This window comes from Carica papaya, chromosome 3 (assembly GCF_054855325.1).
Source record: "Carica papaya isolate Zhongbai chromosome 3, ASM5485532v1, whole genome shotgun sequence".
Classification (NCBI taxonomy): domain Eukaryota; kingdom Viridiplantae; phylum Streptophyta; class Magnoliopsida; order Brassicales; family Caricaceae; genus Carica; species Carica papaya.
This window is the reverse complement of record NC_142311.1, coordinates 20,647,588-20,791,766: the sequence shown is the minus strand read 5'-3', so window position 1 is coordinate 20,791,766 and position 144,179 is coordinate 20,647,588. Positions and strand designations below refer to the sequence as shown.

At 36.9% G+C, this 144,179-nt stretch overlaps 1 long non-coding RNA gene across 2 annotated transcripts; it reads left to right on the top strand.

Moving 5' to 3' along the window:
- The first annotated feature begins 26,564 nt into the window (after positions 1–26,564).
- LOC148266823 (uncharacterized) lies at positions 26,565–114,000 on the top strand. 2 transcript variants are annotated; one of them, XR_015817925.1, is made up of 5 exons: positions 26,565–27,037; positions 76,112–80,419; positions 80,502–80,608; positions 80,767–80,916; positions 81,453–82,998. It is a non-coding gene; the product is annotated as an uncharacterized LOC148266823 (long non-coding RNA). The 2 variants fall into 2 exon arrangements; XR_015817926.1 differs by lacking the exons at positions 76,112–80,419; positions 80,502–80,608; positions 80,767–80,916; positions 81,453–82,998 and adding exons at positions 64,511–64,594; positions 113,778–114,000 and having other exon boundaries at positions 26,589–27,037.
- Positions 114,001–144,179: the final 30,179 nt, after the last annotated feature.

Genomic DNA, 144,179 nt, shown 5'->3' with positions numbered 1-144,179 from the left:
CTGCTAATGCATATTTATATGAATGAATATAAACTGATTATTTGCATGTTTAACTATGATGATTATTTGTGCACATGATAAATGTTAATGCATGTTTGTATTGTATGAATAAATAAAGCATATATGATAACATGATAAAATGAGGAAACATGATATTGTATCGTAAACATTAGAAATATTTATCGATATTGGCATGAGTGGTTTATAAATGACATGATTTGTTAGGCTTTTTATCTTTGAGGGACTTCTGTTTCTCCCCCGTCTGGTCTGAAAAGACGTGAGAGGACCGTCTCCCTGTGGATGGCGGTGTACCCTCTGACGATAGTGGTAACACAATATGGTAACCTTTGACGAAGTATGGCCATGACTATAGTTACATGTAGAACTATTATAGTTGGCACGTACGTGGTCATAGATCGTATTATGGTTTGACAAGCTATAATTGTGCTAATCGTTTAGCAAGCCATTAATTGCTAATATGATATGAAATGAAATTGTCATTCTACATGGGTAGTTAGGAATCCGTATTGCTCTCAGTAGATGGAAGTTGGAATGACTTCGCACAAAGAATAAAATAAGACAAAAGCATAACATGATTTGTTCGATTTTCTCTGTCATAACATGATATGATTGATTTGATATTTTTTTTAAAAAAAAAGTAAACTATTTTCATAAGTATTGAAATGTATTTCTGCCAGATCCCCGATGGTGAGTAAATAAGGTACCTTTTTTAAGTTTAATTACCTTTAAAATCTTAATGATGTTATTTAAATGTATGTTTCTCACTGAGTATATAGAACTTACCCCTTTCTATGCCCCCTAAATGAGGACAATAGTGAGGAACTGATCGTTGACCTACCCATTGAAGCTTTTGAGGATCCCGTGGATCTATGAATCGTTACGAGTACATATTTTGTTCCATACTCTGATGAGTCCATTTTTTTAGAGGCTTGCATTTAATTTGTTTTGCCTCAGTATTATAAGATTTGGAACTCTATTATTATTTTGTAAGAGATTGTAATATTTTATTCCACTACATATAATTATCTTAAATGCACTTGTATCTATTTTTGTATTTGGCACCCTTATGCTTTAATTAGTATTTGGGATGTCACAGCTTTATTTGTGATTGATGATTTTAGAGTAACGGGAGTCATGGTGCGTAAAAACATCATCTTCGTTGTCCATTTTTTTATGTGCTTAATTGGAATAATTGTTATCTAATTTGAGTTATTCCATTCATTTTGATGCATTACACGAGAAGAGAGAAAAATAAGGGAATGCAGCATAAAATGGGGTAGAATTCATGAACAATCTATCAGACCAGGAATAAATCTTGCCCTAGGATTATGCCCAGCAAGAAGCAACAGACCCTGGTCCCCATTCACTCATGCCTCGGGCAAGGCTAAGGTATCAGTAGAATTATAACTTGCAGAGTCATTCAAGTAAGCCTTAGCCAAGGCTCACATCTTAACAAAAAAAGAAGCACTACTAACCCTTAGACACAGCTAACACCAAGGCAGTAGGAGGGAGGCCTAATTCACACTCAACCAAACCTTGGCTAAGACTTAAGTAACGATCACCTGCTGACTTGAAAAAGGTGTGCTGTTAAGATTCAAAAGAGAGGAGATCCTGCTACAATTAGGATTGACAACACAAAATCAAGTGGGAGATGATTTTGGAAAGCAAGCTAAGTGCCGAAATTATCAGGAAGAATCCCAAAAGAAAACCCTAATCCATTTGGCTATAAAAGAAGCCGTCGACAGAAAATAGAGATCATCTTCCTCATGTCGCACACTACAACACCTACAACTTTTTTGTACTTTTGTCATTCCTCTTTCCACTGAATCAAAAACAAACTTTGAGCTGTAGCTTATCATGAGTGGCTAGACGCTTTTACTTTTCCCGGTTAATTGATTTAGTAAAACTCCAATGTGTATTGTGAGATAGAATTTTTATTTCTAATTTTGTTTGAATACAAGTATTTATTTATTTCTCTGCATATATATATAATTATTATTGCTAACCATTTAAACAGGGCCTGTTGGACGTCTAACCTAATGGATATAACCATCCGAGGCAACTCAAATCTGTAATCGTTTGAGCCAAAATGGTACCCAGTGGTGATTAGTTTCAGATAAAGGGAACAAAAAATCTAGTTGATCGGTTCATGAAGATGAATCTGATAACCTAAATCAGGTACTTCTAGTTTCTAAGGCCATTGACAAATTAAATTCCAGAGACGTTCCCGAAGTTCTTTGATAAATGAGAACTAGTTAGTAAATGTTTCTTGACTGGTTTAAAATTAAGGAAGGATTGGTTGTCAGAACATTTTTTACAACTATAACTAATTTGCTGCATTTTGATAAACCTGATTTTTGCATCAGTGATCAATTGCATAATTTGAGTGTAGCTATTTCATTGGCTGGGAATGCTTACATAATTGATTAAGTTACAATTTATTCCCATGATTTTATTTCTTTAAGTTTAAACTCATTTAGATTAAGTACTCTTTACCATCTATTCCATTAAAAAAAAAAAGAAAATCTCTTATTTTAATTCTATTTGAACTTGTCACAAAGAGGAAAAACAATTCTTGGTTCCCCTTGGAATTGACCCTATTTGCCATAACTACAATCTAGTATTATTGGAAAATAGAATTTTTTTTATCTTTAATGGATTCGACACCCATCAAATTTTAACGTTGTTGTTGAGGAACAGAGTAATTAATTATTTTGTTTTCTTTCTTTTATGACTGGGTCTAATTGTGAGGAACCTCTCCTCTATAACCCAGAGATAGAAAAGACAACCAAAAGCCTAAAAAAAGAAACTAAATAGAGAAAACAGATGCAACTACAGGTTCTAAGAATTGAAGAAAACAATCAGACTATAGAAACTAAAGTAGCATCAGTTTCCACTAAAAACCTAAGGGAGTTGTCTGCTCCACTAAAAAGTAGTATCCCCTTTGCGTTACTTGTCCCAAAATAGATGTACCCTTCAAATTGAAGTCGGGTCTGATCCATTTACTACCTAGATTTAGAGGACTAGACAATGACACACAAACACCTTAAGGAATTCCATGTGATGTGTTCCAGTATGAAACCATAGGGAGTTTCTGAAAAGGAAATCAAGTTAAGAGCATTCCCATTCTCATTGGACGACACGACCAAAGATTGGTTATCCTACCTAGCACCTGATTCCATTACAACATAGGGAGAGATGGTCATGTTGTTCCCAAATAGATTCTTTCATGCTTCTTGAGCTATTGGGATAAGAAGACAAATTTATGGCATCAAACAGAAGGACACGGAGAGCCTCCACAACTACTGGAAAAGGTTCAAAAGACTGTGCGCCAACTGGCCACAACATGACATATCTGAACAATCACTGATCCATTATTTCTATGAAGGATTGATCCTTATAGAAACAAGAATGTTTGATGCAGCTAGCGGAGGTGCAATAGTAAACAAGACTCCCCGAGAAGCAAAAAAATTAATATCCATCATAACAGCAATTTTGTAGTAAATCAGAGCTTCACGAAACACTCTAATCAGAGTGAATGAGGTAAGTATTTCTTCCCTTGAGTCTCACATTTTTAAACTAACACATCTAGTATAGAACATAGTTACAGAAAACAGACCATGAGTGAGGGTATGTGGGATATGTGCTCATACACGACACCCCACGGATATGTGTCTTAGGCTTGAAGGAGATGATACTAGCTTGTCAATGCCGTGGGAGGATTCCAGTATCAACAACAAAAGAGATAGGACCTGTAACACCCTGCTAACCACCGCACAAAAATTTGTATATGGAAATCCCTATTTATTCCGGCCTTGAGGCCAAATGAACTCATTTAAATTTATTTCGTAGTTTATATCGTATTTTGTAATTTAAATTTATAATTTTAATTTATTTAGATTTCATTATTTTATTTATTATTATTATTATTTTATTTTATTTTGTTGTATTTTTATTTTAAAAAATAATTTTTAGGAGAAAAAAAGAAAATGGAGCGAAATCCTGTGGGAAAGGCTCACCCATGCGGACACAGCACTTGGCACAAATCCAACAGTCCCCATTTTCTATAAATAGGGACCCTTTCTTCCATTTTCCTCATCACTTCTATTCATTCTTCCATATTTCAAGTGCCTAGAGAGAGAGAGAGTGATCTAGAGAGAGAAGGAGAGGAGAAGAAGAAGAAAGGTGTAGGAAAACTTCAAGGTTTGGGTAAGGAATTTAATATTTCCTTAAACATCTTAAGGAGCATTTCTAGAAAATAAAAAATTATGAAGTTTATGTTTTGTGTTTTGCATAATTTATGTTTAGTAGTTTCAAATAAAGTGATTTGTTCTTGATTTCAAGCATGCTATGTGATTCTATTGACACTTGGTGATTTATATATAAATTAAATAACATGAATCTGGTGATAATTTTCTAAAATATATATTAAAAAAAGGAAGAAAGAGAAGGGGAATGAGCTTGAATGGTCTAAAAAATATGTGTCTGTATTAATATACATAATGCATCAAGTGTCTCGTTAGCCTTTTTATCTCTGAGGGGTTTCTGTTTCTCCTCCCCCATCTGGTCTGTAAAGATGTGAGAGGATCACTCTCTGTGGATGATAGCGTACCCTCTTATGAGAGCGTGACATGAATATCCATCAGAGGTCATCTTTGGCTAAGTACTACCGTGGTTATAGAATATGTGATACGACCATTGTGGTTGGTACAATCATGGTCATAGATCATACCTTGGTTTGGCAAGCCGAAAATGTGCATGAGCAAATTGTCGTTTTATATCTAATCTAGTCATTCCACATGAGTAATCAGAAATTCGTATTTGCCCTCATATGTGGAAGTCAGAACGACTTCGCGAAGCATGACACAAAAATCTGAGTATTTCATGATTTATTTGATTTTCTCTATTTTTAAGTATGATATTTGATTTGATTGTTGTGATTATAATATGATGGATATGATGTTTTTTTTAATAAATAAATTATTTTTATATAGTAAGATAGGACTCCAATGTGATCTGTTGATAAGTCTTAATGATATAATTATTAACTTTTAAAATTTTACGATGTTATTTAAATATTATTTTCCTTACTAAATATATGAAACTCACCATTTCTATGCCCCCTCATATGAGGAAGATAGTGAGGAACTGATCGCTGACCTACTCTTTGAAGTCTATGAGGATTTTGTGGATCCACAAACCTTGAATGCGTGACTTGTCTCGCACTCTGATGAGTTCAATCGCATAGTGAAAGAAGTGGCCCTTCTGTATTTTGATATTTTGTATTTTGTTGCCACTTCTGCCATCAGTTATATATATGTGTAATTGGAACTCATATATTTTGATATGGGATTTGTAATAGTTTGCTCCACTATATATAATTTTTTTCATTTACTCGTAATCTATTTTTGTATTTGACACCCTTATGCCTTAATTTGTATTGGGGATGTCACATGACCCCCACTCAAATACATACAACTCCAGATAGAGAGACCATTTGAATTTCAACTATGGGGCAAAGCAATAGAATTTTCAACCATACCAGATTTAGCCACCTCTCTAAGAGCAAGCAACTGCCCCTAAGTAAGGTATGCCCCTCGAAGAAATCATGAAATCACTTACATCTACATGCAAGAATTCCAACAAGAAATGAGGGCTAGTATCCAAAACTTAAAAACCCATACGAGCCAGCTCGCAACATTTGTAAGCAGATTGGAGTATCAAGGTAAGTTGCCTTCTTAGACCGAAGTGAATCTGGGGACTAACTTGAGCGCGATCATGTTAAGGAGCAACGAGGAACTACAAGGCATCCCTTGTCAGCCAAGCCTTGGGTAAGGCTCACGAAGGGAGGCTAAATCAAAAGCCTTAGCTAAGCCTCCTAACCTAACTTGCAAAGAAAACAACCACGAAGTAGTGCGAGATTTTGGTCAACTTGAGCCATTCATAATGAAGTCATCATTCCTAGAACATTTCGCTAAGGAAAAAAAAAAGAAAAAAAGGTCGAGAGATTCTAGAAATTTTCTACACAATAGAAGTGAACATCCTGCTTCTTGATGCAATTAATCAAATACCTTGTTACGCCAAATTCTTGAATGAATTGTGCACACACAAGAAGAAGTTGCCTCCTAAATGCAAGGACCAAGGCATGTTTGCCATTTCGTGTGAAATTGGTGCTTTAGGCATAAGGAATGCCATAACCTTAAAGCCTCAATCAACGTGCTACCATTGTCCATTTATTCCCAACTAAAAGCTGGAAAATTGAAGGAAACAAGAGTTATTATCCAATTAACTTACAGATCCATTATTTACCCTAAGGGAGTGCTAGAAGATGTATTGGTGCAAGTAGACAATCTCATCTTTTTGATCGATTTCTATGTGCTAGAAATGGACGATAACAAGTCCCCAAACTCATCAACCATATTGTTGGGGCGATCATTTCTCAGCACTGCCAAAACAAAAATTGATGTGCAGGATAATACCCTCACCATGGAGTTCAACGGAAAAATGGTATAGTTCAATGTTTATAATTCCATGAAGAATCCCACCAACCTATCCTGTGTATATAGTGTTGACATATGGAGATTCTTTATAGCAGAGACATTTTGATTAGTGTTTTAGAGATAAGATGAATACAATGCTCAGTAATGCATTGCACTATGAAAATTTGGAGGACTTGGAAGAAGACTACTTGGCTTATGGGAAGCTGTGTTTGAACTGGACTCATCAAATTGACTTAAAGGTAACACTCCCCACTTTGATCTTTCTATTTCTCGTACAAAGATTTTGCCTTCTATTTTGCAGATCCCTAAGTTGGAACTAAAGCTACTATAAAGACACTTAAAGTATATCTTCTTAAGAGAAGAGGAAGCATTTCCCATCATAACCTCCAACAATATGAGTAAGACAGAGGAAGAGAAACTTATTAGAATACTCTACAAGTAGAAAGAAGCTGTGGGATGGGCCATTGCCAACATCAAAAGAATATTACCCTCAACATGTATGCACCAGATATTATTTGAAGAAGACAGCAAACCTAGTAGACAAGCATAAAGGCGTATGAACTCGCCTATGATGGATGTGATGAAGAAATAAATCTTGAGGTTACTAGATCCTAGAGTTATTTACCCAATCTTAGATAGCAAATGGGTGAGCCCACTACAAGTAGTGCCAAAGAAGACTGGAATGACGGTGATCAAAAACCAGGATGGCGAGAAAGTATCAACCAACATAAAAAATGGATGGAGGGTCTGTATTGACTACTGGAAGTTGAACGTTTCCACTAGAAAAGACCATTTCCCTCTTCCATTCATCGATCAGAAGTTGGAGAGAATTGTAAAAGAATACACTATTGCTGCCTAGATGGGTATTTAGGGTTCTATCAGATTTTGATTGCTCCAGAAGACCAAGGGAAGATAACCTTCACTTGCCTCTTTGACACCTTTGCCTATAGAAGGATGCCTTTTGGACTCTACAATGCCCCAAGAACTTTTGAGAGGTGTATGGTCAGTATTTTTTCTAATTTATTGGAGTAGATTATCAAGGTTTTCATTGACCACTTTATAATCTATGGAGACTCTCTTGATGAATGTCTAGACAACCTCACAAAATTGCTAAAATGGTGCATGAAAACCAAGCTTGTCTTGAATTATGATAAGTGACATTTTGTGGTTAATCAAGGACTAATCTTAGGCCACATAGAATCTTAGAAAGGTATAAAAGTGAACAAAGCAAAGGTCGATGCGATGAAGTCCCTACCCTATCCCAAAAATGTGCAAGTAATTCGTTCTTTTCTTGGGTATACTAGGTTCTATAGGAGATTCATCAAGGAATTTTCAAAGATCACCCAGCCTCTATGTAAACTAGTGTAGAAGGAGGCCAATTTTAAGTTTGATGAACCTTGCATAAATGCATTTGACACATTGAATGAGAAGATGATCATACCCCCTATCATGCAGCCACTAAATTGAAGCCTACAATTTGAAATCATGTGTGATGCCAGTAACTAGACTATCAGTGTAGTTCTCGAGTAGCGAATGAAAAAAGATCCACATGTCATCTACTATGCTTTTAGGCCATCGATGCAGTTCTCCAGCTATTAATCATTGTGTTTGCATTGAAAAATTTCTTTCTTATCTACAAGGAACTAAAGTTATTGTGTTTTCTTATCACACAATGTTAAAATACTTGTTGAAGAAGAAAGATGTCAAGCCAAGACTGATCTGATGGATTCTTTTGCTGTAAGAGTTTGATTTGGAAATAAAGGATAAAAAAGGCATGGAAAACTTGGTCACTGATCATCTTAGTCGTTTACCGCTGGATAAAGAGTTTGTGCCATTAAAAGATGAATTCGTAGATGAGCACCTCTTCTTAATACAACAAAGCAGATATTGTCAACTTCTTGGTCACGAGTACACTTTTTAACAAACTGTTATGGTCGTAAAAAGACAAAATAAGAAGAAAAGGAAAATAATGTGCGTGGGATGATTTGTATTTGTGGAAGCACTACACGGACCAAATCATCCACTAATATGTCTCAAAAGTGGAAGTCCCCACCGTCTTGAGTTTTTGCCATTCACACGCTTGCGGATGACATTTTGGTCCTAAACGCACAGCTCGAAAGGTGTTAGAATGCAGTTTATTTTGGCCTTCTTTATTTTGAGATACATACATTTATTGTAAAGCTTGTAAGAATTGCCAGAAGACGACGACTATAAACTATAGGGACCAAATGCCTTTGACACCCATTCTTGTTTGTAAAATTTTTTATGTATGGAAAGTCGACTTTATAGGGCCCTTCCCCTCTTTTTTTGGGAATTCATTGGAAGTAGACTATGTCTTAAATTGGGTGGAAGCTAAAGCAACCTGAACAGATGATGCAAAGATTGTTGCCAAATTCATCAAATCCCATATTTTTGTATGGTTTAAGGTACCTCGTGTAATGATTAATGATAAAGGCATGTATTTTTGTAACCGAGTTATGCAACACTTGTAACACCGCTCACCACTGCACTAAATTTGTATATGAAAACTCCTATTTATTCGAGTCTTAAGGCCACCTGAACTCATTTAAATTTATTTCGTAATTTATATTGTATTTCGTAATTTCTTAATTCGTAGTTTTAATTTATTCAGATTTTTTTATTTTATTTATTATTATTATTATTTATTTTATTTTGTTTTATTTTATGTTGTTGCATTTTTTTATTTAAAAATAATTTTAGGAGAAAAATAGAAAATGTGCGAAATCCCACAGGAAAGGCTCGCCCGCCCGGGCAGAGCACACTGTGCACATGCATGCGCGCACGACCAACACAGGACGTGCCCACTATGCGCACGTCCTATCTATGCAAGGCGTGGGGCCAGTCTATGCATGCGTCCCATCACGCGCAAACAAGCTAGTCTGCGCGTGCGTCACATCGTGCAGGGACAGGGCCAGGTGTCGTGTGCCCTATACGTATGCCGTCTGCGAGGTAGACCTGCGTAGATAGGACTGAGCGCAAGCGGCCTAGTGAGGTGCACTATCACCTCAGGCAGTGTGCCGCTGCCCCCTTGGGCACCGTGCGCTTCCTCGGGCGGTGTGCCACCACCTTGGGTGTAGTGTCACCGCCGGTGGATGAATTCTTCTTTTGTTTTTCACACTACTGCCACATCACATCAAATCACTCATCTTCCACTCAACTTTCTCTATCCTAACTAGATTTCGTCACTTATCACAAATCCAACGGTCCTCATTTTCTATAAATAGAGACCCATTTTTTCCATTTTCCTCATCACTTCCATTTCATTCTTCCATCTTCTAAGAACTTAGAGAGAGAGGGAGTGATCTAGAGAGAGAAGGAGAGGAGAAGAAGAAAAAAGGTCTATCTCTCCCGACATAGCGGAGTTTAGGAAGCTTAACCTACCACACTTTGAAGGTGGACCTAACCCCTTAGTAGTTGAAGCCTGGGTCCCACAGATACAGAAGGTTTTCTCTGTCCTAGACCTAACTAAGGAATAGAAAGTCCCCCTAACAGCCTTTATGCTAATTAGTGAAGCAGAACACTAGTGGCGACTTAAGAAGGAAGTCCTTCATACCCCTACCACGTGCGAAGTTTTCATGGATGCATTCTTTGATAACTTTTTTCCAGCCTATGTCCGAGAGAAAAAGGAGGAGGAATTTAAGGACCTCCGCTAAGAAAATCTGACGGTTGCCCAATATGTATCCTGATTTGTCCAACTATCTAGGTTTGCTCCTCTAATGGTCACCCCTCCGGAAAGTTGTATAGGTAGAAAGTTTCTGAAAGGCCTAGATCCCACAGATACAGAAGGTTTTCTCTGTCCTAGACCTAACCGAGGAATAAAAAGACCCCTTAGTAGCCTTTATGCTAATTAGTGAAGCAGAACACTAGTGGCGACTTAAGAAGGAAGTCCTCCATACCCCTACCACGTGGGAAGTTTTCATGGATGCATTCTTTGATAACTTTTTTCCAGCCTATGTCCGAGAGAAAAAGGAGGAGGAATTTAAGGACCTCTGCCAAGAAAATCTGACGGTTGCCCAATATGCAGCCTGATTTGTCCAACTATCTAGGTTTGCTCCTCTAATGGTCACCCCCGAAAGTTGTGAAGGTAAAAAGTTTCTGAAAGGCCTTCACACTAATATCTATTATCGGGTTACGATGCTGAGACCCAATTCGTATGCCGAGGTGCTAAAACATGCCTAGTTGGCCAAAGACTTCATCTCAGCCAGACACCAATGCATTGCTCGAGTCAGTACCCAACAACAACAACCCCAACAACCCATAAGAAGATTGCCCAACCTAGTAAGTAGCTATCCCGATAAACGAACCCGCGTTGCCTTTCCCCCTGCTCTACCTCCATCTATTGGGTAGCCTACCTGACCTTCCCAATAATGTCAACATTGTGGTCACTCACATGATTAATTACCCTATCAGTGTATCAATCACGCTTACAATCAATGTGAAAGTAACCAACACCACATAAACGACTGCCCTTAGTGGCCCAAGGACGTGGCCAGACCTGTAGCCCAGGATCGTGTGTACTACCTAGATGAACTTGGTGCCCTCCCCACTCCTATCCTTATCCAAGGTATGCTTTCTATTCATGATACTTTTTCCAAGGCTTTAATTAATACAGGTGCTACCCACTCTTTTATCTTTTATGCATTTATTTATAAAATTAGATATTAGGCCTTAACCTTTAAAAGAAATATTAGTTATAGAGACTCCTTCTAGGGTATTATTAGAAGCTGACTGCATGTATAAAAATTATAAGATATAAGCTTTGAAAATAGAAATATTTGTAGACCTAATACTCTTAGATTTCTCAGAGTTTGACGTTATTCTAGGAATAGATTAGTTAGAAAAATATAGGGCAATAACCGATTGTGAAAGTAAAGTTGTAATCTTGCAAACTCTGAAAAAGAAAGAAAATCTATTTTTCGGAGCTAACAATTGAATAAACAAGAATCTGGATGTTGATCATGCTGTGTATTCCATTCCCATTATTTACAACTTTCCAAAAAATTTTCTAGTCAAATTACTTGATCTACCTCTCCGCGAGAGATAGAGTTTTCTATCAAACTAATTATTAAAACCCAACTAATTTTAAAACCTGCACATTGCATGAGTAGTGCTGAGCTTGTAGAACTAGAAAACTAACTTTTTGAGCTTCTTGACTAGAAGTTTATTTGCCCTAGTCACTCCCCTTGGGGCGCTCCGGTGTTATTTATGAGAAAGAAGGATGACTCCCTCAGACTATATATGTAGATTACCGAGAACTTAACCAAGTAATAATAAAGAGCAAGTATCTTCTACCTCGAATCGAAGATCTTTTCAATCAATTACAAGGAGTCACGGTCTTCTCCAAGACGGACCTCATATGGGGACACTACCAGCTGAGAGTCAAAGAAGAAGATATTCCGAAGACTACTTTTTAGTATAAATATGGCCAGTACAAGTTCAAGCTAATGTCGTCGGGTTAACTAATGTCCCTGCTACCTTTATGGATCTCATGATTAGGATTTTTTGGCATGAGCTAAATTAATACGTCATTGTGTTCATTGATGACATCCTTGTGTACTCCAAGAACCAAGAGGGACATGTAGTCTACTTGTTTGAAGTGCTAGGGACATTTCGTCTGAACCAGCTGTCTGCTAAAATTAACAAATGCTCTTTTTAGTTGCATTGAGTTTTTTTTCTTGTTCACGTGATTTCAAATGAAAGAGTTTATGTGGATTCAGCCAAGGTTGAAATGGTAATCAATTGGAACCTGCCACCAATGTAGCTGAGGTACGTAGTTTTCTTGGCTTGGCAGGTTACTACCGATGATTCATCGACGAATTTTTCAAGATTGTTCCTTCGTTGGCTCAACTCACTCAAAAGGTCGCACCTTTTATTTAGGATTATGAATGTCGTGAAAGCTTTATGGAATTAAACCATCGTCTTATCTTTGCCCTGGTGTTGATCCTCCCTGAAAACACAGGAAGATTTCAGGTCTACTGCGATGTATCTCGTATTTATTACGGATGCATTTTGATGCAGCATCATAAAGTAGTCGCTTATGGATCTAGACAGTTAAAACCCCATGAGGGGAACTACCCTACTCATGAATTGGAGTTGGTGGCCATTATCTTTACCTTCAAGATATGGCATCATTACTTGTTTAGTCAGACCTTTGAAATTTACATTGACAAAAAAAGTTTAAAATACATCTTCTCGCAAAGGAAGTTGAGCATGAGACAGAGACGTTGGATTGACCTCCTGAAGGATTACGATTACAAGATCATCTACCATCCCGGTAGAAAAAATATAGTCGCTAATACATTGAGCCGAAAGGAGTCCGCAGTGTTGGCCCAAACCATGGCCTCCAGTTGGAAGTTAATAGATTGTGACATCCCAAATGCTAATTAAAGCATATGGGTGTCAAATACAGAAACAGAATAACGAGTGCATGATAAAAATTATATGTAGCAAAGTAAATTAATACAAATTCCTAACAAATATATGAGTTTAATTACATATATATGACTGAGGCCAAAAGAGGCTGCAAAATAAAAAGTCAAAATACAAAGAGGGCCACTTCTTTCACTAAGTTATTGGACTCATCAGAGTGTGGGAACGATCATGCACTCAACTTTTGTGGATCCACAGGATCCTCATAAACTTTAATGGGTAGGTCAGCTGGTGGTTCGTCATTTTTTTCCTCATTTAGGTGGGGCATGAAAAGGGCAAGTTCCATATACTCAGTAAGGAAAATAATATTTAATTAACATTGGAAGGTTTAAAAGGTGAATTATTCTAACATACATACTTACCATTTGATTACTTTCTAGACCTATGTTACCTTATGAAAACAATTTATTTATTAAGGAAAACATCACGTTAGTATAATCAAAACAAACACACATCATAACAAAAATTGAAAAAATTAGATAAATCATGATATGCTTAGATTTTCGTGTCATGCTTTGTGAAGTCGTTATGACTTTTATCTCTTAAGGCAGATACAAATTTTCAACTATCCATGTGGAATGACCAGATCAAATACAGATACCACAATTTGCTCAGCACATTTCTGGCTTGCCAAACCATGGTATGATCTATGACCACGGTCATACCAACTATAATAGTCCTATCAAATATTCTATAGTCACGATAGTACTTAGCCAAAGGTGACACCTAACAGATATTTGCATCACCACTCTCGTCAGAGGGTACGCCGTCATCCATAGGAAAGGTCCTCTTATGTCTTTCCATACTAGATTGGGGAGGGAAAAACAGATACCCCAGATAGGGTTAGGGCAATAGATACATCTCAAAGATAAGAAATCTAATGAAACACTTGATGTATTATGCACATCAATACAGATACATACTTAGACCATTCATGCTTCATTCAACAATTCTCTTTTTCTTTTATTTTGTTTCTTTTATTTTTCAGGTAACATTACCGGTTTTAAATTATTTTAATTACATACAAATCATCAAATGGCTATAAGTCAGATAATGTGCATGAAATCAAGAATACTTCAACTTATTGAACCTACAAACAAAAAAGCATGCAAAACAAGCAAAATTAAAAATTATCAATTTAATCTCTTCTTTTTGTCTAAAAATGCCCCTTAAGACATTTAAAGAAATACTAAATTTCTTACCAAAACTTTGATAATTTCTTCTGCACCATTCTGCTTTTTTTCCTTTCCTTTTCTCTCTAGATCACTCTCTCTCTCTCTAATTCTTGAAAAGTGAAAGAATGGAAGTGTGGGGAAAATTAAAAGGGAGGGTCCCTATTGATAGAAATTAGGAGCTGTTGGATTTGCGGCACATGGTGAAATCCGGTAAAGAGAGAGGAAAAAAGATGCTCGACATAAAAAATGGAGGAGGAAGGTCTCCTCTATCGAAGGTGGCGGCGTGCCGCTAGAGGTGTGCGGTGGCGCATTACCCGAGGCAAGAGTGGCTCGCCCGATGCACTACAGGCTAGTCTACAAGTGCACGACTCACCTTGCCATGCGCGCAGGGGCTAGCTTGCGTGCGTGTAGGGCTTAGGCATGCTTTGTGCTACGCACGTATACCCCAAGGGCTTATCCGCACAGGCTTATTACGCAGACAACGCACGCACAGTGTGTGGCGCCTGTTCGCGTTGTAGGTGACATGCAGACGACCTTCCTACTCAAGAACTTACGCCGCGTGTGCAAATGGGATGGGGGCATTGTGCGCACGTCCCATGCCAGCTAAGCGCGCATGCGCATGCATAGTGCGTAGGCGCCCGTGCGGGTCGCTCCCTTTCCCGCTGGATTTTCTCATTTTTTTTCTTAAATTTGTTTTAAATTAAACTAAAATAAAATAAATTAAATTAAATTAATATCAACTAAAATTTAAATAAAAATCAGCATAATTATGAATTACGTTAATAATTTAAAGAGTAAATTAAATGAGTTCAATGCAGCCTAAAGGCCTAAATAAATAGGATTTCTAAATTAATTAAGCACAACAATGGGTAGGATGTCACATCCTCCCCACCTTAGAAAACTTTGGTTCTCAAATTTGTCTCGAACATGTTCGGAAACTTCTCCCTCATCTCGCTTTCCAACTCACACATTGCTTCTTCTGGGGTATGATGTTGCCACTAAACCTTCACCATGGGAATTGTCTTGTTGCGTAAGACCTTGTCGGTCCACCAAAGAATCTCTACTAGGACTTCTGCATACGTCATATCAGCTTGTATCTGCGCTTCATTGTGAGGAATGATATGAGAAGGGTTAGGGTGGTTACCTTTTCAACATCGAGAAATGGAAACATGTAAACTCATAAACTCTCAGGGTAGAGTAAGGTAGTATGCCACAGGTCCAATGTGCTCAATGATCCGAAAAGGTCCCACATAATGCGACTACTGAGAAAGTTATTATCATTCGAAGGAACTTAGCCACCTTAGAGTTTCTAAAAAGCTATGCTAACAACCATAAAAGACCCTTGGAATTTACAATTGGCGATCAAGACTTCCTTAGGATATTCCTTACAAGGGAAAAATGTGATTCAATAAGAAGGAAAAGTTGAGCCCCTGTTATGTGGGACATTTTCAAATCGTGGAACGTGTTGGACCCATGGCGTACTGCCTTACTCTACCCTAAGAGTTTGCAGGTCTACATGATGTTTTTCTTGTCTCCTTGCTCAAAATGTACCACGCTGACCCTTTTCACATCATTCCTCACCAGGAGATGTAGGTTCAAGCTTATATGACATATGAAAAGCTCCCTGCAAAAATCATTTATTTGATTGACAAGGTTCTGTGTAATAAGATGATTCCTATGGTGACTTCGTATAGTGGCAACACCACACTCCGGAAGAGACAACGTGGGAGTTGAAGAGCGAGATGAGAGAGAAGTTCCCATATCTATTCATGATAAATTTAGGGATGAAATTTTCTAAGGTGGGGGGAATTTAACACCTTGAATGAAAAACCTTTGCGATTAATTATAATGTGAACCTTTATATATTCGGGCCCTAAGACCGTTTAAAACACCTTCATATTTCATATTTTTAATTTTTCATATTTATATCATATTTTGTATTTTAAATTTCATATTTTATTTTGTTGAATAATTCTTAAAATTAATTATTTTACTTTGTCATAGGAAAAATTATATTTTTTTTAAATAGATTTCATGAAAAACGAAGAAAAAGGTGAAAAATCCCACTGAAAGGAACTCGCCACGTGTGTGTGCACGAGACGCAAGCTGTGATCTGCGCATGCGTCTCATCGCATGCAAACAGGCATGGCTCCACGCACCCTATGCGCGTGCCATCTATGCAGTAGGCTGGCGCGTGGCAGGCTAGGCCGACGTGCGCAACAGGTTAGGCCTATGATGCATGGCTGGCTGGGGCCGCGTGCGCTGCCTCAGGCAGGGCATGTTACCCCTTGGAAACCGCACGTCGCCTTCAGGCGGTGCGTCGCCATCACTTCACGTCATCCATCCGTCAATCACATCTGTCAGTCATCACATCTCACCTTTTCCATTGACTTTCTCTCTCCTCACCAGATTTTGCCATGTGGCGCAAATTCGATGGTCCCCATTTTCTATAAATAGGGACCCTCCCTTTACCATTTCCTCATCACTTCCATTTCCATTCTTCCATCCTCCAAGAGCTATAGAGATAAAGAGAGAGGAGAAAAAGAAGAAATGGCATAGGAAAGACATCAAGGTTTCACTAAGGAATTTAGTATTTACTTTTAAACATCATAAGGAGCATTTCTAGAATAAAATTAATAAAGTTTAAATTTAAAGATTGCATGATTAAATATTATGCCTAAATGAAGTAATTTTACATGTTAATGCATGTTTTATGATCGTTTATGAACTTGTTAATTTATATGTGTAATTTAAATAATTTAATACTTGAAATAAATATTGATATGTGATGCAATTGACGGTGGAAAAAATGATTAAGCATGAAATGATGTATAGACATGAGAAATATGTATTAGTATTGGCATACATAATTCATAAAGTTTTTCATTAGGTTTTTTTATCTCTGAGGGATTTCTGTTTCTCCCCCCATTTATTTTGAAAAGACATAAGAGGACCACTCCCTATGGATGATGATGTACCCTCTGATGAGAGTGGTGACACGATATGATTGTAGGGGTCACCTTTGGCAAAGTAAGGTCGTGGCATAGTTTACATATAGGACCACTTTGGTTGGCACAGTTGTGGTTATATATCGTGTCATGGTTTGGCAAGCTGTAAATGTGTTGTTGGTTTGGCAAGCCACAAATTACTGTTATAAATAAAATTAATTAGTCATTCCACATGGATAGTCAAAAATCCATATTGCCCTCAGTAGATGGGAATCAGAGTGACTTTACGCGAAGAATAAAATGAAAGATAGTGCATATAATGATTTTCTCTATTTTCAACATGATTAATTTGATTGATATGATATACTATAATATGATGGTTATGATGTTTTTCTTAATAAATTAAACTATTTTCATAATTAATAAAGGATCATAACATAACTTTTGATGGTAAGTGACGATAGTACATTTAATAACTTTTAAAATTTTATGATGTTAATTAAATATTATTTTTCTTACTGAGCGTATGTAACTCACCCCTTTCCATGCCCCTTTCCAGATGAGAAAGATAGTGAAGAACTGATCGCTGACCTACCCCTTAAAGTTTTTGAGGATCTTGTGGATCCATAAACGTTTAACTCACATGACTTGTCCCGCACTCTGATGAGTCCATTTAAATAATGATAAAAGTGGCCCTATTTTGTATTTTGTCACCACTTTTGGCCTCAGTTATATATGTAATTGGGAACTCATATATTTTGTAAGGGATTTATAATTATTTGCACCACTGCATATATTTAACTATTATGCACTCATAATCTGTTTCTGTATTTGGCACCCTTATACCTTAATTAGCATTTGGGATGTCCCATAAACAACCCTGGAGATGCTTGTAGAATTTAGTTTACTAATAATACTAAGATCTAGAAAGACCTAATTCTAGTAAATAAACTCAACTGTTTGATTCATTCAAACTAGATTATATATCCTCTTAGTGTGAAATTAATTCACAAAAGGGATTACAGAAGGGAAGATTGGGAAAGATGAGATCAGCTTTCTATTTTGGCAACGACCCTTTCTTCTCTATTTTTCTTCCTATTTAAAGGTTGAGAGGATAAGAGTTATCTCTTGTGAAGGTAAAGTTTTCCTCGATGATCTCAACTTTCTTTCTACTTTCTAAAATAGTTTTTTTACTTGATTTAGTTTCCTACTTCTAAGTAAAAAGGGATCTTCTTTTAAATTTGAAAGCATGTTGGGATATCAATATCTACTGTTGCCGTTAAGGTCTAAGAAGCTTGTTGTGCTCGATATAATACATATACTGCTGCTAGGGTGTTAGCTTTGCCCAAGGGTTATCTGCGTATGAATTGATACTTTCTACTGCCATAAGAGTGCATGCGTTACCTAAGGCTTGGTTGGATGTGAATTGAGATTTACTGCCCTTGCTAAGGTATAAGGCTTGCCTAAGACTTATACAAGAAATAACGACTATTTCTGCAAAAATTTTGCTCTATTGTACTGCTTTTCTGAAATTGAGTCTTATCTCTCAACCTGCATCAAAATAAGCAAAATTATCTAGTTTAGGTAGTAAATACCTCAATTATGCACCCAAAATAGGTGATAAAGATAATATTTATGCGCATTATCAAACTCCCCCACACTTATCTTGTGCTCGTTTTCAAGCACCCCACAATACAATTCAATAACTCTTAAACTTTCACCTTTAACCCAACTACTCCCAACCATTCCCTCACAACTCGTACGTTACATCTCCATTCTCAAACAGTAAAAATAACCATCAACTAGTAATTTTGAAGTTTGAATTTAATGGAATCACACTGATGAATAATTACCTTGAATAGCACCAGAGCATAAAATAGAAAGGTTTTGCAATCTTTTTAAAAACATATAATTTTCATTTAGAAGAACAATCTGCACCTAGAATAATTGCCACATTAAACCTGTTCAGATATAAGAACTTCATGTAATTAGTTCATGTCAGAACATAAAATTTAAGAGTAACTTAGATGAGCACTCTTATTGCTTGCTTGTAATGTCACTAACCTTTTAAGGTGATAACAAACATTTATGATGAATGCACATGGTTACTTAGTTTTTTACAAGTTCACGTGGCTACTAGCGCTACTCATAATTAATTAACGAGCATAATAGATTATTATTTGTGCTTTTTTTTTCAATTCGAGTCATGAACCTTAAGATTATTAGATGCACAAATCCAGACAAGTTGTAGTAGACCTAAGTATCCTCATTCACTCAACAAGAAAAGAAATTTAATTAAAGGCAATCTCTAACCTAGTCATGTTAAGACACGTAATCAAAGATAGTTATTTATTGTGTGATAAGATGAAAAATAAGCTAAAAATCCTAGAAGATTATTGTAATTACAATTCAATTCTTGAAATATCACAATAGAATTGTTTTGAAATAACTAAGATAGTTATAAAAAAGATGGGGTTAAAAATTGTTGAAAATTTATTTGTGGTGTGCCTTGGGCAAGGCTAAAGTGTGCATCAGAAAATGTCATGAGAAAAATTTGAATGCAGTGGACATAATGTAACAAAAATATCAAAAGGAAATCTAAAAATGCAGTATGTCTCTTCCCTATATTTACAGTACACATTGTCCCCAATATGATGCAAAGAAAATGAGTAATAAAATAAAAGAAATATGAAGGGATATACTAACTCCCCTGGTTCGTGACTTGGGGGTGGGGCACACTAGAAGCATCATCTGGTCTTGGGGTGAGGGGTGTTTTTTCACTATTTGTGATATTGTCTAGGCTAGCTCCTTAACTCTTTTCAACAACTGGCAGTCAAATTTTTTAGGCGAATCAAGTGTCCATCTATGTTTTGAACATGCAACAATACTACTTCCAAAAGTTGATGGATGCTGGCTGGTGCAAGTTTTGTGGCAATGGATTCTTTGGTAGTCGGCACACTCTTTTTTCTTGTTATAGACTCTCATATATCTGGGCACAAGTGGGCCAGGAGGGGCAAAACGTGGGATGTAGTCCTTGAGGTGCAACAATTCCACGTCATCCTAGGAGCTTAAATCAAAGGTAGTTTGGGGATAAACAATGTGCAAGTTAATTTACTCCATATCAAAATTAGTGATGAATAGGGCAATTTGGGTGATGATTGATCCTAAGATTAGTGGCCTTTTAAAAGAAATAATGTTGGAAAACTGAGATACAAGCTAAAAACATAGGTTGACTCTTTTCTTGTTAACCATACACCATAAAAAGTACACCTCGATTTTTGGAAGGATACTGGGTGCATCCTTTCAACCTGAAAAAGAGTAAGCGAAGAACCTATAAATGTATTTCAAGCATCAGTCACGTAAATATAGGTCCTTAAATTTGTTATGATCAAATGCATCCAATGGATTGTCACAAAATTGAGCATACACAGTGGTAGCATCAAAATCATCACAAAAATCACAATAAAAGTTTTCATGATTGAACTCAAAGAAGCCCATGGCATTATTGAACTCAACAATGGAAAAATTAAAGCATTTTCCTAGTAAACGTAAAGAAACTAGATTAGGTGTATGGAGAGTGAAGTCAATATATTTCTGAAACTTGAAGGTCGTGTAAAACTCCCTAACTAGTTCGACATATCCAGGCATGTTAACCTCAAAGTAAGATGCCCAACCGATGTTATGGATCAGTTTAAGGACACCATTCCTAATTTTTAGGGTTTCAAGAGTGGGATGATGAATGAATTTACCTAGTATAAGGGAAAATTTGTAAACTTCCCCATATTGTTCCTATTCTGAACTGTCCTGGAAAGTGAGGTGGCTATATAGCTTAGATTCGACAGGTAGGAGGACATTCTTCCCCTTTTTGACCTGTGTCCTCTTTCAGTCTTGGTCAGCTTCTATATCTCTACTTGTAGGCTCTTCAGGTTAGGGTTGTTATGTTGTTAGTTGGTTGTTTGCATGGCTTGTTTTGGGGTTTGGGAATTTTGCTCTCTAGTGGGAGAGTCAGGCACATTGATTACAAGATTATGATGTGGGCTAGCCATTGTAGAGTCGCTCACATCATGGGGCACAACTTGTTCCTCTTGTGCAACTTGGTGTTTCGGTATTGCTGGAGGCAATTATGTTTTTGTTTTCATATCACCATCAGATAGATGTTTGTTTTTGAAGCAGTTGTATCTAGGAAAACTTTCTTCATCCTCATTGGTCTAGTTGGAGTAGAGGAGTTCTAGGTTTAGGTGGCAATTGTAAGCAGGAAAAGGAAGGTTCAGATTAGGGAAAAGAAGATGGGTTTCTATTTTAGCAAGAGAGTGGGGGGGGGGGGCGAGGGGGAAGTGGGTAGCATGATAATTAAAAAAAAAGGGATTAGGGCAAATAAATTGAAATTGGCACCAAATAGCCTCGGCATAAGCCTTCGGCTAGGTTTATGCAAATATCATTTTTTTGGTGAAATATATGATCGAGGCATAAGTCTTGGGCAAGACCTATGTGAACACCTCGACTGAATAAGTGGCATAACCAAGCCTAGGGCAAGGCCTGTGCAAGTATCTCGAAAGAATTGATGCAGGCTCGGGTAAGGCTAGAGCATTTGACATAAACCTTAGGCAAGGCTTACACAAGGGTTTTGACAGAGGATATGATTAAGCCTTGGGCAAGGTTAGTGTGGTCAACGTAAACTTGGGCCAAGGCTTACGCAAACACTCTAGATTGAAAACACAGTGGATCTATGCATGGCCTCTCCATTAATGATATGTAAAATTCTAATCAGAACAAACACAACCAAATTTCACTAAACTTATTAAAATAGCTAAAATTCAAAATAAAACATAAAAAATCGAATGGATTGCCTTCCATTAAGTGCCCTTGTTTATTGTCCAAGACTAGAGACTGTTAGTTCTATCAAGTGTTTTCTTTAGGAATATTCAGGGTAAGTTCTTCGACTTGTTGTGCAGAGAATCCATCATAGAAGGGCTTTAGCCGATGCTTGTTTACCTTGAAAATTTTATGGGTGTCCAAGCTTTTGATCTCGATTGCACCATGAGGAAATGTGTTGGTAACGACAAACTGGCCTAGCCACCTTGAATGTAGCTTTTTAAGAAACAGCTCTAGGTGAAAATCGTAAAATAAGACTTTTGCCCTATTAAGAATTGTTGTTTAGAGATCATTTGATCATTGAAAGCCTTCGTCTTTTCTTTATCGATTCTCGAGTTCTCATAAGCATCGTTTCTTATTTCTTCAAGTTCTTACAGCTGTAGCTTCTTCTAACTTCATGTTGTAGCTTTTAATCACTTAATAGGCTCTGTGCTCCAATTCAACAAGAAGGTGAAAAGCTTTTCTAAAGACCAAATGCTACTGGGACATTCCTATAAGGGTTTTAAAAGTTATTTGGTGAGCTCATAAAGCATCATCTAGTCATAGGCTGCAATCCTTTCTATTAGGATTGATTGCCTTTTCTAAGATCAACTTTACTTCTCTATTAGAAACTTCGGCTTACCAACTAGTCTGTGGGTGGTAGGCTGTGGAGATAGGTGGATAACATGATATTTCTTAAAAAGAGAATCCATAACCCAATTGTAGAAGTATGTCCCCCGATCACTTATCATTGCTTGTAGTATCCCAAACATGATGAAGATATGAGTTTTGACAAAGTCTACAATAGTTTTAGCATCATCAGTTCTAATAGCCTTGGCTTCCACTCATTTAGAGACATAGTCAACCGCAAGTAGAATGTAAGAGTTGTCAAAAGAGGATGGGAATAGTCCCATGAAATCTATGCCCCATACGTTAAAGATCTCACAAATTAAGATGGGTGTGAGTGGCATCTGGTCCTTATGGCTTAAGTTTCCTATCCTTTGGTAGTTTGCACATGTTTTGTAATAGACGTCTGTGTCATGGAACAGGGAGGGCAAAACATGCCACACTTCAACAACTTGCGGGATGCTAGTTTAGGGCCGTAATATCCTCTGCAAACATGAGTATGATAGAATTTCATGATAGAGGGGACTTCTATGTCTGAGACAAAATGTCAAATGATCTATTCTGCATGGTAGTTCCACAAATAAGGATCAAATACATAATATCTAGCTTCTTTCTTGATCCTTTCTCTCTTTGCTCTGGACAGCTCATCTAAGAGCATATTGGTAACTAAATAATTGATGATATCAGCGTACAACAGTGTTGATTGTCGAACTAAGAAAACATGTTCTTCTAGGAAATCATCCTTTAGTGATAATTGCTCTATACTTAGTGGTAAATGACTGAGGTGGTTAGTAACAAGATTCTTCATACCATTTTTATCTCATATTTCCAAGTTAAACTCATGTAGTAGGAGTATCCATCTAATCTGTCTCGATTTTGCCTTTTTCTTCTTGAGTAAGTATTTCAAAGCTGCATGGTCTAAAAACACAATCACCTTAGTACCAAGCAAGTAAGAACAAATTTTTTCTAAGGTAAACACGATAGCTAAGAGTTGCTTTTCTATAGTGAACTAGTTGATTTGAGCCCTGTTAAGAGTTTTTGAGTCATAGTAGATCACATGCGGGTTCTTACCTATCTTTTGCCCAAGGACTGCACCCACGACTTGGTTAATGCATCACACATGATCTCAAGTGGCAGCTCCTAGTTCGATGGTTGCATAATAGGTGCTGATACCAGCTTCTCCTTGAGTATATCAAATGCTTTCTTGCAAGATGCATCAAATTCGAATACCACTTCCTTTTGTACTAGCCAGCACAAAGGTTGGGTAATCTTGGAGAAGTCCTTGATGAATTTCCTGTAGAACCCTGCATGTTAACGTGACCCTAGATGATTTAAATTTAGTTCCAAAGACTTGCATTCCCGCATCAAGGAGGAACCCCATAAAAATCCAGACTCCTGCAAAATAATTATCTACAGGTCCCCCCCACAGCACGAGGTCACTCCCATGTAGCATAACAGACATACACATGCAAGTCCCATAAGTCTCATCCCAAACAAGTAAGTAATTCCAACATCTTTTTATTTCCTAAATGGGATCGGCTCAAACGGGAAAGAAAATTTCAATTTCCTAAATTAGAATGCCCTGAACCTGAAAGTAAATCCCAATTTCCTAAATGGGAACACCCTGAACAGGAAAATAAATTCCAATTTCCTAAACGAGAAACCTTTGAATAGGAAAGTGACTTCATCCCTGACTACTTTCCTAAATAGGAATATTTCAAGGAGTAGACCAAGTTTTTCTAAAGAAAGCTTGAAGCCCAAGTAATGCTTCATCGGCGTGGAGAAGTTACAAGGCAATAAGAAAAGCCCATTTATGGCCCAACCCAAAGTGGTCTAAAGGCCTCATGGCCAAAGTGGGTTAGGCCCAAAAAGAGATGCACGGACAACATGTACAGTATATGTGCTCTTCTTATATCACATGTGTGGGAAACCCACATACATGGGTCCAACACCACGTAAGATAGCATGCGAGGCATGCAGACAAATAATCCCACACGCCTGGCGTGCACACATAAGTGCGCAAGAGGTGCTCCACATGCACGCAAGCAGCAAGGCCCACGCCCAGCAGGGGCACATGCATGTAGCCCAACCCCACGCAGTAGCAGCTCACACAATCCAGGCCTAACCCGAGCGGCTCGCGCGATCCAGGCCCAACCTGATTAGCCCAAAAGGTAGCCTATGCGGCTTGCCTCTCCTAAATCCTTTCGGATTTAATTTCTTCCTTTTTCCTATTTTTAAAAGGTTTCCAAGTTGTAAAAACTTCTATAAATTAATCTCATGTGATTAATATGCTTAATTTGAAGGAGGAATTCTACTCAAAATTAATCCTTAAAATATTTGAGGGAAAGATACTATTATTTTATTAATATTTTAATGTTAACCATTTAACTATTGGATTAATTAATTATTATCTTAGTATTTGAATAAGGATAGGTATTTTATTTTATATCTTTAAATTTAAATTAGGATAGAATTTAATTATTTTAATAATTATGTATTTGTTTTCCAATTAAATTAGGAACTAGAATATAGATAAGAATCATAAATCCTATTCCATGTACAATTAAAAATTAATTAAGAGTCTATATAAAGGTCTTATCTCAAGCATTGTAACACACATCTTGAGAATTAATAAAAATTAAAGCTTTGAGCTTTTGGCTAAATTAGCCTAGTGCTCATTTTCTTTCTCTTCAAGTTCTTCTAACCTAGGTGAGCTTGTCGAAGTCTTGATTGAGCTAAAGAGTTTGAATCAACTTAACAGTTTAAGTCGTGGGGTCCTTCATTTTCTCGTTTTTGTTTCCCTAGTTTTTGTTTTTACATTCCTAATTACAGGATTGTGTTTTCAATTAAAGGGATGAGTATTAATTACGTGGTTTGAGTTTTGATATTGTATGCGATTGGGTTGAGGTTCTGAGAGTTGAAATAATCCTTCCCATACCCTTTCGCGTCACATGTTCAAGGAAAGATTGCACTTCTTGCACACTTGTGGGGTAAGGTAGGGATTTAATCACATCAACCTTCATCTTGTCCAACTATATCCCTTTTGAAGACACCACATGCCCCAAGATCAATCCTTGATCTACTATAAAATGACACTTTTCATAGTTCAAGATAAGGTTAGACTCAAGACATTGTTTTAGTAGTTCTGTGAGGTTGACGAGGCATTCATTAAAGGAGTTATTGTAAATCGTGAAACCATCCATGAAAACCTCTATTATACTCTCCACAAATTCAGAAAAAATATTGACCATGCATATCTGTAATATGGGTGGAGTGTTGCAAAGGCCAAATGACATCTTTTTGTAGGTGAAAGTGCCAAAGAGATATGTGAAAGTAGTTTTTTCTTGATCTTCAAGGACAATCGAGATCTGGTAGAAACCTAAATAGCCATATATACAACAATAGAGTGTTCGGCTAGCCAGCTGTTCCAGCATCTGATTAATGAAAGGGAGGGAGAAATGATCTTTTTTGGTGGAAGCATTCAGCTTCCAGTAGTCTATGCAAACCCTCCAGCGATTATATACATAAGTTTACACTAACTTATCAGGATACTTCATGGCATCACAAATATTAAATTTCACAGCCTCTCCATGGTGAGGGCTACCTAGTAAAAGGTTAGATGGGTTAAAAGATTTGTCTCCCTCAAGGTAGATGAGTTAATTAAATGATGACACCTGCTTCTTTCAATGGGCCAGTATTCAGCTTAGAATAAATGGATAGTGACATCTATAACCATTTGATGTAAACAAACTATTATATATTGAATGAGGTATTTTTCATTTTTTATTATTTTTATTATTTTGTAAAAAGTTTACACTTTTATTCTTCTTATTTGCAAAATGTAATTATTTTAAATTGATCTAAAAAAAATTTTAAAAAAAAAGAGAAATCAATTAAAAAATCAAAGCAATTTTTTTTTAAATGCAGACCGCTTGCTTGCTGTGTGAAGGGGGTTAGGTGGACTGCACCTGGACCCCACTCACCTTCGACATGTGAATAATAACTGGCTACTTGGCTGGAAAGCCAGTTGACTGGGCAGATGGCAAGCACTGATCACAACTTCCCTTGGGCTGTCAGCCACTCTTGGCATTAATGGCCAAGAGTGCATGCATGGTTTTGGACGGCCAAGATTGGCCCCCAAATCTTTTTAAACTGGTTTCTCCTTTGTTTCTTCTTTTCTATTTCAATCTAAAACCAAAACGCAACAAGTAGAGTGAGACCGAGAGTGATTGGCGAGGAAGAAATTGGAAATCAAAGGTGAAAGTGAGAGTCGTGCCGTGAAGGAAATCTAGTGCAAACAAGGAAGAGATTTCCTTCTGTCCTGTTCTAAGTCGATCTTCTTCTCCTAAAATAGTTTCTTTATGGTTTTAGAATACTTATACATCTCCTTCTCAAAATTCTGAACCTAGAATCACTGCAACCTCATTAAACCATTTCTGCAGTAACTGTCACTGTGACTGTGCAGGTAAAATTCCAAACTTTCTGGTTATTTCCTCATCTAGATCTTATGTTATCTGCAAATTTAATTAGTTAGCAATTAGAATAAATTGTTAGGGTGTTATGAAGTTGTTAGGAATCAGTTAAACAAAGTTTAACACTTTTAAAAAATCAGAAAATTAATTCCAATTTCTGCAACAATCCATTATGTTGTACAATGGTTCCTTAAGCCTTCAAAAACTCAACTTTTCCTCGTGTTCTTTATTTTCGCCACTTCTTTGAGGTAAGATGGGATATATTATGGGTGATAAAAGTATGGCTTTTCTAGATGTTGATTCATTCGGTAAATCTTTTCAAAAACTAAAAGAAAGTGGTGATTTAAGCTGAAAAGGGTAAGTGAGTTAGCATTATTTCGATGATTTATTTACTGTTGTTGATGAATTTTAATATTGAATATGGTGTTTAACTTCAACAGATGGTGGATGATGTTTTAAAAAGTAGAATATGGGAAAATGGGATGAAAATAAAGGCTCAATTGCCTCTGTTAAGTAGATTGGGCTATTTGGGAAAGATTAATACAATTAAATAAAACCTATAAAAAGGTGTTAAATTGAAACAAAACTATGGATATTGAATTGGGAAATTTGTAAAATGTAAATGGAATTTAAAAGGGATAATTGTAATTAAATAATGTATTGGTAAATATATAAAATTAAAATAAAATTAAAATCAAAACAAATTAATTAAAAGACCATAAAATAAAATTAAAACCAATTAAAATATTGAAATTGATTAAAAACAATAAAAATTATAAATAAAAAAATTAAATAATAAATAATGAAAATTTAATTAAAATAATTTATTTAATAATCTAAGTAAATAAATAATAACGATTATACATTTCAGAAATTATATAGGATAAAATAATATAAGAAAGAAAAATACTGAGGAGTTTAAAATACAAATAACACAAAGTGTCCACTTAAATTCGGTTCACTGATTTCATTGAATGGATATTGAGGTTAATAGGGGAATCACTAGGCTTTGGGTGTGATATTGGGTTCTATTTTGGGATGAAGTTTAGTGGTTTGCAGACTTTGAACTGTTATGGCTCAAGAACATGAATGACGGTGACCAGAGTGAAATTGTGGGATGATGCTCGAAGAGTATTAAGTGATTTATATGTATTTATTTATGTTTTTGTTGTTATTTATTGATTGCATTTCCACTACTTAGCTAGTTGGTGACCCACACCCTCCTTGAAAATAGTGTTAGCGACCATACGTGTAGGATTGTAAACAGTAAAACTAAAATTAACATAATAATGTTGTATTAAAATTGAGTAAGAAGATGTTTCTAGTCCTGGGTGCATGTGTGAGTTATGTAAACACATTGAATATGGTATTAAGCGTCACTAACAGTTGAATGGTTATCGTGTAAATTGAATAACATGGAAATGACTGTCTATTGTTATTTAATTTATCACTATTCTACTTAACTTTGTGTTAAGAAACTATTTTCAAAACATGTTTATATACCTTTAATATTATCTATCTTATTGAGTATTGGAACTCACCCAAATCCAAATCTCTCACAGATGCTGATTCGGATGAGTTTGTGGAGGAGTCTTGCTTAGATTCCTTCTAGGAGGATTAGTTTGGGAGTATACCTATGTATTTTATTCAAAACACTATAGAGGCTAGTATATTTTGTATAGATTGTCTTTTGATTTGTATATCGTGTAGATAGTCTAATGCGTCAGTGTACAACATTTGTATTTTATATTGGGATGTATAGTTCCGCTGTCATATTTATTTTATCTTTATGTCAGTTATATTGGACAATGGTGCCCCGCTTGGCATCAGAGCATCATAGGTGGTATCAGAGCAAATTCTAGGAAACATCCCATATAATTGAGGTTTAGGGTTAGGATCCCTTAAAATAATGACAGGCTTCGAAATAAGCTAGGTTCTAGGATTATTATTCAATCAAGAATTCTACCTCACGTGGGGAGGCAGACTAGAAAGTTCGATGGGAAAGATATCTGAAAAATTGCAAACAATTAGTGTGGAACACACAACAGGATCAACACCCATATTCTTATTCATTCAATTGTTAGAGAAATAATAACAATAATTTTTATTTCTTTTTTGGGGATCGTAAGGTTACAATTTTACTTTCATAGACTATTATAGCTCTATATTTTTCCAACAAGTCCATTTCTAATATTACATCAAATCCTACAAAATCTAACAGTATTAGGTTTACACATACCTATATTCATGAAGTTTTTATCCTATAATCCTTATATACACAATGAGCCTCTAATAGTCCCTTAGAGGAAATTTTTACCACTAGTTTTTTTTCTAAAGGTTCTGGTCTAAACTCCAGATTACAAACAAATGCATTGGAAATAAAAGAGTGAGTTGCACCTGTATTGATCAAAGCTTTGGCAAAAGTGTTATAAATAAAAAGCATACCCTGGATAAGGACAAGAGTAGGAAGGGCACCAGATTCATCTAAATGGTACACTCGACTGTCGAGTTATATCCTTTGGTCGTTGGGGCAGTCCTTTATAAGATGTTGGGTGCTTCCGCACCGATAGCAGGCGTTATTGATACACCAATAGGGCAGGTCACCATGCGAGCGGCCACAATGCTGACAGGGTTGGTTAAATTAGACAGGTGGAGCTGTAGGTGGGGGCAAGGCAGAAAGAAGGGTAACTCTAGTTCGTTTGTTTAGAGGGTTACTTACTAGGTCAGACAATCTCCTTCTAAGCTGTTGGGGTTATTATTGGGTACGAACTCAGGCAATGCATTGATGCTTGGCGGAGATAAGGTCTTCGGCTAACTGGACATGTTCAAGCACCTTTGCATACGAGCTGGGTCTTAGCATTGCAACCCAGTCATAAATGTTAGCACGAAGGCCCTTGATAAACTTTCTAATTTTTTGGCTTTCGAGGGTGACTATTAAAGGGGCAAACCTAGACAGTTGAACAAAATGGCCTGCATACTGGGCAACAGACAAACTTTTTTAGCAAAGGTCCTAAAATACCTCCTCTTTCTTTTTCCGAACATAGGCAGGGAAGAAGTTATCAAAGAAAGCATTCATGCAACTTCTCAGGTAGTAGGGGTAGGAAGGACTTCCTTCTTAAGTCCCCACCAATATTCTGCTTCACCATTTAACATGAAAGCTACAAGAGGAGCTTTTTGTTCTTCGATTAGGTCTAGGATAGAGAAGAGCTTCTCTATCTATAGGATCCAAGCTTCAGCTACTAAAGGATCAGGGCCACCTTCAAAGTATAGGGGGTTAAGTTTCCTAAATTTCACTATATTGTGGGAGATAGAACGATCTGTGTTTCGGTATTCAGGGACAGGGGGGAGACAAGGATTGGCCTAATTTTGTCATAGGATGCAGTTAATCCTTGGATGGCTCGAAAAAGTTTTACAAATTCAGCCCTGGTTGGATGATCCGGGGATTCAAGTCGCTCAATACGCTCTACGAATGGTCTTCCTCGCGTCATTCCTACAAAAGAAAAGAAGACACGAGTTGGTGATCTAATCTTGAAAAGATGACCTATTTCTTTCCCAGATATTCTAAAGGATTCATCTTCCTAAGGCCTCAATGTAAGAGATTTGATCTGCGAAATTCTGCTTTGATGCCATCTGTGATATCTCAAGTGCTAATTAAGGTAAATGGGTGTCAGATATAGATTTAGAATAACAAGTGCATGATAAAATTTATGCAGCGGAAGAAAATTATTACAAATCCCTTACAAATACATATGAGTTCTAATCCATGCATATACTGAAACTAGAAGTACCTGCAAAATACAAAACAAAATATAAAGGCCACTTCTTTCATTATGTTATTGGACTCATCAGAGTGCGGGAATAGTCATGCACTCAAACTTGTAGATCTACGAGATCCTCATAAACTTCCAAAGATAGGTCAACCTGTGGTTCTTCACTTTCTTCCTCATCTGGGGGGGCAGAGCATGGAAAGAGTGAGTTTTATATGCTCAATAATGAAAATAGTATTAAATTAACATCGTAAGATTTCAAAAGTTATTTATTTTGAATTAAGAGCTTAGCATATAACCTCCTCGTTTACCTATCTCACATTATGAAAAATCATTTATTTGTTAAGAAAACTATATGTTAATTGAGACAACCAAACATACATCATGCCAGATAATAGAGAAAATTAAATAAATCATGAAATGCTCAGATTTTTGTGTCATGCTTGCGAAGTTGTTATAACTTCCATCTTTGAGGACAGATACAGATTTTTAACTATCCAAGTGGAATGACAAGATCAGATACATATATGGCAATTTTCTCAAACCCATTTCTGACTGGTCAAATCATAGTACGATCTATGACCACGGCCATACCAGCCATAATGGCCCTAATAAATATCTACAGTCACGACATTACTTAGTCACGGGTGACCCCTATAGATAGTGCGATACCACTCTCGTCAGAGGGTACGTCGACATCCATTGGGAGTGGTCTCTTATGTCTTTCTAGACGAGATAGGGGAGGGAAAAACATGTACCTTGAAGGGCAAGGGAAATAGATATCCCTTAGAGATAAAAAGGCTAACGAGATACTTGATACAATATACATGTCAATACAGATACACTTCAGACCATACAGACTTCATTCCACTTTTCTTTCTTTTTTTTTTCTTTTTTTTTTTTACTCTTACCTTTTACATATTATATTTATTACATGCAAATTCATCAAGTGTCTGCAATTCACATAGCATGCTTGAGAATAAGAATAATTCAACACATCTAAATACAGAGATATACAACATAGGGAAAATAACTATCATTTTAAATTAGTTTATCTAAAAATACTTCTTAAGATGTCGAAAGAAATATTAGATTCTTTACTGAAACGTCGATGCTTTCTCCTTCACTGTTCTCCTTTCTTTCGCTTCTTCTCTCACTAGACTACTATCTCTGTCTCTCTCTCTAAATCTTGAAAAATGGAAGAATGGTAGTGTGGAAAGGAAGGCAAGGAGAAGGCAATTTATAGAGTTTTGAACCATTAGATTCGCGCCAAGTGGTAAAATTCGGTGAACAGAGAAGAGAAAAAGATGCTCAGCACAAAAAATAAGGGAGGATGGTCTCTTCCATCGACGGCGGCAGTGCGCCGCCTGAGGTGGTAGTGCCCCGGCCGGTGCACTATAGGCTAGCCAGCAAGTGCACAAGCCTCTTGCCACGCAGGCAGGGCCTGGGCACACTAGTCGCCACACGTAATCCTACTGCGCGCAGGCCCAAGGCACACAGGGCCTATCAGCGCTGGATTACTGTGCATACAGGTGACGCGCGGATGGCCTACCAGCACACGATAGGTCTCGCGTAGGTCCTGACCGCGCACTATACACACTGTGCACACGTCCAGCGCCTACTGTACACGCATGCACCTGGGCAACGCCCAACACCTGTTCTAGCAACCTGTCTCCCCGTAAAATTTTTCTCGCAGGATTTTCTTGTCGATTCGCAATTTTTTTATTTTTCTCAATTTTTTATAATTAATTTAAATAAGCTAGATAAAATTTAAATAATAAAATTTAAAAGAAAATATAATTAACTAAATTTAAATAAAAGCAAAATAAAAATTAACAAGATTTAAGAATCGTGATAAATATTAACTTGAGTAAATTAATTAAGTTTAAAGTGGCAAAATACCCGAATAAATAGAGTTTTCAAATCATTTAAGTACAGTGATGGGCGGGGTGTTACATAAACTATCTTTGGCACGTGAGTAGCAAGCATGGGAGCCCACCCGCACAGGCAGAAAACTCACATGCGTGAAATAGCACGCGAGCGTGCAGCAGGAGCAACTGACAGGCCCAGCGTGCGTGGCATGCTTTCAAGACATGCGTGACATGCGCACAACACTACACATGTGCAAAAGCCTGGGGTCGCATGCATCGCCGCTCGTAACAGCCAGAGAAAAGAAGTCCCACGGCTAGCAGGCTCGAACTGGCCGCCCCACATGGCTGGGCCTGAAACCAGCCCACCCAGCCCAAGTGCGCAAGCCCGCAGTCACCCATGGGCTTAGATTGTACGATCCGCGCGAGTTGACCGGCGCAACCCATCCGGGTTATCCAAAACTTAGAAAAAGCCCTTCCCACCTTTTAATTAAATAAATTATTTTAATTATTTTAATGCTTTGACCTCACCTTTTAATTCCCATGTTTTTAAATTAATTCCCACATGTCCAAATTAATTTTACTATATATTTTACATAAAAATCACGTAGCATAAGCCTTATCTTATTATTATTATTATTTTAATATAAATTCTATCACTGTAGAATATTTAATTAATTATCTTATATTTAAATAGGATAGAATAAATATTTTATTATGTAATTATTCTATAATTAGATAGAATTTTATCTAAAATATTATTTTATTAATTTCTTCAAGATATTGTAATCATCTAAAATTATCTTGAAAAAAGCTAAAAATAAGTTTTTGTCCATAGGTTGTAAGCACATTCAATTACAATCAGTTTGAGAGAAGTTCTTTAAATCTTAGGCTTTTCTTCAATTATCTTTTGCTAATTTTACCTTCTTCAAGTTCTTCAAGAAACAAGAGTCTTTAGAAGTTTTGTTGAGTTAAGGAGTAGGGAACAACTTATCGGTACATTCATAGCATTTTTTCTTCCTTTATTTATTTTTTCTAATCTTTGTTTTTGCATTCCTTTTAGGATAGTAGATTTAATTAGAGGAAGGAGTTTTCTAAGCAGTTAAGTTTCGGCATTGCATAACGTTGAGTGGGTTATAAAAGTTGATTGATCCTCCTTTTACCTTCCCGCATTAGAGAATGCCCAAAATTGATTTATTTTTGTTTAATTCAGTCTCTAATTTTATTTTTTTGCATTTTAATGAGTAAATATTAATTTTATTTATTTTTCTCATGGTTTAATTTACTTGTAAACTAATTAATTGAATTTAAATTCGTAAATTACACTTAAAATTCACATGCCATGTTATAGAAAATGCACTTACTGAACTTCCAAGTTTTGGATATTGGCCCTCATTTTTTGTTTGAATTGTTGCATGTAGTTGTAAGTGATTTCATAATTTCTTCGAGAGACATAACTTGCTTCGGGGTAGTTGCTTATTGTTGGAGAGGTGGCCAAATCTGGTATGGTTGAAAATTCTATTGTCTTGTCCCATAGCTAAAATTAGGATGGCCTCTCCATATGGGGTAGTATGTATTGGAGTATTTGTTGCTGATTTTAGAATCCTCCCATGGCGTTGACATGTTGCATATCATCTTCTTGAAGCATAGGACACATGTTCGTGGGGTATCTTGTATGTGTTCATATCCTATATACTCTCGCTCGTGGTCAATTTTTTGTAATTATGTTCTATACTAGATGCGTTAGTTCAGAAATTTGAGACTCAATAGAAGAAATACTTACCTCATTCACTCTCCTTGAAGTGTCTCGTGAGGCTCTAAATTGCTGCAAAATTACTGCCATGATTGATATTAATTCTCTTGCTTATTGGAGAGTCTTGTTTACTATTGTGCCTCTGCTAGCTATATCCAACATTCTTATTTTTATAAGGATCAATCCTTTGTAGAAATAATGGATCATTGATTGTTCAGATATGTCATGCTACAGTCAGCTGACGCATAGTCTTTTAAACTTTTTTAATAGTTGTGGATGCTTTTGGTGTCCTTCTGTTTGATGCCACAAATTTCTCTTCTTATCATGACAGCTCAAGAACTAGGGAATAATCTGTTTAGGAATGACATGACCATCTATCCCCTTGTTGTAATGGAATGGAGAGCTAAGTAGGACAACAAATCTTTGGTCGTGTCATCCAATGAGAATGGGAATGTTCTTAACTTGATTTACTTTTCAGAAACTCCTTGTGGTTTCATACTAGAACACTCCATATGGAATTCCTTAAGGTGTTTATGTGGATTTTCATTCTCCAGTCCTCTAAATCTAGGCAATAAACGGATCAAACTCAACTTCAGTTTGAAGGGTACATCTAATTCGGGACAAGTAATGAAAAAGGGCTGCTCGTTCTTAGGTGGAGTAGCCAATTCCCTCGAAGTGCATTCTTGTGCCATCGATTCTGATGCTACTTCAATTTTTATAGTTTGATTGTCTTCTTCAATTCTTGGATCTTGTGGTTGCATCAGTTTCTCTATTTAGTTTGTTTTCTCAGGTTGTTTTCTGTCTTTTCTATCTCTGGGTCGTAAAAAAAAGAAAAAAATAATTAATTACTCAATTCCCCGGCAACAGTGCCAAAATTTGATGGGTGTCAAATCCATTAAAGATAAAAGAGTCTATTTTCCAATAATACTATATTGTAGTAGTGGAAAATATGGTTGATTCCAAAGGAAACCAAGGATTGCTTTTCCTCTTCGTGACAAGTTCAAACATAATTAAAATAGGGGATTTTTTTTAATGAATAAAATTCTATCTTAATATAGGATAATTACATAATAAAATAATTATTCTATTCTAAATATATTAATTAAATAATTCTAAGGGATAGACATACATTAAAATAATTATTACTTTAAATCTATATTTATCCCATATGAAATCCATTTAAAACACATGTGAAAATTAATTTTAACACATGGGTATTTTGAAAAGTGGATCCTAAGGCTTTTTTAAAGGTTTTAAAATAATAAAACCTGCAGGAGTTGTGAGGGAGAAATCCTGCAGGAGTCACGTGCAGGCGAGCTTGGACCATCTGCAGGTCTGTCCACATGGGATGCGCACGTTCGGCCCTTGGACCTATGTGTGCGCAGTTGGTTCCACGTGGGCCAAGAGAGCCGCGTTCATGGGCGCTCCCAAGCATTAGTGCACGCAGTTCGTGCAGGCACTCGTGCATGTTTAGAGGCTGTACAGGCTGGGCCACATGTCTATTGCACGTGTGGGCCTCCTTGCTTGCATATGGGCCTCCAGATCTTTGCGTTGAGAAGGATACGTGTCTCAAATTTTCATGCGGAGTATAAGGGCACCCTGACTGCTTCTATAATACCCCGTAAACCTTGCACTTAATTTGTAATTGTAAACCCCTATTTATCTGGGCCCTAAGGCTGCTTAAACTCTTTAATTATTTCATAATTTTAAATTTATAGATAAATATCGTATTTTGTAATTTAAATTCATATTTTTAATTTATTTAAATAATTCTTAAATTTTATATTTTTATTATTTCGTCATATAAAATTTTATGTTTGTCATTATTATTTTTAAAAATAAATTTTCAGGAGAAAAAAGATGGAGAAAAGGTATAAATCCCGTAGGAAGGGTTCCGCATGGGCGGGCATCGCACACCACTCGTAGGAAAGGTTCTACCCATGCGGGCATCACACGCCACCCGCACCTGAGCATGCATACCCAGCATTGGACATGCACCCTGTGCGCATGTTCTACCCGCGCAGTGTACAATGCCTTGTCTGCGCATGCATCCCATCATGCACAGACGGGCATGGCTTCATACACCCTGTGCGTGCACCGTCTATGCAGTAGGTCCTACCCTTGCGCAAACTAGCTCTACATGCTTGCAAGCTAGGCCTACAGTGCGTGGCCGATTGGGCACCATGTTACTTCTTCAGGCAGTGCACGTTGCCCCCTTGGGCACCGTGCACTAACCCCTTAGGTGTCATGTGTTGCCTTGGGCAACGTATGCTGCCTGTTTGGGGTTGTGCTACCGTCATTTGGGTGGCATGCCTTCGTTTTTCACGCTGCAGTCACGTCACGTCACGTCATCAATCTATTGCTCACATTCATCAGTCATCACATCACTTTTTTTTGCATTGACTTTCTCTCTTCTCACCCAATTTTGCCACCGGGCGTAAATCTGACAGTCCCCATTTTTTATAAATAGGGATCCTTCCTTCACTATTTCCTCAGCACTTCCATTCCATTCTTCCATAACAGCGAGCATTGGGCTGCCGCCCCCTTAGTTGTCGTGCGTCATCGGTTGGGCGACGAGCCACCGCCGACTTGGGTGATATACCACCGTCGTTTGGGTGGCATGCCTCCATTTTTTGCACTGTCATCACGTCACATCATTCGTTCATCGGTCACATCCATCAGTTGTCATTTCACTTCTTTTTCCATTAACTTTCTCTCTTTTCACAAGATTTTACCACTTGGTGTAAATTCGACAGTCCCCATTTTTTATAAATGGGGACCCTCCCTTCACCATTTCCTTATAACTTCCACTCCCTTCTTCCATCCTCTAAGAACTTAGAGAGAGATGGAGTGATCTAGAGAGAGAGAAAAGAGAAGAAGAAAAGGTATAAGAAACTTCAAGATTTCGGTAAGGAATTTAGTATTTACTTTTAAACATCCTAATAAGTATTTATAGAGCCAAATTATGAAGCTTGAAATTATGATTTGCATGATTTTGTTTAAATGCCTAAATGAATTAAATGGTATGAAATGGTATGAGAAACATGTATCTGTAATGACATGCATAATTCATAAAGTGTTTCATTAGGTTTTTTATCTCTGATGGGTTTCTATTTTTCCCCTCTCCCACCAAGTCTGAAAAGATGTGAAAGGACCGCTATTTATGGATGATGACGTACCCTTTGACAAGAGTGGTGACGTGATATTTTTCTAGTGGTCACCCTTGGTGAAGTATGGTCGTGGCCATAGTTTTACTAATCAAACCACTGTGGTTGGTACGGTTGTAGTCATAGATCGTGTCATGGTTTGGTAAATGCGTTGTTGGTTTCACAAGCCGTAAATTATTGTTATACCTGAACTGGTCATTCTATATGGGTAGTCGGAACTCTGTACTACCCTCAGTAGATGAAATTCAGAATAACTTTGCAAAGAAATGACATGAAAAACTGTGCATATCATGATTTATTTGATTTTCTCTATTATCAACATGATTGATTTGATTGATATGACCATGACATGATGGATTGATATTTTCTTTGAATAAACAAATAATTTAAAGGACCCTGACATGATTCCTGATGGTAAGTATTGATGACGTAATTACTCACTTTTAAAACCTTATTATATTATTTAAATATTATTTTTCTTACTGAGTATATGGAGCTCACTCCTCTCCATGCCCCCCTCCAAATGAGGAAGATAGTGAGTAGCCAATTGCTGACCTACCCCTTGAAGTTTATGAGGATCCCATGGATCCACAAACCTTGAGTCATGACTTGTCCTGCACTGTGATTAGTCTTTTCACATAGTGAAAGAATTAGCCCTTTTTGTATTTTGATCTTTTGTATTTTTTTGCAACTTTTAGTCTCAGTTATATGTGTAATTGGAACTCATATATTTTGTAAGGGATTTGTAATAAATTGCTCCCCCTGCATACAATTAACTATTATGCACTCATAATTTGTTTCTATATCTGGCATCCTTATGCCTTAATTAGCATTTAGAATGTCACAACTTCACCATAGGACTGGGGAACACTAGTGGATGTGTGGGCCAAGTATCCTTTACGTGCATTGCAATGCATGTTTATCCCACGGGTACCCAAACTGATACTACATTTGGGATTTCTTCTTGGGTCAGGATTTTCGGGCCGAGTCGTTCTTTAGCAGTAAGGCCTGTTACCCTTCGGGTTTTTGGCACCTTCTGATGTCGTTTCTTCCTAGGTCAGGAACTTTGTCTAATGGATTCAGCCTCATTGTTTGATACTTGGTCAGGAATAGAGTAACTTTGAGTTTTGTTACCTCGTAATTGCTTTCTCTCGTTTCCCCGAAGCTCATCTGTACTTGCTCGCTTCTTGCACTCCTCTAGTTTAGGGTTGTTATCAGTAGGTATCGCGTCACCAAATTAATTTTCTTATGTATTTTTTATAAAAATCTCATGGGATAAGCCTTATCTTATTATTATTATTATTATTTTAATATAAATTCTATCCCTAAGAATATTTAATGAATTATATTGTATTTAGATTGGATAGAATAAATATTTTATTATGTAATTATCCTATAATTAGTTAGAATTTTATCTAGGATATTATTTTATTAATTTTTTTAAGAGATTGTAATCATCTATAATTATCTTGAGGAAGGCTATAAATAGGCCTTTGTCCATAGGTTGTAAGCACATTCAATTACAATCAATTTGAAAGAAATTCTTGAAAGCTTAGGCTTTTATTCAATTGCTCTTGCTAATTTTAGTTTCTTCAAGTTCTTCAATAGGTAGGAGTCTTCAAAAGTTTTGTTGAGCCAAGGAATGGGGAACAACTTATCAGTAGGTCAATAACATTTTTCCGTTCCTTATTTATTTTTCTTAATCTTTGTTTTTGCATTCCTTTTAGGATAGTAGATTCAATTAGAGGAAGAGGTTTTCTACGCGATTAAGTTTCGGTGTTGCATAATGTTGAGTGGGTTATAAAAGTTAATTTTATCTTCCCCATACATTCCCACATCAGAGAAGGCCCAAAATTGATTTAATGTTGTTTAATTCAGTCCCTAATTTTTTTTTTGAATATTTAGTGAGAAATTTTAATTTTATTTATTTTTCTCATGGTTTAATTTATATATAAACTAATTAATTGAATTTAAATTCGTAAATTAACACTTCAAATTCACATGCGATGTTACAGAAAATGCACTTACTGAACTCAGCATACAATATATGTTGTCAGAGGGTCTCCATAAAATGTGTTATATAGAGCATGTTCCATGTGGTTCTTGGAGTACACGAGTATGTCATCAATGAAAATGATAACATATTAGTCTAATACAGGCTTGAAGATTTTATTCATGAGATCCATAAAGATTGCAGGAGTATTGGTCAGTCCATAAAGCATAATCCAGAACACATAATAGCCATACCTAGATTGGAATGTCGTATGGGGAATGCTTTCTCTTCCAACCCCTAACTGATGATAACTAGATCGAATGTCAATCTTGGAAAAGACTACTGCACTTAAAGCTGGTCGAACAGGTCATCAATACAGGGCATACTTGTTCTTTATTGTCACTTGATTTAATTCTTGATAATTAATGCTCAGTTTGATGGTTCTATCCTTCTTCTTAGCAAACAACACTAGGGAACCCAATGAAGAACTACTAGGTCTAATCAAATTCTTGAATCACATCACTGTTAGTTGACGGTTTAGTTCCCCAAGTTTTACTCGACCCATATGACGAGGAGCCTTAGAGATTAGAAATGTATTTTGAAGTAGGTTGATGGAAAACTCAATCTCTTGCCTGGGTGGCATACCCAAAAGCTCATTCGAAAAAACATCCGGGTAGTCATAAACAATAAGAATCGATTGTATGGTGTTTTTAGAATCCATGATGTCCTAGATGCAAGGAGATATTAGAATAATAAATGCTTTATTTAAAATCATAATACATATACATAAAAAAAAATTAGAAAATAAGTATTATTCAAAATACCTATTTTAATTAGAAAAAAAAATGTTCATATAACATTTTAATGAAATGATTTCCTCTCGGAGAGGCGAAGAGTTACTGTTTTCTCATAGCAGTCTATGATGGCATGATAGACTTCTAACCAATTCATACCTAATAACATGTTGAAGCCCTGATAGTCTAAAAGTATAAGATCTGTAATTAATTTAGTCCTCAAAATACCTACCTTATAGGACTTGTACACAACATCGGCTTCTAATATGGATTTGGAGGGAGTTTCTATAATTAAAGCTTGTTTTAGAGAGTCAAGTTTAGCTAACATATTCTTAGCAAATTTACATGAAGCAAATGAATGAGTAGCACCAATATCAATCAATGTAAGAGATATAAAATCATGTATAGAAAGCGTACCCTGAATGACAACTAGTGTCGAGATGACATTTGGCTCATCAACGTGAAAAACTCTCCCCCTAGCTATAAGTCTAGTTGCATCCCTTAGCTTCTGGGGACAATTTTTCACAAATTATTGTGTACTTCCGCACTTGTAACAAGCATTATTCAGCTTATAAAAAAGGTAATTGCCATGGTTTTTACTACAATGTTGACACACCTAAGCGGGATTTGAAGTATTACCTGGGGATGGAGGTGCAGGCAGAAAAACTACCACAGTCGGGGCTACCCTAGGTCGTTTGTCAGCATAACTCAGGTCAATCTGCTTCCTCTTTTGTTGGTTTTGTGTCCTAACATGGTGAATATGTTGGTAATGGGTAGTGAGAAGTTCTTCAGCCAGTTCAGCATTCTCTAAGGCCTCAGCATAGGCAGCAGGCTTCATCATGGCTACCCAGTCAAAAATATCTACCCTTAGGCCCTTTTGAAAATTTCAGGCATTCCCACTCTCAGTGTTATTGATTCTGGGATGAAATGGGACAATTAGATGAATTTGAAATTGTAATAACTTACTGACATGCCTCCCAGATGAAAATCTTTGAATCCTCTTCCTTTTTCTCCCAAACATAGTATGGGAAAAAACTCTTAAGAAGTGCATCGAGAAACTGGTCCCAAATGGTAGGGGTGGGCAGAGTCTTCTTCTTGAGACGCCACCAGTGTTCAGTCTCTCTTATGAACATGAAAGCTATTAGGGGAAATTTCTGCTCCTCTATGAGTTCAAGGATAGAAAAGAACTTTTCCATCTATATGATCCATGCTTCAGTTACCATGGGGTCCGGTCCACCATTAAAGGAAGGAGGGTTTAACCTCCAAAATTTAGAGATTTTGCTTGAGATAGTGCAGACATGATATGGTTAATCCTTAATAGGACAAGGATGATAATTATTGTGAGCATGATTATGGCCCACAGCAGCAGTCAGACCTTGAATAGCTCAGAATAACTCAATTAACTTTGTGTGGGTTGGGACATCCTAAGCATCAGATCTCTTAATTAACAGTCTCGCTTGAGCCATGTTTGCCTACAAAAGGGAGATATGGTTTAGTAAAGTGACTTTAACTAGGATCCCTAACTATTATTTTTAAGAAAATTTTTCAATTTACTAAGTATAAGTCCTAGGCCTTAGTGTAAGGAATGTCCTTGAAATCTTGCTCTGATACCACCTGTGACGTCCCACTACTTAGTGAGAAATGGTGTCCAATACATAACAAATATGAGTGCAATATATATATACAACGCAGAAGTTTATTCATCCCTTACAAAAATTAATAGTGCATGTTACAGTTATGAGGCAAAGAAGTTGGCTAACAAAATAATTATTGACATAATTCTAGCCACTTCTTTGATTACAAAAAAATAGAAATCTTCGAGAGTGATGCGCACATTCGCACTCAATAATCTACGAATCCACGAACGGATCCAAAGACGCATCAAGGGGCAGGTTAAGAAAAAAATCTTCTTCTTCAACATCATATGGGGGAATGGATTAGGGTGAGTTCCATGAAACTCAATAAGAAAAATAATATTATAATAATACTTATAATGTTTCAAAAGTTAATTAAGACATATTAGTGAAAATATGTTTACCAGTTTAAATACCGTACTTGCGTGTTTGATGCATCTGAAAATTTCATAGTAAAAATACTAACATATCTTTCTTAAAAATAACATTCACTTGTCTATCCCTAACTAGATAATCATATACATGATAACCAGTCATTTATAGAAACTTATAATTGACCAACTGGATTAATAGACAAACTAGACTATTATGACAAAAGTGACTCATCTGGGTTTTAATGGTTTAGATCTTCGTGTAAAGTAATTTGATCCTATACCAATGGAAGGTAGAAGGAACCTCCAACTACCACTGTGAATGGGAATAACAATTCATTCTATAAAATAGTAAACAGAAGTTCTATGATCACAACATTACTTCACCACTACGACCCCTGCAGTCGATCGCAATCCACTCTCGTTAGAGGGAAGGCCAATATAGTTTTCATTCATAAGGAGTGGTTCACCAACAGTCAGTGAATAGATGGACAACAATAACCCTTATGTGATAATGGGTAAATAGATTTAGGGCTTCAGGATAACTTACATTACTATATTAAACTGGTATTACTATAACAAAGAACCATAATTGAATAGACCATTACAAACTTTCCAAGAATTTTGTACTATTGGGCCTGGTGGACTTGTCAATATATTTATTTGTCATTTTCGGCTAGTGGGGCCCACCTATCCTATCCCCAGCCCATTTGGTTTCTGACACTTAACTCGAACCAGATTGGGATTGATTAAAATCATTCATGACTTGTTGGGCCCCTAAAACTCAATTCTAGACCCAATTAAAGTCCATTTCAATTTCCAGACTCGGCCAGTCCCAATGACATATTTAGGCCTAACTGATGGGTGTCAAATCCACCAAAAATAAAATCCTAATTAACCAATAAAATTGAATTGTAGTAGTGGTAAAAATGGTCAAATCCACAGGAAATTGGAAACTAATTTTTTTTCTTGACTGACCAATCAAAAGTAAACAAATGAGGGGGTTTTGTAGAACTCAATATGTAAAATATAAGATAAGCAAATAGTATAATAATGTTCAAACAAACTCAAGGACTAAATCAATTATAAGAATGATTCTTAGTCGATAAAATAGCTAGCTCTAGTAATGCAATTTATTATAGATGCAATGATTCTTTTAACTCAAAATGTGGCAAATCAGTTATAGTTATCAGAAACATTCCCGACAATCAATACTTCCTTATTCCTAAAGTAACTGAGAAACGTTCATTAGTTGGTTCTTCGCTGCCAAACAATCTTGAGAACGTCCATAGAATTTAACTTATGAATGACCTTGAAAGCAAGAAGGACCTAATTCCAGTTGCTGGATTCATCCGCGTGAACCAATCAACTAGATTACTCACCTCCTTAGTGCAGCATTGATCATTACTTGGTGCCAAAACCACTCAAACAATTATAGATTTGAGGGGATCGACTAGCTATTCGTAGTTTCTCTTCTCGTATGATGGGCCCTGTTCAAACAGATTCAAAACAACAAATATATATAGGTGTAGGAAGTAACTAAATAATAGCTCTAAAATAAAACTCAAATTAATTTGATTAGATCTCACAAATACATTGCTGGAGGTTTGCTAAATCTAATAACTAGGAAAAAGGAAATAAATAAGCCACTCATGATGGAATTTTTAATACAAATAAGTTCTTGGAGAGTAAAGAGAAGAAAAAAATGAAGAAGAAAAAATTGTAGAAGTAGTAGAAGCTACTGTGTGCGGCGTCAGAAAGAAGAAAGGAAACGGATCCTGCTTGGTAGCCGCCCTCTTTATAGAAAAAGAGTTAAGATTTTCTTTTTTTGTTGATTAGGATCTTTTTTGTTGATTTTTTGCTAATTCTAAACCTTTCAAAAAAATTTCCCTTGATTTTCAGGCCCAGATCTTTGTTGGAATGATATCTTCTTTAAGATTCAAAAAGCACACATTTTAATTTAAATCTGGTGATGTGCGCGACTCTTACCTTGCCTTAGGCTAAGTTGTTTGTCTGTTGGACCAAGTCTTGCCCAAGGCTTGTTTCTGTGCTGATGAGTGTTTTCATGAACTCTTTCTCTTTTCATGTTGTTTTCCTCGTTTCATCCTTATATCATGTCCTGCAACAAAATATAAAAAATAGCTCGGATTAGATAGCATACCATCAAGTTTAACAACCCAAAAATGGGCGATAATGATGTCGTTTTTAGGTTCTATCAAACTCCCCTACACGTATCTTGTGCTTGTCCTCAAGCACCGCACAACACAACCAATTATCGTTGCCTCACCTCTAACCAATCATAATCACTTTATCACAATGCATGTTATATCTAAACCTTTGAATTGCAAAAATAACCTATACTAGTAATCTGTAGGATGAATTTTGGGGAACCACACTAATGAATAACCACTTTAACTAATAGCCAAACATTACATGAGGGAAAATTACAAATTTTATTACACAAAGTTTCGTTAAGAGGAACTGTGACACCCAAATGGTAATTAAAGCATAAGGTTGTCAGATACAGAAACAGATACGAGTGCATATAAGATAAATATATGCAGTGGAATAAAATAATTACAATCCCTTACAAAAAAATAGAGTTCCATACAATACTGAGGCAAAAACAAAATTAATTACAAGCCTCTATTAAAGATGGACTCATCAGAGTGCAGGACAAAATATGCACTCATAACAGTTCATGGATCCACGGGATCCTCGTAGGCTTCAAGGAGTAAATCAATCAGTTCCTCACAATCGTCCTCATTTGAGGGGGTATTGGAAAAGGGTGAGTTCCACATACTTAGTAAGGAAAGCAGTATTTAAATAACACCACCAAAATTTAAAAAGTGATTTAAACTGAAATAAAGCATCATAATTACTTAACATCGGAAATCGTATTAGGAGTCCATTTATTAATTATGAAAACAATTTAATTTATTAAAGAAACATCAAATCCATCATGTTCTAGTCACATCATGTTAATCAAATCCATCATGCTAAAAATAGAAAAAATCAAACAAATCATGACATCTCTTTATTTCATTTTATTCTTCGCACGAAGTCATTCTGACTTCAATTTACTGAGGGCAATATGGATTTTTGACTACCCATGTAGAATGATAGATTCATTTCATATTATATCAGTAATTTGTGGCTTTGCCAAGGCAACAACACATTTATAGCTTGTCAAACCATGACACGATCTATGACCAAGATCGTGCACACCAAAGTGGTCCTGCATGTAATTATGGTCACGATCGTACTTCGCAAATGGTGACCCCTATAATTATATCGCATCACCATTCTTGTCAGAGGATACGCCGTCATCCACAAGGAGCGGTCCTCTCATATCTTTCCAAACCAAATGGGGGAGAAATAAAAACTCCTCAAAGATAAAAAACCTAACGAAACATTTAACGAACCATGCATGCCAATACGAATGCATGTATCTCATGCTTAAAAATATAACGTCATGCTTTGATACTTCATCATCCTACAAAATATCATACAGCAACATTTATCACATGCAATTTAATTATTTTAGCTAAACATGAAAATAATTAGTTTAAATACGTTCATATAACCATGTATTAACATATAACAATTTTATTTAAGCATATAAAATTAAGCATATAACTAATCAATTAAAATTTCATTAATTAAATCTAGAAATACTCCTTAGTATATTAAAAATAAATACTAAATTCTTACTAAAATCTTGGAGTTTTTCTACATCTTCCTTTCTTCTAACTTTTCCCCTTCTCTCTCTAGCTCACTCTCTCTCTAAAACCATTTGGTGGATGGAAGAATGAATTGGAGTGGTGAGGAAATGATAAAGAAGGGTCAGATTTGTGCCAAATGGAAAAATCTTGTGAAGAGAGAGAAAATTAAAAGTGACTTGATGCGACGCAATAATTGATGGACGTGACTGACTAATGGACGATGTGATGACATTGCAAAAATAAGAGGCACGCCACCCAAACAACGGTGCCACACAGCCTAAACGACAATGACACACTGCCCAATCGACAGCTCCTGGCACCGAAGGGGATAACACGCACAGCCTATGGCAACCCATGCTGCCCAAGCTTGCTACGCGCGCTGGCCTACTGCGCGCGCATAGGGTGCACAGAGTCGTGCTCCTATCTGTGCACTACGTGTTGCGCCCAGACTGCGCTTCTTACGCCCCAAACAGATGAGATGTGTGTGCAAGTGAACATCCTGTGTTGGCAAAATGGGTGCGGAACGTAGGGCTCGCGTGGATGGGGTCTCTTTTCCCCGACCTTTTCTTTGCAAGATTTTTCCGCCGTTTTCTCCTCTATTTTTACTTAAACCTTTTTTAAGTAAATTTTAAAAATAATTTTTTTAACAAATTAATATTCAAATTAAATTTTAATAATTATTTAAACTAAATAATCAATAAATATGGAAACTCATAAAAATTAAATTTCATTCAGAAATTAAAGCATGAAATTTTAAAGAGTTCAAATGGTCTCAGGGCCCGCATAATTAGGGTTTTACAATATAAATTAAGCACGAAAATTTTCAAGGTGTTATATTCCCCCACCTTTAGAAAATTTGGTCCCCCAAATTTTTCATGAGTAAGTTAGGAAACTTCTCTTACATTTCACTCTCCAGTTCCCATGTTGCCTTTTTTGGAGTATGATGCTACCATTGTACCTTCACTATCACGATCCTTTTTTGTGTAAAACTTTATCAGTCTAATCAAGAATTTATGTAGGGATCTCCTCATAAGTCATCTATGTTTGGACTTGCATCTCTTGGTGAGAAATGATGTGAGAAGGGTAAGGGTGATACCTTTTGAGCATGGAGACATAAAAAACATCATGCAGACCTGCAAACTCTTGGGGTGGATTAAGGCGGTAGGCCATGGTTCCGACACATTCCACGATTTGAAAACATCCCACATAACGGGGCTTAGCTTACACTTCTATCTGAACTGTATTTTCTCCTTATAAGGGAAGATTTTAAGGAAAACTTAATCGCCAACAACAAAATCTAAGGGTCTTCTACAGTTTTCGGCATAGCTTTTCTGGCAACTCTGAGTGGTGGCTAGGTTTCTTCAAATAGTGGTGACTTTTTCATTAGTCTCTTGAATGTAATCAGGTCCCAAGTGACACTTGTTCCTGACTTAGTTCTAGCAAGTGGGAGAACAACAAGACTTACCATACAGGGTTTCATACGGAGCCATGCTGCTGCTGAAATGATAACTGTTAATTTAAACTAATTCACACAAGGGAAAGTAGTCATACCAATTATCTCCAAAGTCGAGGACACAAGTGCGCAATATATCTTCAAGTGTCTGGATAGTACCTTTAGACTGACCATCAGTCTGAGGATTATAGGCAATACTGGAGTATAATCGTGAACCTAGTGCTTTTTAAAAATTATCCCAAAAATGGGAGGTGAATCGAGAATCTCTATCTGACACAATGGATGAGGGAACACCGTAGAGTCGAACAATCTCCTTGATGTACAAGCAGGCTAACTTGCTGGTGGAATCTATTGTTCTAATAGGTAAAAAATGGGCGGTCTTGGTCAACCTGTCAACAATGACCCATATTGCATTGCGATTAGAACAAGTTCTGGGCAAACCGATGACGAAGTCCATGGTCACATGCTCTCACTTACATTCTAGAATAGGGAGACTTTGCAACAAACTGCCCGATCTCTGGTGTTCAACCTTAATTCGCTGGCAAGTAAGGCATTGGGAGACATAGTCAATAATGTCTTTCTTTATTATAGGCCACCAATATTGACGGCTTAGATCTCAGTACATCTTCATACTTCCGGAGTGGATGGATTGTTTGGAGATATAAGTAGCCATGAAAACATCCATCTTGACAGTCCCAGAATAAATATAACCCATCATTTGTGAGCCCAAAATTAGGTAATTTGTCAAAAGTATACGTACTCAAATTTTTTGTTATCTCTGATTCAGTGGATTGAGCTTCCCAAATCTTCATGAGAAGATCAGGCAAAGCTCAAATCTGGACGAGATAGGAACCATTGCCATAATGGTTAAGGCGGAGTGCGTGCATTGCATCAACTAGCTTCTAATTGGAAGCCATTGTCTGAGCCAACAAAGTGGACTCCTTTTTACTCAGGGCATCAGTAACCACATTACCTCTACCGGGGTAATATATGATCTTACAATAATAATCCTTCAAGAGGTCCATCTAATGTCTCTGTCTCATGTTTAGTTCTCTCCGCAAAAATATATACTTTAAAATTTTATGGTCAGTATAAATTTCAAATATCTTACCATAAAGATAACGGGGCCATATCTTCAAAGCAAAGACTATGGCTACCAACTCTAGGTCATGAGTGGGGTAGTTAAACTCATGGTGTTTCAATTGTCAGGATCCATAAGCAACTGCCCGACCGTGCTGCATCAAAACACATCCCAAATTCATGTGAGATACATTATAGTAAACTTGAAATCTTCCAGTATTGTCAGAAAGGATCAACACTGGAGCAGAGGTAAGATGATACTTCAATTCTGTAAAAGTTTCTTCATATTCGTAATTCAAAACAAAAGGTACACCTTTCTTGGTGAAACAGGTGAACAGAGTTGTAATCTTGGAGAACCTATCAATGAATCGTCGATAATAACCTGCCAAACCAAGGAAACTATGTTCCTTAGTGACATTCGTTGGCAGGTTCCAATTTATCACCATTTCAACGTTGGATGTATCCACATAAACTCCTTCGACAAAAATTAGATGACCAAGGAAGGAGACTCGATCCAACCAAAAAAAGCATTTACTGTATTTAGCATACAAATGATTCTAGTGAAGGGTTTCCAATACCTGAGACAAGTGAGTTACGTATTCTTCATGGCCAATGTTCCTTCTTAAGCCACCACCAATGTTCGGCTTCTCTAGTTAACATGAAGACTGCTAGGGGAACCTTTCATTCCTCGGTTAGGTCTAAGACAGAGAAAAGCTTCTCTATCTGTAGGATCCAGGCTTCGACTACTAAGGGGTCGAGGCCTCCTTCAAAGTGCGATGGGTTGAGTTTGTTAAACTCTGTTATGTTGTGGGAGATAGATCTCTCGGCTGGGGAATAGTCAAGGGCAGGAGAGTGTTGGTAATGATTTGTTTTATTTTGGCCTATGGCTATGATTAGACCCTCGATGGCTCAGAAAAGCTTTGTAAACTCATCCCTGGTCAAATGATCCTAGGCCTTAGGTATCTCGGTTCGCTCTACAGAAGGTCTGCCTCATGTCATTCCTCCAAAAAAAAAGGAAGATATGAGTTGGTGGTATAGTTTTTGAAAGAAAACATATCCTAAGTATTGTAGAAGGGTTTCTTAACTACAGCCTCAGTTGTAAGGGATTATTCAGCATACCTACTCTAATACCATTTATGACATCCCAAATGTTAATTAAAGCATAAGGGTGCCAGATATAGAAATAAATACAAGTACATATAAGATAAATGTATGCAGCAGAATAAAATAATTTTAATCCCTTACAAAATAATAGAGTTCCATATAATACTGAGGCGGAAAAAAATTTAATTACAAGCCTCTACAAAAAATGGACTCATCAAAGTGCAGGACAAAATATGCACTCATAACAGTTCATGGATCCATGGGATCCTCGTAGACTTCAAGGAGTAGATCAACGATCGGTTCCTCACTATCATCTTCATCCGGGGGGACATGGAAAGGGGTGAGTTCCACATATTCAATAAGGAAAGCAATACTTAAATAACATCACCAAGATTTAAAAAAGTGATTTAAATTGAAATAAAGCATCATAATTACTTACCATCAAGAATAGTGTCAAGGGTCCATTTATTAATTATGAAAATAATTTAATTTATTAAAAAAATATCAAATCCATCATGTCATAGTCATATCATGTCAATCAAATCCATCATGCTAAAAATAGAAAAAATAAACAAATCATGACATGCTATTTATTTCATTTTATTCTTTGTGTGAAATCGTTCTAACTTTCATCTATAGAGAGCAATACGGATCTTTGACTACCCATGTAGAATGACCAATACATTTTATATTATATTAATAATTTGCGACTTCCCAAACCAACAACACATTTATGGCTTGCCAAACCATGACACGATCTATGACCATGACCGTGCCAACCACAGTGGTCCTACATGTAATTATGGTCATAGACTTACTTTACCAAAGATGACTTGTACAATCATATTACATCACCACTCTCATCGGAAGGTACGCCGGCATCCACAGGGAGCGGTTCTCTCATGTCTTTTAAGACCAAATAGGAAAGAAACACAAATCTCTTAGAGATAAAAAGCCTAACAAAATATTTTATGAACCATGCATGCCAATACCGATGCATATATCTCATGCTTAAAAATATAACATCATGCTTTGATAATTCATCATCGTACAATATATCATACATCAACATTTATCACATGCAATTTAATTATTTTAGTTAAACATGCAAATAATTGGTTTAAATACGTTCATATAACCATGCATTGACGTATAACAATTTTTATTTAAGCATATAAAATTAAGCATACAACCAATCAATTAAAATTTCATTATTTAAATCTAGAAATACTCCTTAGTATGTTAAAAATAAATATCAAATTCCTTACCAAGATCTTAGAGTTTTCCTACATCTTCCTTTCTTTTAACTCTTCCCATCCTCTCTTGAGTTCACTCTCTCTCTAAAAATTTTTGGTGGATGGAAGATTGAATTGAAGTGGTGAGAAAATGATGAAGAGAGGTCCCTATTTATAGAAAATGGGGACCACAAGATTTGTGCCAAGGGGCAAAATCTTGTGAAGAGAGAGGAAAGTAAAAGTCACTTGATGCAATGCAATAATTGACAAATGTGACTGATGCATGAATGTTGTGATGACAATGACTTGATGGTGGTACAAAAATTGGAGGCACACCACCCAAACATCTTAAACGCGTCGCCCAAACAGATACAGCTCACAACTCCTAAGGGGGTGACACGCTTTGACTGAGGTAGCGAACGCCACCCCAGCCTACTGCGTGCCTCGCGCCCCATGCAAATGTTGCATGTTCATAGGCACTTGTATCATGCTGGCCACGCACACGTGCAAGTGGCACACGTGGCTTGCGCGGGCCCCGCCTTTCCCTCGAGCATTTTTCATTGGATTTTTTTGTTATTTTCTCCTCCATTTTTTCCTGAAACCTTTTAAAGTAAATTTTTAACATAAATTTTTTAACAAATCAATATTCAAATTAAATTTTAATAATTATTTAAACTAAATAACTAATAAATATAGATACTTGTAAAAATTAAATTTCATCCAAAAATTAAAGCATGAAATTTTAAAGAGTTCAAATGGCCCCATGGCCTGAATAATTAGGAGTTTAAAATAGAAGTTAAGCACGAAGGTTTTTGGGGTATTACAAGAACACCCAATACCAAGTAGAACATCCATCAAACTTGTCCAAAAATGAGGATTTCATGCAATTTGTTCATATTGAAAAAAGAAAATCTATTAGTGGCCAATTGTTTTGCTTCAAATGTCACTAACCTTTTAACACAAGAATAAACATTTGTGACGAATGCACCCAGTTACTTAGTTAATACTAATTACAAGTATTGTGAGTGCATTTTACGCTCTATCTCACACTTTTATCCCAAATATGTTGTTGGTAATGAGTGCATTTTAGGCTCTATCTCGCTCATCACATGCTAGCCACTTTGTTCTATTCATCCAAACTTTTTTTTTTAGTCCTAGACATGAAGAATAAAATTCTAGTCAATAACATCTGGAAAAGTTGTAGTAGGGTTCTTTCTAAGTATTGACATTAACTCAAAAATAAGAGAAAACTAATTTTTTTTTATAGGCAATCCCCAAACAAGTCATGCTTAAAAGTATACAATCAAATATAAGTATTCAAGATGTGAAAAGACGAAAAATAAGCTACAGTTCTTAGGAGATGGTTATAAGTACAATTCAAAATTTGAAATATCCTATTTGAGTTGTTGAGAAATAATAAAGATAGTTGTGAAGATTGGAACAAAAAAAACTGTTGGAGGTATATGTGTTATGTAACAAAAATTAGGTAAGGTCTAAAAACCTAGAATGATATGGCAAAAAGAAAAACTAGCTGCCTAAGATACAGAATGCAGATGCCTCTGCCCCACACTTAAACTACACATTATCCCCAATGCGATGCAAAGAATGAGTAATGAAATAAAAGAAATAATGAAGGGACATATTAACTCCCCTGGTTAATTGACTTGGTGGTAGGACACATTGGGAAACATCATCTGGTCTTGGGGCAAGGGGCAACCTTCATAGCTTGAGCTACTGACTTGGGTTAGTTCCTCTTGTGCGACCTATTGTTCGGCTTCTACTAGAGGCGATTGTGTTTGTTCTTCTACCTCGCCAGCAAGTCGCAACTATATGTTTAGTGGAGGAGATTTAGTTTAGTGGAGGTTGTAAGCAGGGAGAGGGAAGTAGGTGTCGACACTAAGTGAATAGAGTAATGTGGGCAACTTGGTCATTTCAGGTGTTAAGGCAAAATAAATAGAATAGGTGTTAAGTGGTCGTTGCATAAGCCTTAGGCAAGGCTTATGCAACATCTTATATTAAAACCTAGAAATTATGTGCGTGTCTCCTCTATTAAAAAGTTCCAAATGATCAGAAAAGCTTCTAGTTAAGAAAAATAAGGAAGAAGACGATATAACAAAAAATGAAAAATAATGAAAAAATGAACTTAAAATTAAAAAATTTAGAAATAAAGGAAAAGAAAATTGAATGGGCTGCCTCTCATTTAACACCCTTGTTTAACGTCCTAGACTAAACATCATTAATTTTTAAGCACTCAAATCAATTTGTCTTCGTATAGCCTACTTAGCTCATTAGAACTTATCACCAGAAGGGTCTACTATCCTCCCAAGAACACATATTTCAAATGTTCAAGCGGTGGTTTAAGCTCTAGTTTTAGTGCCTACAAAACAGAAGGTAGACATTTTGTGTCAGAAATAGGAAGGTCAACACATAATGCATTGGTCCTTTGAGGTTTAAGTTCCTCCAATTCAAACACCATATCTTATGGATTCATTTTAGTAACAAGATCCTCTTCTAAAATTTTTAGACTATCCACATCAAAATTAATAAAAAGCACAATGTTCAGCTTATTATTATGGCCTGAAACAAAATATTTTTTTACTTAGAGGACCTATAGTATCCACTTCATACACACAAGACATATCATTACGATACTTCATATTATCATAAACATTAAATTTTGCCATTTCTCCATCAAATTCTATAGTGAGTGTACCATTCTACACATCTATTCTTGTATTGGCAATACTAAGGAAAGGTCTTCCGAGCAAAATATCAAATGAGTTAGATGATTTATCATCTTCCATATTTAACAAATAAAAAACAGCAAAAAAATGAGATTATCAACTTTGATAAGCACATCCTCTAGAACTCCTTCAGGATAAACAATTAATTTATCAGTTAGCTGAATTATAACACCTGTTTCTTTCAATAGACCAACATTCAATTTTGAGTAAATAGACAATGGTATAACGTTTATTGATGCTCCTAAATCACACATGGCTTTCTTTATGTCTAAAGTACTTATTTTACAAAAAATAACAAACATTCATTAGTCCTTGCATTTGAGGGGTAGTTTCATTTGATTTATAGCTGAAATATTTTCCCCCACACTTACCCTTTCACTACAGTTAAGATTTTTTTTGTTGGTGCACAGCTCATTTAAAAACTTGACATATCGAGGTACCTGTTTAATTGCATTGAGTAAAGGAATGTTTACCTTGACTTTGTAAAAATTTTCTGGGATCTCTTTCTCTTCTTTTTCCTTCCTTAATTGTGCAAATATTTGTGGAAATGGTTGAGAGATTTTAAATGGTGCCCGCTCATTAGGATCTGGGTTGTTTTGTGTGTTTTGCTATCAACTACGACTTTAAGTTTTGTGTCTTTCTATAAGTGTTGCCCAAGGCTAGAATTTTCCAGCAGTTCCTTACCACTTCTCAATGTGATGGTGCTTACATTTTGCCTCAAATTGACCTCAGTTTGAGATAGTAATTTGTCTTGGGATTCCAACCTACTCATAGATGTTGCCAATTAGTTTACTTGGATCTCTAAATTTTGAAATTTTTCTCTTGTTTCCTGTTAATATTATTAGGTGTTAGTAGTAAGTAATTTGACAATTTATTCAAGAGAAATACTTTGTTTTAGAGGTGCAAGTTATTGTTGAGGAGGTGGTCTTGGCTTATGTTACTGAAAATTTTATTGCCTTATTCCATAGCCAAAGTTAGGATGATCCCTCCATCCCAAGTTGTAAGTGTTGGAATAAGGGTCATATCTCCCTTGCGGCTGGTTGGAGAATCCTCTAATTGCATTAACTTGCTGCTGGTCATCATCTTGAAGTATAGGACACGTGTATAGGATGTCTAGGATACACACAAATTCCATAAACCCTTGCCTGAGGGTTATTTCTTGCAGCCATATTTTTCACTAATGAGTTAATTCAGAAATTTAGGATTCAAGAAAAGAAATACTTACCTCATTCACCCTTCTTGGGATATCTCATGCTGCTCCAAATTGCTGTGAGGTGGCAGCCATGATTGTTATTAAATCTCTGGCTTCTCGAGGTGTTTTGTTCACTATGGCACCACCACAAGTGCATTAAATATTCTTCTTTTCGTAGGTAGCAACCCTTCATAAAAGTAGTGGATCAGAGATTGTTCAGTGATGTCATGTTGTGGGAAATTCGCACATAATCGCTTAAATCTTTCCCAATAATCATGGAGACTCTCCAACTCTCTGTGTTTGATTTCACATATTTCTCTCCTTATTCCAGCAACTCTGGAGAAAGGAAAAAATCTGTCTAGAAAAATTTTTACCATATCAATCCAAATAGTAATTGAACCAAAAGTTAAATAAAACAACCAATCTTTAGTTGCATCATCCAAAAAAAAGGAGAACTCTCTTAATTTTATTTGTTCTTTAAAGACTCCTTGTACCTTCATGCTTGAGCACACAATATAGAATTCCTTGATACGCTTGTGTGGGTCTTTATCTCCAATCCTTGAAATTTTGGCAACAAATGAATATGCCCATATTTTATCCCAAACCCAGCTTTCAAGGCTAGACAAGTGATGCAAAGGGGTTGTTGGTTGGTAGGCGGGGCTGTCAACACCCTTAAGGTGTGGTCCTTGGCCATTTGCTTAGTTTCTACTTCTGTTTCAATGGTTGTGCTGCTATATGCAAAAATCATGTCCTATTGACACGTTCTTCTCTTTAGTTGGGTCTGTTTCCTTAAGCTTTTTATAGTTTTTTCAATTTTTGGATCATAAAGAAGAGGTTCTCTGTGATCGGTCCTGGTCATACAAAGAAAAAATAATTAGTTAATCTCAACTCTCTAGCAATGGCACCAAAATTTGATAGGTGTCAAATTCACAAAAAATTAGAAACTAATTTTCTTTCTTGACTGACTAATGAAAAGTAAACAAAGGGGAGGATTTTGTAAAACTCAATATGCAAAATATAAAATAAGTAAATAGCAAAATAATATTTAAAAAATCTCTTGACTACAAGTTAAAGACTAAATCAATTATAAGAAGGATTCCTAGGCGATGAAATAGATAACTCTAGTAACGTAATTGATCATAAATGCAAGGATTCATTTTACCAAAAATATAGCAAATCAGTTATAGTTGTCAGAAATGTTCTAATAATGGATCCTTCCTTATTCCTAAACCAACCAAGAAGCATTCGCTAGTTGGTTCTTCAATGTCAAGCAGTCTTAGGAATATCCACAAAATTTAACTTGTAAACGACCTTAACAGTTAGCAAGACCTGATTCAAGTTTCTAGATTCATTCGCGTGAACCAGTCAACTAGATTACTTACCTCGTCAATACGACACTATTCACTACTTGGTGCTGGAACCACTCAAATAGTTATAAATTTGAGGGGTTTGGCTTGCTACTTGTAGTTTTAGTTTCTCTTCTCATATGGCAGGGCCTGTTCAAATGAATTCAAGACAACAAATATATATAGGTGCAGAAAGTAAATAAATAATAACTCTAAAATAAAATTCAAATTAATTTGATTAGATCTCATAAATACATGGCTGGAGTTTACTAGATCTATTAACTAGGAAAAAAATTAAATCAGCCACTCATGGTGGACTTTTTAACACAAATGAGTTCTTGGAGAGTAAAGAGAAGAAGAAAGATGAAAAAAAAAAATTGCAGAAGCTGCTGTGTGTGGCATTATGAAGAAGAGAGGTTAAGGATCTTGTTTGGCACTCGCACTCTTTATAGAAATGGAGTTAGAGTTTTCTTCTTTTTTTGATTATGATCATTTTCTTTGATTTTTTACTTATCCCAAGTCTTCTAAAATATTTTTTTCTTGATTTTTCGCCCCAGATCTTTGCTGGAATGATAACTTTTTCCATATTTGAAAAGTGCATATTTTAATTTAAATCTACTGTTATACGCAGCTCTTAGCGTTGCCCAAGGCTAAGTTATCTATCTACTGGACCAAGCCTTGCCAAAGGCTTATTTTTAGGTTAATGACTCTTTTCACGAACCATTCCTCTTTTCATGCTATTTTTTCTCGTTTCATCCTTATATCCTTTCCTGCAATAAAATATAAAAAATAACTCATTAGATAGCATACCATCAAGTTTAACAGCCCAATGTGGGTGATAATGATGTCATTTTTAGGGACTATAACTAACAAAGGCCCATCAATCGGGTTGTGGGCTCCTTAAAACCCTTCCAAAGAACCAAGGCCCATTTAAGGCCCTTTCCTAGTCTAAAGCTCATGGGGAAAAATCCCTCATTGCACCCGCCAAACGGGCAAGGCAGGGGCTAGCTGTGAGGCTCTCTTCGCACACGGGTGTACTTGAAGGGGTCACAAAGCCCAGGTGATGGGGTGTTATTGCACGCTTGGGCAAACAGATTAGACACAATGGGTGTGTCTGAGTGTGTGTTCACAATGCGATGTGCATCTCTATCTCCCCCAAGTGGCACTGTGTGCCTGTGCACAAGCTCACCGCGCATTCGACTCTTAGTGGAGTACACAATCACTTGTGCATCATGTATGCCTAGGGACTGGCTCACGAACTAATGGTGTGCTAAAGCATTCCACGCGTATGAATGCACATAGTGTATGTGGGCTCCCTCAGTGCACATGCTTGCATGTCGAAGCCAACATGCGAAGGCACTATTGTAAGTGCATATTACATATACGAGGCCCTATCCCGGCACACATGTGTGACTGGACAGTGTCCCTCGTACGTCTGAGATGCTGTGGTGCCCATGTAGCCACTTCTCTTGACACCTTTTATCTTACCTTCTTTCAATTAATTCATGCAATTTAAACTTTTCTAAAACCACCACTAAACAAGCTTATATAACCTTTAAATAATAAACCAAATCAAAGTAAAATTCTTCAAACATTTGGTAGAAGTCCTTTCCCTTTTAATAAGATTATGCATGAATATTTAGGGTCCTTTAAACAAGATAGAGAATCCTATTAAGAGTATAAAAACACTATCATAATCCTTACCCACAGCTGAACAAAGTTTGGTTTTCAAAAAAGGATAGGAGGGCCACGAGTTTCAAAGAAGAAGCTTGTTGTAGTTGCCAAACTTGTAAAGCCTGTTTCCAGTAAGCAGGAAGAAGAAAATGGAGTTTGTGAGGTAAATGGTTTTAGAAGAAAAAAAGAATAAGGTAAGTGGAAGGCTTACCATTAGGAGAAGGGAGGAGCAGCTTGGTAACAAGCTTGCTACGGTGAAGCGACTTTCTTTTCTCTCATCTTGCTCTTGAGTTTCCTCTCTTGCTCTCACTCTGATGTTCTTTATTTTCTAGTTATAGAGCAAAAATAGGATAAATAAATAGAATGAGAGGTTTAAATAGAAAGAGAAGCTGCAACATGATCCATTAGATCACATGCACAGAGGCACAATCGTTGATTAGCTCAGTAGCCGACCGTGCATTGCTATAAATTGCTGAGTAGCAACTTGCTACAGCAAAAGAGGAAAAATGTCTTGGTTGAACAATGGCTAATTAGTTGAGTGGATATGTTTTTCTGTGTGTGTGCGGATCCTGTCGCAAGAGTGGGGGAGTTTCCCATGAGGCATGCCCACAAGCGCGAGGCATTTCCATAGGCTTTTCTCGTAAGGCTTGACTGCGAGGTGTCTTCTTTTCCTTTTTTTTGTTTATGTTGTTTTTATTTCCATTTCCTAATTTTTAAATAATTATTCACACAAAAACACACACATACATAAAATTTAAGCTAAATTTAAAAATCCAAATAAATTCAAATGCAGAAATTTGAGTTTTTTTACCATAAATTTTAGGGTGTCACATGTTTCATTTTCACAGTGACTCAAAAAGCATAATAAAGATAATAATTCTTTAAATTTCTTGATATATTTAAAAACTTTACATTAGTATTCCATTTGTAGAGGCTCTTAATCAAATGACAAGTTATGTGAAGTTTCTTAAGAAGATTCTTGCCAAGAAAAGGAGTTTGGAAGACCATAAGACTGATATGCTCACCGAGGAATGTAGTGCAATCATTCAGAATAAGGTGCCTCCTAAAGTGAAAGATCCAAGGTGTTTTACTATACCTTGCAATATTAGAATTCTAATTTTTATAAAGCTCTTTGTGCTCTTGGTGCTCATATTAATTTGATGCCTTATTCTATGTTAAAAAAGCTAGGCATTGGTGAGATGAAGCCCACAATAGTGTCATGGTAGTTAACTGATAGATCGATGAGATGCCCCATGGGAATAGTAGAGGATGTGCTAGTAAAGGCGGAAAATTTTGTAGTCCCTGTCAATTTTGTGGATTTAGACAGGGAAGTTGATAGAGAGGTTCCCACCTTTCCTTGCATAGGTAAAACGTTGATCGATGTGCATGATGGCAAGTTAACATTCGAGTTGGGGACAAACAGGTAATGTTTAATATTTTAATGCCTCAAACTTCCCTTTGGACACTAATGAATGTTTTAACATTGATATAATTGATGAGTGTTTGTCCAAAAGTCTCATCAAGATAGGAGAAGACCTTGATGGCAAGGAAGCAACTAAATCAATTGAAGTGAATTGTCAAGAAGAGGATAGAGTAATACATGAGGAACTGGAAAAAGATATGTACACTAAGAAAACTCCTATTGAGGAGCCACCCAAACTTGAGTTAAAATAGTTTCCTTCACACTTAGGGAATGCATATTTGGGTAAGAACTCCACTCTTCTTGTGATTATTTCTAATTCTTTAGATAAAAAACAAGAAGAGGCTTTATTTTGTGTGTTTAGGAAATAGATTAGGGCCATAGGTTGGGGTATAAATAATATAAAAGGAATTAGGCCTTCTTTGTGCATGCACAAAATTTTAATGAAAGATAACTATAAGCCTTTTATTGAGTATCAACATAGGTTAAACCCTCATATGAAAGATGTAGTGAAGACTGAAGTTATTAAACTCTTGGATACAGGGATTTTACCTTATTTCAGATAGTGAGTGGGTAAACCCTATACATGTAGTACTTAAGAAGGGGGGAATGACTGTAATCAATAATGAAAAAATAAATTAATCCCAACTAAGACCGTTAGAGGATGGTGTGTGCATAGACTATAGGAAGCTGAATAAAGCCATTCAAAAGGATCACTTTCCGTTAACCTTTATAGACCAAATGTTAGAGCCATTAGCAGGTTATGCTTACTATTGTTTCTTATATGTTATTTAAGGTATTACAAAATTTTGATTACACCTGAGGACCAAGAAAAGACTACCTTTACATGTCCATATGGTAGCTTTATGATGTGACTTTAGAAGGGTGTTCTAGTTACTTGGGAGGCAACCATCAGATTTCCTACCAATTCAGAAATAAGGCTCGGGAGAAGCCTAGACTGAGGAAATGGAGTCGAGACTCGATGACAAGGCCCAATCCCGTGAAGCTCAAGGATCCAGTTCGTGGAAGCTTAGATCAAGTAAAATTGATCATTGATGCCATCAAGATCGGAAAGCCTTATGAACTGCCAAGACAACTGGCCTAAGGAAGCATCAACGATGATGAGTTGTAGGCTTTCGAATTAATCCTAGAAGAGGAAGGTGGAGTGTGCGAGGCAACACACGAAGGGGAGGTACCTAGTACCCACAGCCAAGTGACTCGAGTCGCTTGACCTGCCACTCGGTCCACTAGGCCCAACACGCAGCCTAACAAGATGTGCACCCGAGAATAATATGCAGCCCATGCCGCACGCCCATGGGGAAGACCGAAAGGTCAGCCCTCATCTCGAGGCCCAATCCAGCAGATCTGTACCTGAGGGAGAAGAAACTAAATCGAGCACCCGACCCAGCAATAGCTGCGGGCCTAGCCAAGGAGAAACCTGGGCAGGCTGTAGATCCATGAGGCCCAAATGTCGCGCACATGTTGGCACAGCCCAAAGCCGCGTGTGCACGTGCAAGCTTCCCTAGCTCACACTGGTAAGGTGTGTGTGTGTGGTAAGTTTTGGACTCTTTTCTCTACATACCCCATGTGATTTTTCAGCCCAAATTCACAAAATTCACATGGTACTTATCACCTCATTATTTAATTATTGTTATTTAAATTAAGGATTAATTATATAATATTTTAATCTTGGAGTTATCTTAAGCTATTATTTTATTATAGTTTTAATCTTATTATTTATCCTATTATTTTAATGTGATTTCCATATGTGTTTTACATGAAATTCACATGGGATAAATATCAGCATATTTTAATTAATATTTTATTGTAAGTCAATCCCTTATGATTATTTAATTAATTTATTTAGGATAGAATAATTATTTTATTATGTATTTATCCTAGATTAAGATAGAATTTTATCTAGAGTTTTATTTTATTAAATTATCTCAAGATTTTGTACTCATCTAGATTGCCCGGGAAAGACTACAAATAGACCTTTGCCCCTAGAATGTAACAACAAAATTTGATAATCAATTTGAGAGAATTCTTGAGAGCTTTGACTTTTCTTCTTTTAGCATTTTTCTAAAAGTAACTTCTTCAACTTCTTCAGGAAGCGGCAGTCTTCAAAAGTCTTGTGAGCCAAGGAGCGGGGATCAACTTATCGCTAAATCTGTGGCATTTTTTTCTTTCCTTTTTTTATTTTCCTAGTTTTTGTTTTTTCATTCCTTTTAGGATTATAGATTCAATTAGAGGGAGTGGTTTATTTTAAATGGTTTTTGTTTCAGTATTGCATACATTGAGTGAGTTTCAGGAGTTGATTCGATCCTCCCCATACTCTCCTGCGTCATTTGGTATCAGAGCTAAAAGGCTTAGGCTTATTTTGATATCATCTAGTTTCAGAGCTTTAGCTCCTTGAAACCTAAATCCATCTTTATTTGCTTTAGCATTTTGTTCATTAATAATTCAAATTAATTTTTTATTTGTTCGTATTGCATCCTACTTAAATTCATATCTACCCCTTCAATTCAAGTAGTTTGTGCTATTACTAAAAAAAAATCATATATATCAAAATACAAAAATATCTCAATTACACCCCATAAGGCAATTGGCACATTGTTTGCATCTTGCATGAAAAAAGTAGAGTAACCGCCTATTAGATTGTTAGAAAATCATTGAGAAGAAGAGTAAGTCATCTCATAGGTGCGAGTGAGAACTTTTGCTTTTTTTCATTCTATCTACATCATTCATACCGCATTGCACATTCTACTCGTGCTTCCACAGTTTGGGAATCTAGAGTTTGTTAAGAACTTTTCTTTGTGGCAATTTTTCCTAACTTGCAGGGACTCTACTAAGGGCATCCCAACTCCAAAGCTCAACTTGACCAAAAGAGTGAGTGTGGTAGCAGAGACGAGTGTAGTAGGACAACATGAATTTTTGCACCGACACTTTAGTGCAATTCCACATGCGCATGTGTTCCACAGACCTTAGTACCATCCTAACACCTTCCACTACTTTTTAACTTCTTTGTTATCGTAATTCCCAGGTCCGAAATATTACCTAGGATTAATTTTAACATTCTCAAATGTATAAAAAATTTATTTTTGAAATTAATAAATTTTAATTTAATGTGAAATTATGAAAAAATAGCCTAGGGATGAAATTGAAAATAATTTTGAGAAAAATTGATGAAAATTTAGGTTCAGATGGTGTTTTTAAAAGAAAAATCAGAAATTAGAGGTCAGAATGCAAATAAAGAAAATTTGACCACATAGGACCGCCCAGTTTGCAGCATCGATGAATCGGAGCACGCCGCGCGGCAAGGCACGCTAACTCGGTGCCACGCGGGAGGCCACGCTAACGATCTGTGTGTCCCGCGATCGGATGACCCAGAAACGATCTCACACGCGTGGATGGTTCGGATCAGTTTCTCCCTTAGGCGTGATCAGACAGTCGAGATCAAACATGATGAACAGTCCAGATTCGTTTCCTCCTTAGGCATGATCAAATGGCTTAGATCAAATGCGATGTGAGTATAAATATTTTGCATCACACTGAACCTGAACCCTAGCGGCAAACCTCCTGCCAGAGAAGAAGAACCAATCACTGGAGAAGGGAGTCGACCACCGACCACCATCGCACCGGAGCTACCTCCGACTGCCAGAAAAGGTAAAAATTCTCCTACCTGCTCGGAATTTGATTCTGATGACCTCTATGGCCATATCAGACCAAAACAAATGGCAGGTGAGCCGAAAACTATGGGCAAAGCCTGACAGAGCCGCTACGGGCAAAACCCGCAACCTCCTCCGATGAGCCCTTTTCCGTTTCCTGTTTTGTGCAATTTTTTTACCGTTGTGTTATCGTTATATTTTCTACATGCTTACTAGAGAAAAGATTCCAGCTGTGAAGGTGAGCCGGCGGAGTTGCCGCACTCGAAAAAGCCCACCACCGATAGGTTTTTATTTTCTAATTTTTTCAGCCAACCGAGGCCCCCTAACATATATTTTTTTAGGGATATGTATAAAGTCAGCCGAAACTGGCCAAAACCGGTAAAAAACAGCTAAGCCAAGGTAAACTCGTGCCACAAAAGGTGATACCGTCACTGGAGCACGGCGGTGCTGCCATGCCCGAACCCCAAAATTGGTTAAAAATGATTTTAAACACTAATTTTAGGTTTTTGAGGTATTTCTAGGTGCGTGAAGTGTATTTTAATCTCCACAAAAAAAATTAAGAAACCCGAGCACTGTTAATAGGTGCAGTAGAAAGTTTGATATTTTAGACACCAATTCGAGTAAGAATCCCTCACCTTATTCCCTATTATGGAATTGAAGCTTAATAATCAATAATATGGTATTTTGTAAATTTTAAAAAACTTTAAGAATAATTACAGGCCACCAATGGAGCCAAAACTGGTTAGTTATTTATTTGTCCTGTTTAACTGATTATTTAATTTTATAACTTCAAATACATGATAATCTATTGAAATGGTTAAATGATTCAGTTGTGCTTCCTTAATGCATATATTGCTTGTCTTGCATGATTTACGATTGATTTTTGAAATTTGAAATTAATATGCAAATGAAAAATTACTTGGTTATGTTAATTAATGAATGCTTGTCTTACTGGATATTTTGGGAGATGGTGGACGGATTGGATACATAGGGAACCCTATTGTGAACATTACCTTATACCGGATGGAGAATCGAGAGATGGTATTTCTAGCACTCATACCGAATGGGGTATTGGGAAGGGGTATCGAGGGATGATATTTTTAGCACTCATACCGGACGGAGTATGGGGACGGCCGGTTAGTTGACAAGTTTAGATATTAGGTTCACGTGTAGTGGCCCTATGGACCCTCAGAGATACCAGTAAGTGAAATAAAAAAGGGAAAGTCGTTGTTCTTTCTCACTTGAATATGAGATCATAATGTTATTTTAGTTATTGTCTCTATCGGTTAAATTTGAAAATCTCGTAATGGTAAATATGCAATAAATAGTTTTTCTTATGATAAATGAATTTACTTAAACTAAGAGCTCCATTGGTTGTTTTTATGATTTTTACCAGCCTTCAGTTTCTGTGTCAGTGAGTAGTGTGATATTCTTATTGGGCTAGTGTAACTCACCCTTTCCCCTATTAACTATTTCAGATCAAGAAGTTCAAGATCTAGATCCTGATCAGTAAGAGAGCTGTGAGTAGGTGTCCCCCAGAATTCTGTTAAGAGCTAGTGGAGGTTAACCTCCCTACAATATTTATTTACTATTTTCATATGTTATTATATTTTTTGCTTTATGAACTGCTGTGGAAAGGACATTTTTATAGCCCTTTTGGGCATGCTAATTTTTGTGTAAGGAATGTAAACTCTAGTGTTATTATACGCTTCCGCATTTAAATTATGATTTTATTTTATCCAAGGTTCTGGGTCTTTCTAGTTGGTATTAGAGCCGCATTCCTTGTAATAATTCCTTACACAAAAACCTAAGGAAACACAAAAAAAATGAATTATCACTCAACCATTCCTTGTGAAATGGATATACAGATAGATGAGGAGAGGAAGACCCCCACTAAATCGAGCAGCTCGGGAGGATTCGCTTCGAGAGGATGTTGACCAATTATTTAAAATGCTGGAGAGACTCATCGCTGCCCAGCAGACTCGAAAGGAAATGAAGGATCTACCTGACCCTCCCTCACTGCCACAGTTTGAGCCACCGTTGTAGCAGGAGGATCCTAAGCCATTCTGGTACAACCCTGCACATCCACAGTACTATTCGGCACCACCACAGTATAGTCTGATGCCCCCACCGCATCACAAGACACCACTATAGTACAATTCTGTGCCTCAATCATATCATCCAGTACCACCACAGGGCTACCTGGTCCCTCTTTCATGGGACCCAATTCTACCCATGATGGACCCAGACTACATTGAGAGGTACAAAAGACTAAATCCATCTACCTTTGTAGAGGTATCCTCCTTTGAAGAGGCTAAGACTGGTTAGTTGAAACAGAGAAGGCTTTCACAACTCTTTAGATGGTTCCCGAACAAAGAATTATACTTGCCACCTACATTCTGGTGGGAGAGGCAAGTCATTGGTGACAGCTTAAGCAAGCCACCTTGCCTGTTCCAATCACTTGGGAATAGTTCCTGATGGCCTTCAATGCAGAGTACCTTCTAGAGCACCTCCAACATTTGAAGGAAATGGAGTTTGCATACCTAGTCCATGGTGATATGACTGTATCAGAGTATGCCCGAAAGTTCCTAGAGTTAGGTTGGTATTCCCCTGAGAGCATGATGGATGAAGGTAGAAAGGCAAGAAAGTTCGAGTGGGGCCTCCGTCCTGAGATTAGACAGCAGCTATATGTATTCGAACTCAGTACTTACTAGCTGTTCTAGCCAAGGCACAATTAGTGGAGAAAAACCTTTGTATTTTTTCTCAAGCAGTAGCAAATCTTAGGCCCCCGGTTTCACATCGCAAACTAGCACCTACTTCACCTCTTCAATAGAATAAGAAACCTAGGCCAGTGACTCAGGCTCCTTCTCAGATTCCAGTAATAGGATGCAGTAAGATTTGCCTGCACTGTGGCAAGGATCATGGGGACCGACTCTACTATCACCTCAACAATACTTCTCGTATATGTGGGAGTGCCCAACACTATGCGAAAGAGTGCCTAAGGAATCAAAACTAGACCAGACCTCCTATCCAGGGCAGAGCTTACAACGTCACTCAGCAAGATGCAGAAGTCAACCCATATGTGATACAGGGTACGTACACTATCTGTAATCATCTTGCACATGTTTTAATTGATATTGGTGCCTAATATTCATTTGTCTCACATGTTTTTACATCAAATTTGAATCTATTACCTGAAAGACTTGATTCTTTGTTGTTTGTGTCTACTCCTTGGAGTATGACACTACTAGGAGAGGTTATATACATAGCTTGTATCATAGATATAACCGATAGGAAATTAAGTGTGGACCTAATAGAGATTGACACGGGGGACTTTGATGTAATCGTAGGAATGAACTTGCTAACGGCGTATCACGCCACTGTAGATTATTTTCACAAGAAACCTTTATTTAACCTTCTTAATAAAGAGTCAGTTACAAATTAATAAAAAAATTTAAACATTATTCCTTCATGGCAATTTTTCTATTATAAAGTGTTTTAACTCGGCTATTTTCTCTAAATAGGCAAACCTAAGAAAGAAATATGTATTTGAGAGATTATGGTAGTCTGAGACTTTGCCGATGTGTTTCCTGATGAACTACTCAGACAACCAGTGGATAGAGAAGTTGAATTCACCATAGATCTTCAACCAAGAACCCAGCCTATCTCGGTTGCCCCTTATCGCATGAGTCGTGTTGAGATGGAAGAGTTGTGGAAACAAATCAATGAATTGCAGGATAGTGGGTTCATTCAACATAGTGTATCCCCTTGGGGTGCTGGAATCACATTTGCAAGGAAGGGGGATGGGATGTTAAGGTTATATATCTGTTACAGGGGACTGAACAAGGTCACGATCAAGAACAAGTACCCTCTCTCCAGGATTGATGACCTTTTTGATCAGTTGTAGGGTGCCCAGGTCTTCTCCAAAATAGACATGCGTTCAGGTTACCATCAGGTAAAGATCAAGGCAGAGGACATTCCCGAAAGAGCTTTTCGAACCAGGTATGAACGCTATGAGTTCTTAGTCATGCCATTTGGATGATTAATGCACCAGCTATCTTTATGAATTTGATGAATAGAATTTTCAGACAATTCCTTAATCAGTTCATCATTGTATTTATCGATGATATCCTAATCTATTCAAAAAGAAGAAAGGAACACACTCACCATCTGACTTAAGTTTTGCAGGCTCTCAGAGAAAATAAGTTGTATGCAAAGTTGAGTACGTGTGGGTTCTGGCTTGAGCAGACTACCTACCAAGGGCATATAATCTCAAGGAATGGAGTGTCAGTGAACCCTGAAAATATTGAGGCAGTGCTTGGTTGGGAGAAATTAACTTCGGTCAAGGGGATTCGTAGCTTTCTAGGAATGGCGGGTTACAACCGCAGGTTTGTTGAAAGATTTTCTAGCCTAGCTGCTCCTTTGACTCGACTCACAAAGAAAAACATCAAGTTTGAGTGGAATGAGAACTGTGAAAGGAGCTTTTTGAAACTAAAGAAACGGTTGACTACTACACCCATGTTGGCCTTGCCGAGTTGGACATATGGATATACAGTTTATAGTGATGCCTCCTACCTATGGTTGGATTGTGTTCTGATGTAGCATGGGAAAGTAATAGCCTATAGGTCTAGGCAATTGAAGAGTCATGAGAAACATTACCCCAACCACGACCTAGAACTTGCCGCGATTATCCACGCCTTGAAGACTTGGTGCCATTACTTGTATGGGGAGACTTTTCATATCTATACCGACCATAAAAGCTTGAAACACATATTCACTCAAAAGGATCTCAACATGCATCAGATATGATGGATAGAACTCCTCAGGGACTACGATTGCAACATTTTGTATCAACTGGGCAAGGGCAATGTGGTAGCCGACACACTCAGCAGAAAAAGTACAGATATGTTAGCTCACCTAATAGTTTTAGAATGTAGGGTAATAGGGGCAACATATACGACTTCAGGACCTGAAAAGAGTTGAATGTTTGGCCCATCTAACTATTTAACCTGAGTTGATCTAGAGAATAAAGGAAGCCCAATCTACTGATTTCACCCTAACAACTCTCAAGAAACATGCAGAACAGGGAATAAATTCAAAATTTTGAGTCTCTGCTGATGGGTTGCTCAGATTTCAGGACAAGATGTGTGTTCCATGTGACAGTGAGCTAAAAAGAGACATCATGACAGAGGCTCATAGCTCAAAGTTTATCATGCATTCTAGAAGCACTAAAATGTATCAAAGTATGCGACCTTGATTTTGGTGGAACGGGATGAAAAAAGAGGCAACTGACTTTTTTCCAAGTGTCTAGTGTGTCAGCAGGTCAACGCAGAGCATCAGTGCCCAAGCGGCCTACTTTAGCCATTACTAATTTCGGAGTGGAAATGGGAACACATCATAATGGATTTCGTGACAGAATTGCCTAGGGCACACTCGGGACATGATGCCATTTGGGTAATTGTTGACCTGCTCACTAAGTCTTCTCACTTCTTGGCCATTAAGATGACCGACCCCTTGAACAAGCTAGCAAGAATGTATATCCGGGAGATAGTCAAGTTACATAAAGTACCAATGATAGTAATATCTTATAGGGACCCCAGGTTCACTTCTCGATTCTGGTCTACTTTTAAGCAAATCATGAAAATGAAACTGTCTCTTAGTACGCATTCCACCTTCAGACCGATGAACAATCAAAAAGGATGATCTGCACACTGGAGGATATGCTCTGAGCTTGTGTTTTTGACTATGGGGGCCATTGGGATGATCACTTACCCTTAATAGAGTTCGCCTACAATAACAGCTACCAAACAAGTATCGGCATGGCTCCATACGAGGCGTTATATGACCACCCATGTACATCGCCGATCTGTTGGGAAGAGGTGGGTGATAGAAAATTATTCGGTCCAGATCTTGTAGAGGACATTACAGCCAAAATAGTTAAGATCAGGAAGAACATCCAGACGACTCAGAGCAGGCAGAACAGTTATGCGGATACCCGGAGGAGGGATTTTGAATTTGAGAAAGGTGATCGAGTGTTCCTCAAGGTCACCCCTTTAAAGGAAATTAGTAGGTTTGGCAAAAAGGGGAAACTAAATCCCTCGATTTATTGGGTCATTTGAGATCTTAAACAGAATTGGTACCGCTGCCTACAAACTAGCACTACCTCCAGAACTATCCAAAGTCCATAATATGTTTTATGTGTCTATACTATGCAAGTACAACTTGGACCCCTCAAACATCTTGGCCTATGAGTTCCTTTCACTCCAGGAGGATATGTCTTATGAGGAGGTACTAGTGGGCATTTTAGACTGAAAGAGCAGAGTACTACGCAACCGAAAAATTCTCTTCGTTAAGGTCCTATGGCAGAATCACACACAGAAAGAGGCCACATGGGAGCTAGAATCAGACTTCAGAACCCAGTATCCCAAACTTTTTGATTGAGTGAGAGGAGACAAATTTAAGGGACTAAATTTCTTTTAAGGGGTAGAGAGTTGTAATACTCAGGCCTGGAATTTAGTCCAAGATTAATTTTAACATTCTAAAATGTATAAAAAATCTATTTTTGAAATCAATAAATTTTAATTTAATGTAGAATTATAAAAAAATAGATTATGAACGAAATTGAAAACAATTTTGGGAGAAAGGGATGAAAATTTAGTTCGGAAGGTGTTTTTGAAAGAAAAATTAGAAACTAGGGGTTAGAATGCAAATAAGGAAAATTTGGCCCTGTAGGATACGAATCGGAGTGCGCCGCGTGGCAAGGCATGCTAACTCAGTGCCACATGGGAGCCCACGCTGGTGATCCGCGTGCCCAACGATTAGATGACCCAGAAGTGATCCCATGCGCGTGGACAATCTGGATCTGTTTTCCCCTTAGGCGCGATCGAACGGTTGAGACCAAATACGATGAACAGTCCATATTTGTTTCCTCCTTAGGCGCGATCAAACGGTCGAGATCAAACGCGATGAATGACCCAGATTAATACGAGGTGAGTATAAATATTTTACATCACACTGAACCCTAACCCTAGCAACCTAGCTCCCACTAGAGAAGAAGAACGAGTCACCGGAGAAGGAAGCCGACCACCGACCGCCGTCACACCAGAGCCACTTTCGACTGCCAAAAAAGATAAAAATTCTCTTACCCACTCAAAATTCGATTCTGAACACCTCTGTGGCAATATCGGAGCAAAATGAATGGTAGGTGAGCCCAAAACCGCAAGCAAAGTCAAGCAGAGCCATAACGGAAAAAACCTGCAACCTTCTCCGATGAGCCCCTTTTCATTTTCTATTTCATGCATTTTTTCCACCGTTGTGTTTGCCATTCTATTTTCTACAAGTTGATCGAAGAAAAAATTCAAGTCGTAAAAGTGAGCTGGTGGAGCTGTCGCACCTGAAAAACTCCACCACCAGTAGGTTTCTATTTTTTTATTTTTTCGGCCAACCAAGATGCCCTAACGTGTTTTTTCGCGTTGATACGTATAAAGTCGGTCGAAACTTGTCAAAACTATCCGAAAATGGCTAGGTCAAGGCAAACCACCACCACGGGGGGGGGGGGGGGGTGCCGTCGATGGAGCACGGCGACACGAACCCCAAAATTGGCCAGAAAGAATTTTTAACACCGATTTTGGATTTTTGGGGTATTTTTAGGTACCAAAAGCATGTTTTAATCTCCGCAAGAAAATTCAAGAAATCCAAGCACCGCCAGTAGGTGCAATATAAAGTTTGGTGTTTTGGACACCAATTCGGGTAAGAATCCCTCACTTTATTTCCTGTTATGGAATTGAAACTTAATAATCAATAATATGGTATTTTGTGAAATTTAAAAAAATTTAAAAATAATTACAGGCCACTAATGGAGTCAAAACCAGTTGTGCTTTCTTAATACATATATCACTTGTCTTGCATGATTTACGATTGATTTGTAAAATTTGAAATTACTATGCAAATAAAAAATTACTAGGTTATGTGAATTAATGAATGGTTGTCTTACTGGATATCCTGGGAGATGGTGGACGGATCGAGTACATAGGGAACCCTACTATTAACATGACCTCATAGTCTATTTATATTTTGCAACATTTCATTTGAATTTTCAATTAACTAAAAATTTCAAGAAAGAAATAGAATTTCAATACCATCAAGCTGAACAGATGAATGTAGTTGAAAAATGTGCTCTTAAATGTTTTTTTAAGCCTTTGCTCGAGGACAAGGAAAAATTTAAGTTTGGCGGTATTTGATGTGCTATATTTTTATTATAGTTTTTATGCTCTTATTACTTAAATTTGTAATAAATTAGAATGCATTCTAAGTTTTAAAAAATCAAGTTACAAGCAAAATTTTGATGTTGGTGACATTGGTGAAGAAAAGAGAAAAAATAAAGACTTAAAAGAGAAGAAGAAAAGAGGAAGAAGCCCAGGCCCAAATCTGCAACTAAAATCAGCGCAGAAACACTCAACGAAGCGATGTTGTTTTTGGAAAATATATATATATATAGAAATAGAAAGAGGCGTGTACGTCTCTAAAAAAAAGAAGAGTTGAATAGGAAATAAATCAACTGAAAAGGAAAATAGGGAGCCAAAATTTGAAAAGGTATGCAAGATTCTGGGATTTTTCCACCTATAAATAAGAGAGGAGCTAGCAAAAAAAAGAGCAAAAATAGAGAGCTGTAGCAAAGGAGAATCGTAGAGACAGAGAAACACGAGCAGAGGAGATTGAGTGCGAGCTTAGCAAAAGGCTTGGTCAGGAACATATTAAGTGCGAAAACCCAAAGTGCAAATTGGTGGAGTGAGCTTGCATTGCTGAATCACGAAACTAGCCAAACTAAAGGAGAAACAATTGCGGAGACCTTAAAGGGAGAAACTAAAAAAAATGAGACATTCAAGTAATTTAATTTTCTTTTAGTTTTTAATTTGCATTGTTTTGGGATAAAAGTTTTAGAAATTTTTATGACATTTGAATGCTAGTATTTGAAATTGTTGGGAATTTATTTATTGAACATTACATGATTATTTCTCTCTCAAATATATTGGTTATTGCTCTAACTACCATGAGTGGCTAATTTTTCTTTACTAAAGTAATTAATGTAGCCTGAATCAAAGATAAATTTGTGGTTTAATTTTTAGCTTTCATTTAGTTGCAATTTAGCAGTATTGAACTTAATTAGGTTGTGAGAATTGGTCAGCTCATAGATTTATTAGTGATTGATGGCCTTAGAGTAGTGGGAGTGATAGGCATAAAAACATCGTCTTCATTATCCATTTTTTATGTGCTTAATAGGAATAATTACTATCTGATTTGAGTTATTCCATTCATTTTGATGCATGAATGAGAAGAGAGCAAAATAAGGGAATACAACATAAAAAGGGGTAGAATTTGTGAAGAAGCTATCAAACCAAGAATAAGTCTTGCCCTAGGCTTAGGCCCAGCAAGAAACAACAGACCTCATCCCCATTCACTCATGCCTCGGGCAAGGCTAAGTTATCACCGCAATTACAACTTGCGGATTCACTCAAGTAAGCCTCGGTCAAGGCTTACATCTCTACAAAAAAAGAAGCACAACTAAGAGCAAGCGAGAAAGCGATGTATGTACTTCATGCTTGGTGCCCATAAGCAGAGGTCTTTGGATTTGCTTAGGTTGTAGGTGTCTAGTTGGTTATCACAGAGCTCCTCATTGACAAAGGTTGGGTTAAAATCCTCACTAAAATTGCATAAAAGGAACTGGAGGAAAAGGTCAGAGAACACCGAGGAATTTTAGAATTGAGTGAGTGCAAAAGTTGAAGCGCTAGCCCATCAATCGGAATGAGACTAGGTTAGGTGTCTCTAGAGTGAAACTAGTCCATTTGTAAAATTCTAAAGTGGAGCAAACTTCTCAGACCAATTCTATATATGCCATTAGAGTGTCCTCAAAGTAAGGAGACCAGCGAATACTGCTAATCAGTTTCAGAAGCCTTAGCTAAGGCTCCCAACCCAACTTGCAAAAGAAACAACCACAAAGTAGTGCAAGATTCTTGTTAACCTAAGCCATTTTCTATGAAGCTAGCATTCCCAGAACAATTTGCTAAGGCTATAAAGGAAAAGGAGGATCGAGAGATTCTAAAAAATTTTCGTGCAGTAGAAGTGAACCTCCCCTTTCTTGATGCAAATATGCAAATACCTCGTTACGCCAAATTCTTGAATGAATTGTGCACACACAAGCAAAATTTGAGTAGTAATGAGAGAGTCAATATGGGGGAGAATATGTTGGTGATCATACAAAAGAAATTGCCTCCTAAATGCAAGGACCAACTCATGTTTGTCATTTCGTGTAAAATTGGTACTTTAGGCATAAGGAAGGCCATGTGCGACCTTGGAGCCTCAATTAACATGATACAATTGTCCATTTATTCCTAACTGAAGGCTAGATAATTGAAGGAAACAAGAGTTATTATCCAATTAGCTTACATATACATTGTTTACCCTAAGCAAGTGTTAGAAGATGTATTAGTACAAGTAGATAATCTCATCTTTTCGACCGATTTCTATGTGCTAGACATGGACAATAATAACTCCCTAAAGTCATCTGACCTTCTGTTGGGGAGATCATTTTCAATACTATGAAAACCAAAATTGATGTGTAGGATGGTACCCTCACTATGGAGTTCGATGAAAAAGTGGTCAAGTTCAATGTCTATGATGCAATGAAGTATCCCACCGACCTATCCTGTGTATATAGTGTTGACATCTTTGATTCCTTATAGTAAAGACATTTCGATTAGTGTTTTGGAGATAAGATCCATATAGTGCTCAATAATATATTGCATTATGACGACTTAGAGGACTTGGAAGAAGACTACATGGCTGATGGGAAGCTGTAGGAAACTATGTTTGAACTAGACTCATCAAAACGACTCAAAGGTAATACTCTGTAATTTGATCTTCCTATTCCTCACACCAAGATTTTTTCTTCTACTTTGCAGGCCCCTAAGTTGGAATTGAAGCCACTGCAAGGATACTTAAAGTATGTGTAACACCCTAAAAACCTTCGTGCTTAATTTGAAAAATGAACCCCTATTTATTTGGGCCTTAAGGCTGTTTAAACTCTTTAATCTTACGTATTTTAAACTTTCATATAGAAATTGTATTTCGTATTTATTCAGTTTAATGATTATTGAAATTATTTATTATCACATAGGTAATTTTATTTTAAAAATTAAATAAAATAATTTTGAGGAACAATAGAGAAAAAGGCAAAAAATCCTGTGAGAATGACAGCGGGCAAAATCCCTTCCGTGCGGGTTTTGCGCACTGCATGCGTGTGCGTGCACGCAGCTAGCACAGGACAAACACACTGTGCGCATGTCCCATCTGCGTAGGGCACAAGGCACAATCTGGGCATGCATCCCATCATGCGCCGACAAGTGCGAAACTCCACGCATGTCGTCTGCACAATAGGCCTACGTGCGGTAGGCCTACACGCAATAAGCATTCATGCGATAGATATGCACGCAGTAGACCAATCTGACCATGGTAATCTTGCGTGCAGTAGGCTTGTGTGTGGTAGGCCTATGTGCAATAGGCCTAGATGTGGCAGGGCTGCACGCAGTAGGCTAGCTCACAGTGCCTTGCACGTGGTAAGCCAGCGCAGTAGGCTAGTGTGTATTGCTCTATGTTCGATAAGCCTGCACGCGTGGTAAACTAGGCCTGCGGCGCGTGGCAAGCTGGGGCTCTATTCTCTGCCTCAGGCAGTGGATGCCACCCCCTTAGGTGTTGAGTGCTGCCAGCTTAGGCAACGTGCACCGCCCTGTTGGGCCCTGAGTGCCCCCATCAAACGTTATACCATCTTTGCTTAGGCGATGTGCAACCGCCATTTTGATGGTGTGCCTCCAATTTTCACACGACCATCAGATTGCATCATCCATCCATTGATAACATACGTCAGTAGTCATATCTCACCTTTCCCATTGACTTTCTTTCTCCTCACCAGATTTTTCTATTTGGCACAAATCCAATGGTCCCCATTTTTTATAAATAAGGACCCTCCTTTTACCATTTCTTTATCACCTCCATTTTCATTCTTCCATCCTCCGAGAGCTATAGAGAGAGGGAGTGACCTAGAGAGAGCCCTAGAGGAGAAAAAGAAGAAAAGGCATAGGAAACATCAATGTTTCGGTAAAGAATTTAGTATGTATTTTTAAATATCATTAGGAGCATTTCTAGGATAAAATTAATAAAGTTTAAATTAATGATTGCATGATTGAATTTTTTCCTAAATGAAGTAATTTTATGTGTTAAAGCATGTTTTATAATCGTATATGAACTTATTAATTTGCATGTGTAATTTAAATGATTCAACACTTGAGATAAAACTAATATGTGATGCAACTGATGATGGAAAAATGATTAAGTATGAGATGATGTATAGACATGAGAAATATATATTGGTATTTGCATTCGTAATTCATAAAGTGTTTCGTTAGGCTTTTTATCTTTGAAGGACTTTTATTTCTCCCCCATCTGGTATGAAAACACATGAAAAGACTGCTCCTAATTGATGAGGCATACCCTCTAATGAGAGTGGTGACGCGTTATGATTATATAGGTCACTTTTGGCGAAGTACGATCATAACCATAGTTAACATGTAGGGCCATTGTGGTTGGCACAGCCGTGGTCATAGATCGTGTCATGGTTTGGCAAGCCGTAATTATGTTGTTGGTTTGGCAAGCCATAAAATACTATTATAGATGAAATGAATTGGTCATTCACATGGTAGTTGGGAATTTGTATTGCCCTCAAGATATGGAAGTCAGAACGATTTCGTGTAAAGAATAAAATGAAAGACAGTGCATATCATGATTTATTTGATTTTCTCTATTTTCAGCATGATTAATTTGATTAACATGGTAGACCATGACATGATGAGTTTGATGTTTTCTTTAATAAAATAAATTATTTTCCTAATTTAAAAAAGAATCTTGACATGACTCTTGATGGTGAGTAATGATAGTACTTTTAATTACCTTTAAAATCTTATGATGTTATTTAAATACTATTTTTCTTACTGAGTATATGGAACTCACCATTTCAGTTCACCTTACAGATGAATAAGATAGTGAGGAACGGATCACTGACGTACCTCTTGAAGTCTTTAAGGATCCCGTGGATCCATAAACTTTTATGAGTGCATGACTTGTCTCGCACTCTGATGAGTCCATTTACATAATGATAAAAGTGGCCCTCTTTTGTATTTTGTTATTTTGTATTTTTTCGCCCCTTTTGGCCTCAGATATATATGTAATTGGGAACTCATATATTTTGTAAAGGATTTGTAGTTATTTGTTCCGCTATATACATTTATCTATTATGCACTCGTAATCTGTTTCTGTATCTGACACCCTTATGCATTAATTAGCATTTGGGATGTCACAGTATGCCTTCTTACGAGAAGAAGAAACACTTCCCTTCATAATCTCCAACAATCTGAGTACGATGGAGGAAGAGAAATTGATTAGAATACTTTACGCATACAAAAAAGTTGTGTGATGGACCATTGCTGACTTAAAAGGAATATAATCCTCAACATGTATACATCGGATATTGTTGGAGGAAGATAGCAAACCTAGCAGACAAGCACAGAGGTGTCTAAACCCACCTATGATGGATGTGGTGAAGAAGGAAATTATGAAGTTACTGGATGCTAGAATGATTTACTCGATCTTAAATAGCAAATGGGTGAGCCCAGTACAAGTAGTGTCAAAGAAGACTGGAATAACAGTGATTAAAAAGCAAGATGATGAGAAAGTATCAACCAGGATACAAAACGGATGGAGGATTTGTACGACTATCAGAAGTTGAACACTTCCACACAAAAAAAAAAAACCATTTCCCTCTTCTGTTCATCAATCAGATGTTGGAGAGACTCACAGGAAAAATACATTATTGATGCCTGGATGTGTATTGAGGGTTCTATCAGATTTTGGTTACTCTAAAAGACCAAGAGAAGACCACCTTCACCTGCCCCTTTAGCACCTTTGCCTACAGAAGGATGCCTTTTAGACTCTACAATGCCCCAACCACTTTTTAGAAGTGTATGATTAATATTTGTTTTAATTTTATGGAGTAAATTATTGATGTTTTCAAGGATGATTTTACAATCTACAGAGACTCGTTCAATGAATGCCTAGACAACCTCATTAATTGCTAAAATGGTGCATTGAAACCAACCTTGTCCTGAATTATGATAAGTGCAATTTTGTTGTTGATCAAGGACTGATCTTAGGTCACATAGTGTCTTTAACAGGTATAGAAGTGGACAAAGCAAATGTTGATGTGATTAAGTCCCTGCCCTATCCCAAAAATGTGCAAGAAATTCGTTCATTCCTTGGGTATACTAGCTTCTATAGGAGAGTCATCAAGAAATTTTCAAAGATCACCCAACCTTTATGTAAACTACTGCAGAAGGAGGCCAATTTTGAGTTTGATGAACCTTGCATAAACACATTTGACTTGTTGAATGAGAAGTTGATCATAGCACCTACCATGTAGCCATTACATTAAAGCCTACCATTTGAAATCATGTGTGATGCCAGCAGCCAGGCCGTTGATGCAATTCTCATATAACAAATGAAGAAAGATCCACATGTCATCTATTATGCTTCAAGGCTGTCGGTACGGTTCTCTAGCTACTAATCGTTGTGTTTGCACCAAAAAAATTCTGTTCCTATCTATTGGGACTAAAGTTGTTGGGTTTTCCTATCATACAACATTAAAGCACTTGCTCAGAAAGAAAGATGTCAAGCCAAGACTGATCTAGTGGATTCTACTACTGTAAGAGTTTGATTTAGAAATAAAGGACAAAAGAGGTATGGAAAACTTGGTCGCTGATCATCTTACTCGTCTATCTTTAGATAAAGAGTTTGTGCCATTAAAAGATGAATTCGCAAATGAGCATCTCTTCTCAATACAATAAATCACATCGTGGTATATAGATATTGTCAACTTCTTGGTCATAGGTACACTTTTTGATGAACTGTTTTGGTCACAAAAAGATAAAATAAGAAGATAAGGCAAGCAATGTGTATGGAATTATCTGTATTTGTGGAAGCACTATGATACTAGATCATCCACCAATGTGTCTCAAAAGTGGAAGCTCCCTCCATCTTGAGTTTTTGCCATTCACACGCTTGTGGATGACATTTTGGTCCCAAGCACACAACCCAAAAGGTATTAGAATGCGGTTTGTTTTGGCCTTCTTTGTTACGAGATGCATACACTTACTATCAAGCATTGTGAGAATAGTTAGAAGACGGGGACTATAAACCATAGGGACCAAATTCCTTGGACACTCATTCTTGTTTATAAAATTTTTTATGTATGGGAAATCACCTTCATGGGGCCCTTCTCCTCTTCTTTTAGTAATTCATACATCATGTTGGCAGTAGACTACGTCTCAAATTGGGTGGAAGCTAAAGCAACCTTAATAAATGATGCAAAGATCGTTGTCAAATTCATCAAAGCCCATATCTTTGTATGATTTGGGGTACCTCGTGCAATGATCAGTGATAGAGGCATGCATTTCTGTAACCGATTTATTACAACACTCCTCAAAAGGTATCATGTCACTCACCATTCCTCGACTGCTTATCATCCGGAAACTAGTGAACAAGCAAAAATCTCTAATAGAGAAGTGAAATCCATATTGGAGAAGACAGTCAATCCAAACTGAAATGACTAGAGTTAATGGATAGAGGATACTCTATGGGATTACTAAACAGCCTACAAGACTCTCATTGGAATGTCGCCATATCGAGTGGCTTTCGACAAGGTTTGCTACCCTCTTGTGGAGTTAGAACACAAAGTGTATTGGGCAATCAAAAGATGCAATATGAAGATGGAAGAAGCCAGAGAATAATGGAAGCTACAACTACAAGAACTGGAAGAGATAAGAAGGGAAGTTTATGAAAATATGCGTATCTACAATGAGAAAACAAAGATTTTTCACAATCAAATGATTTCACGAAAGCCATTTTTTGTAGGACAGAAGGTTCTGCTGTATGACTCCCATCTAAAACTATTTCCATGTAAGCTACATTCCAGGTGGCTAAGACCTTTTATTGGCATACCTATCTACCCTCACGGAGCTGTTGAAATCAAGAGCTTGGACATGCATAAGATCTTCAAAGTAAACATGTGATAACCTAACTCTCTCTTAAGCTTGTCTTGAGTATATGATATGTATGATTATGTGTGTGCATGTTATTAGAATCATAATTTAAGTTCACATACCAAGTTTCAAGCTAACTAGAATAAAAATGATGAGATTCAGAGAGCATAAATCCCTTAAGAAGAGTTTTTTCCTTAATAGAGGAAACTGAGTTTGCTATACCCAGGAATGCTTCTTGAGGCTAGAACAATATCATAAAAGGCAAAAAAATACTTTGGGAACATAATAAAATAGTCACGTGAAGAATCAAGAGAGAAATCTCTCATATGAGGGAGGCAATTCCCTAAGAAGCCCTAATTGACCCTTTTGGGTTTATTTATATACTAAAACCAAAATACAAGGAATTAGAGGCTTATATTTGATTGAGAAATAGCCAAGACATTAAGGAAGAAGTGTGTAGAAAAATAAAAATATCCATAGAATACAATTTGGAAGAAATGAGTCCAAACCCGACAAGCATGTACATGGAAGATAGTTTTGATCTTTTAGGTTTTATTGGGCCATAAGTGGGCCAAATGGACTCAAATGAAGCCCAAAAAAAAATCATGTGATAGCTTCCTACTTGATAAACACGTGAAGCATAGGTTTACTGAAAAAGATTAAGAATTGAGCAGGTTATGGAGTTTTGAAATGAAGGCATGTGCATGAAGTACAATTTTGGGCCTTATGGGTTTAGGTGGGCCTAAGGCAGTCCAAAACAACTTGAATAGGGCCCAAATCTTGTTTGGAAGCTCTTGGAGGGAGGATAAGGATGTGTGTAGCGTTTGGTTAAGGATGGAATACTTTAAAATTACTTAAGGGTGAAGGAAGAGGGAAAAAAGAGAAAAATGGATAAACTTGAGGAATTGAGGTGGCACCTCACCATTTGCCACCTAAACCCCTCTTGGCTGACCCTTTGGGCTTCCCTCCCCTATAAATAGGGGTGGGGAGATGGTAAATGCATTCTGCAATGAAGGAGAACAAAGTTAGAGAGAGAAAGAGAACATAACAAAATAAGAGAAAGAGGGTGCCTACCTAAGAGAAGTGAGGGAATTTTAGGGAATTTGGGAGTTTTTCCTTTATGAAAATATGCCCAAACTGTGAGAATAAGGGAGAGGAAGGAAGAAGGAAGGAAGAAACCAAAAGAAAAGAGATAAAAAGAGGGAGAAAGCTCATAACTAGCACAAGAGAACCTGCAAGCTTAAGGTAAGTTTTCTCCATCAATTGTATTTCGTTTCTCTTGAAATTTTAAGGTTAGTTTCTAAATGTTGTGAGGGATATTTTTTAGGTTAGAAATAGCTCAAAAATATCCCAGAACTCTGCCAAATATTTGGGAGAAAAAGGCTCCAAATTAAGCCGGATCTCTACTGGAGTTAAGGTTGCGAGTGATACAAGGTATGCCCGTTTAAACCTTTTTTTCCTGTAAATGTAATTTCCATATGAAGAGCCTATTTTGGATTAAAAATTATCAATATTCCTAAGGAGAGACTCTATCGAAATTTCGGTAGAAAATTAAGATAAACTAAGGAGAGACTCTGCCCATTTAAAAACAGGAAATTAAGGTTTTCATAAGGGGAGACTCTGCCCGCGTCAACAGAGAAATTTAAAGGTTTTATAAATAGAAACTTTGCTGGATTGAGTAGAGTGAGTAGAGCTTGTGTAAGAGGGGATTCTGCCCAAATCAAGGTTGCATAGGACACAAGGTAAGTGGATATTGTGATCGCATAACATATATAGTTTTCAAGTGTTTTCATCAGTGTTTTATACATACTTTCATATATAAAATGCAAGTGTTTTGTGAAAGTGCTATTATGTTTTAAGTGTTATTTTACCCATGTATTTTGAAAAGTGATTTTAATAAGTGTGCGTTGATCGTTATCGAGGTAAGTCATTCTAAAAGCACATGCCTGATGCTAGGCTTCTTTGTGCCCATGTATAATCGTTCTTTTTTTGGGTGCATTGGGATGTGTTAAGTGTTAAGTGTACACCTATACATGCATGTAATAGGAAGATGTGAGTGACCCTCCATAATAGTGATATAGCATAGCTCATTGTATAATGTAGCAAAGTGAATGTGATGATTTAGTTATCTATTTTATAATTTAGTTATCTATTATTTGCAAATGTATAAGATATATGTTTTAATGTATGTGAAAGTTATATATATTACATGTATTATACTGTGTATCATGATATATGCTTATTGGGATAGTGTATCTCACTCCCTTATCATTTTTAGATCCTACAGAGACCATTGAGGAGTAAGCGGTAATAGCAAAGAAGTTTTTTGTAAGTTAGGCTCTATAAGAACTCCGGTTATTTTTTTGCACTTTTGCTTTGTAATGTAAAAAAGAAAAAAATTTAGAGCCTCGTTTTGTATGTATATGATGTACATATATCAAGGGATGTAATGCTTCTGCACTTTTGTATTAATAAAAGTCTTCATATATTTTATTTAATTAAGTGTAAAGTGTAGTGTGCTCCAGACATGCCCTATAAGAGAAAGGTGGCTGTGACAAAACAGGCATCGACTCAAACTGTTTTATAAGGGATTTACTGAGCAACAAGTTGAAGAAGTTACCCTCAACAATCCTACAGATAATGACTGACAACTCGTATACTACATCCAGCCTAAGATAATAAACAAAGGTGCTTAATGGGAGGTAACCCATTTGGTTTCTTCGTTCCTTCTATTTCTGTTCTTCTTCTATCTTTTGTTGTTCATTTTATCGACTATTAATCCCTGTAGCCCATTACAAGACCAACTCAAGACTGCTGAGCTCTCAAATAAAGATCATGTTAACCCCAACTAATATCACGAGAAAAAGAATTACCCTTGCCCAAGAGTTATTCAAATAATGATGTTTGGGCAATAATTTGGCAGTCACCAACTAAGACTTGTATTCCAGTCACCCAGGTGCTTGGGGACCACACAAACCTTACTTAGGGTAATGAACATCCAACACCTCAGTCAAGATCCTCTATAAGCCTTGCCCAAAGCTTACGTGTTATACTAGTGGGGGGGGGGGAGAGAAAAGCCAGTCAAGGTGCATTAACCTTGCCGTAGGCTTATTTTTTAGAAAACGGTCCTCATACCCAAGCCTTGCTCTAGGATAAGCTACACTTGTCGCCTGTTCTCAAACACTTAAGCCTTGCACAAGCTAAAAGAACCCTTCCAATTATGCTTGGCCTAGGCACATGACACTTGACGCCCCTTTTAAATTTAAAAAAGCCCCAAACCTTTACCTAACCTCATTGCATCTTCTCTTACCTTTAACCCCACATCTCGATCACAACTACCAGCAACCACTAACACCAGAACCATGAGGCAAAAGAGATCTTCATGCAAGACTTGTGACCTCGACCTTACTTTGCCACTTGCCAAGTTGAGAAGTATTATGAATGAGCTGCACAAAAAGTAGTAAAAAAAGCATCACATAGTGCATCAGATCCACCAGTTCAGTCTACGCAGCCAAAACCACCTCAAGCTGCAAGAAGCTCCATGGCGAATGACCACCCATGAGGCATTCTCGTCATTGACATCCTTGATTTCCCACCAAGAGAGCTAAATGCCCACCAAGCTGGACCCTACCACACTACCGAATAGCTTGAATCATAACCATGCAACTCATAGGAACCCACCACCAAGGACACTGAGGTAGCCCAAGAACATAAAATGACACGAATCTGGAAGGGCAAGCCCATGCTTCTGCCTAATGATTTCGAATTGAGTGACCACCTCGCCTTCTACGAAGACTTAGAGAAAAAGAGGTATGGGCAAGTCTCCAAACTCCCCATCATCCTGGGCAAATGCTGTCACACCCCTACCCTAGAAACTCCCAACATCAAAGAGGAGGTTTTGTAGATGGCCATACAGTTCTCAAATGTCATCACCTACTAACAACCACAGATTCTAGGATCTGTCATCACTCGGCTTGCTGTTAGCCTCGCTAGTTTTGACACCACAGGTAGTGACCTACATATTGCCTACCCACAAACAACCCTTGACTTTAAGGTTTCTTGACACAATGGGCTTGCTTCTAATCAAAGATGAGATCCCATATTTTACACCTCCTATCCCACCTATACCAAGGGACCAGCACATATCCAGCAAATAAGAGCCCCGAGATCCTTGAGTCAACTCTCCTCCACAGCCCGAATTGCAAGAATTTATGGACTTTGTCCTTTTGCAATTCCGTCAGTTTAGTGACTGTATGACCCTTCTCCAACAATCAATATGAGAATTGAATGCAAAAATAGATGCACTGATCAAGTTACTCACCCAAATAGGGGGCCAGCCAAGCGACCCCACACTAAATGAGCTTCCATAAGAGTATTATGTCCTTTTTTTTTCCTTTCTTTTATTTTGTATTACTTTTTTATTTTGCTTATTTTCTCACTTGTTTACCGCATGCATTGCATCACATTGGGGATAATGTGTAATTTAAGTGTGGGGAAGCTTAGGTACGAGTTTAGGAACATACTGCACCTTCAGAATTTAGGATAGCTATGTTCTAAATACTCACTGCCCCTTATCCTTAGCCATGCCCAAATCCCCACATTCTTAGTCATGCCTAAATCACACACACATACACTTTCAAAAACTTTTACCCCGACCTTCTTCACAACTATTTCATTTATTTTAAAAATAACTCAAATGTGATATTCCAAAAATTGAATTGCAAATTACAACCATCTTCTTATAATCAAAACTGGTATTTCATCCTTTCACACTAAGAACAGTCATTTTTAATCATATATCCTAAACATGACTTGTTTGGAGATAGTCATCAACAAAGATAAATATGATTTTCTCTTACTTCTAATTGAATGTCAACATTTAGGAAGAACCCCACTACAACTTGCTAGAATTTATATGTCCAGAATCATAAGGTTCATGTCTAGAATTTCAAAAAAAGGAAAGAAAACATAGCACAAATAATCTACTCCCTTAATCACTAGAATCTGTGACCAACTGAGTAACCAAGTGCATTCATCACGAATGTTTGCTTTTGCATCAAAAGGTTAGTGACAGTTCTAGCTAAATGACCATGAGTAGTGCTAATAGCCACTTGAATATATGACCAGCTGAGTAAGCAGGTGCATTCATCACAAATGTTTGCCCTTGCATCAAAAGGTCAATGACAATTCAAATAAGCAAAAGTCCTCAAGTTAGCCACAAATAAATTTATTATTTTTTGCATGAACCAATTGAATGAAATCCTTAATTCTTGATAAGTTTGGTAGCCATTAGGTATTGGATGTTTCTCTCTAAAAAACTTTAGTGTCAAAAATTTTGCAAAACTCTCATGTTGTGTTTGGATATTACAAAACTCTCATTTATGTGGTTATATAGGAAAATCTATTCTATAAACTCCTAGTTGATGGTTGTTCTTCTAATTTAAAAAGTCAAAATATAATGAATCGAGCTGTGATAAAATTGATGGGAATGGTAGGGTTAGAAGTGAGGGGTTGGGAATTGGTAATTTGTATCATGAAGTGCCTGAGGATAAGCATGAGATAAGTGTGGAGGAATTTGATAGTGCGTCAAAACATCATCTTCAATGTCTATTATTTTTTACTTAATTAGCATAATTGCTATCTGATTTGAGTTATTCCATTCATTTTTATGCAAGACAAGAGAAGAGAGCAAAATTAGAGAATGTAACATAAAAGGGCTAGAATTCGTAAAGAAGCTGTCAGATCATGAATATGTTATGCCTTAGGCTTATGCCCAACAAGAAGCAATACACCCGGGTCCCTATTCACTCATGCCTCGAGTAAGGATAAGGTATTAGAAATATTATAACCCGCAAATTTGCTCAAGTAAACCTTGGCCAGGGCTTATATCTCAACAAAAGAAGAAGCACAACTAACCCTTGCGCACAGCTAACACCAAGGCAATAAGAGAGAGGCCCAATTCACACTAGACCAAGCCTTGGCCAAGTCTTAAGTCACGTGCAGCTATTGACTTGAAAAAGGCGCACTCTTGATATTCAAAAGAGAGGATCCCACTACAATCAGGATTTACAACAAAAAATTAAGGGGAAGATGATTTTGGAAAGCAAGGTAGGTGCCAAAATAATTGGGAATAATCCCAAAAGAAAACCCTAATTGTGATATCCCAAGTGCTAATTAAGGCAAATGGGTGTCAGATAGAGATTCACAATAATGAGTGCATGATAATATTTATGCAGCAGAATCAAACCTTAATAAATCCCTTGCAGATATATATATATAATGTTCCAAATACATACATTGCTGATGCTAGAAGTGACTACAAAATACAAAATATAAGGGCCACTTCTTTCACTAGGCTACTAGAATTCATCAGAGTGCGGGAACAGACATGCACTCAGACTTGTGGATCCATGGGATCCTCATAGACTTCCAAGAGTAGGTTTGCCTGCGGTTCCTCATTTTTCTCCTTATTTGGGGGGATGGAAAGAGTGAGTTCCATACGCTTAGTAAGAAAAACAGTATTAAATTAACATCATAAGATTTTAAAAGTTTATTATTTTTCTTACCATTCAGCTTCCTTGTTTACCTAACTCATCATTAGAAAAAATCATTTATTTGAATGTCCAAATAGTACATTACCACGAAAAATCAAATATATATATATCAGGCCAAATAATAGAGAAAATAAAAAAAATCATGAAATGCACAAATTTTTCGTGTCACACTTCGTGAAATCATTACAAACGTCCATCTCTGAGGGCAGATACAAATATAGATTTTAACTGCCCAAGTAGAATGACTTGATCAGATACCGATACAGTAATTTGCTCAATCCCACTTCCGGCTGGCCAAACAATGGTACGATATATGACAACGGTCGTACCAACTATAGTGGTCCTAACAGATAGTCTATAGTCACGACATTACTTATCCACGGGTGACTCCTACAGATAGTGTGATACCACTCTCGTCAGAGGGTACACCATTATCTACTTGGAGTGGTCCTCTTACATCTTTCCATACCAGATAGGGGAGGGAGAAATATATACCCCGAAGGGCAAGGGAAACAGATACCTCGAAGAGATAAAAAACCTAATGAGACACTTAATGCAATATGCATGTCAATACAAATACACTTTGGACCATACAGGCTTCATTCCACTTTTTTCTTTTTCTTTTTCTTTTATTTTACTTTTATTATTACGGACTATATATTATATTTATTACATGCAAATTCATCAAGTGTCAGTAAATCACAGAGCATGCTTGAAAATCAGAATAATTTGACTCATTCGAATACAAAGGCATACAAAACAGGCAAAATAACTATCATATTAAATTTGCTTATCTAAAAATACTCCTTAAGATGTCGAAAGTAATACTAGATTCTTTACCAAAACCTTAAAGTTTTCTTTTTCACTGTTTTTCCTTTCTTTTTCTTCTTCTCTCACTAATTTACTATCTCTCTCTCTCTAAACCTTTGAAAAATTGAAGAAATAGAAATGTAGAGAGAAAGGGAAGGGGGAGGGAAATTTATGGAATTTTAAAACTATTAGATTCGCGTTGAGTGGAAAAATCCAGTAAAGAGAAAGGAGAAAAAAATACTTGGCACAAAAATGAGGGAAAAAATTTTCCTCCACTAATGGCGGCACACCGCCCAAGGCAGCGGTTGAGCACTGTTCGAGGTAGCAGAGCCTAACCGGCACGCTATAGGCTAGCCTGTTGGCGCACAGGCCTATTGTCGCGCGCGTAGGGCCTAGGCGCACTAGGCGCACAAGGCCAGTCCACATAGTCTTGCTGCACGGACGGCGGACGCACACTATGCGGCGCCAGTCCGTGCGCAAAGTGACACACAAATGACTCATATGGGTACGACAGGACTTGTGCATAGGTCATGACGCTGCACCGTGCACGCATAAGGGATGTGTGCGCTGTGCGCACGTTCCGTGCATGCAGAGGAGACGTGCGCGTTGTACCCATGTTCCGTGCATGCGTGCATGCGAAGGGGACGTGCAGGCTGTGCGCACGTTTTGTGCATGCGTGCATGTGGAGGGGATGTGCACAATAGGGGCACGTCCGCTCCGTGCTGACATGTGGATGGGTCGTGCGTGCTATGCGCACACCCAGTGGCCGCTGTGCATGCGCCCCGTGGCCACTATGCGCGCACGTTCACAAGCACAGTGCCCAGCACCGCGTGGGCAAACTGTTTTCTCTTGAGATTTTTCCTACGAGTAGGTTTTCTTCCGTTTTGCCATTTTCTAATTTTTTTTCTAAATTTTTCTTTTGAAATAAAATAAATTAAAATTTCGAATCTCGAGAACAGTATAAATTAATTTAAACTTAAGGCACCCAAAGACCCAAATAAATATAGTTTCCAATTCATTTTAGCACAGTGATAAGCATGGTGTTACATCCCTCCTATCTTAAAAAATTTGGTCCCCAAATTTGTCTCGAATAAGTTTGGATACTTCTTTCTCATTTTGTCCTCTAACTCCCATGTTGCTTCTTCCAAGGTGTGATGCTGCCAACGTACCTTAACCATGGGAATCGTCTTGTTACGTATGACCTTATAAGTCCACCCGAGAATTTTTACAGGAACCTCCTCATAGGTCATATCGGCCTGTACTCGTACCTCATCACGAGAAATAACATGAGAAGGATCAGAGTAGTACTTCTTGAGCATCGAGACGTGAAAGACATCATGTAAACTCGTGAACTCCCAACATAGAGTGAGGTGGTAAGCCACAGGTCCAATACGTTTGATGATCGGGAAAGGTCCCACATATCGAGGGCTCAATTTTCCTTTCTTTCGAAATTGCATCTTGCCTTTGTAGGGATAGACTTTTAAGAAAACTTGATCTCCTACGGCAAACTCCAAGGGTCACCTATGATTATCGATGTAACTCTTTTGACGGCTCTGGGCAGTTACCAAATTCTTTTGGATCATTGCAACTTTCTTAATGGTTTCCTGAATGAGGTCTGGTCCTAAGTGGTACTTGTTCCTGACATCACTCCAGCAAGTAGGGGAACGACAAGACCTTCCATACAAAGCTTCATATGAGGCCATACTAATGTTGGAATGGTAATTGTTATTATAAGTGAATTCATAAAGAGGAAGATACTCATACTACTTATCACCAAAGTCAAGAATGCAAGCACATAACATGTCTTTCAATGTTTGGATCATACGCTCAGACTAACCATCCGTCTGAGGATGATAAGCGGTGCTGAAATACAACCCAGACCCTAAGACTTCTTGAAAGCTATCCCAAAAGTGAGAGGTGAAAGGAGGATCGCGGTTGGATACAATGGACGAGGGAACTCCATAGAGTCAAACGATCTCATTCACATATAGGCAGGCTAACTTACTGGTGGTGTCCATGGTTCGAACAGGTAAGAAATGGGTAATCTCGATCAACTTATCCACAATGACCCAAACGCATTTCGACTATAATAGGTCCTGGGCAATTCGATGACAAAATCTATAGTTACATGCTCCCATTTTCATTCAGGAATCAGAAGACGTTGTAACAAGCTACCAAGTCTCTGATGTTCTGCCTTTATCTGTTGACAAGTAAGGCATCGGGAGACGTAGTTAACTATATCTTTCTTCATTCTTAGCCACCAATATTGTCACTTCAAGTCCCAGTACATCTTGGTACTTTCGAGATGGATGGATAACTTAGAAGCATGGGAGGTCTTGAGTACATTTGTGCGTATTGCATCAGGGACCCAAATATGGTTCCAGAATCTAAACAACCCATCATCAGAGATCCTGAAATTAGGAGATTCATCCAAAGTAAATTTACCCAGGCTCTTGATGAGTTCTTGGTCCGTGGCCTATACTTCCTAGATCTTCATAAAGAGATCCGATAGGGCTCGAATCTAGGCGAGGTAGGTGCTTTTGCCATAATAGCTAAGGTGGAGTGATTGCATAGTGTCCATCAACTTCTAACTGGAGGCCATGGTTTGGGCTAACACAGCAAGCTCTCGTCAACTTAGGACATTAGCGATTACATTCCCTCTCCCCGGGTGATAAATGATTTGACAATCATAATCCTTTAGAAGATCAATCCAATGTCTTTATCTCATGTTTAACTTCTGTTGCGAAAAAATATGTTTGAGACTCTTATAGTCAGTGTAGATTTTTAAAGTTTGGTCATACAGGTAATACCGCCATAACTTCAAGGCAAGGATAATGGCTGCCAGCTCTAGATCGTGGCTAAGGTAGTTCTGCTCATGTACTTTGACCTGTTGGGATCCAAAGGTGACTACTCTTCCATGCTGCATCAAGACACACCTTAAACCAATATGAGATGCATCACAGTAAACTTGGAATCTCCCCTCATTGTCCACGAAGATCAACATAGGGACAGAGGTAAAACGGCACTTCAACTCCATAAAGCTTTCACTGCATGCATAATTCCAAACGAAGGGTACACCCTTTATGGTGAGTCGAGTCATGGGGGCAACAATCTTGGTGAATATGTCAATGAATCGCCAGTAGTAGCCTGGCAAGCCAAAAAAACTACGTACCTCGACCACATTGGTGGATGAACTCCAGCTGGTCACTGATTCACCTTATACAGGTCTACCAAAACTCCTTCACTTGAGATTACATGACCGAAAAAAAACTTGATCCAACTAAAAGGAGCACTTGCTTAGTTTCGCATATAGTTGGTTTTGGTATAAGGTTTCCACAACTTCAGCCAAATGCACAATATGCTCCCATGGCTCTTGGAATATACCAGAATGTCATCAATAAAGATAATGACGTATCAATCTAGTGCGTGCCGAAAAACTCAATTCATTAGGTCCATGAAAGCTGCTAGGGCACTGACCGATCCGAACAACACCACCCTAAACTCGTACAATCCATATCTACACCGAAAGGCAATTTTCAGAATATCTTATTCCTTTATTCTCAACTGCTAGTACCTGACTCTGAGATCGATCTTAGAGAAGACCGTGGCTCCTTGTAGTTGATCGAAGAGATCATCAATCTAGGGTAAGGGGTTCTTGCTTTTAATGATCATTCGATTGAGTTTCCTACAGTCCATGCAGAGTCAGAGGGTGCCATCTTTTTTCTTTACGAACAACACCAGAGTGCCCCAAGGAGAATGACTAGGACGAATGAAGTTTTGGGTGATAAGATCAAAAAGCTAATGTTCTAACTATGTTAGCTCAGTGTAACTCATGTGATACACATGCTTGGAGATCGATTATGTTTTAGACAATAATTCAATTAGGAACTCTACCTCACGTGGGGAGATAGAGCAGGGAGTTCGATGGAAAAGACATCAAAAAAATGGCAAACAATGGGTATAGAATACACAGCAGGATCAGCATCCATATTCCTGTTCATTCAATTGTTTAAAAAAATGATAACAACTTATATTTCTTTTTTGGGGATCGTAAAGTTACAATTTTACTTTCACAGTCTATTATAGCTATGTACTTTTCCAAGCAATCCATTTCTAATATTACATCAAATCTTACGAAATCTAATAATATCAAGTTTACAAATACTTCTCTCCCTGAAATTTTTATCCTACAGTCCTTATATATGCAATGAGCCTCTGGTAGTCCTTTAGAGGGAGTTTCCACTACTACCATTTTTTTTAAAGCTTCTGGTCTCAATTCTAGGTTACCCACAAATGCACAGGAAATAAAAGAATGAGTTGCACCAATATCGATCAAAGCCTTTGCAGAAATATTATGAATAGAAGGCATACCCTGAATGAGAACAAGAACAAGAAGGACTTCAGTTTCATCTAAATGGTACACTCAACCTTGTGCTGTGGGTCGAGCTACATCCTTCAATCGTTGAGGGTAGTCTTTTATAAGGTGTTGGGTGCTTCTGCACTGATAGTAGGCGTGATTTATATGCCGACATAGTAGGCCACCATGCGAACGACCACAATGTTGACAAGGCTGGTTAGTTCTGGCATGTCGGGTTGTAGGTGGGGGCAAGACAGGAGGAAGGGCAATTTTGGTTTGTTTATCTGAGGGGTTACTTACTAATTCAGACAATCTCTTTCAAAGTTGTTGGGGTTGTTGTTGGGCTCGAACTCGAGCAAAGTGTTAGTGTTTAGCCGAGATAAGATCTTCGACCAACTAGGCATGTTCAAGTACCTCTATATATGAGCTGGGTCTCAGCATCGTGACCCGGTCATAAATGCTAGCACTGAGACCCTTGAAAAACTTCTTACCTTTTTAACTTTTGGGGATGACCGTTAAAGGGGCAAACCAAGATAGCTGAACAAATCTAACTGCATATTGGGCTATAAACAAGCTTCCTTAGTGGAGGTCTTGGAATTCCTCCTCTTTCTTTTCTCGAACATAAGCAGGGAAGAAGTTATCAAAGAAAGCATCCATGAAAACTTCCCAAGTAGTAAGGGTAGGCAGGACTTCTCTTAAGTCGCCACCAATTTTCAGCTTCACCGTTTAACATAAAGGCTGCAAAAGAGACTTTTTGTTCTTCGGTCAGCTCTAATACAAAGAAGAGGTTTTCTATTTGTAGGATCAAGGCTTCAACTACTAAAGGATCAAGGCCACTCTTAAAGTGTGGGGGGTTAAGTTTCCTAAAGTCTACTATATTATAGGAGATAGACCTATCTGGGTTTCAAAACTCAGGGGAAGAGGGTGGATAAGGGTTGGCCTGGTTTTGTCCTACGACTGTAGTTAATCCTTGAACAACTCAGAAAAGTTCTACAAATTCAGCCCTGGTCGGATGATCCGAGTCTTTAGATCGTTCAATATGTTCTACAGATGGTCTTCCCCACATCATTCCTTCAAAAGAAATGAAGACACAAGTTGGAGGTTTAATTCTTAAAAGGAGGACATTTAAATTTCCTAGGTACTTTAAATGGTTTATCTATCTTAGGCCTTAGTGTAAGTGATTTATTCCGCGATATTTTGCTCTGATACCACCTGTGATATCCCAGGTGCCAATTAATGCAAATGGGTGTCAGATACAGATTTAGAATAACAAGTGCATGATAATATTTATGCAGTGGAATCAAACCTTAACAAATCTCTTACATAGATATATGTATAATGTTCCAAATACATATCTCATTGAGGCAAAAAATGGCTACAAAATACAAAACATAAGGGCCACTTCTTTCACTATATTACTGGAATTCATCATAGTGCAGAAATAGGCATGCACTCATACTTATGGATCCACAAGATCCTCATAGACTTCCAAGGGTAGATCTACTTGCGATTCCTCATTTGCTTCCTTATCTAGGGGGGGTGGAAAGAGTGAGTTCCATATGCTTAGTAAGGAAAACAATATTAAATTAATCGTAAGATTTTAAAAGTTTATTATTTTATCTTACTGTTTAACTTCCTCGTTTACCTAACTCATCATTATGAAAATCATTTATTTGAATACAAAAATGGTACGTTAGCATAGAAAATCAAATATATATATATATCCTGCCAAATAATAGAGAAAATCAAATAAATCATGAAATGTATAGATTTTTCATGTCATGCTTCATGAATTCATTACAAACTTCCATCTCTGATGGCAGATACAGATACAGATTTCCAACTGCCCAAATAGAATGACTAGATCATATATAGATACGGTAATTTTCTCAGTTCCACTTTCGGGTGGCCAAACCATGGTACGATCTATGACCACGGTCGTACCAACCATAGTGGTCCTAACAAATAGTCTATAGTCATGACATTACTTAGCCACGAGTGACCCCTACAAGTAGTGTAATACCACTCTCGTCAAAGGGCACGCTATCACCATTGGGAGCGGCCCTCTTATCTCTTTCCAGACCAAATAGGGGAGGGGGAAAAGGATACCCCAAAGGGCAAGGGGAACAATATCCCAGAGAGATAAAAAGTCTAATAAGACACTTGATGCAATATGCATGTCAATACAGATACACTTCGAACCATACAAGCTTCATTCCACTTTTCTCTTTTTATTTCTCTTTTATTTTACTTTTATTATTGGGCATTCTATTGACCTCTCTAATACGAGCAAATAGGGGAAAACTCACACTTAGTCATATGAGGTCCCATGACCAACACATCAAGCAAATTCACATCAAAGACCCCATGGGAGATCATAAAAATATAAGATCTTACATAGAAGCTCATGGCCTCAAGAGGAAGCTTATGGAAGCTCACAGCTTCAAGAGCTCAAAAAAACACAATTCAAGCCATGCAAGGTACTCAAGTCACCAAACTAGCGGTGAAGGCTATCCAACGCTTGATCCTTGTGGTTCGGACCTTAAATTGCTCATACATGAAGTACAACAAGATATACAAGGTTTACACATGATGAATGATGGATGTGAGCCACTTGGTAAGAGCTTAATAATGCCTGGTGGACCAATCAAAAGAGCTAAAGCAAAGAAACTCAAAAAAGTTGTCCAATTATTTGCCAAGAGTGGATCAATGAAGGAGACAAACTTAAGCCCAAGGAGGAAGCCCACAAAGGAAGAGAAATTAGCCCATTGAGGTAAGGAAGGCCTTGGCCATGCACATCCCTTCAATTATGGGACACTTTACTGAGGGATAAGCATGGAGGAAAGTTCACCTGTGAGGGAAATTTCTCTCCCAAGAGAGTTTTTCTTCCTCTTTTGCTTGTCTCATGCAATTTAGTTTTCTTACCCTAAACTTAGTAGGATTTGTAGCAAGAATTCCTCAAGGAGTCTGACTTTATCCTTCTATGAGTCCAAAAAGATTTATTATTCTTCATAAATTAATATTTTAAAGAGTTGGAATTATGGATGACAAAGGAAAGATCAAATGAAGAGAAATCCTATCTATAGCCTAAAATCCTCATTGAGTTTCTAATGGATGAGAGTTTGTTTTCTATTTCAATGTTGGAAGCTTTTTAAGGCATCTTCAACATAACTTCTTCAATAAAAGAACAATTAATTATTGAAGTACAATTTTAGTTAAAAATGAGGAATATTCAGCCATAACAAGGAATCCCATTCAAGAGAAAAAAATTTATTTTCTTTATATTTATGTTTCTTTCATTTAATATTTTATTAGAATCCTACATAAGAATGTAATTAGAGTTTTTCTAGGATTTAGGTTTAGAATTCTAGTAAAATTAGTAAGTTTTATGCCTATATAAAGGTCTTACTCCTTTGGTTGTAAACAAATCAATTCAAGTTAATAAAATTTCAAGTATTTTCAAGTTTGAGCTTTTAGTCATTGTGGTGCTCTTTGGGGAGATTTTTTCAACCATCTTGTTGAGTCAGGAATTAGTTATGTTTATCGAGTTAATCTTGTGGTGTCTTATCAATTCAATTTCTTGTTTCCTAATTATCTTAGTTTGCAATCACAAGTTGATTGTGGGTTAAGTAGAAAGGGTTTATTTAGGGAATTAAATTTTGTATGTTAAATTATATGTGTGGGTTTTGGATTACCATTTTCGATCCACGTTCTGCATCACCCTTTTCCAAATGATGCTTGTCCATAAGCACCAAAGATAGTGTGAAACTATCCTCCCAAATTTTAGGGCTGAGGTTCGTCATGTAATACTGATGTATTCTATATAATTTCAATCTTTATAGAGCTAAAAAAACTAACCTCCACATCTTCTTGCTTCTCTTAATGGTTGCAAGCATGGTGTAAGGCCACAGAAGGTCTACCAAAGGTGTCCATTCCCTGTAATCATGACCTAATGAGGCACTAATGGGTCTACAGCATATTGGTCTCTCTATTTAGTTAAATAGGCGATAAATCAATAATCCTAGATTAGTTAGATTTTTGTCATAGCTACTATACTGCTCATGGCCAATTTGTTTTCCTACTTTTTTATTGCTTTTTATTTATTTTCTTTTTTCTTATTTTGTGATGAAGTTAGAAGAAAAGAATGAGAATTATAACACCTCGAATCTTTGCACTTTAGCATATAGTCAAAACTCTATTAATTTGAGCCTAATGACCATTTTAAATTTCTAACAATAATTAACTTCTTTGTATTTTAAATTATTAATATTTCCGCATTTTAATTTTTAGCATATTTTATTTTACTAAATTTAGTATTTGTTTATTTAAAATATTTAAATTTGATTTTATCTTTAATTTATAATTATGAATTTTCAAAAAGATAAAATAAAATTAAATAAGAGATGGAAAAGAGAGAAAAGAAAGAAAAGAAAGAAAAAAAAAAGGAAAACCAAAAAGAGGAGAAGCCCTATACCAACCCTCATACCTCCCCCATGCCTTGCAGGTCCCACGATCACCCACTCCTCACCCACCTCTCAACCACCCACTTGGATGCTTGCCAAGTGGCCCACATCCAAGCTTTCTCCATGCCTATTTAAAGGCTCTCTTTTTCTCTTCTTCCCACACTTCATTTCTTCTTCCATTTTCACTTTCTAGAGATAGATTTTAGAGTGAAAAAGAAGAAATTTTAGAGAGATAAAGGAGCAAGAAAGGAGGAGAAAAGTCGAAGTTTCACAAGCTTGTTAAGGGATTTCTAGAAGCTCTTTCCTTCACTTCTAAAAAACTAAGTCGACTCGGTTATGGTAAGGAATTCTTTAGTATTTTCATCTACATTTCTAAATATTGTTTTTAGTTAATTATTTTGGTGAAATTGGAGATTTGTTGAAATGGATTTCTACGGCTGTTTTGGCTGTTAAATTTTTGGTATTTATTCATGATAAATGTGTTAGAATGATGATTTGAGATACATGTGGGATTGATCCTTTGTCTTACCCTTGGTATTGACAAAGAGGATTGTTTTAAGGAGCTCTGGCTTTAAAGAATACTTTGATGGCCAAATCTGGGTATAATAGGCCTTTGACCGAATATGTTAATGAGCCCCACCGGGTTTTGGAAGTGAAATATGGAAATTCTATGATTTAAGGCATAAATTTATGTGCTTGTTTGGTGACTAATTGCTTAAATATGATTATGTAAAGTGTAATACATGATAGTTGTACCATATGACTATGATGCATGAATATTTATAAGGGTTGATGCTTGTTTACGTATACGGTATTATTGTACATGATGGTTTGATGCATAAGTCTTTGTAGTGATTGATCATTGTTTAACCATGAAAATGTTGAGCATGATGCATGAAAATATGATGATTAGATATTGTATACGGGTTTGGCCCTTCGCCTCACCTTAGTAATAGAGAAGAGACTTATTCTAATGGGCTTTGGCTCAAGAGGATGACCCAAAGATTAAGCACAGTTAGAATGACTGTGACACCCTGTTCACCACCGCGCTGAATTTGTAACCGAAAACTCTTATTTATCCAACCCTTAAGGCCACATGAATTCATTTAAATTTATTTCGCAGCTTTATATCGTAATTCGTTATTTAAATTTATAATTTCAATTTTATGTTGATTTCGTTATTTTATTTAATTTTAATTTTTATTTAATTTTATCTATTACAATTATGTTTATTTTATTATTATTTTGATTTATTTTATAAATTATTTTTTTTATTAAAAATAATTTTAAGGAGAAAACAGAAAAAAGGGAGAAAAATCTTGCGGGAGAGGTTGGCCCGTGACCTGGTTGCGCACGTCCCATCCGCACGGGGCACAGGGCCAGTCTTGCACACGCGTCTTATCGCACATAGACAGGGCAGTCCGCATGTATCACATCGCATGCAGAAAGGGCCAAGCAACGTGTATTGTGCGTGTGCCGTTCACGCAGTAGGCTTGCATGTGCGTGTCTGGGGCCTGCGTGCAGTAGGGTAGGCTTGTGCCTACAGCGTGTGATCGGCCTTGTGAGGTGCACTGCTACCTCAGGCAGTGCGTCGTTGCCCCCTTAGGTGGCGTACGTTCCTTAGGCAGCGTGCCACTGCCAGGGGAGGAATTTTTCCTCTATTTTTTGTGATGTCGTCCCGTCGCGTCAAATCGATCATCTTCCACTTAGCTCTCTCTCTCTTCATTGAATTTCACCACTTGGCACAAATTCGACGATCTCCATTTTCTATAAATGGGGACCCTTTCTTCTATTTTCTCATCACTTCCATTCCATTCTTTCATCTTCCAAGAGTTTAGAGAGAGAGGGAGTGATATAGAGAGAGAATGAGAAAAGAAGAAGAAGAACGGTGTAGAAAAACTTCGAGGTTTTGGTAAGGAATTTGATATTTGTTTAAACATCTTAAGGAGTATTTCTAGAAAATTAAATTTATGAATATGTGTTTAGACGTTTTGCATGTTCCATGTTTAGTAGTTCCAATAAAGTAAATTGTTATTGATTTCAAGCATGCTTTGTGATTTTATTGACACTTGATGATTTGCGTGTAAATTAAATAATGTAAATCTTGTGATATTTGCCTGAATAATATATAAAAAAGAAAAAGAAAAAGAAAGAAAGAGAAGGGGAATGAGCCTGAATGGTCCGAGAAATATATGTATCTGTATTGACATGCATAATGCATCAAGTGTCTTGTTAGGCTTTTCATCTCTTAAAAGTATCTATTTTTCCCTCCCTCATCTGGTTTGGAAAGACGTGAGAGGACCACTACCTATAGATAACAGTGTACCCTCTGATAAGAGTCGTTGGTATGGTAGTGGTCATAGATTGTACCATAGTTTAACAAACTGAAAATGTGCCTGAGAAAATTGCCATTATCTGTATCTGATCTGGTCATTCAACGTGGATAGTTAGAAATCTGTATCTGCCCTTAGAGATGGAAGTTAGAATGACTTCGTGAAGTATGACACAAAAATCTGAGCATTTCATGATTTATTTGATTGTCTTTATTGTCAAGTATGATGTCTAATTTTTATTGTTATGACTATGACATGATGTTTTCTTTAATAAATAAAATTATTTTTATAAAGTAAGATAGGACCCTGACATGACTTGATGATAAGTATTTATGATATAATTATTCACCTTTAAAATCTTATGATGTTATTTAAATACTGTTTTTCTTACTGAGTATATGAAACTCACCCTTTTCATGCCCCCTCAGATGAGGAAGATAGTGAGGAACCGACCACTGACCTATCCCTTGAAATCTATGAGGATCCCATGGATCCACAACCCTTGAGTGCATTACTTATCCCGCACTCTGATGAGTCGAATCGCATAATGATAGAAGGGACCCTTTTATATTTTTAATATCTTGATATATTGTATTTTGCCACTTCTGGCCTCAGTTATGTGTGTGTGTAATTGGAACTCATATATTTTGATGAGAGATTCGTAATAATTTGCTCTGCTGCATACAATTTATCATGCACTCATAATCTATTTCTATATCTAGCATCCTTATGCCATACTTTGCATTTGGGATGTCACAATGACCCTATAGGCTAGATACGTGAAATAAGCCTTTCGGCCAGATACGTGAAATAACCCTTCGGCCAGATACGTAAATGAACCTCCAGGCCAAATATGAGAAATAGGTCTTCGGGTCAGATATGTTGTAGGATCCCCATCGGATTCGGAAATGATTTATTGAATATGTGTTTTGATGTTTTGCATGTTCCATGTTTAGTAGTTCTAATAAAGTGAATTGTTCTTTATTTCAAATATGCTGTAGAAAATGTTGTAATAAATTATGTATTTCTTATTCTCCATTATGTTACACAAAGTGGAATATTCCCAGTAGGTGATGTGGCATGGTAACAATTGAAATCTGTATCCCCCTTCCTCACATTCCGAAAAAGATGCCAATTTTCCTCTATAAAAAGCACCCTTTTGTGCCTGAAAGAAATAAGAGAGAAAAAAGGATAATTTCTTCACAAAAATATCCATTCATAAAACTCTTCTTGCTATCAGAGTGCCATTTCTGATTCAAGAGCTTCCTTTAGCTGAACTAGAATTCAAATGGCCATAGATGAGCTTAATTCCTCTCCTCTCGAAGTCTCTTCGGGTTCCTACCTCCCCGTGACTCGAAACTATAGCCTAGTTGAGCAAGCATCACCATTCATCACGGGGCACAAACTGAACTAACATAACTACCTTAAATGGTCAACTTCTATCTTACTGTTTATTCGCGATAAGGGCCGCGACGATTACCTCACAGGTGAAACTGTTCCTGCCACAACCAGCAACCCAAGTTTCCGCGTTTGAAAAATAGAGAATAGTATGGTAATGTTGTGGCTTATTAAATCAATGGTGCCCGACATTGGTGAAAACTTCATGTTGTATGAAACAACTAAAGAAATATGAGAAGTGGTTCGTGAATTGTACTCTAGCAAAGATAATGTCCCTGCCATCTTTGAGGTGGAGTTGGCTCTCCATAAGCTATATCAGGGTGAGCTTTGTGTTACTCAGTACTTTAGTTTACTAACCCGAAGTTGGCGGCAACTGGATACCTTTGAGGAGCATCAATGGAGTTGTTCAAAAGATGCTAGGACATTCAAACTCTTTGTAGAGAAGAAAAGAATTTTTAAATTCTTGATGGGGCTCAACAAAAGTCTGGATGAGGTTCGTGCCACTACCTAACATCCAAGAAGTGTTCGCTGAAATTCGGAGAGAAGAGAGCAGGAGGTGGGTGATGATGGGAGAAGCTCGGCCTATCTACTCTGCCGAAAGTGCCTCAGCACTCACCACGCGGTCTTACTACTGTGGAAAGAAGGGAAGGCCATATTGTTATCACCACAGGAAACTTGACCATGTCCACGAGAAATACTGGAAGTTGCACAGAAAACCTAGCGAGAATAAGGCCGAAAGAACAGAGAGCAATTGAGACCGTCAAAGAAATATTACTGCTTCCACTATTGAAGAAAATATTGCAGAAAATAGTCCGTTCAATGCTGCACAAATGGAGGTCTTTCAACAATTATTCAAATAGAATTGTTTACCTACTCAGCCCATGCGTGCTTCGATGGCACAAAAAGGTAAAGCAATAACTGGTTTGATAGCATGTTCGTCAAAACAGGACACATGGGTGGTTGATTCTAGAGCACCAAAAAATATGACGGATAATGCGTCCGTATTTCAGAATTACAAAACATCAGATGGGGGTTTCACAATTCTAATTGTAGACGGGTCAATCTCCAGAGTGGTTGGAACTGGTTCCATTGTTTTAACACCATAGTTGATCCTTCATTCATTGCTTTATATACCAAAATTGGACTACAATTTACTATCGGTTAGAAAAATTTCTGGTGATCTAAACTGTGTTGCTAAATTTGGTTAAAAAATGTGTGAATTTCAGGACTTGGAATCAGGGAGGACGATCTGCAATGCTAGGATGCGCTCAGGCTTGTATCTCCTTCAAACAGACCCTTCTGAAAGACAAGCTTAAACAGTAGTGTGTACAAACTTTGTTTCTGTGAGTCAATCAAATAATGATCATGACATCATATTACGGCATTATCGCTTAGGTCATCCAAACTTTTGTATCTACAAAAGATGTTTCCTTTGTTGTTTAAGAATAAAAATCCACTTTTGTTTCAATATGAAGTATGTCAAATCTCTAAACATAGTCAAAACTCTTTTGCAAGTTTTTCATATAAGCCTTCCAAACCTTTGCATTAATTCACAGTGATGTTTGGGGACCTTTCAGGGTCACTGACATATCCAAAAATAAGTGGTTTGTATCCTTTATTGATGATCACACTAGAATTACTTGGGTCTTTCTAATAAAAGAAAAATTCGAAGTAGGAGCCATTTTCAAAAGATTCAGTACTATGATCCAAATCAAATTTCATACCACTATACAGGTACTTAAAACTGATAATGCCTGTGAATATTTTGAAACCACTCTTGGGAAATACTTTAAGAAACATGGCATTACTCGCCAAAGTTCTTGTGTATACACCCCTCAGCAAAATGACATACCCGAACGAAAAAACAGACATAATCTTGAAGTTGCCAGATCCATTATGTTCACTACCCATGTTCCTAAGTTTCTTTTGGGAGAGGCAATACTCAATGCGACTTATTTGATAAACCGAATGCCTTCCCGTATTTTGTATTTTCAAACACCCTATGATCTTCTCTCTCAGAACTTTCCTGATTCACATATCTTACATTCACTGCCACTTGAAGTTTTCGGGTGTTCTGCCTTCGTTCATATCCACTCACATATTCGGAAAAAACTTGACCCAAGAGCCCTTAAGTGTATCTTTATCGGATACTCATCGAATAAAAAAGGATACAAATAATTCTTTTTAGATACGCGATGATTCTATAATATAATGGATGTTACTTTTTTTGAGAACTAGCCTTTTTATCCCACTATTGATATTCAGGGAGAACATTCTACTCAGGAATATCAAGTGTGGGATGTCAGCATCCCTTCCATCTACCCATAAAATTCACCTCCTCTAGAGTCTGATCTTGAACCAGAACCTGTAGCAGAAACTGAGTGTACACTACCTATAGTAAATGAGCTACGTGTCTATACTAGAAGGAACAAAGTTCGTGAGGAACAAGTATTGAAACCAACTAAGACTTGCCTTGAATCCGTACCACTCTAATGGTTCAGGAATCTACAGATAATGAGGTATTTGTTACTGACTCTGCTACTGATATTAACTTACATATTACTATGAGAAAAGGTACCAGATTATGCACAAAATATCCCATACAAGATTATGTATCATTCGACAATCTATCTCTGAAACATCATGCATTTGTGAGCAAACTAGACAAGAGTTCTCCAGAACTAAAGACAGTCCACGAAGCTCTTCAAATACCATAGTGGAGAACAATTATTCAAGAAGAGATTAGCGCTCTGGAGAAAAATGGGACATGGGAATTGTCTGAGCTATATCTATGGAAACAACCAGTTAGGTGTAAATGGGAGTGTAAATTGACTTAAAGCACGCCTTTAATCAGTCCTATGGTATAGAATATTAAGAGACCTTTGCTCCAGTTGCCAAGCATAACATAATACTGATACTACTCTCTCTTGTATCAAATCTTGATTGGCCCCTTTATCAACAGGATGTAAAAAATACATTTCTGAATGGTGATCTCGAAGAAGAAGTGTACATGGATATCCCACAAAGTTTGGAAATAGAAGATCAGTCTCACAAGGTTTACATACTCAAAAAATCGATGTATAGACTCAAGCAATCCCCAAGAGCTTGGTTTCACAGATTCATAAGGGCTGTAAAACATATTGGGTATGAGCAATGTCAATCAGATCACACTTTATTTGTCAAAAATTATATCTCAGGTAAAAGATCAATTCTAATTATGTATGTAGATGATATTATCCTCACAGGACATCATATTGAGGAAATTCGAAGACTTAAAGAGTTTCTAGCCAAGGAATTCGAAATTAAAGATCTTGAAATACTCAAGTACTTCCTAGGTATGGAAATTTCCCGATTTAAGAAAGGAATTTATATTTCACAACGGAAATATATCCCGGGTCTCCTGAAGGAAACAGGTATGCTTGATTATAAATCTGCATATATGGCTACGGATCCAACAATGAAACTCGGATTACAAAATGTGAGAAGGTTGTTGACAAAGAGAGGTATCAGAAACTGGTCAGGAAACTAATATATCTGGCACACCCAAGACCAGACATCAGCTTTGCAGTCAGTACAGTAAGTCAGTTCATGAATAAATCGTAAAAAATGTATATGAAGGCCGTGTACAGAATTTTGAGGTACCTAAAAAAGACACCGAGTCAAGGGCTATTTTTCTAAAAGAAAATAAATAAGGATATTGAAGTCTTTACTGATGTTGATTGGGCAGGGTCGATAACTGACAGGAGATAAACTTCTGGCTGCTGCACATATGTGTGGGGAAATTTGGTCACATGGCACAGAAAGAAGTAGTTTGTAGTATCTTGTAGCAATGCAGAATCTGAATTTCGAGCACTTGCCCATGGAATTTGTGAAGGGATATGGTTGAGAAGAATACTACTAGAATTAAAGGTACCTATTGATCTTATATGAAAGTGTGGTGTGACAATCAATCAATAATCAACATGGCTAAGAACCCAGTACACCATGACAGGACCAAGCATGTAGAGATAGATTGATATTTCATCAAAGAAAAGATTGAAGATGGAACCATAACTCTTATACACATCCCTATTAATCAACAAGTTGCTGACATCCTAACAAGGCACTATCAAAACATATATTTGATAATATTGTATCCAATCTAAGTTTACTCAATATATATATGTAAACTAGATTGAGGGAGAGTGTAGAAAATGTTGTAATAAATTAGGTATTTCTTATTCTCCATTATGTTACACATAGTGGAATATTTCCAGTAGGTGAGGTGGTATGGTAACAACCGAAATTTATTATCCCCCTTTCTCAAATTCCAGAAAAGATGTCAATTTTCCTCTATAAAAAGCACCCTTTTGTGCCTGAAAGAAATAAGAGAGAGAAAAGGAGAATTTCTTCACAAAAATCTCCATTCACAAAAATCTTCACATGCTATGTTATTTTATTGACACTTGATGATTTGCATGTAAATCAAATAATGTGAATTTAGTGATATTTGCCTGAAAAATATAAAAAAAAAAAGAAAAAAAAGGGGAATGAGGCCAGAGAAATATATGTATCTACATTAACATGCATAATTCATCAAATATCTCGTTAGGCTTTTTATCTCTGAGGGGCATCCGTTTTTTCTTCCCCCATCTAGTTTGGAAAGACGTGAGAGGACTGCTCCTTGAGGATGATGGCGTACCCTCTAATGAGAGTGGTGATGCAAATATCTGTTAGGGGTCACCTTTGGCTAAGTACTGTTATGACTATAGAATATCTTATAGGACCACAGTGATTGGTACGACCGTAGTCATAGATCGTACCATTGTTTGGCAAGTCGAAAATGTGCCTGAGCAAATTACCGTTATCCGTATCTGATTTGTTCATTATACATGGGTAGTTAAAAATCCATATTTGCCCTCAAAGATGGAAGTCAGAACGATTTTGCGAAGTATGACACAAAAATCTGAGCATTTCATGAATTATTTGATTTTCTCTATTGTCAAATATAATGTTTGATTTTGATTATTGTGACTATGACACGATGTTTTCTTTAATAAAAAAAATTATTTTCATAAAGTAAGATGGGACCCTGACGTGACCTGATGATAAATATTTATGATATAGTTATTCACCTTTAAAATTTTAGGTTATTATTTAAATATTGTTTTCCTTACTGAGTATATGGAACTCACCCTTTCCATACCCCTAGATGTAGTGAGGAATCGACCGCTGACCTATCCCTTGAAGTTTATGAGGATCCCGTGGATCCATAACCCTTGCGTGCGTGACTTGTCCCGCACTCTAATGAGTTTAATCGCATAATGATATAAGTGACCATTTTGTATTTTTAGTATCTTGATATTTGTATTTTGCCACTTATAGCCTCAGTTATGTATATATATAATTGGAACTCATATATTTTTGTGAGAGATTTGTAATAATTTGCTCCGTTGTACATAATTTTATTATGCACTCGTAATCTATTTCTGTATTTAGCACCCTTATACCTTACTTTGCATTTGGGATGTCACAATAAACCTACAAGCTGGATACGTGAAATGAGCCTTTTGCTCTAATACGTGAATGAGCCTTCTGGCCAAATATGTGAATTGCCTCCAAGCCAAATATGGGTCTTCAGGTTAGATGTGTTGTAGGATCCTTATCGAATTCGAAAATGATTGTATTGAATATGTGTCATCAAATGGAAAGATTATGGAATTTGTTGTGAACATGAAATAAACAGGTGAAAAGAATGAAAAATCTGTTCGACTATTATCTCTTAGGGATTTCTATTTCTCCCTGTTTTGAAAAAGTATTGGTGAACCGCTCCCTATGATGATCAACCATGCCTCTAACAAGAGAGGATACGCATTAGGTACATGTAGGGCCACAGTGGTGAAGTACAACTATGGTTATAGTTTAGATGGGAAAATGAGAATGGTCTGGGAATGAGTTAGTGATTCATAGTGGTATCATGGGATCCCCTCTACTCTTAGTGGATATATGCTGTAACGATTTCATATGGAGGTCGGTAAAAGACTTAATAAAACATACATATGGTTAAGGATACTATTCAACACTCTATGACTTGTCCGATGGTTCTTCTGTTTACTGTGTACGTTGTTCGTACTAGTTGAATCTCTATGATGATTTATATGATAGTTCTTCTGTTTACTAAATATGTTACTCGTACTAGTTGAATCTCTAGGATGATTTGTACGATGGTTTTTCTGTTTACTGAGTATATTGTTTGTACTAGTTGAATCTCTATGATGATTTGTATGATGGTTCTTCTATTTACTGAGTGTGCTATTTGTATTAGTTGAATCTCCATGATGATTTATATGATGGTTTTTTTGTTTACGGAGTGTACTGTTTGTTTAATTTCTATTGGATATTTGATACATTTGGGCATGTCATAACTTTGTTAAATAATAATGCTCATAACTTTGTTATGTAACTGTTACACTAGATTTCCTTAATAAAGATAAAAGTGCTTTAAGAATTATTAAATATCTCCATCCCACGACAGTTTTCTAAGGTAAGAGGTACATAAAGTATTATTCAAGTTATTTACTTTTTAAACCTTAGTCATGTGGTTTATATATTATTTCCCATACTAATTTTGCATGGAACTCACGCCTAATCTGTGCCCCCCAAATGATATGGAAGTTGAGGATTTACTCCCCGAGTTGTCTCTTGAAGTTTGTTTAGAACCATTCCGCACTTTTGTATTCAATTATTTAAGATTCCCAAATTATGGTTGTTGATGTAAGTTCTTAAAACTTAGTTTGTTATGTAAGGAATTTCTATTTTTTGCTTCAATGTCAAAAATTATTTTTAGCACTCGTAACTACTAAAGTAGTTTGCTCCCTTATACCCATTAGGTATTTGGGATGTTAGAAATGGTATCTGAGCCTGATATTAGGAAAAATCCCTTACACTAAAATCTATAGTTTAGATTTATAGAAAATCTTAAAAAAATTCTTAGAATTATAAATGACGTTTTTTTTTCTACTCATCAAGCTTGTTGTCTCCCTTATGGAAGATTAATGACTCGAGGGAGACCACTCGTAGAACGCCTTGAGTCCCAAGACACTCCAATTAGCACTGAGTTTATTAAGTTATTCCAAGGCACCCAGGGTTTGACCGCTGCTGTAGGTCATAGCCAAAACCAGCCACCCCCTTGCCAATGATTTTCATCATGTAGACAGTATCATTTCACAAAACATATATGAGTTTAGGAGACTAAACCCTCCCTCATTTGATAGTGAACCCGATCCTTTTGCTGCAGAAGCTTGAATTCTGTAAATAATTTTTTTTTCCTATTTTAGGCCTAACTGAGGAACAAAAGCTCCCTCTAGCTGTCGAGCATTGGTGGCGGCTTAAGGATTATGTCTTGCCCAATCCTACCACCTAGGATATTTTATGGATGCCTTTCTAGAGAACTTCTTCCCAGTTTATGTTTGGGGAATATTTAGAAGAGAACCAACCTAGGAGAACCTATGATGCGGGAGAGAATGGGGAGGATCGAATCTACTCTTGAAACCCACTCAACGTATGCAATACCAAAACAATAACCACCTATAATTAAACCCTTCCCTCTAATTGAATCTACAATCCTAAAGGAAAGTAAAAACAAAGACTGAGAAAATAAAACAAGGAAAAGAAAAATGTCACGGACTTACTGATAAATTGGTCCCTACTCCTTGGCTCAACAAGACTTCTGAAGACTCCTACTTCCCGAAGAACTTGAAAAAGCTCATTTTAGCAAAAATACTAAAAGAAAAAAAGTCAAAGCTCTCAAGAATTCTCAAAATTTATTCTCAAAGGTTGTGTTTAAATCCTAGGGAAAAAAGTCTATTTATAACCTTTTTCGGACAATTTAGATGAGTACAAAATCTTGAGATAATTAATAAAATAATAACTTAAATAAAATTCTATCTTGATCTAAGATAAATATATAATAAAATAATTATTTTATCCCAAATAAATTAATTAAATAATCCTTAGGGACAGAGTTATAATTAAAATATTAATTAAAAAAACTCGTATTTATCCCATGTGAATTCCATATTAAACACATGTGAAAATCACGTTAAAATAATAGGATAAATAATTAAGATTAAAAATATAACAAAATAATAGCTTAGAATAATATCAAGATTAAAATATTATATCATTAATTCTTAATTCAAATAATAATAATAAAATATTAAAGTGATAATTACCATGTGAATTTTGTAAATTTTGGGCTAAAAAATCACATGGGCCATGTGAAGAAAAAAGTCCAAAAGCTTACCACTAGAAATACCTCAACCAAACGGGCTAGGGAAGCCCGCATGTGCACGCGCAGCTTTAAGCTGGGCTTGCGCGCACGCCACCTTTGGGCCTCACGGGTCCGTGGCCCGCATGGGTTCCTCCTAAGCTGGGCTCATGGATGTTGCTGAGCCAGGCTATTGGGACGAGCTGTTGGGTCGGTTTGCTGGACCAAGTGTTAGGCCCAGTTTTTCCTCCCTCAGTTGCAGATCCACCAGATCAAGCCTCGGGATGTGGGCCAACCTACGAGCCTTCCCGATGGGCATTGATCGGCCCACCTATAGGGGCGTGCGACATGGGCCACACGTTCTAGTCTTGATGGCATCGATGATCCATCTTACTCGATCTAAGCTTGCACAAACTATATCTTTGGGCTTCATGGGATTGGATCTTCTCATTGAATCTCAACTCCATTTCCTTGGTCCAAGCTTCTCCCGGGCCTTATTTCTAAATCGGTGCAAAATCTGATTGTTGCCTCCCGAGTAACTGGAACCCCCTCCTGAGGTTACATCAACCTATGAATCATAGGAGAATGTAAGCACAAGATTGGACCTCCAAGAGAAAGTGAGGAGTTGTGATGGTACGTGTGGGAAGTAGATAACCATCATATTCGAGGTTAGTAGTACATTATGATAAAGAGTTTAGACAAAATTCCTAAATTAATCCATCCTCCTTTTTGAAAGGAGAAAAGAGATGACCACTTTGGGTTAAGCATTCACATTTTCTCATTTAGGAAAGACCTTAAATTTTTTCGAAGCATTAAAACAATATGTTCAAGATCTGTTTGTAATAGCTTGAACCCCAATTTTGGTGGGTACGGATGTTAGCACAATATTGTCAGCTAGTGAAACTATACTTTAATACATATCCCTTGTTACAGAATAATTATTTCTTTACAAATAGTTGAGACATCTAAATTAATTTACATATCTAAAATAGAAATTAATAAGGTTTTCTTCACCATCTTCTATTAGTCTTAAACTTGTTTCTCATCTCATCTGACCTGGATGGGGGGTGAGTTGGGGTGAGTTTCATGAGCTAAGCAAGAAAAAAAATTCTATAACAGAGACTTATGAACACACATTCACTCAATATATAAAATATAATAATATTTATAATCAAAAAAATATTAAACAAATTATTACAATCAAAATATACAACAAAACAGATCGTCACACAAAGCATATTCTAATCATCACTCTTCTGATCTAATTCTTGTTCTCATTTCAAATTACAGGATTCACAGATTCGTCAAACCAAAAAATCCACATATCACTCCACTTAGATTTATAATTTCACATTATTTTGTTTTTTCGAAGCTTATTTCGGTTACCATCGTGCGATGCTTGTTATATCGCTATCGAGGAGAGGCGAAAATGATCCCCCCATCGCATGGATAGAACACACAATCTAACATTGACCGTAATAGTTACATTTGTTAGGTGATCCACACGCTCACCAATACGTATCTATGTCTGAACTAAGTTTCAAATAACTATCCATGTGCATGTTCACCATACCCGCTGAACTTCAGCCACACATGCACCCTCCCCTCCTCGATTCACAATTAATAAATTAGATGTCTTATTTATTCTTCATCGTTTTCATATTTCATTATCAAAGGTTTCTCCCCTTCTTCTATCTACTTGCTACACACCTTATTTCCAAATTTACCTAATTTCCTTATTTCTAGAACTATTTCATATATTTACCTTGCTATGGCTTATTCAATCTATTTCTCTAACTAACTTACACTTCTCCATTTCTTTGGTGTTTATTTTCCAGATCTATTCAACTTATTCAGTTTTTTATTTAAAAATATAAAATCTATATTACTTTAAAACTTCTACACACAATTAAATACAAATACACACACACACATATAATATACGATATCATCACGCAGATCAGAGCGATATATTTTAAACCACTTTTTGAATCATCCTATACCAGATCACACAGCAAGCATAGGATCCTTAGATTCCTCGCATAACTCTACCAGATTACATAACAAGTACAATGCACGGTGCATCTGCACTAGATCACACAACAAATGCATTGCACTCAAATTTCATATGTACACACACTGGTTATATATTTCACACGCATAACATAAGCACACACGTATTAGTACACACACATATATTACAATACAAACATGTATTCTCACTACATGTCTCACACAGAATGTATATCTATATTCACACATAATTTCTATCGATACTACATACACACATTTATAGTTAAATACATATACACAATCACACACAATAAACCATACGTAACTATTCATGTATTTGTTCTCATCAGTTCTGTTCTCAACAATTAATATCTATACAAAACATACACATACATAATTTAAACATATTTATATTTACACACATCATTTATAATTTATAAGCACAATATTATGTTTCCATCCGGAATACACCTAATTCTTACCTACGATGAGATTGGAAAAGCTTTAGGTATCCTTTCTGACTCGATCTATAATCCTCTCAGAAATTCGGATACTGTTGGTATAATTTTCCTCATTTATAATGAAAATACACATTAATTTACGAATAATTTTAGAAACCATATAACGCAAAATGAGGAACAGATTTTACCTTGGGACATGCGATCCCAATCGCCAACATCACCATATGCTACCACACGCGTGTCACAAAAAATGCCACACACCGATGCCGGGATCAATGCACATCGCTGCGTACGACATACTAATAGAAGATCTAGTCGCCACGCTTCCTTTTTTCTTCCCTTTTTTTCTTTCCTTTTTTTCCTTTTTTTTTTCTTTTTTCTCTTTTTTTTTTCTTTTCTCTCTTTTCTTCCCCGCGACTACTTTTTCTCTCCTCTACCGTGAACCATGACCACTACTCGCTCTCTCTATGGTTGCACATAAATCCTTCCTCTACAACGCATATGAACTTCTTCTCTAGCAAGTGCACCATGCGCGGAGCCCCTCGATTCAGTCTGCTGCTCTCTCTTCTCTTTCTTCTTCATTTTCTTCTTCTTCTTCTTTCTCTTCCTTTTCCTTTCTTCTTCCTCGTCTTCTTCTTCTTCTTTCTCTTTCTACCAAACCACATCTCTTCTCTCTTTTTCCTCTTTTTCTCTCTCTAACCAATAGAAATTACTCTCCTATTTCTTTCTCTTTCGATCGTGACGTCGTACAAAACTACGACCCATCTTTCTCGGTCTTCGACACTGCTCGACCTTCTCTCTCCTCTCACAATCACATCTCTCTCTCCTTGCTCTCTCCTATCTTTCTTCTTTTTTTCCTTTCTTTTTTTTTATTTAATTACATATATATACATATATATATTATGGTCATGTGTTTCTTTCTTTTGTTCCTAGAGTGCACCTCTGGTTTCTTCTTTTCTTTATTTTTAATTATTTTTCTTTTTTTATTTACAATTAGTTGTATATATATATTTTATTTTTTTTTTCTTTTGTACCAGCTAGTCACTAGCTGGGTATTACACTATTCAACCATACTTGGTAAAAACGTATATATATATATATATATAATAAAAGAAAGAACACAATCTTTTATCCAACATCCTAAAAGATCAACTATTAACAAATTAGTGATCTGAATTAACCCCAAACCTTCAACAATCATTAGCCATAATGATATGTTCCCAACTCATAATTGAACTTTTGAAGAAAATAGAATATCTGACTTGGATTCTCTATAAAGGACCTTACTCCTCCTAAATTAAATACTTAATGAAAGTATTTCTGGCAACATTTTCTAATAATAAGACCTTTGGTGTGACAACTTGTGCATATATTTTACTTACTCCCTAGTTAGAATGTAAAAGTACATGTTACGCAAATAAATCAAGACGGATCCTCTAAGTAGACACAATCATAATTAAATACATAAAGAATACTTCTTCAAATTAGGCAGCATAAAATAGTAATACGACAAACTCACAATTTATATCTTAGGGCCTTACTTAAGGATAAGTCACTTGAAGCCTTGGGAGACCAAGGATGTAGTACGTAGCCCTAGAAAGATTGAAATAGGTAGAGAATATAATCAACCTTAAATAAGTTATTATTGGATCGAACTAAAGAGAAGTGAAAAAGAGTCTTAAAAACCTTTATAGATATATCGTATCAAGTCCATAGATAATACTTTAACGTTAGAAAATTACCACACTAAACATAGTTTTGAATTCCAAACCTTTAAAGACAACGTGTATATTGATGTAATTAGAGAGTATAAAGGAATATATTCCACATAATCTTGTATTAATTTTCAAAAGTTAGAAAGTAAATAAAATAATTTGGATGCATGAATTTTGAAAGACACCCTCCCATCAATTATACCTTAGGTGTGTTAGAAAAGAAGAAATGCAAGATCAGTTTTCCAAATTCTTTTAAAAACTTTTTCAAATTTGGAGGACCAAATTTTTAAAGGTGCGAGGATTGTAACACCCCGAATCTTTGCACTTTAGTGTATAGTCAAAACTCTATTAATTTGGACATAATGACCATTTTAAATTTCTAACAGTAATTAACTTCTTTATATTTTAAATTATTAATATTTTCACATTTTAATTTTTATCATGTTTTATTTTATTAAATTTGGTTTTTGTTTATTTAAAATATTTAAATGTGATTTTATCTTTAATTTATAAGTACAAATTTTTAAAAAGATAAAATAAAATTCAATAAGAGATGGAAAAGAGAGAAAAGAAAGACTAAGTCAGCTCAGTTACGATAAAGGATTTTTGGTATTTTCATCTACATTTCTAAGTGCTCTTTTTAGTTAAATAATTTGGTGAAATTGGAGATTTGTTGAAATGGATTTCTATGCTTACTTTGGTGGTTAAATTTTTGGTATCTATTCATGATAAATTTTAGAATGATGATTTGGGATACATATGGGATTAACCCTTTGTCTTACACTTGGTAATGATAAAGATGGTTGTTCTAAGGAGCTCCGGCTTTAAAGAATACCCCGACGGTCGAATCCAGATATAATGGGCCTTTGGCCAAATATGTTAATGAGCCCCACTGGGTTCTGAAAGTGAAATACGAAAAATCTATGATTTAAGGCATAAATTTATGTGATTGTTTGGTGACTAATTACTTACATATGACTATTCAAAGCGTAATACATGATATTTGTACCATATGACTACGCATATGGTATTATTTTACATGATGGTTTGATGCATAAGTCTTTACGATGATTGATCATTGTTTAACCATGAAAATATAATGATTGGATATTGCATGCAGGTTTTGTAATTTACTTTACCTTGGTAATAATAAAAAGAGTTATTCTAGTGATCTTTGGCTCAAGATGATGACCCAAAGTTTAAGCCTAGATGGAATGAGCCTTGGAGCCGGATACGTGGAATGAGCCTTTGGAGCGGATACTGAAATGAGCTTTCGGGTCAGATACATGAAATTAGCCTCCGGGCTGAATTTAAAAATTAGGCCTTTCAGTCAGATATGTTGTAGGATCCCTATCAGATTTGGAAATGGTTGTATTGAACATGTAACATGGAAATGGAAATAATATGGAATTTGTTGTGAACATGAAATAAATAAGTGAAAAGAATTAAAAATCCATTCGACTCTTATCTCCTAGGAGTTTCTGTTTCTCCATCATCTAAAAAAATGTTGGTAAACTACTCCCTATGATAATCGGCAGTACCTTTAGTGAGAGAGGATATGTGTTAGGTACATGTAGGGCCCTAGTGGCAAAGTTTGGTCGTAGTTATAATTTAGATGGGAAAATGAAAATGGCCTAGGAATGGGTCAGTAATTCACAACGGTATCTTGGAATCTCCTCTTCCCTTAGTTGATATATGTTGTAACAGCTTTGCGTGGAGGTCCGCAAAGACTTAATAAATTATACATTGGTTAAGGATACTATTTGTAACTCTATGATGATTTGTATGATGGTTCTTCTATTTACTGTGTATGTTGCTCGTACTAGTTGAATCTCTATGATGATTTGTATGATGGTTCTTCTATTTATTGAATATGATGCTTGTACTAGTTGAATCTCTATGATGATTTGTATGATGGTTCTTCTATTTACAGAGTGTGTTATTTGTTTGATTTCTAGTAGATATTTGATATGTTCGAGTATGCTAAATGTGATATAGCATGCCTGTTTAGATATTGAATAATGCTCCTCATATCTTGGTTATGTAATTGTTTCACCGAATTTCCTTAATAAAGACAAAAGAGTTTTTCTGAATAATTAAATATCTTCATCCCGCAACGGTTCTTCGAGGTAAGAGATACATAAAATATTATTATTCAAGTTGTTTACTTTTTAAACCTTAGACATGTTGTTTAAATATTGTTTTCCTTACTGAGTTTACATGGGACTCACCCCTAATCTGTGCCCCGCAGATGATGTGAAGTTGAGGATTTGCTCCCTGAGTTGTTTCTTGAAGTTTGTTTAGAACCATTCACGGGTCCTTGGTAATTCTTGAGGATGTAATTTGAGTGTAATAATTATTCTGTAAGGACCCCACTTTTATATTCAATTATTTAAGATTGCCAAATTATGACCTTTGATATAAGTTCTTAAAACTTAGTTTGTTCTATAAGGGATTTCTATTTTCTGGTTCAATGTCAAAAATTATTTTTAGCATTCGTAACTACTTCAATAGTTCTCTCTTATACTAATTAGGTATTTGGGATGTTACAGGAGTGTATGCAGAATGTCTCATGATGAATTGTATGAAAAGTTTCTAACTAAATTCATTAATCTTTCAAAAATTCTGTCTTCTTTCTCCCCTACTTTTTTCATTATCCTTCTATCTTCATCCTATTCTTCTCCTTCCTCCTCTCTGTTAAATGTCTAAGGAGCCTAAAATGACTTCCTTAACTTGATCATTTTCTTTTTTGATTCAATATATGTATGAGATTACTGATGTCACAAGAAGTCAAAATCTTGTTTTATGTTAGAAAACACATATTCTTTAACTTCTACTGACAATAATGGAACTTCAATTTACTAAAGATGCTTCCTTTAATCTTAGAGATCCCTCCTGTGCTGCCTTATTCTTTTTTACTCTGCTAGACCCTACCTTGCAGAATTCTTTTTTTGATTTGGTACCAAATAGCTCTTTGGGAAGCATTCCTGGTACATATATAGGAATGCTTCAAATTGCTATTGAGAACCTTTGAAGTCACCCATAGGCTCTTGCTTATAACAATCTTGTACAATCACATATTTAAGTTCTGGTTATGGCTTGAGATGTGGAATTTAGGGTTTATGACTCGTTAGAGAGAATTTACCTATCTTTGGAGTTAAGGTACTAGCAACTTGTTTTTTATTAATATTTATGCAGCCTGCTAAAATATTTACAGGGAAGCTCTAGAATATATTTTTATATTTTAATGGGCAAAATCTCCCAAATACAAAAATTTCCTGATCATAAGAGTTTCCTATTTTATTCAAAAGTCCTAATTAATAAAATTAATAAGAAAACTTCTAAGTTAACCAGGAGAATATATATTTAATAAATATATACATAATTAAATTTTGGGGGACATGACAAACAAGTAGATTGAGGGAAATGATTTTCACTGGTAGCATATAAAACATTCTTATTTATCTAAAAAATAGAAGAACATTTTTACAATAATTCAAATTAAACACACAACTGCACTGTATAGAATATTAGAGAAAAGCACACATTAATATTTACTAATATACAAGCACATAATCTTCGGTTTTAAAGATTGATACTGAACTACCTAACGGGGGATAACACGAAATACAATTTGAAATAAAAATTGAAAAAAAAACCCTAAATCATTAAATTTATTTACATATTCCCTTTTATAGTAAAGGAAATTTCATTAGAAGAAGAATAAACATTAATTTGATAAGTTATAAGGTACATTGAATGTGCTAGTGTAGTTTAAAAACCCTTGAAAAAAGAAAGAATAACCAGTAGTTGTCAAAACTTTTAGAAACTGGATTGCCTCAAGTACCCTTTTTCCTATAAAGTTCAATTGTCCACCTCAAATCACATTCTTAAGGACATTAATGAGATCTATAGAATGATTCCAAGATTTCAGAGAGGCTGCACAATCAAATTTAATTACAATTAATATGGTAAGTCTAACTCATTAAAATAACTTTTTGTTGGGAAAAATGATATACAAGATTAATTCAAACACCAAATAATATTCATGCTGATTGTCACCTTATTCATGCTTTTGGTAAGTGTTTTCTCTTAATAAAATAAGAGATAACAAGCTAATATAGAAAAAACAAAGCAAAAATTAAGAAGAGAAATCTTAACTAGCATAGCGGCTTTTCCTTTTTCTTGCCACAAATAAAACTGTGTTTATGTGGATACTTTGGATAAAATATATGTGGGTACTTATCTCATATTAGATAAAATCTTCTACATTGATCCAAATATACGAGATGACCCAAGAGGGGAAGTGGTTTGAGTTTTTAAATTTTTAATTGTCTACAAACTAAATAGATTACAACTAGAACTTCTAAATGTTTAGTGTCTACTTCTAAGTGATTTAAGCTTTATACAAGATATTTAAATTCATTACTAATCTTTTTCAACTAAATATGATGATTCAAACAACTCTAAATATGTAATGCATATTGAAACCTATAAATACATTAAATACTATAAAAAGTAAAGGAGTTAGGGATAGATTACAAATACCAATTTTATAGAGGTTCAAGTAATAAACTTGCTCATACATTCTCTCATCAAGTCACCATGATGCGGAACCAAGGATTAACGTTGTAATTCAAAACTCCAACTATGCACATTAAGACACCAAAAATTTAAATCCTATAAAATTCCTCCATACTTAACCTACTATCAATAAGTGATAAAAACTAAGATCAGTGAAAAATTAAAAGAGTGGAAAAATGCCATAAAAAGACCTTGATAAGTTGATCCAATCCTTCCTCAACAAGAAGGTTGAAGACACCTAACTTGGTTAAAAATAACTCTTTAATTTTATTGTTGTAAATTTGAGTGTTTATAACTCTGAATTGAAGGCTTATTTATAGTGCAGACCATGTGAATAATAAGGAAAACAAGCTCATAAATTAATGGCAAAAATTACATTGAAAATAAATTTAGAATATGATAGAAAAACTAGCAAAATTAAGAGAATTACTTTCTAGAATATGATAGATATGATCTTCCCTTTTAAATAAAGAAGATCTTAATTAATGGTGGCTGATTTAGGGGGAAGAAAATTGGAAAATTAGTGTCGGCACTTAAATGAGCAAGATGGCCACCCATATATGTCCTAAACCATGAAAATTGGCTCTTTAAATGAGCTTTCCTTTTTTCTTCAAAAAACTTATGGTTTTAAGAACATCTTCCACGTTGGCAATTCTCCCCTCCCGTGAGGGGAAAGATTTCCTGCGAGATTATGAAATAAAATTTTGAATCTCCTCTTTTATGCTTAGGATGATTTCTCCTTTGGAGGGAATTTCCTTTACTTTTTCTTTCTTAGTTCCCTCTTGCACTTGGAGTGAGTTGTATATACCATTATACCCTTGGGTGAAGGACCTAGTTATCTTTTTTTCTTGGGCTTCTTTAATGGATCCAAGCCCATCTTCCTCACTAATACATGCTTCGACAAAGAGTCGAAATACTTGTTATAGTCTTTTTGCTTTCTCTCTTGTTATGGGCACACTTGGCACTATGATATCTTTTTCAAGTGACCGAAATCCATCTAACTTGTATAAATCTCCCATGCTTCTTCCTTGGCTGACATCCTCTCCTTTGGATTGGGCTTTACCATGGGTTAGATCCTCATGGCCACTTTCTTCTTCATGCATCTTCTCTTAGCCACTAACTTGTCCATTCTTTTGGGCTTGGCCACCATTCATTTTTTCTTAGCTGTCCCTTTCATAATCCATGTCCATGCTCACATCATCCCTCCCCGCTTCAAAAAGATTCATCCTCAAATTTAGACCTACATAAAAAAGTCAAAGATCAGTAATATTAAAAGTAGCAGAAATACCATACTCACTAGAAGGTCTATCTTGCAGGTATTTTCATTAATGCACTCTAAGATTTAGAAAGAGTCAATCTTCCTTAGGATCCAATTTTGACTTCCTCTGTTTAAGAAATCTTTCTTTCCTTGTTTGTACCCACACCCAATTTTTTGCCTAAAATATGATTTGTTTCCTTCCCTTTTTAGCATTACGAGCATATAACTTGTTTTTTTTTCTCTAAGTGTCACCATGTTTTCTCATGTATGGCATTGATTGATTCCACCCTTTATTTTCCATCAATATTAGAAAGTCCCTACAAAGGCAAATGTGTTAAGCCAATAGGGCTTAATGTATTAAATCCATACATAATTTCAAAGGGCAAGCCTGTAGAAGAATGAATACTCCTATCATAGGCAAATTCTACTAAAGGTAAACACTCTTCCAATATCTTCAAGTTTTTCCCAACTACAACACATAAAAGTCCTATTTACTACTTCAGTTTGCCCATCTATTTATGGGTGACGGTAGTAGAATTCCCAACTTGTTCCATAAAACAAGCTAAAAGTGACTTAAAATTTTAACATCTCTGTCACTAACTATAGTCCTTGGAACACTATGTAATTGCACAACATTTTTAAAGAATAGATTTGTTATATTTGTTGTGTCATCTGTTTTATGACATGCTATGAAGTGTGACATTTTGCTAAACATATCCACTACAACATATATGCTATCGCTTCCTCGTCTAGTCCTTAGCAAACCTAAAATAAAGTCCATAAAAACATTAGTTCAAGGTACAGAAGGAATGAGCAAAAGAGTATACAATCCATGAGGTAAAGACCTAGATTTGGCTTGCCTACATGCAATGCATTTTTCATAAACTCTTTCAACATCTTTGCCCATGTTAGGCTAGTAAAAGTTCTCTTACAAGATGTCTTAGGTCTTGTGACATCCCAAGTGCTAATTAAGGCAAATGGGTGTCATATACAGATACAGAATAACGAGTGCATGATAAAATTTATGCAACAGAACAAAATTATTATAAATTCCTTACAAATACATATGAGTTCTAATACATACATATACTAAATCCAGAAGTGGCTGCAAAATACAAAACAAAACATAAGGACCACTCCTTTTACTATGTTATTGGACTCATTAGAGTGCGAGAACAATCATGCACTTAGACTTATGGATCCATGGGATCCTCATAGGCTTCCAAGGGTAGGTCAGCCCTGCAATTCCTCACTTTCTTTCTCATATGAGAGGGGGCATGGAAAGAGTAAGTTCTATATGCTTAGTAAGAAGAACAATATTAAATTAACATCATAAGGTTTCAAAAGTTAATTATTTTGACTAAAGAGCTTACCATTTAACCTACTCGTTTACCTATCTCCCATTATGAAAACAATTTATTTGTTAAGAAAAGGGTACGTTAATATAGACAACCAAACATACATTATGCCAAATAATAGAGAAAATCAAATAAATTATGAAATGCTTAGATTTTCGTGTCATACTTCGTGAAGTCATACACCTTTCATTTCTAAGAGCATATACAGATTTCTAATTACACAAGTGAAATAATAAGATTAGATACAAATATGACAATTTGTTAGGCCCATTTTCGGCTGGCCAAACTATGGTATGACCTATGACCATGGCTGTATCAACCATAATGGTCCTAGCAGATATCGATAGTTACGACATTACTTAGCTACGGGTGACCCGTACAGATAGTACGATACCACTCTCGTTAAAGGGTATGCCGTCATCCACTGGGAGTGGTCCTTCTATGTCTTTCTAGACCAGATAGGGGAGGAGGAAATATATACCCCTTAGAGATAAAAATTTTAACGAGACACTTGATGCAATATGCATGCCAATACATAAACACTTCAGACCATACAGGCTTTATTCCACTTTTCACTTTTTTTTTCTTTTATACTTTTTATTTTTACCGATTACATATTATATTTATTACATGCAATTCATCAAGTGTCTGCAATTCACATAACATGCTTGAAAACAAGAAAAATTCGACTCATCTGAACAAAGAGGCATACAAAACAGATAAAATCACAATCATATTAAATTAGTTTATCTAAAAATACTCCTTAAGATGTCGAAAGAAATACTAAATTCCTTATCGAAACCTCGATGTTTTCTCTTTCACCATTCTCCTTTCTTTATGTTCTTCTCTCACTAGACTACTATCTCTCTCTCTCTTTAAATCTTGAAAAATGAAAGAATTGAAGTGTGGAGAGGAAGGGAAGGGGAGGAGGAATTTATAAAGTTTTAGAACCATCGGATTCATGCCAAGTGACAAAATCTGGTAAGAGAGAGGAAAAAAAGATGCTCAGTACAAAAAACGAGGGACGAGGGCCTCCTCCATCACCAGCGGTGTGTTGCCTGAGGCAGTAGTTATGCACTGCCCAAGGCGGCAGTGCCCTGGCCTGCACGCATGTAGCCCTAGGCACACTGGGTGCCATGCGCAAGCCTACTGCACGCAGGCCCTAGGAGCACAGGACCTATCCGCACATGCCAGCTGTGCGGATGGCACATGCACAGTGTGCAGCACTTGCCCGCATGTAAGGTGATGCGTGGACAACCTGTCTACGTGCGACAAGACGTGCATAGGTCTTGACCCTGCGTTGTGCATGCGGACGGAACGTGCACGTTGTGAGCATGTCCCATGGCTGCTGGGCATGCATGCGCATATTCACATTGCCCAGCACCCGCGCGGGTAACCTGTCTCCCTGCAGGATTTTTCTCACGGGATTTTCTTCCTGATTTGTCGTTTTTCCGATTTCTCTCAAATTTTTATAATTAATTTAAATGAGTTAAACACAAAATTAAATAATAAAATTTTAAATTAAAAAAAAATAAAATTAATTAAAAATTAACCAAATTTACAAATCATGATGAATATTAAGCAGAGTAAATTAATTAAGTTTAACGTGACCAAAGGCCCGAATAAATAGAGTTTCCAAATCATTTAAGCAAAGTGATGGGCGGGGTGTTATATCCCTCCCACCTTAAAAAAATTTATTCTCTAAATTTATCTTGAATGAGTCTGGATACTTTTCGCTCATCTTGCCCTCCATCTCCCACGTTGCTTCTTTCGGAGTATTATGCTGTCATCATACCTTCACCATGGGAATTGTCTTAGTACGCAAGAGCTTATCGGTCCACCCAAGAATCTCTTTAGGAACCTCCTCATAAATCATGTCAGCCTATTCTTTCACCTCATCATGAGGAATAATATGAGAAGGATCAGGGTGGTACCCCTTGAGCATCGAGACATGAAAGATATCATGTAGACCCATGAATACTCGAGATAGAGTGCGGTAGTATGCCACGGGTCCAATGCGCTTGATGATTAGAAAAGGTGTGACATCTAAGGTGCCAATTAAAATAAATGGGTATCAGATTCAGATTCAGAATAACGAGTGCATGATAATATTTATGCAACGGAATCAAACCTTAACAAATCCCTTACAAATATATATATATATATATAATGTTCTAAATACATACATCACTAAGTTCAGAAGTGGCTATAAAATAAAAAACATAAGGGCAACTTCTATCACAATGCTACTTGAATTCATCAGAGTGCAAGAATATTTATGCACTCAGGCTTGTGGATCCATGGGATCCTCATAGACTTCTAAGGGTAGGTCTACCTATGGTTCCTCATTTTCTTCCTCATCTGGTGGGGATGGAAAGAGTGAATTCCATATGCTCAGTGAAAAAAATAATATTAAATTAACATCGTAAGATTTCAAAAGTTTATTATTTTATTTCACCGTTTAGCTTCCTTGTCCTCCTAAGTCATCATTAGAAAAGGAAACCATTTATTTAAATATCAAACTTGTACGTAAGCGCAAAAAATTAAATATACATATATCATGCTAAATAATAGAGAAACATCAAACAACTCATGAAATGCACAGATTTTTTGTGTCATACTTTGCGAAGTCATTACAAACTTCCATCTCTGAGGGCAGATACATATTTCCAACTGCCCAAGTAAAATGACCAGATCAGATATAGATACAGATACAGTAATTTGCTTAGGCTCACTTCCGGCTAGTCAAAGCATGGTACGATTTATGGCCAACGTCCATACCAATCATAGTGGTCCTAATAGATATCTATAGTTTCAACATTATTTACCACAAGTGACTCCTACAGGTAGTGCGATACAACTTTCGTCAGAGGACAAGCTGCATCCACTGGAGCGATCCTCTTACGTCTTTCTAGATCAGATAGGGGAGGGGGAAACAGATACCCTGGAGGGCAAAGGGAATAGATACCCATCAGAGATAAAAAGCCTAACAACACACTTGATGCAATATGCATGTCAATACAGATACACTTTGGGCTATACAGGCTTTATTCCACCTTTCTCTTTTTCTTTTCTTTTTACTTTTACTATTACGGACTACATATTACATATATTACATGCAAATTCATCAAGTGTCAGTAATTCACATAGCAAGCTTGAAACTCAGAATAATTTGACTAATTTGAACGCAGAAGCATGCAAAATAGACAAAATAGCAATCATATTAAATTATTTATCTAAAAAAATTCCTTAAGACATCGAAAGTAATACTAGATTTCTACTGAAACCTTAATGTTTTCTTCTTTACAATTTTTTCTTTCTTTCTATTCTTCTCTCACTGAGTTACTATCTCTCTTTCTCTCTCTCTAAATCTTTGAAAAATGGAAGAAATGGAAATATAGAGAGGAAGGGAAGGGAAGGGCAATTTATAAAATTTTAGAACCATTGGATTTGTGCAAAGTGGCAAAATCCGATGGAGAGAGAGGAAAAAAAATTCTTAGAACGAAAAATGAGGGAGAAAAATTTCCTCCACTGGCAGCAGTGGCATGCTGCCAAAGGCAGCGGCGGTGCACTGCTCGAGATGGGAGTGCTCGGCCAACGCGCTGAAAGCTAGCATGCAAGAGCACAAGCCTACTACTGCACGGTAGGACCTAGGCATACTGGGTGCCACGTGCGCAGGCCTACTGGGCGCACAGGGCCTGTTCGTGTAGGCCTGCTGTGTGGACAGTGTGCGCACAGTGTGTGGTGTCAGTCCATGCACGAAGTGACACGTGGACGACCCGCTTGCATGCGAAAGGATACTCGCGCAGGTCTTGACCTAGCACCGTGCGCGCGGACGAGGTGTACTTGTTGTGCGCATGTCCCGTGCACGCGTGTGTGCTGTGTGCACACCCTGCGGTCAGTGTGCGCGTATGCGCACACGCACACTGCCCAATACCCGCACGGGCAAATTGCTGTTTTGCCGTTTTCTGATTTTTTTTTAAATTTTTCCTTTGAAATAAAATAAAATAAATAAAAATAAAAATAGATCAAAATCATGAATCTCGAGAAATGTTAAACAGTGTAAATTAATTTAAGTTTGTGGCAGCCAAAGACCCAAATAAATAGAGTTTCTCAATCATTTTAGCTCAGTGATAAGCAGGGTGTTACAAAAAGGTCCCACATAATGAGGGCCCAATTTCCCTTTCTTCCCAAACTGCATCTTGCCTTTGTAGGGGTAAACTTCAAGGAAAACTTGATCTCGCATGACAAACTCCAAGGGTCACCTACGATTGTCGATGCAACTCTTTTGGCGGCTTTAGGAAGTTTTCAAGTTCTTGCGGATGATTGCGACCTTCTCAATGGTCTCCTGAATGAAGTCTGGTCCTATGTGGTGCTGGTTCTCGACTTCACTCTAGCAAGTAGGGGAACGATATGGCCTTCCATACAATACTTCATATGGGGGCCATACTGATGCTAGAATGATAATTGTTATTATAAGTAAATTCATAAAAACGAAGATACTCATATCAGTTATCACCAAAGTTGAGAACGCAAGCACGCAACATGTCTTCTAATTTCTTGATCGTACGTTCTGACTGACCATCTGTCTGGGGTTTGCGATCGAACACAATGGATGAGGGAACTCCATAAAGTAGAACAATCTCATCAACATATAAGAAGGCTAACTTACTGGTGGAGTCCGTTGTTCGAATAGGCAGGAAATGGGCAGTCTTGGTCAACCTATCCACGATGACCCAGATGGCATTTTGACCAAAATAGGTCTTGGGAAATCTGGTGATAAAGTCCATAGTCACATACTCCCATTTCCATTCAAAATTTGGAAGACCTTGTAGCAAGCCACCAGGTCTCTGATGTTCTACCTTTATCCGTAGTCAACTATATCCTTCTTTATTCCTAGCCACCAATATTGTCGCTTCAAGTCTTGGTACATTTTGGTACTCCCGGGATGAATGGATAACTTAGAAGCATGGGCGGTCTTGAGCACATTTGCATGTACAGCAATAGGGACCCAAATTCAGTTTTGGAATCTAAATAGTCCATCATCTGAGATCTTAAAATCAAGGGATTCGTTAGAAGTGAACTTACCTAGATTCTTGGTGAGTTATGGGTCTATGGCCTTGGCTTCTTAGATCTTCATATAGAAATCCGGTATGGCTCGGATCTGGGCAAGATAGGTGCCCTTGCCATAGTAGCTAAAGCGAAGCGATTGTACAGTGTCCATCATCTTCCAATTGGAGGTCATGGTTTGAACTAGCATGACAGACTCCTTTAGGCTTAATGCATTGGCGACTATATTTCCTCTCCCGGGGTGATAAATAATCTAACAATCATAATCCTACAAAAGATCCATCCAGCACCTCTGCCTCATGTTTAACTCCCGTTGAGAGAAGATGTATTTGAGACTCTTATGGGCAGTGTAGATTTCAAACGTTTGACCATATAGGTAATATCGCCATATCTTCAAGACAAAGATAATGGCTGCCAACTCCAGGTTATGGGTTCAGTAGTTTCGCTCATGAGTTTTGAGCTGTTAGGACATAAAGGTGATTACTCTGCCATACTGCATCAGGACACACCCCAAACTAATATGAGATGCGTCATAGTAAACTTAGAATCTCCCAACATTGTTAGGGAGGATTAACACAAGAGCAGAGGTGAGACAGTGCCTTAGTTCTAAGAACCTTTCTCCGCACCTATAATTTTAGAAAAAGGGTACACCTTTTCGGGTGAGTCGAGTCATAGGGGCAGCAATCTTGGTGACTCTATCAATGAATCATTAGTAGTAGCCTACTAAGCCAAGGAAACTACATACTTCAACCACGTTAGTGGGTGGATTCTAGCTGGCCACTGATTCCACCTTGGACGGGTCTACAGAAACTTCTTCACTTGAGATTATATCACCGAGAAAAGAAACTCAATCCAACCATAAGGAGCACTTACTTAGTTTTGCATATTGTTGGTTTTGACGGAGAGTCTCCAACACTTTAGCCAAATGCACAGTGTGTTCCTCAAGGCTTTAGGAATACACTAGAATGTCATCAATAAAAATGATGACATATTGATCTAATGCGTGCTGAAAAACTCAGTTTATTAGATCCAATAAGGCTGCTGGGGCATTGGCCAATCCGAACAGCATCACCCTGTACTCATACAAATCGTACCTCCACCAAAAGGTGATTTTAGGTATATCTTCTTCTTTAACTCTTAATTGGTGATATCCAGAGTTGAGATCGATCTTAGAGAAGATTGTGACTCCTTGTAGTTTGTCGAAGAGATCATCGATCCGAGGTAAAGGGTACTTATTTTTAATGGTCACTCGGTTGAGTTCCCTGTAGCCCACACAGAGTCGGAGGGAACCATCCTTTTTTTTCAAAAACAACACCAAAGCGCCCCAAGGAGAATGGCTAGGATGAATAAATTTTTGGGTGATAAGGTGAGAGAGCTAATGTTCTACCTCTGTTAGCTCAGCACAATTCATGCAATAAGCTGGCTTCGAGATCGATTAGGTTTCAGGAAGTAATTCAATCAAGAACTCTACCTCATGTGGGGCAGGTAGACTAGGAAGTTCGATGGGAAAGACATCCAAAAAATTATAAACAGTTGGTATATAACACAAAATAGAATCAACACCCATATTCCTGTTCATTCAATTATTACGAAATGATAACAATAATTTTCATTTCTTTTTCGGACATTGTAGAGTTACAATTTTACTTTCACAGTCTATTATAGCTCTATACTTTTTCAACCAGTCCATTCCTAATATTATAGCAAATCCCACAAAATCTAATAATATCAGGTTTACACATACCTCTATTGCTAAAGTTTTTATCCTATAGTCCTTATATACACAGTGAGCCTCTAGTTGTCCCTTAGAGGGAGTTTCCACCACTAGTATTTTTTTTAAAGGTTCTTGTCTAAACTCTAGATTACAAGCAAATGCACAGGAAATAAAAGAGTAAGTTGCACTTGTATTGATCAAAGCCTTGGTAGAAGTATTATGAATAGAAAACATACCCTGGATAAGGATAGGAGTATGAAGGGCACTAGATTCATCTAAGTGGTACACTTCACCTTGTGTTAGGCTGGGCTACATCCTTTGGTTGCTAGGGCAGTCCTTTATAAGGTGATGGGTGCTTCCGCATCGATCGCAGGCATTATTGGTACACCGACAGGGCAGGTCACCATGCAAGCAACCACAATGCTGACATGGTTGGTTAGATCAGGTAGGTGGAGCTTTAGGTGGGGATAAGGAAGGAGGAAGGGCAACACTAGTTCATTTGTCTAGAGGGTTACTTACTGGATCAGACAATCTCCTTTTAAGCTGTTGGGGTTATTGTTGGGTATGGACTCAGGCAATGCGTTTATGCTTGGTCGAGATAAAATCTTTAGCCAACTAGGCATGTTTGAGCACCTTTGCATACGAGCTGGGTCTCAATATCGCGACTAAGTAATAAATGTCGGCACGAAGGCACTTGAGAAACTTTCTATCTTTTTAGCTTTTAGGGGTGACTATCAAAGGGGCAAACCTAGACAGTTGAACAAAACGGGTTGTATAATGGGCAATAAATAGACTTTATTGGCGAAGATCCTGAAATTCCTCCTCTTTCTTTTCCCAAGCATAGGCAGGGAAGAAGTTATCAAACAAAGAATCCAAGAAAACTTCCCAGGTAGTAGGGGTAGGTAGTACTTCTTTTTTAAGTCGCCACTAGTGTTCTACTTTACCGTTTAACATGAAAGCTACAAGGGAAACTTTTTATTCTTTGATCAGGTCTAGGACAGAGAAGTGCTTCTCTATCTGTAGGATCCAGGCTTCAGCTACTAAAGGATTAGGGCCACCTTCAAAGTATGAGAGTTAAGTTTCTTAAATCCTGCCATATTGTGGGAGATAGACCAATTTGCATTTCGGTATTCAAGGGTAGGGGCGGACAAGGGTTGGCATGATTTTATCCTACAGCTACAGTTAATCCTTGGATGGCTAAGAAAAGTTCTACAAATTCAGCCCTGCTTGGATGGTCTGGGGTTTCTGGTAGCTCAGTATGCTCTACGGATGGTTTTCCTCGCGTCATTCCTATAAAAGAAAGGAAGACATGAGTTGGTGGTCTAATCTTGAAAAGATGACTTATTTTTTTCCTAGGTATTCTAAAGGGTTCATCTACCTAAGGCCTCAATATAAGGGATTTGATCCGCAAAATTCTACTCCGATACCATCTGTGACATCCCAAGTGCTAATTAAGGTAAATGGGTGTGAAATACATATACAAAATAACGAGTGCATGATAAAATTTATACAGCATAACAAAATTATTACAAATTCCTTACAAATACATATGAGTTCCAATGCATACATATACTGAGGCCAGAAGTAGCTGTAAAATACAAATAAAGCATAAGGGTCACTCCTTTCACCATGTTATTGGACTCATCAGAGTAGGGGAACAGTCATGCACTCAAACTTGTGGATCCACGGGATCTTCATAGACTTCTAAGGGTAGGTCAGCCTGAAGTTCCTCACTTTTTTCCTCATCTATAGGAGGTATGGAAAGAGTGAGTTTCATATGCTCATTAAGGAAAATAATATTAAATTAACGTTGTAAGGTTTTAAAAGTTAATTATTTTGACTTAAAGAGCTTACCATTTAACCTCCTCATTTATCTATCTCACATTATGAAAACCATTTATTTATTAAGAAAATGGTACGTTAATATAGACAACCAAATATATATCATGCCAAATAATTAAAAAAATCGAATAAATCATAAAATGCTCATATTTTCATGCCATGCTTCACGAAGTCGTTATAACTTCAATCTCTAAGGGATGATACAGATTTCCAACTACCAAAGTAGAATGACCAGATCAGATATAGATACGAAAATTTACTCAATCCCATTTCTAGCTGGCCAAACCATGGGTGACCCCTACAGATAGTGCGATACCACTCTCATCAGATGGTATATCATCATCCACTGAGAGTGGTCCTCCTACGTCTTTCCAGACCAGATAGGGGAGGAGGAAACAGATACCCCAAAGGGTAGAGAAAATAGATACCCCTCAGAGCTAAAAAGCCTAAGGAGAACTTGATGCAATATGTATGTCAATATTGATACCCTTTGGATCATACAGGCTTCATTCCACTTGTCTCTTCTTTTCCTTTTATACTTTTTTTTTACCGATTACATATATATATTACATGCAATTAATCAAGTGTTTGCAATTCACATAACACGTTTGAAAACAAGAACAATTCGACTCATCTGAATAAAGAGGCATACAAAATAGGCAAAATCACAATCATATTAAATTAGTTTATCAGAAAATACTCCTTAAGACATCGAAAGAAATCCTAGATTCCTTACTAAAACCTTGATGTTTTCTCCTTCATTGTTCTCCTTTCTTTCTCGTCTTCTTTTACTAGACTACTATCTCTCTCTCTCTCTAAATCTTGAAAAATAGAAGAATGGAAGTGTGGAGAGGAAGGTAAGGGGAAGGAAAATTTATAGAGTTTTAGAACCGTCAGATTTGTGTAAAGTGGCAAAATCAAGTGAAAATAGCAGAGAAAAAGATGTTTAACATAAAAAATGAAGGAGGATGGCCTCCTCCACCAGTGGTTGTAGCGAATTGCTTGAGGTCGCGGCTCCGCACTGCCTGAGGTGATAATACCCTAGTTGGCGCGCTGCAGGCTAGCCTACAGGTGCACAGGCCTCCTGCCGCGCACGCAGGACCTTGTGAGTTGGGACCGCACGCGGGCCTATCCGCACAGACCAACTGCGCGGATGGCACGCGCACAGTGTGTGAAGCTTGTAGGTGCATTGGCCTCTTACCGTGCACACAAGGCTTTGGCGCGCTGGGACCACGCGCAGGCCTATCCGTGCAGACTTGCTACGCAGACGGCGGGTGCACAGTGTGCGGCACTTGCCCACGCGCGAAGTGATGTGCAAACGGTCTGTCTACTCGCGACAAGATATACACAGGTCCTGACTCTACGTCGTGCACATGGAGGGGACGTGCTCATTGTGCGCACGTCCCACGACTACTGTGCGCGCATGCATGTGCACACAATGCCTAGCACCCGCGCGAGCACCTTTCTCCTAGTGCGATTTTCTTCCTAATTCATCATTCTTCTAATTTCTCTCAAATTTTTATAATTAATTTAAATGAGTTAAACGTAAAATTAAATAAAAAAATTTTAAAGTAAATAAAATTAAATAATTTTTTAAAAAAGCAAATTACTTAAAAATTAACCAGATCTACGAATCATGATGAATATTAAGCCAAGTAAATTAATTAAGTTTAACGTGGCCAAAAGCTCGAATAAATAAGATTTTCAAATCATTTAAGCACAATGATGGGCAGGGTGTTACGAGTCTTCGCTAACCCAAAGTGTCCCATAAGTCTTACACTATGTAACTCACGCACTAGTAATTCCCTTAATGAACATACAGATACACACAATTTTATATCTTTAAACAAAAACCCATTATGTCTATAAAATTTTTGGAATGTGTAGTTTTTACAAGCCTTATAAACATTAGTAAAATCTTTATCTTTGACATATAGTTCTTTAATATAGTCAAGGCCCAACAACTTATAACTAAGATTTGAAAGTAAAACATACCTCTATGATCAAGCATCTACCATAATATTGTCCTTACCTTGCTTGCACTTAACTACATAGGGGAAGACTCGATGAATTCCACCCACTTACCATTTCTGTAATTGAGCTTACCTCACCCCTTTAAGTGTTTTAAAGATATATGATCCATGTGGATCACAAACTCCTTTAGCAAAAGATAATGTTGTCATACCTCCAAAGCTCTAACCAAGGCGTATAGCTCCTTATCTTAGGTAGAACAATTAAGTGGCACTCTATATAGCTTATTATTAAAATAGGCAATGGAATGTTGTTTCAGCATTAATACCACACCAATAGCTATACCTAAATTATCATATTCAAGCTTAATAGTTTTGTCATAGTTAACAATACTATAATAGGAATAATACATAATTTCTCTTTTAGTAAAGTAAAAGCATTTTTTTGTTTGTCAATCCATATGAATTTTACATTTTTTTTACAAGCTCATTCAAAGGGGTATCTATGGAACTGAAATCTTTTATAAACCATTTGTAGAAACTCGCCGACGCATGGAAAATTCTCACCCCGCTTGCTGACTTAGGTGTGGGCTAATCTTTGATGGCTTTTACTTTCTCTTCATTAACTTGAGTGACTTGTGTGCTCACAATAAATCCTAAAAAGATTATTTTATCACCGCAACAAGTACACTTTTTAAGATTTGCATAAAAGTTTCTTTTTTAAAAGTTTCAAGGATAGTTCTAATAAGCTTAAGGTCTTTCAATGATTTGGTATATATCAAAATATCATCAAAATAAACAACCGCAAACGTACTAAAATATAGTCATAAGACATGATTCATTAAGCGCATGAAAGTACTAAGAACATTAGTCAACTCAAAAGGCATAACTGACTACTCACATAAACTATATTTTATCTTGAAGGCAGTCTTTCACTCATCACCAGGTTTTATACGGATTTAATGGTAGCCACTCTTCAAATTGATCTTGGTGAAGATACTTGCACCACTCAACTCATTGAACATATCCTCGAGTTTAGGAATGGGGTGTATATACTTAACCGTTATTTTATTTACAACTTGGCAATCCACACACATTATCCATGACTCATCCCTCTTTAGAACCAATAGGATTGAGACAGCACAAGGACTCAAGCTTTCACGAACATGGCCCTTTTTCCAGTAACTCCTCTACTTGCCTTTAAAGCTCTGTTATCTCTTCAAGATTGTTTTGGTAGGCCAATCGATTGGGAATTGAGGATGAAATTGATTTGGTGCTCAATCCCTTGCAATGGTGGTAATCCGTATGGTATCTCCTCTAAGAACACATCCTCGAACTCCTGCAAAAGAGACAACACAACACTGAGTAAAGAGGGATTAAGGTTACTCAAATTTAAATAAGTCCTTGTACTGAAGTACAATTAGACTTTATCTCTTACAAAAAGCACTCCTCATTGGATGTCTTTTTTTTTTGGTATCTTTTTCTCTTATTGGGCCTTCACTTTTTGTTCACTCAGTGGGCCTTTTTTGTGCCTATTTTAGTTCTTTTTTTTATTATTTATGTTTATGAAATTCCTTATAGAGATCTTTTTATTTTGATTTTATCCTCGTATACTTCTTTAGGTGTAACGACTCCAATTAAAACTAAAAGAGTAGATATTCTTGAAGCCATCATGGGTAATTCATCTATCATATTGCCACGATCATCTTAGTAGGATATGGTTGTCATGCATAGGTACGATATCACAACTAAATTGATATTGATACCTCCTTATGGTGAAAGTTACCATTACTTGTTTGTTTACTCGGACTTCTTCATATTCATTCAACCACTGTAGCCTATAAGGGCTAGGGTGTTTGATACAAGTCAATCCTAACTTTTTAGCTAGTGTGGTACTGGCTATATTTGTGCAACTCCCTCCATCAATGATCATGATACAACCTTTTTCATTCACAAGGCACCATGTATGGAATATGTTCTCTTTATGATTATCTTCTTCTTTGGCTTGGATATTGAGGGCTCTCCTAATGACCAAGGTCTCTCCCTATGCAGCATATGATGCTCTTCATCTACATCTTCTAATGATGGCATACTATCACCATCATCACTTTCACAATCACTCACACTATTAATTTTGTTGTCGTATTTCAATAGCATGATTTTCTTGTTTGGACATTGAGATGTATTGTGCGCAGTCCCTGGACACTCGAAACATTAAATGGTACTATAAATTTTAGATTAATTAGGTGTCATATCTTTAAGTAAAGCCATGGTTGGCTTCTCCTTCTTTACTTCGACTCCTTTCATTTCCTATTTTCTTGGCCATCTTGAGCTAAAGGTGGGATTAGTATGGGATGCTCCATTCCCTTTATTTTTGAGTTGTCTCTCAATTTTCATGGCCATGTGTAGCATATCATCCACCTCCATGTAGTGTTGCAACTCCACAATATTATCAATCTCCCTATAAGACCTCAACCTCAGGATCTTCTTCAATATTGGCCTTAATCATGGCCATCTCTATCTCCTTGTGATAGTCCTCAATGGACATACATCCCTGCATCAAATGTTGCAACTTCTGATGCATTTCTTTATAGTAATACGAGGGTACAAACATTTTTTGCATGATGGCCTTCATCTCTCTCCAGGTGGAGACTTGTCATTTATTGTTATGCTGCCTTGTGAGGATTAATTGATCCCACCACACTAAGACATATCAATAAATTCTATGGCTACCAGCTTGATCTTCTTTTCTTCACTGTAGTTGTGGCTGTTGAAAACAAGCTCTACTTTTCTTTCTCACTCTTGGTAGGCTTCTGTATCATTCCTACCTTTGAAGGGTGGTATCTTCATTTTGATGGAGCTGACATTGTTGTCTCTCCTATCTTCTCTCTTTCTAACCTGATCTTTTTTTTTATAATTGTTATATGACTTAGCTTGATCATCATGGATTTAGGTTCTAGGTCGTTTGGTGTTAGTAGTCCCATGTGTCACTTTATTTTAACTGTAATAGCCCATATTTTTTTGCATTCTGATTTCTCATTTTTGGTATGGTTGTTTAATATATGTATCTAGAAAGATGTAGAAGGATAAGAACTCAGTATAATGACAAATAGAAGGGAATAGTAAAATTAGGTTAAGGGAAATCCCTTAATAGTGAAAATATTCCCTCAAAAAGGAAATTGAGTTTTCTCAGCCAAGAAATGTTTCTCGTGGCTAAAACGACATCTTAAGAAGATGAAAAACATTTTAAGACAATGAAGAAAATGTTAGAAGTGAAATTTGGAACAGAACGGAAGTTAAGTTACATATGGCAACCCTAATTCTTGAAAAACATGAGAAAATGACCTTTTTGATTGAAACATTTCTCGAGACCAATTCACATAGAGTTTGAAGCACAAATTTGGTATAAGGCAAGCTAAGACATAAAAGAAGAGAGATGTTAAAAGAGAAAAAAATTTATAGAAGAAAATTTGAGAGAAAATTAAAGAAAACTGAGAGGCATGTGGAAAAGCTTATAATGGCTTGTTATTTGGTCATTATGGGCTTAGGTGGACCTAAGGGAGTCTAATGGGCTCAATTTTAGCTCAAATTTAGTTAGTAAGCAGCTAAAATATGGATAAGTATGAGGAACCAAGTGGAAGAATGTGGAAAAATCTAGATTAAGCATAAAGAGGCGTGAAGAAATGGTGGGACCCTTTTAGATGCAATGACATGATGAAAGGTAGCAACCTTTTAGGTGAAGTGGTATGATGAAAGGTGGCAACCTTTAAATGAAGTGGCATCATGGAAGGGTGACAACCTTTCTTTTGTGGCTCCCCAGTACTATAAATAGGGGATGGGGGAATGGAGTAAGAGACATTGTGGATGGGAGAGAAATAGTGAGAAGCATAGAGGTGAGGGAAGGACTACTAAGTGTGCGATTTTGTAAGAGTATTGTGAGTTTTTTAGATAAAAATCTTGGAAAAACCTGCTAAAATTGTGAGAACAAAGAAAAAAAAAGAGAAGAGAAAGAGGGCACATGGTCAAAATGAGGTTATAAACAGTGAGAAAGGTAAGTTTTTTTCTTAAGTTTTGAAATTTAGTTTCTCTTTGATTTTTAGGATTAGTTTTTGAGTATATTGTTGGACATTTTTTAGTTAAGAAAGTGACCAAAATCATCCCAGAACTCTGCTGGATTTTTAAAAAGAAAAAGTTATAAATGAAACTAGAACTCTGTTGAAATTTGGATTACGTGCTCCACAAGAAAATTAAAATAATATAAGGGAGATTCTATATGAGTGGATACATAAAGCGATAGATAAAAGGAAAGGTTTGAAATACAACAGCTAAGGACCTAAAGTGAATGGTTATTAAGGATTCATTAGCCTACGTAGCTTTAAAGTATTTTACATATTTTCAGTATAAAAAATATACAAGTAGATGTTGTAATATTATGACTTACATATTTTTGAAAAATATTTTAAATGTTTTATAAGGGTTATTTTATTTTTTTCGAAACATGATTTTGATATATGTGCATCACTCATTATGGAAATGGGTTATTCTGAAAGCACCTCTATTATGCTAGGCTTTAGAGTGCTTATACAAGTTGTTCCATGTTTGAGTGTATTGGAAAAGTTATAATTGTGCACCCATACATGTCATTCCTTATTTGTGTGTATGGGGAATTAGTGTAATATGCATACCCAGACCGCTCCGTGTTTGGAAGGGGGAGGGGGGGCTAACAGAGTTTCAAGGTACCCATGTCTGCTGTTCCATGGTCGGGTGCATGAGAAACCAGTGGCAAGTATGTGTTCATACGCATAATGTGTATAAGCTGATTGATCCTCCATAATAGTGATAAAGTACACAATGAAGCAACTGTGAATCCATTTTTTGATTTGTGTATTTGTCTTCTAATTCATATATTTGTTGTAGAAAAATGTATATGATATATACTTTTGTTGTGTGTAAAGAAAACTATACATTGTATGTACTATGTAGTAATTTCATGATATTGCTTACTGGAATATTTTATATCACCCCCTTATCACCCTCCAGATACTGAAGATATCTGTAACACCCCGCCCATCACTATGTTAAAATGATTTAGAAATCCTATTTATTTAGGCCTTTGGCCGCATTAAACTTAATTAATTTATACTACTTAATATTTATCGTAATTAATAATTTTAATTGATTTTTATTTATTTAATTTTTATTTAATTTTATTTATTTTTAAGTCTAACTAATTTAAATTAAATATGAAAATTGAGAAAAAAAATTAGAAAATGGCGAATCGAAAAGAAAATTTCGCAGTAAAAATCTCGCGGGGAGTTAGGTTGACCGCGTGGGTGATGGACACTGTGCACGTGCGCATGGGACGAGTGCATAGTACAAATGTCCGATTTGCGCACACGATGGGGGGTCAGGACTTGTGTGCGTCCTGTTGCATGCCGGTGGGACGTCCGCACGTGCAGACAAGCACTGCACACTATGTGCATGCTGTCCGTGCAGCAGGCCTGCACAGAAAGGCCCTGTGCACCAAGGGCCTATGCGTAGTAGGCCTACACGTATAAGGCCCTATGCACTTGGGCCCTGTGTGCACACAGGCTAGTTGCTGCAAGCACGGCGGAGACCTGTGCGTCTGTAGGCTAGCCTGCAGCGCACCGACGGGGGTAGTGTGCCACAATTTCCTTGGGTGGCGCGCCATCGTCGCCCGTGGAGGAGGCCTCTCCCTAATTTTTTGTGCCAAACATCTTTTTCTCCTTTCTCTTCACTTGATTTTTCCACTTGGCGCGAATCTGACGATTCTAAAATTCTATAAATTGCCCTTCCCCTTCCCTTCCTCTCCACATTTCCATTCTTCTATTTTTCAAAGACTTAGAGAGAGAGATAGTAGTCTAGTGAGAGAAGAAGAGAAAAAAAGGAGAACGGTGAAGGAGAAAACATCAAGGTTTCAGTAAGGAATCTAGTATTTTTTTCAATATTTTAAGGAGTATTTTTAGATAAACTAAATTAATATGATTGTTATTTTGCCTATTTTGTATGCCTTTGTGTTCAAATAAGTTGAATTATTTTTGTTTTAAAGCATGCTATGTGAATTGCGGACACTTAATGAATTTGCATGTAATAAGTATAATATATAATCATTAACAGTAAAATGCATAAAAGAAAAGAAAAAGAGAAAAGTGAAATGAAGCCTGTATTGTCTGAAGTGTATATGTATTGACATGCTTATTGCATCAAGTGTCTCGTTAGGCTTTTTATCTCTAAGGGGTACCTGTTCCCCTTACCCTTTGGGGTATCTGTTTTCTCCTACCCTATCTAGTATGAAAAGACATAAGAGGACTACTTCCAGTGGATGACGGTGTACCCTCTAACGAGAGTGTTATGGCACTATCTGTAGGGGTCACCCATTGTTAAGTAATCTAGTGACTGTAGATATTTGTTAGGGCCACTATGGCTGGTACGATTGTGGTCATAAATCATACCATGGTTTGGCCAGTCAAAAATGAGCCTGAGCAAATTTTCGTATCTGTATCTGATCTGGTCATTCCACTTGGGTAGTTGGAAATCTGTATCTGCCCTCAAAGATAGAAGTTGTAACGACTTCGCGAAGCATGACACAAAAATCTAAGCATTTCATGATTTAATTTATTTTTTCTATTATCTGGCATGATGTATGTTTGATTGTCTATATTAACATATCTTTTTCTTAACGAATAACATGGTTTCTATAATGTGAGATAGGTAAACGAGGAAGTTAAATGGTAAGATAAAATAATTAACTTTTGAAATCTTACGATGTTAATTTAATATTGTTTTTCTTATTTAGTATATGGAACTTACTATTTTCATGCCTCCCCTCAGATGAGAAAAAAATTGAGGAACTACAAGCTGATCTACCCTTGGAAGTCTATGAGGATCCTATGGATCCATAAGTCTGAGTACATGACTGTTCCCGCACTTTGATGAATCCAATAGCATAGTGAAAGAAGTGGCCTTTATGTTTTATTTTGTATTTTACAGCCACTTCAAGCCTCAATATATTTATGTATTGAGACTCATATGTATTTGTAAGCGATTTATAATAATTTTGTTCCTTTGCATAAATTTTATCATGCACTTATTATTCTAAATCAGTATCTAATACCCATTTATCTCAATTAGCACTTGGGATGTCACAGATTGTATCATAGTAAAATTTCGCAGATCAAATCCTTTGCACTGAGGCCTTAGGTAAATGAACCCTTTAGAATACCTAGGAGAGAAATAAGTCCTCTTTTCAAGATTAAACCTCTAACTCGTGTATTCCTTTTTTTTGTACGAATGATACGAGGAAGACCATTCGTAGAGCGTACTGAGCAACCTGAAGCCCTGGATCATCCGACGAGGGTTGAATTTGCAGAATTTTTTCGAGCCATCCAAGGATTAACTGCAGCCGTAGGACAGAACCAGGCCAACCCTTGTCAACCCCCTACCCCTGAATTCCGAAACACAGATGGTTTATCTCCCACAATATAGTGGAGTTTAGGAAACTTCAACCCCCACACTTTGAAGGTGGCCCTAATCCTTTAGTAGCCGAAGCCTAGATCCTACAAATAGAGAAGCTGTTCTCTTTCCTAGACCTGATCGAAGAACAAAAAGTCCCCCTTCTAACTTTCATTTTAAACGGTGAAACCGAACACTGGTGGCGACTTAAGAAAGAAGTCCTACCTACCCCTACTACCTGAGAAGTTTTCATGGATGCTTTCTTTGATAACTTCTTCCCTCCCTATGTTTAGGAAAAGAAAGAGGAAAAATTTCAGGACCTCTACCTAGGAAGCCTGTCTGTAGCCCAATATGCAATCCGTTTTGTTCAACTTTTTGAGTTTGCCCCTTTGATAGTCACCTTCGAAAGCTGAAAAGTTGGAAAATTTTTCAAGGACCTTTATGCTGAAATTTATGACCGGGCCGCGATTCTTAGACTTAGCTCATATGCGGAGGTGCTCGAACATGCCCAGTTAGCTGAAGACCTTATCTTAGCCAAGCACCAATGCATTGCCCGAGTTCGTACCCGACAATAACTCTAACAACTTAAAAGGAGATTGTATGACCCAGTGAGTAACCCTCCACAATTAGAGTTGCCCTTCCTCCTGCCTTGCCCCCATCTACAGCTCCACCTACTTGAGTTAACCAACCCTGTCAACATTGTGGTCACTTGCATGGTGACCTGCACTATCGACATATCAATAACGCCTACTATCGGTGCTGAAGTACCAAACACCTTATAAAAAACTACCCCCAGTGACCAAAGGATGTAGCCCGACCCGTAGCACAAGGTCGAGTGTACCACATAGATGAATCTAGTGCCATTCTTGCTCCTGTCCTCATCCAGGGTACGCTTTTCATTCATAAAACTTCTACCAAGGCTTTAATCGATGTAGGTGCAACTCACTTTTTTATTTCTTGTGCATTTGCTTGTAATCTAGAGTTTAGAACAGAACCTTTAGGAAAAACACTAGTGGTGGAAACTCCCTCTAAAGGACTACTAGAGGCTCATTGTGTATATAAACACTGTAGGATAAAAACTTCACGGATAGAGATATATGTAAACCTGATACTATTAGACTTTATAGGATTTGATGTAATATTAAGAATGGACTTGTTGGAAAAGTATAGAGCTATAATAGATTGTGAAAATAAAATTATAACCTTACGATCCCCGAAAAAAAAATAAAAGTTATTGTTATCATTTTCCTAACAATTGAATGAACAGGAATATGGGCGTTGATCCTGCTGTATGTTATATACCAATTGTTTACAATTTTTCGGATGTCTTTCTCATCAAACTTCCTAGTCTAGCTCCCCCACGTGAGGTAGAGTTCTTGATTGAATTGTTGTTTGGAACCTAGCTGATCTCAAAGCCTGCGTATCGCATGAGTCACACTGAGTTAACAGAGCTGGAACATCAGTTTTCTGACCTTATCACCTAGAAATTCATTCACCCTAGCCATTCCCCTTGGGGTGCTCCGGTGTTATTTGTAAAGAAAAAGGATGGTTCCCTTCGGTACTCTTCGTCTGGAATTAAGAGTGCATTGAAAGCTTTATGGAACTGAAGCACCATCTCACCTCTGCTCCTGTGTTAATCCTTCTTGACCATGTTGGGAGATTCCAAATTTACTGTGATACATCTCATATTGGTTTGGGGTGTGTCCTGATGCAGTATGGCACAGTAGTTGTCTTTGGATCCCGACAGCTCAAAATTCATGAGTAAAATTACCCTACACATGACCTGGAGTTGACAACAATTATTTTTGCCCTGAAGTTATGACGACATTAGTTATATGGTTGGACTTTTAAAATCTACATTGACAATAAGAGTCTCAAGTACATCTCTTCTCAACAGGAGTTAAACATGAGGGAAAGGCGCTAGATGGATCTTCTGAAGGATTACAATTGTCAGATCATTTATCATCTCAGGAGAGAGAATGAAGTCATCGATGCCCTAAGCAAAAGGAGCCTGCCGTGCTGGCTCAAACAATGGCCTCCAATTGGAAGATGATGGACACTAAACAATCGCTCCGCCTTAGCTATTGTGACAAGGGCACCTATCTTGCCCAGATCTGATCCATACTAGATCTCTTTATGAAAATCTGGGAAGCACAGGCCATAGACCCTGAACTCACCAAGAATCTAGGTAAGTTCACTTTTGGCGAATCACCTGATTTCAGAATCTGTGATGATGGATTGTTTAGATTCTGGAACTAAATTTGGGTCTCCATTATTGTACGAACGAATGTAATCAAAATTGTCCATGACTCCAAGTTATCCATTCATCCTAGAAGTACCAAAATGTACCAGGACTTGAAATGAAAATATTGGTGGCCAGGAATGAAGAAGAATATAGTTGACTAAGTCTCACGATGCTTCATTTGTCAACGGATAAAGGCAGAACATCAGTGACTTGGTGGCTTGTTATAGGGTCTTTTGATTCCTGAATGAAAACGACAGCATGTGACTATGGACTTTGTCACCGGATTGCCCAGGACCTGTTTTGGTCAAAATGCCATCTGGGTCATTGTGGATAAGCTGACCAAGACTGTCCATTTCCTGCCTATTCGAACCACAGACTCCACCAGTAAGTTAGCTTGCCTAAATATTGATGAGATTATTCGACTTTAAGGAGTTTCCTCATCCATTGTATCTGACTACGATCCCCAGTTCACTTCTCACTTTTGGCATAGCTTCCAAAAAGCTAGGGGGTCTGGGTTGTACTTCAGCACCGCTTATCATTCACAAACAGATGGTCAGTCAGAATGTACAATCAGACATTGAAAAACATGTTACGTTCTTGCATTCTCAACTTTGGTGATAATTGGTATGAGTATCTTCTTCTTTGTGAATTTGTTTATAATAACTGTTATCATTTCAGTAGTGGTAAGGCCCCGTATGAAGCTTTGCATAGAAGGACATGTCGTTCCCCTACTTGCTGGAGTGAAGTCGGGAACTAGCACCACTTAGGACCGGACTTCACTTAGGAGACCATTGAGAAGGTCACAATCATCTGCAAGAATTTGGCAACTGCCCAAAGTCACCAAAAGAGTTACGTCGATAATCGTAGGCAACCCTTGGAGTTTACCATGGGAGATTAAGTTTTTCTAAAAGTCTACCCTACAAAGGCAAGATGCGATTTGTGGAAGAGAGGGAAGTTGAGTCGTCGTTATGTGGGACCTTTTTCGATCATCGAGCGCATTAGACCCCTAGCATACCACCTCACTAGATCCCGAGAGTTCATAAGTTTGCATGATGTCTTTTATGTCTCGATGCTCAAGAGGTACCACCATGCTCCTTTTCATATTATTCCTCATGATAAAGTACATGTATAGGCTGATATGAACTATGAGGAGGTTCTTGTGGAGATTCTTAGACTAATAAGGTCTTGCGTAATAAGACGATTCCCATGGTGAAGGTATGATGGCAGCATCATACCTCGGAAGAAGCAACGTGGGAGTTGGAGGACGAAATGAGGAAAAGTAGTCGGCCTTATTCGAGACAAATTTGGGGACCAAATATTTTTAAGGTGGGGGGGATATAACAATCCATCCATCACTGTGCTAAAATGATTTGGAAACCCTATTTATTCGGGTCTTTGGCCGCATTAAACTTAATTAATTTACATTACTTAATATTTATCGTAATTTATAATTTTCTTTGATTTTTATTTAATTTTATTTTAATTAATTTTATTTATTTTTAAGTCTAACTCATTTAAATTAAATATGAAAATTGAGAAAACAATTGGAAAATGGCGAATCCATAAGACAATCCTGCGAAAAAATTCCCGTGGGGAGTCAAGTTGTCTGCACGGGCGTTGCGCACTGTGCGCGCACGCATGCACGCCCGTCCCATTCGCGTGTCACCTCGTGTGCAAACAAGAGCCGCACACTGTGTGCTCACCGTCCGCATAGCAGGCTTGTGCGAAAAGGCCCTGCGCGCCTGGGGCCTACGCACTGTAGGCCTACGCGCACAGTAAGAGACCTATGTTCCTGCAGGCTAGCTTGCAGTGCATCGACCGAGGTACTGCCACCTCGGGTAGTGCACTGCCACTGCCTTGGGCGGTGTGCCACCGACACTGATGGAGGAGGCCTCCTCCCTCGGTTTTTATGTCGAGTATATTTTTCTCCCCTCTCTTCATTGGATTTTGCCACTTGGCGCGAATCTGATGGTTCTAAAACTTTATAAATTGCATTTCCCCTTCCCTTCCTCTCCACACTTCTATTCTTTAATTTTTTAAAGATTTAGAGAGAGTGAGATAGTAGTCTAGTGAGAGAAGAAGAGAAAAAAAGAAGAATCGTGAAGGAAAAAACATCAAGGTTTCAGTAAGAAATCTAGTATTTCTTTTGATATCTTAAGGAGTATTTTTAGATTAACTAAATTAATATGATTATTATTTTTCCTGTTTTGTATGCTTCTGTGTTCAGATAAGCCAAATTGTTCTTGTTTTAAAACATATTATGTGAATTGCGGACACTTGATGAATTTGCATGTAATAAATATGATATGCAATCAGTAACAGTAAAAAGTATAAAAGAAAAGAAAAAGAGAAAAGTGGAATGAAGCCTGTATGGTCTGAAGTGAATATGTATTGACATACATATTGCATCAAGTGTCTTGTTAGGCTTTTTATCTCTGAGGGGTATCTGTTTCCCTTGCCCTTCGAGCGATCTATTTCTCCCTCCCCTATCTGGTTTGGAAATACATAAAAGGACCGCTCTTAGTGGATGATGGCGTACCCTCTAACGAGAGTGTTATCGTACTATCTGTAGGGGTCACCCGTGGTTAAGTAATATCATGACTATAGATATCTGTTAAGGCCACTATGGCTAGTACGACTGTGGTCATAGATCGTACCATTGTTTGGCCAACCGAAAATGGGCCTGAGCAAATTATTTTATATGTATTTGATTTTATCATTCCACTTGGGTAGTTAAAAATCTTTATCTGCCCTCAAAGATAGAAATTATAACAACTTCGTGAAGCATGACATGAAAATCTGAGCATTTCATGATTTAATTAATTTTTTATATTATGTGGCATGATGTATGTTTGATTGTCTGTATTAATGTATTTTCTTAACAAATAAATCGTTTCCATAATGTGAGATAGGTAAATTAGGAAGTTAAATGGTAGAATAAAATAATTAACATTTGAAATCTTACGATGTTAATTTAATACTATTTTCCTTACTGAGCATATATAACTCACTCTTTCTATACCCCCTCCCCCCTAGATGAGGAAGAAAGTGAGGAACTGCAGGCTGGCCTATCCTTGGAAGTACATGAGGATCCCTAGATTCACAAGTCTGAGTGCATGGCTGTTCCCGTACTCTAATGAGTCCAATAACATAGTGAAAGAAGTGGCCCTTATGCTTTATTTTGTATTTTACAGCCACTTCTGACCTCAGCATATGTATGTATTGGAACTCATATGTACTTATAAGGAATTTGTAATGATTTTGTTCTACTGCATAAATTTTATCATGCACTCATTATTCTAAATTTGTATCTGACACCCATTTGCCTTAATTAGCACTTGGGATGTCACAATATCGCTACAGAGTGTACAGTGATACCAAGAAAAGTTTTTGAAGCTAAGCCCTGATTTTAAGGTTATTGTTACGTACTTTTATGTTGTAATATAAGAAAGAAAATTTAGAGACTCGTATAATATATTTTTGTTTTACACTTAAGAGATATAATACTTCTGCAACGGTGTATAAAGTTAAGTTATTTTACTTAACTCGAGTCTATATGATTTAAGTAACTATGCTCTGGTGATTGCTTTATAAGAAAGAATATGGTCTGTAATCAGTGGTATCAGAGCACGGTTCAAGGACATCTCTTGAATATGAGGCTTAGGTTTATATAGAACATAGAATAAGAATGATGGAGCTAAGAAAGATATATTCAAATCCTAAATTTTTAGATATAGGAAATGGTAAGGCCAAAGAGGGAGCCTGCTTATCAGGGTATAGAAGATAGGACCAAGCTAAAATTCCATAGATTCATACATAAAAGTATAAGATTTGTACAAGATATTTTAGTGCTCGAAGACTTTCTAAGGATTTAAGGAATAACAAATCTAGGAAAAGTGATTCTTTTAAGAAGTGAAGAGAAGGTTCTATTAATTAGCTTTTAGGAAAAAATGATACCTCTTCCTGAAGACTAGTTCGAGTAGGGGAAGGTACAACACCATTATAAAGATTAACCTCTCAAAGAATAAGTAAAAACCCCAAAAAATAGAGTTGTTATCCGCAATTGATGATTAAAAACACAATATATCTCTTAAGTAGTTTTTTCAAATAAAGTGTAATGATGTCCTTAACCCTTTAGGATTAGATACACAAAATTAAACAAATATTACTAAAAACATGATAGAACTTATCAGGAACTAATCCAACAAAAGGACTAAGATCAACAAACCAATCAAAACCCCCGCATATACATCAGCAACCAGAAACTCAAAACTTTAAGTAAACTCTCCCTACTTGACCCGCACACAATAAGGGAGTAAAAATGAAAGTTATAGGAAAAGAAATAAAGAGCTAGAATTGAAAAGATGTCATAAGACTTACCTCGATAAATGATTTCTATTCCTAATGCAACAAGTCGGTTGAAGACCCACCCAATCACTCTTGAAAGCTTAGAAGCTTAAAGCAATAATACATGAATTTTATTAATAACCTGAATTGTGATTACGAGAAAGGGTGGTAGCCTTTATTTATAAGATTTGGTCATCCTTATTTGACTTAACTCTAAATTAAGAATCCTAAATCTAATTCTAATTTTAATCTCAATAAAATACCGACACTTAATTTCATTAACTCAAAAATTCATTAAAAAATACTTAATAAATAGCTTTCTCCCTAGGCAGCTAAGATTCTCCCTTGGACTCCTCCTTTGGATTCTTTTTTGGTCTTGAACTCCAATTCTTTTTCCTTTTATTTTATAGGTACAGTTGGACATATTATTCATGCTAGAATTATGAATGAATTAGGAACTTAGTAGTTGGGTAGGACTCTTCTTCATTTTCTGCTAATTGCAGCTGCTTGAAATTCTTCTTCCTTGATGCATATCAGAAATAACTTAGAAACTAGAAGGTGGTCTGCAGCAAAGGGTGATCCCCCTTGGGTTAAAGGTGTTTTTGTTTCCATGTTTATCTTCTTCCTTTGTGCTTTTGATTATGTTTGCTGTTATGTTTTACATGACTATTTTTGTCTCTATTTTGCTTCTATTTTGCAAGTTAGTATGAGTCCATGGCATGTGCTTCAAGCCTCCTGATGTGAGCAAGGTCAAGCCAAAAGACCTCCGGAAAATCCAAGTAGAGACTTGAG